Source organism: Setaria viridis, chromosome 8, assembly GCF_005286985.2.
Source record: "Setaria viridis chromosome 8, Setaria_viridis_v4.0, whole genome shotgun sequence".
Classification (NCBI taxonomy): domain Eukaryota; kingdom Viridiplantae; phylum Streptophyta; class Magnoliopsida; order Poales; family Poaceae; genus Setaria; species Setaria viridis.
Genome location: NC_048270.2, coordinates 5,364,627 through 5,508,805, shown reverse-complemented (window position 1 = coordinate 5,508,805; position 144,179 = coordinate 5,364,627). Strand labels below are relative to the sequence as shown.

The 144,179-nt window shown below is 43.2% G+C and overlaps 5 protein-coding genes and 1 pseudogene across 8 annotated transcripts in view; 4 read left to right on the top strand and 2 right to left on the bottom strand.

The window, feature by feature from the left end:
* Window positions 1–66,071: 66,071 nt before the first annotated feature.
* On the top strand, window positions 66,072–75,940 carry LOC117867052 (cycloartenol synthase). Of its 4 annotated transcripts, XM_034751369.2 has the most exons (18): window positions 66,072–66,338; window positions 67,735–67,920; window positions 68,090–68,179; window positions 68,262–68,456; window positions 68,552–68,636; window positions 69,862–70,028; window positions 70,340–70,528; window positions 70,596–70,709; window positions 71,163–71,285; window positions 71,390–71,512; window positions 71,737–71,835; window positions 72,237–72,293; window positions 72,710–72,756; window positions 72,848–72,991; window positions 73,086–73,263; window positions 73,635–73,715; window positions 73,815–73,898; window positions 75,596–75,940. In XM_034751369.2, the coding sequence occupies exons 1-18, from the start codon at window positions 66,141–66,143 to the stop codon at window positions 75,710–75,712; spliced, it is 2,277 nt and encodes a 758-aa protein (XP_034607260.1). In that variant the 5' UTR covers window positions 66,072–66,140; the 3' UTR covers window positions 75,713–75,940. The 4 variants fall into 4 exon arrangements, 3 of the variants coding, with proteins under 3 accessions (XP_034607260.1, XP_034607261.1, XP_034607262.1); XM_034751370.2 differs by lacking the exon at window positions 72,710–72,756 and having other exon boundaries at window positions 72,879–72,991; XR_011896294.1 differs by lacking the exons at window positions 73,815–73,898; window positions 75,596–75,940 and having other exon boundaries at window positions 72,879–72,991.
* A 13,476-nt stretch (window positions 75,941–89,416) lies between these two features.
* Window positions 89,417–90,574, bottom strand: LOC117833809 (uncharacterized; annotated as a pseudogene).
* Window positions 90,575–112,358: 21,784 nt separating this feature from the next.
* On the top strand, window positions 112,359–116,112 carry LOC117834230 (uncharacterized). Its single transcript, XM_034713854.1, has 2 exons — window positions 112,359–112,556; window positions 115,423–116,112. Exons 1-2 carry the CDS (start codon window positions 112,359–112,361, stop codon window positions 116,110–116,112), a joined length of 888 nt encoding a protein of 295 aa, XP_034569745.1.
* Window positions 116,113–116,568: 456 nt separating this feature from the next.
* LOC140220181 (uncharacterized) lies at window positions 116,569–117,309 on the top strand. The gene has a single exon (XM_072290215.1). It carries the CDS (start codon window positions 116,569–116,571, stop codon window positions 117,307–117,309), a length of 741 nt encoding a protein of 246 aa, XP_072146316.1.
* A 1,304-nt stretch (window positions 117,310–118,613) lies between these two features.
* Window positions 118,614–121,203, top strand: LOC117834001 (uncharacterized). Its single transcript, XM_034713603.2, has 2 exons — window positions 118,614–120,005; window positions 120,837–121,203. The coding sequence occupies exon 1, from the start codon at window positions 118,692–118,694 to the stop codon at window positions 119,886–119,888; it is 1,197 nt and encodes a 398-aa protein (XP_034569494.1). The 5' UTR covers window positions 118,614–118,691; the 3' UTR covers window positions 119,889–120,005; window positions 120,837–121,203.
* Window positions 121,204–143,227: 22,024 nt separating this feature from the next.
* LOC117834041 (uncharacterized) overlaps window positions 143,228–144,179 on the bottom strand; it is a 4,138-nt gene continuing 3,186 nt past the window's right edge. Inside the window, exons 9-11 of the mRNA XM_034713655.2 lie at window positions 143,998–144,141; window positions 143,773–143,911; window positions 143,228–143,606 (exon numbers count right to left, since the gene is read on the bottom strand). Of these exons, the coding sequence (XP_034569546.1) occupies window positions 143,776–143,911; window positions 143,998–144,141 (280 nt within the window). The 3' untranslated portion in view covers window positions 143,228–143,606; window positions 143,773–143,775. The remainder of the gene's footprint in view (window positions 143,607–143,772; window positions 143,912–143,997; window positions 144,142–144,179) is intronic.

Genomic DNA, 144,179 nt, shown 5'->3' with positions numbered 1-144,179 from the left:
CAGCCTCGCCCATTGTAGTACCTGCAAAAGCTTGGCGTGCAACCCAGTCCGGAATGGTGTCATCTTCCTCCTCCTTGCCATCTACCATTACGACCCCTAGTTCACCGTGCTTGGTCGAAACCAAATAGTTAGGCATGAAACCGTATTTAAACAAGTGGCTGTGAATAGTCCCCCAGGAATCCTTTGAATACTCCTTCTTGTTATTGCATTGGAAGCATGGACAACATACGAACCCATTCTCTAGCTTGTTCGCTTTGGCCACTTCGAGAAAATAATGCAAGCCATCAATAAACACCTTGCTCCGCCTGTCTGCATTATACATCCATTGCCGGTCCATCTGCATCGTATTACGCATGAAAATGGATTACACTTGACAATGGATTACGCGTCAAAATTGATTAAAGATCCAAACAACATGGTACAATACAACAACATGAAGATCCAAATACACATATTTAAATTAAAGTTCCAAACAACATGATACAATACAACAAGCCATCCACTGGTTATTATCTAGGAGGACTTTAAGCATCCTTGGACGGTGAAGACGAAGGTTCCGCTGACCCAGCCTCATCCTTAGGTTTATTTATGCCGCCTGAAATTGTAGTACTAAGTGGACGTGAAACACCCGGGACTGAGGGTGGAGCATAACGACCACCAAAAGGAGGTTCCTGACCCACGGCAACAGCTTCTTCATGACGTTGCTGCAAATAACGAAGCATTGCTTTTTCCAGCGCGCTCTTTTTCTTCGGCTTATGCTGAGGGCCAACTATGATTTTCCCCTTGCCGAAATAGGAACCACGATCGTCCCCACCATCGCCACTTCCTCCAGTAGCAGAAGCCATCTATAAACAAAAATTATTACCTTAACACTGCATAAGTTGTTGAACTTGAAGACCGTGATCATCTCGCGAGCATGTCCTCAACTGGGCAGCACCGCACTTTGTCATGAAAGAGGTTCAATTCTACGAAAAAGGGGACACGGTCACGATGTCCATATCCACTCTTTCTCGTAGAATCGAACCTCCTTCTTGACATACGTTACTGCTCGGCGGAGAACATCCTCGTAGATATGACCACAGTATGCAAGTTCAATAAGTATGGATTTGAAAAACCTTATTGAATTTGATAAGTTCAACAAGTAGCAGAAGTCATCTATGTACAAAAATTCTTTCCTTACCACTGCAGAAGTTGTTGAACTTGAAGACCGTGATCATCTCGCGAGCATGTTCTCAACTAGGCGGCACCGCACTTCGTCATGAAAGAGGTTAGATGCTACGGAAAAGGGGACACGGTCACGATGTCCGTATCCACTCTTTCTCGTAGAATCGAACCTCCTTCTTAACATACGTTGCTGCTCGGCGGAGAACATCATCGTAGAGATGAACACGGTATGCAAGTTCAACAAGTATGGATTTGAAAAACCATATTGAATTTGATAAGATAAACCGTCTAGACAAGGTAGCATCATTCTTAAACCACTGCAAGAATGCATACTATATATGACACATCAATCTCCCTCACATTCTACCTCAAAATACCTCTCCATTTTCTACTTCATCACATTCTAGCAAATAATCTTTCCATCTCCAAAGCATAAATCAAAGCATAACACGAGGATGAAGTAGCAAACCTTCACAACACTTGTGTTGGCTGAGTCAAATTCCCACGAAAATGAGGGAAAAAACTTCGGGCAGCACCTCCCTTGCTTCGGCACCACCGGAGAGTAGGTGAAGCTCAGCTCTCTGTCAATGTGCTGGACTGGCTCGGGCTGGAGGAGGAAGAAAATCCTATGTCTCGGGATATAATGGGGGATGAGTTTTTATCCCGGTTAAAAACTCCAACCGAGACAAAAGGGAACACCTTTTGTCCCGGTTGAAAGTTTAGTCCCGGTTGGAGGCTCCAACCGGGACAAAAGGAACACCCTTTTATCCCGGTTGGAGGCTCCAACCGGGACTAAACTTTGTATCCCCGTTGGAGGCTCCAACCGGGATAAAAGGGACCTTTTATCCCGGTTGGAGCCTCCAACCGAGATAAAAGGGTGCCGCCACCGACGCGCCCCAGCTAGCCATTACCAACTGGGACTAACCTTTAGTCCCGGTTGCAATTACCAACTGGGACTAACCTCCCCCTCCATTTTTGCCTACCGTGGCGCACCCCCTTTTGTCCCGGGCCAACTTTAAACCGGGACAAAAGGAGGCGCATCGAAAGCCAATTCTCTACTAGTGTCGGTCTTACATGCTGCCTGATTGTGAAATGTTGGATCACTCTGCATGTACCCTGCATTCTAGTTCTGATTGGTCCGACTTGCTTGCATGGTGTTTATGTAAAACATGAGCTTGAGTGGTTGTAAACTCATCTATCTGTAAACCTAGACTTTGTTGGTTGTTGTGAACACCTTGTCACTTTGCAAACCTATAAGGTTGATTGGTTTGTGCATTCCTTGTATTTATATAAACCTATATATAACCTTGAATCCTTAATTGGTTGTGATATATGAACTCCCCTGTTGTGGACACTTGAGAAGTGCCTCTCATCTGAAGCTTGAACCAATTCGTGATCTGCTTGCCCATCATGCCATCAATTTCTGATGCAAGTATGAGAATTCTTCGTAACTAGTTTGGAACATCTCTGATTCAAATACTGGGATGTAGCGAGTTGTAAACTTTGTCCAATCTTGCAGCGAGCATCTACCTTGTATTGAACTTGAAATATGTCTGTTACTTTGTTAGTCGTAAAGATAATATAGTGAGGGCATCATGTCTGTCTAAGATATTTGATGAAGACATAAACATACTTTTGGGAAGACAGCTATATTATCTGAAGAAGTCATCCTAAGAACAGACATGATCGATATGATAAGTCTTAAAACAAGATATTATTTTGGTACGAAGTTGCAATTGGTTCAAAGGCTGAGTTGCGACTGGTATACAAACAGTGCTGCAACTAGCCATTCAGGACGTGGAATTGGAATACCCAACCGGAATGCAACTGGTATACAACCGAAAAAGTTGAAATTGGGGACATCTGAAAACATCATTAACCGGAGACATCTGAAAACATCATTTGCACACATAATAATAGTTACCACTCGGAGATTTGCAATTGGTATGACAACTAGGGTTGCAACTAGTAGGTTGAAAACATCATTTGCACACATAATAATAGTTACCACTTGGAGTTTTGCAATTGATATGACAACTAGAGTTGCAACTGGTAGGTTGTAGTACATGCAGATTCATTCAGATTCAGTTGCAACTTTTTTTGTCATTGGAAAGGAAACAAAATAAACAATAACATTATTATGGGGGAACATGTAGCTATACGCATTTAAGTATACATGCAAATTCATTCAGATTAATAGTCGTTGCTATTACTGTTTTGTTGGTAATTAACACGGCCAGATGTCTCATCCTCTCTACTCTGGCCCTCCTCTTGTTCTTCATTTAGTCCCCTCTGTGTTTTTGGCCAACCTCTCTTTCTCAAAGTCCCATCTTGTGTTTTGGCACCCCTCTTTTTCGCTCTGTTCTCTACTGCTATGCTCCTGTTTGGGTTCAACGGGCATATTGTGCTATAGTGGCTAGTAACATTGCAAGTCTGGCGGGGGAGGAGGGGTTGCCCATTTGGCCAGTGGTGCTAGAGATGAAAGTCTAATACTATGGAAGGATACAAGTGGCTCGAGACACGACACGTGCTGCTTGGCTCGAGGAAGAACGACGCATCCGCCAACAACAGATCCGTTTGAAGGCCAAGGAGGATGAATTGCAGAGGAGGCGCGACCAGTTAGGTGCTCGAGAGGCAGCACTGAAATGACAGGAGGAAGAATTCGAAGCTTGTCAGACGCAACTCCTCTAGGAAGAAGAGCAATGGAAGAAGATGAAGAAGCAGGAGGCAGAATGTTCCTTCAGAAAAGTGAGGAAGGGGAAACTTCCCCGATTCACCTAGTAGAACGTTACTTGTCCTCTACTAATTTACATTACCTAAGACATTTTATCCTAGGGAAGGTTCTCTTTAGGTTTGTCATGTTGGGCGCCTCAGATGCCATTGTACTATTGTTTGTACTATGATAACTTTTCATCTCCATGCTTCGAGTACTAAGATTCCACACTATTCCCATTATACGGCTCTGCGGCCAGTACAGTACTGAAACAGTGGTTTCCACTATCGACTTGAACCCTCACTAAAAAGCCTGCACTGTAGACTCCAAGGACCCTGAACGTGAAGCCTTCTCAGATGGATGGGACTCCACACTGACCCCTACATCCCTGCACCTGCAAAGCTTATATGTACCATTTCTCAGGATGATTGAACACGAAGGGTACTGAGCACATGGGGGCGTAGTGCATCTCCATCTCAGCACTCCTTATATTGGATCCCCCTCTCCCGTATCCTTCCACACCACTGAGCACGAGGAAGAACAATGGCATCCGCAAGAGGGAGATGTCGTGGGAGGAGAGGAAGAGGAGGGGATGCTCCTATTCCCACCATCACTTGGTTAGGTTCTTTTGGCCCAACGGAGTATGAGGCACCCCTCAATGAGTTCCCTCTGGAGGTAGGAGCGGAGCTAGAATTTGAGGTAAGGGGGGCAATGGACAAAGCAACGTAGAACTAATAGCCACGTGAGCTGGTTTTAGTCACATATAAATATAATGATATAATAATAGCATGTTTCACCAGTTTTAACCAAAATAAAATTACATATCTATCACTTAAATTTAACTCTTTGACTAGCATCAAGATCGTACGTTGTAATAATATTATCAGATTTATGATTATAGATTACCTTATGATTATGGATTACCTACGGACAGCTGCGGTCTGACGCCTTGCGAAGAAAACAACAGCAAGTCACGTTAGTGATCAGTCAGATGCAAAAAAGCAGCCTGCTTTGTGCACGAAATTCTGGTCATCTGCACTGGCATTTGAGACATTCAATTGGATATTTGGATTGGAAAGAAAATAATCTGTACATGCATCATGAAACACATAAATAAAAAATCCTCAAGATCTATTGCCTAGGAAAATGAAGATGGGAAAAAACATGCTAGAGAATAATACAGACAGATCACCAAACGAACGCTGCTGCGCATGGCTGATGGCTCCATCATCATGGCATGATGCGGTCATGCCATCATCCTTCATCCTTGTCCTCGTGCTCGCGGATGTGCTTATTTCACTATTTGCTTTTTTGACTGGCGGGGGCGGAATATGAAGGGGCGACTGGCGTCTGGCGACTACTGTGCCGTGCGTGATGCGTCCAGAGTTCAGAGCAAAGGCTTGCTAGTTGCTAATTTTTTACTAGGCCAGGCCCAGGCCGGCCAGGGGCAGGACGCACTGACGCAGGACTGCTAGGGCCCAGGGGTGATAGACGTGACACTGTGACAGGCAGCTGCCAGGGGGTGCCAGGGGTACCGCAGAGGCCCAAGTCACCAGGGGCTGCTGTGGATGCCGCAGACTGTCAAGGCCCCCCGTGCTCTCCTCCCTCCGCCGAGGACAGGGCTAACTATACCCCTCCAAACTTTCTTAGGTCTTATGACGACCGCCATGATGCGTGGTCAATATATCATCATAACGTGACTTGTATCGTCCAACTCTATGATGGCTACGGTGATGAAAGCTGGCATTTCTTTCTATGCTCATATGGCTTGGTGAGTCAAGTTATTATTTCATTACTCTTCCTAAGTTTCTCGTGCTACAAACTAACATCACGTTCAGTCTTATCTTGATGAAGGAAACTGCCGCTATGCCAAGTGGGTCAATCCACCACTTCCTTAGCCAACCCAAGAGTACATTCAGTACCTCAAGTGCAAGATCTTTGACCTGGAGCGTAAGGTCGAGAACCTTCAATCCGAAGTTCATGCAAATCCTTGGACGGTTAACATCGCATGTGTCTTGATTTGTACCGATCCATGGTGCAAGTGCCCCTACCACCATAGCAAGGATCGGCCCCCTTCTCCGCCATCCTTTGGGGTCCTAGCTACTATGCAGCTGTGCCGTCCCAAGTCTCGTAGAGCCAGTTCTACTAGGAAGTATACATGGCTCTTTCCCCGGCTATTTCAATTACCTAAGGCATGCTAGGTTTAGCAATGGCACTGATTTAGGATAGCATCCATGCCGCACATGCCACTGCAATCTATAACTATTTGTTCACCCTAGAGTCGTTCTTGTTCGTATGTTGTGCACGTATTTCATTTGTATCTATTGTAATCTCGCTGGAAATAGCTATGTATCTAATAGCTGGGAGTTAAATTATTTCCTCGAATCTCTCTACCTCTCTTAAATTATGAACTTTCATATTGCAACCAAAAGTGACATTTTAGAATATTTAGTGGTTCCAATGTAACTACATATTTTATTTAAAAAACAAACAAAATTACATGACAAATAACTTATAAAAAATAGAGAGTTATAGCCAGTTGAAACGGCTATAACCAGACCCTTGGAGCCTGGCAACATGGAAATAAAGCATGCTAAACCAGGCCCTTGGAGCCTACCACCGTTTGAAACGGTGGTAGCTACCACCGGATGAAGTGTCGGTAACAGGCTACCACCGTTTGAAACAGTGGTATGTTGCTCCAGCACTATTGAGGCCTCTAACCACTGTTTCAACTGGTGGTAACCCCGTTACCGCCGTTTCAAGCGGCGGCATAGGTCCATTTCTACAAATTTTTCGTTCGACTATTTATTTTGCAAAATCATAAAAAAATATATAAAAATTAAAAAAGTTCCGACATACACCGCATTAGGCCCACCCCGTCGCTTCGCTCTTTGTGGGATAGGTGGGTTTCATGGGCTGTTGGCCTAGCTTAGGAGAGGTGGGGAGGTTTTGGGCTAAAAAGGCCCGAGGGAAGAGAAGTGGTGGCCCCATCCTGGGGTTTTCTGGGCTTGATTCAAGCTATTGGAAAAAGGGAAGGAGAAGGTATAGGCCAGGCTAGAGAGGGATTTGGTCCAAGAAAGAGGTTTAGGCCTTTTGAGTAGAAGGTTTTACTATATATATATATATATATATATATGCTGTTTATCTCTATTGTACCTAGGTGCATTCTATGTACATAATGCACCTAGGCCAACCAGCCCAACCAACCCACTAATCAAATGTGCAACTGCACCCGCAGCCAAACTATTGCGCCCGACATGAGCGCACCTGGCTTTTAACTCGCGCGCCCTGAGCTGGCCCTACCCACTCCCATCAGTTTTTCTCTGCTGCAGTTTTTCTCCTCCACCGCTTCTTTGCGCCTCTTCCTCGCCTCTTCGCCTCTCCACCACAGTTGCCACGCGCGCTCGTTGGGGATTCCACCACGCATTGCTCCTCGTTGCCAGGGAAGCTTGTCATTGGGGCTGTAGGAAGCCCCACCCGAATTAGGTGTGGTGTCTCGCGATCGCGGTTCCTCTCCCCATGACCCCACGCTCCTAGTAGTAGCACCAGAGGAACGCCTGAAGCAAGCGCCACCGTCGTCGCGAGGTGCTGCCGCGAGTTTCGCCATCATCGACGTTTCAATCATCTTCCTAAAGGTATTCCCCTTATCCCCCCTCCTCGGGTCTGCAGCATTCTCGCAAATCGTTACCTAGGGTTTATTCTCACAAATCGTTTACCTAGGGTTTATTCGGGTGTGTTGTTCCTAAATTGATCTCTAATTTTATTCTCATGGTACTGGACCGTCTTATTACTTGCAAACCGAATACCCTGTATGTTGCAATTTGTATTAATTTTGTAGTTTCTAGTCACTGTATGATGGGTACTGTATGATTGTTGCAATTCTAATGTTTTTATTGTGGCTCGCAAATCGTTACCTAGGGTTTTGTATGATTTTTTTTCCAATGTGTTGTTCCTAAATTGATTTCTAGTTTTATTCTCATGGTACTGGACTGCCTGGTTACTTGCAAATATAATACCCTATATGTTGCAATTTGTGTTATTTTTGTAGTTTCTAGTCACTATATGATATGATCGCATTATATGATTGTTGCAATTCTAATATTTTATTGTGGCATTTGAATTTTATGTGATGCGCTGGAGTTTTTTTTATTTATGTGTATGTTGCTTTAATGAACTCTAGTTTATGCCATGGTACATTTACTTGTTTTGCAAACTGTCTGCTCTTCATGTTGCATTTTGTTTTTTGTTATGTGTTGGTAGTTACTGGATTTTTTTACCTCTATGTGTTGTTGATTATTTTGTGAATTTTGCAACTAATCTAGTTTTGTTGTTTGCAACCTGTACACCTATTTATTATTACATTGCACTCCCTATCATCATGTTTTGCAAAACACACACTAACCTTTTTTTATACATTATAGCGCTTAGGATGGAGCCTGTGCATTCGTCCCCTCATCTCAAGACGAAACACAGGAGTAAAAACCTTAGGCTTCCTAATCCTTCACAACCCCTACCAAGTGACGACGACAGTGATGATGATTTTGTCCCAGAACCAATTGAAACAATCCCATCGCCCGATGCGCACACCACTAGAAAGAGGCAGCATGGGGAGGCCAGTTCCAGTGTACATCACCTAGTAGATACTACTAAGGTAAAAAAAATTGATGTACTTTTTTTTTATTTTCTATTTGAATATTTTATATATCTTCAATATTTGAATGATATTGCTTTTTTTTTGCACAACCCGCAGATCACAAACATTGGTGATGATAAGAAGATTAGGCTAGTCTCGCTTCGATGCTCTCTTTCCAAATTCGCAGATCTTATCAAAGCAACTGATAATGAAACTAAGGTCAGATTACGCGGCATGGGCTTTGACGGGTTGCTAGAGTTCAAGCCAACTTTATTGGACAGGTCGCTGCTTACATGGCTCATGGACAAATTCAATCCAGATTCTATGAAGCTAGACCTCCGTAGTGGCAAAGAGATTGAAATCAATGAGCACATCGTCTGGTGTGTCTTTCTACTAAATAAAGTAGGAAATGACCCCCCATTCAAGGAACAGAAGGAAGCATGGGAAATGCGCAATGATGTGAGGCTTCAGTTATATGGGCAACCGGGGAGTAAAATACTACCTAGTTTAATTGAGGAGAAGCTGAAGTTTCGTACTCTTGAAGGAGATTGGCAGTCATGTGTTTTTTGATGCATGCATTCTGCACATTCTTTTTTGCAAACACCAAGAACTACATTAGGCTGGATGATGTGGTTTGGACTGAGGATCTTGATAGAATCAGTGGCATCAACTGGTGCAAAGTAGTTGTTGACAGCCTTAGGGTTGCTGCTCGGCTGTATAGGCTTGAAAAGAAGACGAAGGGCTCCAACGCACCCATCACTGGGTGTGGAATCTTCCTTATCGTGAGTTATCTAACCATTCTCTCTATTTTTTCTATCCCCATATATGCAATTGGGTTACATTCATAGGTGCAATCAGTTATTTTTTTGCTTTTAGCTTTTTTCCATACATGCAGCTGTCTCACAGAAATCATTGCAGCTAGTGCAAATTTATAGTTGCAACCAGCCATTTTTTTACACTGCAATTTTTTTTTTGTAGTTTGCCGCATATATGCAATCTGCTAGTTTTTCTTTTATAGCTTCGTAACTATCCCCACCCCAATCATAGTATTTTCTAGGGAAACTTCTGTTTTTTACAGTTGTAATTGGGTTCCTTACTTTTTTGTTTCTTTTTAAATATAAATGTAAATGCTATATATTGACCGCCTCTAGCACAGGCTAGACATAGACCAGGCCAGATTACCTCGATGTTCTATGCTGGATAACAAGATTATTGACAAAATAGCAGCAATGGATCGTAGGGGAGATGTACCATCTGGAGCGATTGAGTACGGCAATCTTGAGGTGATTTTTTCTTTTTTTTCTCATGTACATGTTTTGTTTTTGCAACTGCTTGGCATTTATATATTGCAACTTGCTTTTTATTATTTTTTCCACTGGCACTCACTGTGCCTCTATGTGTTTTTTGTTGGTTTCAGTTGAGGAGTCTATCAAGCATCTGCTACGCTCCCCCACGTGCTACCGCCCCTTTACCCACCCCTGCACCTGCACCTACACCCACCCCTGCGCCCGCACCCACCTGTGCCCCATTTGTTGCTGTAGCTGTTGTCGGACCTTCTGCCCCTTCTAGCAGCACCATGGACGAACATGTTATGTTCAACTATCCATGTTTGTTCTCCAGTTTTGGCCGAAGCCTATGTGAGTTAGTTGGAAGAAGCAAGAACAGTCAAGCTGAGAAGATTCTGAGGAGCTATGATGCCAGCACTGCCAAGACTTAGTTGATGATGAGGAAGGCTCATGATCTGACAAGGACGGCTGGTGAGCTAATGGCAGAAGCCCACCATGAGTGTTACATTGGCATTAAGAAACTTTTGAATGATGCTCGTGCTGCGAGGTTGGCAGCCAATTTCACTCGGAGGAAGAAGGGAAAGAAGGCTCATGTTTCAGGAGTGCAAAGACGTCGAGCGCAGCATGGCGAAGCATCTGGTTCAGCACACACTGAAGGTGAAGAGTGCCCCTCAAGCCCAAACATTGAAGCAGATATTTCAATGGAAGATCGGCAAGACCAGGATTTACAGAAATCTTTTGATCAACTTTTTGGGACACGCAATGCTGTCCCCCATCATGATATCCCTAAGACCCCAATGCATGATGACAGCACTGAACAACAAGAAGAAGAGCAACCAGAGCCGCAATATAAGGCTGATTTGCTATGCACCCAATTTTTAATAAATTTGCATGCTAGTTTCTGAATCACAAATCTTTTTTTCTTACACATTTTTCCCACTCCTTGTATTTTTATTGTTTTTTCTTGCAGCACCGCATGCATTACGTGGGGAATCCTAGGCTATAGAATATATAATGATCATGTTCCAATCTCCATCACCCTCCAGCAGTCAGGATGACCAGGATTCTTATCTCTTATTTTTGCATTTTCCTCATTCTCTTTTATTTTCCTCATTCCTCTCTTTTATTTTTTTATGCCACTCAGGACCCCATGATAGGCGGTGAGGCACATGCACCACGACGTGTAGCTACCATGAGGAAGGCCCCCGCAACCCCTGGTAATGAGCAATAGAGCCAATCCGAGGTAAGCCCTAGCTGCCAAAAACCTCTGTGTGTTTTGAGTTACAACCAACCTAGTGTATCACTGTGCAATCACACACTCATTTATGTTGCAACTCCTTTTTTTTGCCCACCTGTACAATGAGATGCAACTGGATTCCATCAAGATTAGCAACTAAATCGTAATTACTAGTGTGCAACTACACATTTTTTTCATGAAACTTTTTTTCCATGCACACACACTTTTTTTTCAAGTGCATACTGAGATGCAACTGTGTCCCCCCCAAGATTAGCAACCAGAGCATTCCCATTGTTGCAAGTGTCATCATCCATTACTTATCACAACTTTCTTTTCTACACTTTTTAGGGAGACAAAGATCAGGAGACAGGGGAGAATGATGCGTCTCATGGAAACCAGATTGAGCAAGAAGAGTAGATTGAGCAAATGGTTTCAGACGCAGGGGCACATGAGCAGCAAGCATCAGGCACTATCAACTTGAATGATGCATGTCTTTTTTTTTTCCAAAGATGCAATCCATATGAGACTTTAGTTGCAATCTAGATTACAGTCGTGTTGTGATTAATTTTTTCATGCATGTTTTTTTTCTCAATATGTATTTAGGAAACTCATACAGAAAAGGATGTTTGTGCCCCAATTTGCATTGAACATCATGTGAGCATGCATACACATCCTACAGACTTCTTTACAATTCAGTTGTTATTTGGGTTACAATTCATATTCTTACATACTTTTTTTTATTTTTTTGTTTGATAAAAAATCAGGAAGTCGATGCCCCGCACGTGTCACCTGAGAAGCAGTCAAACCTCCTAGCTTGCAGTGAACATCATGTGAGTATGCATACACCTCCTATGCAACTCAATTGTTATTTGGGTTGCATTTCATATTCTTACAAACTTTTTTGTTTGCATTTTTTGTTTGAGAAAAAAAGGAAGTCGATCTCCCGCACGTCTCAGCTGAGAAGCAGTCAAATGTAAGCATGTCCAGATACAACAAGCAATCCAATATATTATTGAGTCACAACCAGGGTTCTTATATCTTTTTTTTGCAATTTGTATATAAGCAGGTAATTTTAGGTCTGCCTATGGTGCATGAGGATCCATCCAACCAACTTGCCAGCCTACAGTTACATACACAAGAAGATTTGCATGGAGCACAAAGGATGCTAAATCTTAAAAGATGGAGGAGAAGAAGCAGGTTGCTGAGAGGAAGAAGCAAGAGATGAATGAGGAGAAGAAGTAGGCTGTTGAGATGAAGAAGGCAGAGAGAGAGGAGAAGAAACTGCAAGTTGAAATTGATAAAGAATTAAAGAAGAACGCAGCTAGTTTGAAGAAGGGGGGTGAAGGCCAATGCAACTTCAAAGAAGAGGCTGCAGACTTTTACTGGAAGAGAATATGCTCTAAAGCATGAGCAATATGGGAAAGGTTTGTAGTTGCTCCGCTACGAGGCTGAAATAGAAATTTCTAAATTGAACAAGAATGTTGATCAACATGCAGGCTCCAGCTCATCTGCTGAAGAGATCCAGTTCCCGGGAGAGTCTGAAGACGAAATCAACAACTTGACACCACCAGTTCGACTCTCCCAAGAAGAAGTATCACAAGTCTTGGAAGACTTCAGCTAGTTTCAAAGGCTAATTTTCAAGCGCCTTGGTGATAGACTATCGAAGAGGCCAAGGCAGTACATATCTCCTTTCATTCTCCCACGTAGCCAGCCTGATGTACCCTGGAAAAGGCTATTGCATTGAGGAGGAAGATTGCCGAAGATCTTGAATTGCAACGGTATGCTCGTGGATTGCATCTCTTTGTAATTTATCCTTGCAATTCACACTCACACATCTGCTTTTTTTCTTGTTTTTTTTGCAGCAAGCCTTTGATGCAGTTCGGCCTCCTTTGCGACTTTACTGGCAAGGACCTCCTACAAACTTTCACTGATGATGCACAAGGCAAGTCGAGGATCGTAGATTTCTTTGTCCACTATTTACGACATGATGACATTTTACACAAGGTGGACTTTGTCGGCTACAGGGTATTTGTCACCACTGCTTTTTATGAGAGTTGTTTTCATTCATTGGTTTTCATCCATCCACATAATATTTTATATTTTTGTGTGTGCTTTATATTTTTCAGACAACAATCCCCCCTGATCGCTTGAATGATGTTTTCATTCTTTTTTCAGTACAATGTTTCATGCACTAAAACAATTTTGAATGAGGATAAAATTGACACGGATGAGTTCATTCTTGTCTGGAAAATTCTGCAAACTAGCTGGAGAACTATGACTTGTCGAAGGCAAAACTGGATAGCAGTCTCTTACACACTCTACTGGTTGTTCAATACACCGGGAACCTAGCATCACTACGAGTAGCAATCATTGTACGTACATATATGCAACTGGCATTTTTTTAACCTTTTTTTGTTGTTGTGTGTGCATTTCATGGGATAATCACTCTGCTTATTTTTGCCGATATTCATTCCAATCAGAGATGGATATCACTTTTTTGTCTACTGCTTCAACATGATCCACCAGCGCATAAATGTCCTGGATTCAAACTACTACTTCTTGAAGTGCACTAACCAGCTCGAGCACCATGAGCCTATTTTTGCCAAGATCCCCATTATTCATGCTGCGTTCCAGAAGGTCTCCAACTTGAAACTACCTCGAGTTCACAAATGGAAGAGGCCATTTGTTAATGTACCAACGCAAGGGGCCTGAACGATTGCTTATTCTTTCTCTTGAAGTACATGGAGTATTATGATGGGGAGTCCCTAACTAAGGAAATCAAACCGGTGATCTACATTACTACCATTTTTTTATCTCTTTTTATTTTGCATCTTTTTAGCTGGTCTATTACGTAATATGTGGATTAACTTTTCAAATTCCTCTAGTCTTTTTTGTTTGGTTGTGTAGTTCCAGGGCACTCTATACAATTGTGAGCTGATGCGCTACCAAATGTTCCATCCCCTCAACCAAGCAGATATTTCTAAATCGCTGGACAAGTTTAGAGTTGGGATAGTGGTAGCAGCCAATAGAACTTTTCTGTTGTTTTTTTTAACATGGTGCATATGTGGCTGGTGGAACTAATGTCTGTGACTACAGAAGTTGTGCAGAATGATAGTGGTGCCTGAAAAACTATCAGAAGTTTGTGCAGAATGATAGTTGTGTATATAAGCGCTATAATTTAGGTTATCGTGTATATAAACTTTGGTACGGTGCACGTTTTTCCGCATGTTAATGTGTGTGGGGGGGGGGGAGGGGGGCAGGCATGGAACTATGTAATCACGTTGAACTATCCGCCGTCTACTTTTTTTTATGGTATCAAGTTATTTTTTGTCCTGATAGTTTTTTTTGTTTTGTTTTTTCGGAACCCACCTACTTTTATTTTGTTCTACCACACGAGTTGCAACTAGTCTAGAATGCGATACCGCAACTAGCCTACGACACGAGTCACAACTGGTGTACCATCGGGGTTGCGACCGGCGGTGCTACAACCACAGTTGGAATTTGTGTATGACTGAAGATGCAATCGGCTTACGGGCTGAGTTGCAACTGGTATGTTCTTGAAACTAGCAAATAGGAGTTGCAACTGCTATACAAATGGAGCTGCAATTAACTGTCCAAGGCAGTTGCGATTGGACTACCCAACCGGAATGCAATTGGCCTATCACACGAGTCACAACTGGTCCACCACTAGAGTTGCAATTTGTGTACGATTGAAGTTGCAATCAACTGAGAGGCTGAGTTGCAACTGCTATACAAGCGGAGACACAACCAACCGTCCTGGGCATGTGCAATTGGCCTACCCAATTGGATTCCAACTAACCTATCACACGAGTTGCAACTGGTCCACCACCAGAGTTGCATTTTTTGTATGATGGAAGTTGCAATTGGTTCAAGGTTTGAGTTGCAATTTTTATACAAATGGTGATGCAACTAGCTGTCCAGGGCAGTTGCAACTGGCCTACCCATCCGGAATGCAATTGGCCTATCACACAAATTTACAGCTAGTGGATACCGACGTCCAGCAAGAGTACTGCACTGTCTGAGCAGCATCAAGATTCCTGTCAGTACTCCAAGATTCCCGTCATTACATGAAGATCAGGCCGAGGATCACGTGAATAATGTAGAGCTGTATCAGTATAGGAACGTCTTGTCGTGAACCCTCACGAGCCCACTGTAGCGCCTTGGATGTTAGCGAGCGACCAATGTCAATGATAAGTAGGTGACAAAGATACCTGCTCACAGGAGTACTGCACCATCTGAGCAGCGTCAAGATTCCCATTAGTACTCCTAGATTCCCGTTAATACTTGAAGATCAGGCCGAGCATCATGTCAATAATGTAGAGCTGTACCAGTTTAGGAACGTCTTGTCGTGAACCCTCACAAGCCCATTGTAGCACCTTGGATGTTAGCGAGCAGCCAGGCTATAAGTAGACCAACGTTCAGCACGAAGAGCCACGACCCAAGTAATGGCGCTTGTAGGCTTGAAGCTTATAGTCTTTGGTAGGAGTAGCACCCACTCAGAAGCCTGATGCTAGAAGAATTCTCGTAAGGAAAACCAGGGTGCTCCTTCCCTTCGCAGTCGCTGCAGTGAAGTCGGGACGTAACAATGCTAGAAGAATCCTTGTGAGGAAGCTGTATCGTGAACCCCGCCACTTTATCCAGGACATCACTAGGGGAAGTGTTTCGCACAGCTTTCTTCCATTGTGCTTTTTTGTTCTTCTGCGTTGTAGCTTCTTACCCTGGGATGTCAGCTAGCCCAGAGCTGTTCACAGTCGCTTGTAATATATATTGCCAGTAATCTTTCTAGCTAAGCAGAAATATGTCCCTACATCTAGTTTTGGTTATGTATGGGGCCACAGAGGCATACTGACTTGAAACTTGGCCTATCACATGAGTCACAACTGGTCCACCACCAGAGTTGGAGTTTGTGTACAATTGAAGTTGCAATCGGCTGATGGGCTGAGTTGCAACTAGTATACAAATGGAGTTGCAACTAGCCATCCAGGGCATGTGCAACTGATCTACCCAATCGGATTCCAACTGGCCTATCACACAAGTCGCAACTAGTCTACCACTAGAGTTGCATTTTGTGTACGACTGAAGTTGCAATCGGCTGACGGGTTGAGTTGCAACTGGTATACAAACAGTGCTGCAAGTAGCCGACCAATACAGTTGCAACTGGCCTACCCAATCGGAATGCAACTGACCTATCACACGAGTTGCAACTGGTCCACCACCGGAGTTGCAATTTGTGTACGAATGAAGTTGCAATCGGTTGATGGGCTGAGATGCAACTGGTATACAAACGGTGTTGCAACCAGCCATCCAGGACATGTGTAGCTGGCCTTCCCAATCGGATTCCAACTGGTTTATCACACGAGTCACAAATGGTCCACCATCAGAGTTGCATTTTGTGTATGACTGAAGTTGCAATTGGCTGATGGGCTAAGTTGCACCTAGTATACAAACAGTGCTGCAACCAGCTGTCCACGGCATGTGCAACTAGCCTACCCAACTGGATTCTAACTGGCCTTTCACACGAGTCGCAACTGGTCCACCACCAGAGTTGCATTTTGTGTACAATGAAAGTTGCAATCGGTTCAAGGGCTAAGTTGCAATTGATATACAAAGGGTGCTGCAACCAGCCGTCCAGGGTAGTTGCAACTGGCCTACTCAACCGGAATGCAACTGGCTTATCACACGAGTCGCAATTGGTCCACCACCAGAGCTACAATTTGTGTATGACGGAAGTTGCAATCATCTGACGGGTTGAGTTGCAACTCGTATACAAACGGTGCTACAACCAGCCGACCATTACAGTTGCAACTGACCTACCCAACCGGATTCCAACTAGCCTATCACACGAGTCACAACTGGTCCACCACCCAGTGGAGATCAATTGATAGAGTATTCTCGAGCTTTGAAAGTGATGCAAGGAATATATGGTTTGGTTTAAGTACTGATCGATTAATCCATTCGATGAGTTGAGTAGTGGTCATTGTACTTGGCCTGTGACCCTATGTATGTTCAACCTTGTTCCTTGGCTGTGCATGAAGTGGAAGTTCATTATGATGCTGGTGCTTATCCAAGGCCTAAAACAACCCAGCAATGATATTGACGTGTACCTAAGATCGTTGGTTGATGGACTTGTACTGTTCTGGATGGAAGAAGGTGTACGTATGTGGCATAAGGATAAACAAGAGAGCTTTGACCTATGAGCATTGCTGTTCGTAACTGAGGGATATGGGTACCCCATGGGTCCCCACCAACCAGGATATTGGCTGGACCTACCAAGTGGGTCTGCCCGACCAGGACGTGCGGGCCGAGGACATGAAGTTATTTGGAGTACACAACAAGGCAACTAGATAGTCCAAATCTACTCGGATATCATGGGATGCGTTTTGTAGTCCGACTCAGATTGTTTCCATGTAATACCGAGTAGATTAGATTCAAACCGACTTGTAATCCTTGGTCGTCAGCCTATATAGGTAGCCAAGGGAGCCTCCCGAGGGCATCGACTCTTAGACAAAGCAATACAATCTACGCATACAGGACGTAGGGTATTACTCTTCAGAGGCCCGAACCTATCTAAAACCCTCATGTCCCCTTCGTGTTCTCACGATCACCTTCGAGTTCTTGGTTTTGCAATTGCCCTCACCTACAAATCAACCACTTGGGAAACCCCCTAGTGGATTGCCGGGCTTAGAAATCCGACAGTTGGTGCACCAGGTAGGGGTGGTTGCGAGATCCATTTGATGACCTCAATGGCATGCCATCCAGGCTTAGTTTTCCCTAAGAGCATGAAGGACTTCTGCACCAACCTAGTCTAGATTCAATTCGAGACCATGATGGTAGCTCAATCCGACACTTCTTCCGTCGACTTGGCGACTACCCACAACTCGGCACCCAACACCAACTCGGCTTTCGTCAGATCTGTTCTGCCAAACAAGTTCTTCACCCAAGAACCATCATGCGACTTGCCCAGCAAATCGGCAAACTTTCTCTCTCTCTCTTTCTCTCTAAGAAGGTTCTAGATCTACTCTTAGGTGCCCACCCACCTATGCTCTCCGACCTGATTGCGGGGCTAGATCGCATCAGTAGTACTATTGTTGAGTGCATAGAATTATCCAAGGCAGCGCTACGCTCAACTAGGTCGGCGCTGGGTCTGTCCTGCATCCCCTTCAGTCTAAGGAACTCGGCCGCTGAGTACTCCTCCAAGCTTGATCAGGTTTTCCAAATCCAATCTGAAGACCCACCTGGACCTTCTAATCGCTTCAATGCTCGAGGGCTACTCATACGGAGTGCATCTTGCGGCGCCCTTCGTACCCATCGCTTCGACTTGCTGGACGCCAGCTTCCATCAACTCGGTACTCATCTTCGCTCTATGCATTGGCTCTGCGTTTGCTTAGATTTTCTTCTTTTTTTGAACACTGCGCCACCTCTCCATCACCATAATGCCATCATAGCTTCAACCAACCTAATTTCAAGCTTCGCTGTGATGACCTCAAGTTCCTGTTCACCTACACATCGCTCGGGGGCTTAAGGGATATGGGTACCCCATGGGTCCCCACCGACCAGGATACTGGTCGGACCTGACAAGTTGGCCCGCCTGACTAGAACATGCAGGCCGAGGATATGAAGTTACTTGGAATACATGACAGGGCAACTAGACAGTCCAAATCTACTTAGATATCGTGGGATGCATTTTGTAGTCCAACTCAGATTGCTTTCCATGTAATACTGAGTAGATTAAATTCAAACCAACATGTAATCCTTGGTCGTCAGCCTATATAAGGCAGCCAAGGGAGCCTCCCGAGGGCATCAACTCTTAGACAAAGCAATACAATCCACGCATACAGGATGTACAGTATTACTCTTTGGAGGCCTGAACCCTCGTGTCCCCTTCGTGTTCTCACAATCACCTTCAAGTTCTTGGTTTCACAATCACCCTCACCTACAAATCAACCATTTGGGTAACTCCTTGGTGGACTGCTGGGCTTATAAATCTGACAGTAACCATCAATGATTGGCCTGCGCTGAGTAACCTTTCAGGACAGACAAACAAGATATATTAGGCCTGCACCCACTTGTTAGATGACACAGACAACATGTATTAGAAACACTGTAGGAAGGTCATGTATATGGGCCATCGTGAATTTCTTCCTACTAACCACCCGTTAAAAAAAGAAAGGGATGCATTTCAATGGGGCACCAAACCATCATAAAAAACCTGCACACCATAATCTAAAGCATGTATTTGAGATGATAAATGATGTAAGGGTAGTCTTTGGAAAGGGTCTTGGTAGGGAACCTGTCTCGGACGATAACGGTCATGCACCCATGTAGAAGAAGTCTATATTTTGGGAGCTACCTTATTGGGAAATCCTAGAGGTCCACAACGCAATAGATGTGATGCACCTAATGAAGAATCTTTACGTGAATGTGCTAGGCTTCATGGGTTGTTTTGGGAACTCAAAAGATACATTGGAAGCACAACACGACCTGAAACGTATGAAGCAATGAGATGACCTACATCTGGAAAAGAGAGATAATGGACAACACTGCTTACATTCTGCCAGTTACACTCTTAGCAAAGAAGAGAAGAATACAATGTTTGAATGCATGAATAGTATCAAGGTTCAGCCTGGGTACTCCTCAAGGATAAAGGAAATAATAAATATGAAAGAAAAGAAGTTCACAAACCTCAAGGCCCATGACTGCCATATGTTGTTGACCTAGTTGCTTCCAGTTGCACTGAGAGGTATTCTACCAAAGAATGAATGATTGGTGCTTGTAAAGCTATGCATGTTTCTCAATGCAATTTCGCAGAAGGCAATCGATCCAACCAAGCTAGTAAAGCTATAGAACGATGTGGTACAATGTCTTGTTAGGTTTGAGTTGGTATTTCCACCATCCTTCTTCAATATTATTACACACCTCCTGGTTCACCTAGTTAAAGAGATTACTATTCTTGATCCAGTATTCCTGCACAATATGTGACCTTTCTGGAGATTCATGTTAGTCCTAAAAAACTATGTTCTTAATCGTGCTCGTCCTGAAGGAAGCATCACTAAGGGATATGGAACAGAGGAGGTCGTTGAGTTTTGTATTGATTTTATTGACTCAATTAATTCGATTGGGGTTCCAACATCACGCCATGAGGGGAGGCTGCAGGGAATGGGCACCCTTGGAAGGAAATCAAGTTTGAGCAATGATACTAATTAGTTCCACAAAGTACACTTCACTTTTCTACAACAATCATCCTCTCTAGCTCCATATATCAAGGAACACAAGCAGTTTCTATTTTCCCAATACCCGATGAAATCCGATGCCTCGATTATACGTCATCACATGGATACTTTTCCCTCTTGGTTGTGTCAAGACTTTATGGGTAACTCCGCGATTCTTGAATAACTCACTTGATAGCCAGGGGACCTTCTAGCACAATCGTGAAATTCTACGGTTACGAGATAAATGGTTATACATTTTACACGAGAGCCCAAGATCTGAAAAGCACCAACCAGAATAGTGTTGTCCGCATAGATGCCATAGACAGCAACAGGAGCAAGGACTTGTATTATGGTTTCATAGAGGATATTTGGGAACACGAATACATATACTGAACACCCTCTGTTTCGTTCTAATGGGTAAAGCTAACTGGAGGTGGCATAATGAAAGATCAGTATGGAATGACAATAGTGGACCTGATCAAGACTGGATACAATGATGAATCATTCATCCTTGCCAATGACGTGCACCAAGTTTTCTATGTGAAGGACATGTTTAGCAAACCCAAGAAAAATTCAGAAGATAAAGAAAAATCATGGGAGCCAAAGCACCACATAGTTCATGGGAGTCGAGAACAAAATAGACTAGTCAGATGATTATGATCAGTTTGATGGCATGCCTCCATTCACTGTCAAAGTTGACCCAAGCATCATGCTAGCCAAAGAAGAGGCTCCGTATTTACACTGTGATCATGACCAAGGAACTTTCATCAAAAAGAAGTTTTTTAATGTTACATTGTAATGCACTAAATATGGTTCACCTTTATTGAATGCTCTATGGCCATGAGAACCTTTGAATTATATTGTAATGCTCTATGGTGAAGATTTATTCGATCAATATAAACAATGATAAGTTAACCACATACATCAATTGCATTTTTTGCGTATTGAAATTATTTAATTGAATAGTTTGTTGATGATAATGAGGCATTAAAACAATTATTTTAGAAACTTAAACAACCAGTATAGAATTAATGATTGATTCAAACTTATTTTAAATATACTTGCTAATTTAATACACTTTTACATGTTCAAAATATGTAAAGTTTTTATTTTTTATTTGACAAAACTAGTGGAAAACAACTTAAAACATACATAAATTGTAATTGGAAAATAAGTGGGAAATGAAAAACCCCACTAAAGGGCCTTTAGTCCCGGTTGCAAAGACAACCCGGGACTAAAGGCCACCCCTTTAGTCGCGGTTGCAATTTGCAACCGGGACTAAAGGGTGCATTTTCAGCACCCGCGAGAAAAGCACCCTTTAGTCCTGGTTGCAAAGTCAACCCGGGACTAAAGTCCCCCCCCTTTAGTCCCAGGTTCAGACATCTACCTCCATCTCCCTTGTGCCTCGTCTCCCACACTTGCTCGATCCACCACCCCACGCCCGCTCGTCTCCCATCCGCCGTTCAGCCGCCGTCGTCCGCCCACTCCCGTCCGCCGTCGTCCTCCCTCGCCATTGCCCACCGCTCCCAGCCGCCATCATCCTCCCCCGCTGTCGCCCGCCCGCGCCGTCGCTCGCTGTCGCGCCCACCCTAGCCACCGTCGTTCGCCCCATTGTTTGACCCGCCGTCATTCGCCCCATCATCGCCCGTCCCAGCCCACCATCGTCTGCACCATCGTCACCCTACCGTCGTCCTTCCCGTCGTTGCCCGCCATTGACCGCCGTTCGTGCGCCCGTCCCGCTGTCGATCTCCCCGCCTGCCGGTATGGGTCGGCGCCACCCCCTCCCCCCCCCCCCCACGAACCGGGGACCTTGCTGATGCAAGCCCTAGGCTTCCTGACATAAGGGCCCTATTTTTACTATTTTTATTTCATTATAATTGTGTATTAATTGTTTTTATTAATTTTAATTGTGTATTACTGTTTTTATTTAATTAGATTCAAACAGGTTAATTGTTTATTAGTATGGAGTAATTATTATAATTGTGTATTACTGTTTTTATTTCATTACAATTGTTTATTAAGTGTTTTTGTTTACTTATAATTGTGTATTACTATTTATTTAATTACTGTTATACTGTTAATTGATATTCCAATTAATATGGAGTAATTAAACTTAAAGTTTTGCTTCAAATATTTATCCGCAATAAATTTAGCTTCACATAGCTTCAACTAATTTCCAAATCCATTTACTCGATATTAATATTAATAAAAGATGCAATTTCCCTTATAATATGATGTGCTCATGCATTTCTAGATTTACTGAATATTCATGCATAACAACATATATGTACGATCAAAATTTGAATAGGTTTTTTATTATGCTCTTATAGTTTTAGGCACTACTTCATTCAACCACTAGAACAGTGAAGTTTTGGTTTCATGAAATCAACAAAATCAAATTTTGATGCAGAATGATTCATTGATGCTACATCATAATCTATGATACAATTTTTAATTTAATGTATCTATGATTTCATGTGTGTTTAAATTAATTGAGATGGAGACGAAGAGGATGCAAGTTATTTAATGGAGCATATTATTGCTGGTGGTAGTGGCTCCAACGTTCCAATAACATACATCTTGGATGAGGGTAGCCCGGCGGACATGTTCCTCAACATGTCCAGTGATGGCAATGATGTGCCCGAGCACAGCGTTGATGACAATGCGGAACAAACCTTGCCACGATGGAAGGCTTTGACGAGATATATATCATTTTCATTGTTTTAGCCTATCTATAATTTATATTCATTATTATTATGTACTAATTAATGAATCTAGAACTGTTAGCCCTCTGGATCGATGAACCGAAATAAGCCCCGAGGTCGTACAAAGATAATGGAGGGAAGGCGTCACATCACGGAAGTGACAGAAGAGGGCACGCTAATTGCTCCCGAACATGTGGCTAGAAAGTTCGTGAGTCAGATCGGGGCTATTGTAAGGGACAACGTGCCCATCAACATTAGAGAATGGAAGGGTAAACAAGATGATCCATACGTGCTCTCGCAGACACAAATGATAAGTTGTGGGCAGATGTTAAGAAACACTTCACACTTCCTGAAGGTGTCGAAGAAAAAGATGTGATAGAGTGGATGCTGAAGAAGATGGAAACCCAATTCCAGACCTTCAAGAAGAATCTGGTTGCCAACTTTATCAAGAAGGGCTGAACTCCAGATTTCGATCAGTGACCAAAGTTAAGGGACCACTGGAACTCATTTGTTGAATACAAGATGAGTGAAGGTAGTGGGAATAAGGATTGTGTCAACATTGCAATTGCTAGCAAGAAGGAGTACCATAATCGTCTAGGGTGAGATGGTTAGATGAGTGCAATTCCCAAATGGAAAAAGATGGAACAAGACCTATTCGATCAAGGTATCGTACCAGCAACTATTGACTGGCACGATCGATCAAAAAATTAGTATTATGCTCATGGAGGCAACCTGAGCCAAGAGTATGGGACACTTATATTCAATGAGCCAAGAGGATGGTTTGTAGCCAAATGCAATGCCCTTAGTAGTATCTTGCAGAATAGGTAGTCGCTCAGATACTTGACATATAAAATATATACGTATGTACATAAAACTCGTGTATGCGGTACATATGGACTTACAAGCACCATGTTTGAATGAGCTGGATGTCGAGGTGTTGCTGACAGTAAAGTCTGTGCAAATCCTTGAAATTGATCACAATCTTGTAATCCCAAGCGCCAAGGAAAACCTTTTTTGGGATACGCACAATGATTGCTCGAATGCCTTGCTTCATTGCTTCCATGATCCATCCATGCAGCTTATTGAGTTCCCATGGGCCCTCCAGCTGATTTCACCGATACAAGAGTGGTTTGCCATGCTCATATTGATCTGGGACTTCATCTAACACAAAGAAATTGCGGCCTTCATCTATTTCCTTTCGCCAAGAGGGGCTGCAAGCTATAGATTTCTCACCGGAAGATGAAGCCTTTGTTCTTTAGTATGTTTAAGAACTTGTCGACTTGTGTTGATGGATCCTTATTATCATATGTCCTGACCATACAAGGTACCGCTGGTGGCTGGGGAGGTGGAGATGGTGGTCTCTAGGGAGATGGAGATGGCTGCCTCGGTGATGATGGATCATTGCCTTGGAGAAATGAAGTCCATTCCTCCTCAGTGAGACCTTCTAGAACAGGTGATAGCGGCATTGGCTACTCTCCCTCATTGGTAGCTCCCTGCACATGTGACTAAGTTGGCTGCTCGCCCTCAATGGTAGCTACCTACACATTTGATTGCATCGGCTGCACCATGTCAACATTTGACTGTACCATGGGCTCATCTTGGCTTGATCGTGACGTTTTTGGCGATGCATTAATATTCAAAATGATATCTTGGTGATACCATAGTATGTACTGCTTCATCGCATCACCGAGAACCTCAATCCCCTCATCAGTAGGGATGTCAAGCTCGCACGACTCATCCAACACAGTAACAACTTGCATCCAGGAGTATTCTGGCAGGGGTTCCTTTGGGAACACATGAGCCGTTACTGCCATGATGGTTGCAACCTCTCGAAACTTATTTTGTTTCCTTCCATAAGGTATCACCAACCTGCTTGGTGTATCCACTTGTATCTCGTCTACGGGATACATACAATGGAGCTAGCATTACACGGAGCAACGTATCCTGTGTTGGCTAGCTGCAGGGGTGATTCTGCCTGTTGTTGAGCATCGGATGCTGTCGGGTTGGTCATCGCTTAAGCTTGCTAGGTGGTGAAGAACTCAATCAACTCCTGCTTGGCGATTGTTCTCATCTTCTCCTCAAGGCCTTTCTTATAACGGTCCTGCTTCCTGTAGCTTCGTTGGTTGTTCTGGAATGCTTTACCCCAGGGCAATGTTGATGACATCCCTCGAACACGCCTAGAGTGCTCCGCGGTTCCGATTGCGGTGGTTAGCTGATCTCTCTCCCTGTCCGGCTTGAAAAGACCCTTCTTTTGCAACTCGGCGAGCTGTTCCAACCTCTCTTAAGTTTCCGTTGTTGTTGGGTGTTTGAATGTGACCTTGCCCTCGAGTGTGAATACTGGAATTCGAGCTAGCACCCAAGTCCTGTTGCACTCATCCAAGCCTTCAAACAAATCCGGTAACCTAGCTATCCTCCAGAGTGATGGGGTTTCTCGGCGTCTTTCATAGTCTTCCTGGTATTTTCTTCGCTCAGGGATTTTGCTTCCAGCATGTTCTTCTATTGTATGAACTCCTCCCACATTTCTAGAGGAATCCTACTGAAGTCGTCCCTAGCATTCTTGCCTTTCTTTACATATTCTGTATTAAGAATAGACCTCGAATTCCTAAAACATCTCCCAAGGAGGTCCTTAGCAAATTTTCTTGCGGAATCCTCTTGACCTTTAGGAAAAGTGAACTTTTCTTTCAATGTGGCCCACAAAACATCCTTCGTAGTGGTAGACACATTCTTCCATTTACTAGTCGTGATTCAGGTCTGCAATATGTCCTTGACAATAGCTCCGCATATGTTCCGAAACCTAGCAGCTATCCCCTCAGGTAATATAGGCTCACTTTTGGAGCCAAGCATTTCTATGACGAGAGTACCTTTCTTAGGGACCTGGTTTTGGCTTCTTTTCCCACGTTGCTTTTTTGGAACACTACTAGAAGGAGTTGTAGCAGAAGGTTGTGGTGCAAAGGCAGCCACCTCACCTTCCTGCAGAGTTGATGTTCTACAACATCACAGCGGTGAATGAGCTAAGGATTGGTCATCGTTCTATAGAGAAAACAATAGTTGGAGTTTATCATCTTCATGTGAACAACAAATGCATCACTAGCTAGTATATGAATGTGCATGCAGGTACCTAATGATCTGCGGTTGGATCGTATTCAGGGTCATCTTCATCTAGACGCCTGCGAGTCCTAGGTGGGCTTGGTTCATACTCAAGTGGAGTAGAATATGATCCAAATGAGCCATCGGAATCAGAATCCTCCTCAGCGGATTCAGTCGCTCTTAATATGCAAAATTGTAATACTTGCAATTAAAAATTATTCATGAATTGCATATCAACACCTAATTTGTACACCTAATTGGTTCAAAATATCATTTGGTTCAAAATATTTCAAATGGTTCAAAATATTTCAAATGGTTCAAAATATTTCAATTGGTCACTCAAAATATTTCAATTGATTCTAAATATTTCTTATGCATTTGACATAAAAATACTTCAATTGGTTCAAAATATTGCACTCAAAATATTTTTTATGCAGGCCTTGTTTCATTCATACTCTACTTAATATTTTTCTTTTTCTTTTTAATTTTTTTGCACCATTGTGAAGTAACACATAAAAATAATTATCTTACATACACCAGTACATTTTTTATATTAAGTAAACTACATATAAGTTGTTTAGTAGAAGTTTCAATAGTTTTGAAACTGATTTACTATTTTCTAAACGTTAAATGAATTTCTACATGGTTATCAAAATTAATTCAAAATTGAACTATGTGTGAATCTAATAAGATAGAAAAAATTGCACAAAAATTATATTTAGGATCTTATGTTCCATTCTAGCTCATTTACTGCATATAGATAAAAAATTAAATTGTCTTGTTGGGACAGTTCAAACTTATATCTTCAAATTACCAAATAATAATTATAATAATATCTAAATTTGGTCATAAAATTCTACAAATTCAAGGGCAACATATACATTGTTCCCAAAATGATACATCTCTCACATAGTTTTTATAATTCAAGTTAAACTTTGAGATTTGAATACCTCATATCATGTTCGAACTCGTACGTTGCTCAAATTTGGACACGAGTGTATGTTGACTATAACATTGGAAAATATCAAGTTACATAACCAATTATTATGCAAAAACATGTTTTTCTATCCTTTGTTTAGTTGGGCTGAGGCTCAGTGCCGGCCGGCAGCGTGGCGGGCTCGGCGGGGTGGGCCGGCAGCAGCGCGGCGGGCTCGGGGAGGCAAGGCGGTGGCGCGGAGGCTTCGGGTACGTTTGGCACACCGACGGTCTGGGAGGAGGAGGGAGGCGCAGTGGAGGAGCGGTGGTCGGGGGAGGAGAGGTGGGCGCGGGCGGCAGCGGCACTTCGGCAGGGTGGCGGCGTTGAGGCCAGATCGTGGAGAATCTGCGGCTGTGGGTGATTCGGCAGGTGTTGAAGCGTCGTTGGGGAGGCAGCGGCGTCGAGGCAAAGGTGGCGGTGTCAAGGTGGCGGTGGAGTGTTGAGGTGGTGGAGGAGGCAAGGTGGCACCGCTCGGGAGGCGAAGCGGTAGCACTCAGGAGGGGGGTGTTGCAAGTGGCGGCAGGGAGGGCTTGGCGGTGCTCCGATGACCGGCGGCGATGTCGAGGAGGAGCGGCGGGCAGTGGCGGTTCCTCATGAAAATTTGGCTGCCTAACGGCGTCATTTGGATTTCGCGCTAGGACTACAAAGTGTTTTGAGTCCGGCGTGGATTTATATGGAGGGGCACAACACTAGCAGGCGCTAATGCGGCCCGCCAACAAAGAGCCTGAGCGCTGGGAGCCGCCTTAGCGCCCACCAGCGCAGTTGTCCCAAAAGAGTTCAAAATTGTTTAAATACTTGGCAAATGATTTCAAAATTGTTTCAAACTTTTACACATGGACATAAATATTATTTAGTCAATTTATTTAGGTTGAAACCCCTTAGGAGTTATAGGGTGTTAAAACCCATAGTGACAAGTGAACTAATTACTCACTATAATTTATGTTATCTATGAAATAATATTTTTTAAATTCACTAAATAACATTTATGTTCATGTGCAAAAGTTTGAACAATTTCAAAATCATTTGCCAAGCATGTAAACAATTTTGAATGTTTTTGAAATCATTGTGCTAGCGGGCACTAATGCCAGCACTGAGGCACTGTGTTGGCCGGTGGTAACGCAGCCCACCAGTATTGAAGCTCTGTGCTGGCGGACGGTGTTAGTGCCCACTAGAACTGATGATCTGTGCTAGTGGGCCACTCTACCGCCCACCAGCACTAAGTCCTCGACGTACAAATAACACTCCGGGGATCATATTTTTCTAACTCCCAACGGTACGTTCTTCTTGCACTTGACGCTGGCAAGCTGTCGGATTCCACCGTGCCCCCGGCCCCTCACGGCGCCGTGAACGTCCCCGAGTGCTGCCGCCTCTTCCCGAGCACCGCCACTCCCCGTCTGCCGCGGAGACTCCGCTGCCATCCTCTCCTCCCCACTGGTTGATTGTTGTTTCAATTTGTTTCCATTTTGTTCAATAGATCACAAATATTTCATTTTGTTCAATAGATCACAAATGTTTCATTTTGTTTCAATTTGTTTCCACTTTGTTCAATAGATCATGAATGAATATTTCACTAAAATTATATCCACAGATATATGGTTATCTGCAATAAAGTTGTTTATTTGATTACCTATATCCTATATGAAATTATGCACATTTATATGATTTTATATGATTTTACTCCATGCAGTTACTCCACATTTATATGATTTTGACTCCATGCAATTGCAAATAATAATAAATATGTTACAATTAGTTATGACAATGTTCATGAGATCCAAACCAACAATTGTAAATTTCTTCCAGTATTTTGGATAATCTTTTATTCTGAGCATTTTGTAAATTTTATGTGGATAGTTTGGGCTAAGTATGACAAGTGGTGGTGGTTGTGGAGGTGGCCGCCATGGTGGTGGCGGCCGTGGAGGTGGTTATGGATATTTCAGGCACGATGACACTCCACATTGTGTTTGAGGACTGCAATTCCATGGGCCCATTGACATTCCATTTGGCAATCAAACCAGAGGAACAATTCCCACCATAGTAATACTCTTTCCTTCTTTTAATTGATTTTGTTACTACACATGAATAAAATCTAAATTTACTTCAATGCAGCTTATCAATAATAGTAGATGGCTCAAAGATGTTGTCAAAGATTTAGGTGGTACTTTTCTTGTGGTGCAAACAGAGGCTTGTGGTGCAAACAGAGGCCACCATAGTAGATGGCTTAAATTTACTTGTTCTCTCTAGGACCTTTAATTATTGATGTAATAACTTGCACTATTATCAAAACTGGTTATATTGTATTGTGGCATGGATGTACCCCTACCCTTTTCTTATGCTTGCAATAAGTTACAAGACAATAAAGTATAATACGCATTAATAAAGTCTTACAAGATAATTAATAAGTCTTACGAGAATATTAATTAGTCAAACAACATAAGAGAAAATAAATGTAATTTATCCTTTACCAATTCTTCCTTCACAGTCAGTACGTAACCATGGCTTCATGAATTTACCAATGCTTGCTTCAACGCACTTGATTCTTCATTCATGGTCTTTGAAAAGGTCCAATTTCTCATACTAATTGTAATCCTCAATGTCCACTGCACCTTCTACTCCAAGGATCCTTTGTGTTTCTTTGCATTCATAGGGTTGGTTATGTAGAATACCTGTGCGACATGCTCAACGAGTACCCATGGGTCATCTTTGTAACCTACATTGGCTAGGTCTACAAGTGTCAATCCATAATTGTCATCTGTAATGCCATTTGGGTGTTTGACCCATTGGCACCGAAAGACGGGGATCTGGATATTCTCTACATAGTCAACTTCCCATATTTCCTCTATGAAACCGTAGTAAGTTATGTTCTTTCCGGATGTAACAATTGACTCTATGCGAACACCACTGTTTTGGTAAGCCACGCTTTTGTTGTCCTTTGCGGTGGTATAAAATGTGAATCCATTAATTTCATATGCTTGCCATGAGGTGACATTGCTTGATGGCCCAGATGCCAACCTGGTCAATGCTACATATTCTATGGAATTTCCTTGAAATAGATGCTCATGGTCCTTCAACCATGATGGAACCGACGCTTTTGCTCTTTGATGATCCAATCCTCCGAGGGACCATTACTTTGTCCATGGACCTCATTTAGGTATTGCTCGATGAAGGGCTCCACTATTGCAAGCTGTTGTAGAACGCTTGAATGCACTTTGTCCAATTTTTGGTTGTCCTTGTCTATGAATCTTTTCATTCCAATGGTACCTCTCCTGGGCAATCTGCCCACGTGCCGAGATTCCAGTAAACAATAGCTCTCTTATGTTTTATGTAATCTATGCAGCAATCAACAATCTCTTCTTTATGGTAGCTCTCGATCATGCTACCCTCTGGAAAGGCCTTGTTTCTCATGGATCCATTGAGAGTCAACATGAACCATTAATATGTCCACATCTGATGGAAGTACATAGGCCCTAGTTCAGTTATTTGCTGGACCATCTTGTAATGTTGTTTGTCCAGGTAATTGTATACCGCTGCCAATGTTTTCTCCGGCTGCTCCCGTATCTTCTTTTGGTTAACTAGGGATGGATCGATGAAGCCAACATGGAAGTACGCTTCTCTACGGTACGTCTGAATTAGCATACTACATAAAATGGAAGACGAAGTTAGTAGGACGACGCATGCACAAAAAATAATGATATGAGATAAAATTTACATATAAATAAATAGACACTTATAGAACCCAGACACCTGATAAGAGAGACATCAAGGGCATCCTTATGGTACACTTCATATATACCCTTTAATTACATCCACAGGACTTTCTCGCCTTCGCCAAAAAAAATCTATCGGTTTTACCCGAAGACCGAACATTTCCGTCTCGTCGGCAGACTCCTTCATGTAGCATTCATGGAATTCGTACATCTTCGTGGAAAGCTTCTGTACCAACTTAGGCCTTATGAGAGGCTTGCCTAGCTCAAAGGTCCATTTCAGTACAACTGGCTATGTAGCTGGCATATCAACTTGCCCTAGACATTCAGCAAGGGACATACCTATTTCTTGCATGAATTTCACAATATGCATTTGTTGATCCAAGGGCATTACTGCTATCTTTTTAGCATCTTTTTCTAGTAGATCCCCAAGATGGGGAACAATACCACCTAAAGATGACTTTCCTTTCCTTTTTTTCCTCTCATCAGCCTTGACTAATGCTTGGTCGTAGTTCGATAGTTGTGGCATCGTCTTCTTGGCTGCTTCTGACATCTTAATAAAAAATTGTAATTTTCTTTGATGCACAGGTGGTGGCTCCATCTCCTTTGCTTTTTTTCTTTGGCCTTTTTCTAAACCATTCCCATTACTCTTTGACTTCCTCCCATCTTTCTGCATCGGTCATTTCAGTCCAGCGTTCCTCATGAGTCATTTTAGGCTACTTTGTTTTCTTCTTTTGCTGACTTGGCTTGGAAGGCGGTGGTCGCAACTTCTTAAGTGATGCTGCAGGTTCCTTGCTCGATGGGGCTCTTAGTCCCGGTGACGGTGATCGGGGAGGGGTGTTGTTGTCTTCATCGCTCGCACCACCAGCATGTGCTGGAGATGGAGACCGTGATCGAGCAGGAAGCGACGGTCCCGGTTGTGACGACAGTCCTAGAGCAGGTTGTGTTGGAGATGATGGTCCTGGAGTAGGAAGTGCTGGAGATGACAATCTTGAGCTTTGAGGAGATGGTCGCTGTGGGGGATCTACGGGAAGCAGTGATGCCTCCGTGTCGGGGATGATGATGTGCGTTTGCGCCATAGAATGATCCCGTGAAGAGTATCTCCTAGTGTCCTTTCCTCATCTCCTCCTGGGAGGTCAAGCTCTAGGCCTTTATATTGTCTATCAAGGAGCTGCTCTAGGCCGACGCTGGTGTAGCCAGGTGGAATCTCCATGATATGGCTTGTCTGTCCTGGTAGGATTGGTAAGGCACTCCCATACGCCACCTGTATACATAGCAAAAATAAAGAAGTTATTAAACTCCCAAGGCGTTGATGGATTGAGAAGATTGCATAAATATCATGTATAAGTATACCTTAATGGTGATGTTACCGAACGGTCTATGCAGCTCACATGAGGTGCGTTGCATGATGACATCCATAGGGTACTGTTGCTCATCCACGGGTAATATTGGTATCCACTCCTCGGGGAACCTTGTGGAAGCACAGCTGCTGCCAAGGTGTTGAGAAGGGTTGACGACGTTTGGATCCAGTAGTGCTCTAGATTGGGCCAACTCGACAACTGCCAGGGCGACTCGACGATTGATTTCCTCCTGTATTCTTACTTCTTGTGAACGCACTTTGGATTCTAAAATTTGCCTCTAACTCTCCTCTTGTTGTTCCTTTCTTCACTTGCGGCTTTTGTATGAGTCGATGTCCCCTCGGAAAGCGTACTTCCATGAAATGACCCCGTACCCTCGGCAACGTCCTAGGTGCTCGGGATTCCAAAGGGCCAATTTGAGCTCATCATTCTCTCTATCCACCTTCAACCTCCCAGCTTTAGCATATTCAATGTTCTTGATAAGCCTTTCAACCTTCTGATGTATTGTTTCATGGAAGACTAGTGTCCCATCCTCTTGGCTCAGGTTGCCTCCATGAGCGTAATACCAATTTTTCGATAGATTGGGCCATTCAAGAGTTGCTAGTACGATACCCTGATCGATCAGGTCTTGTTTCATCTTGTGCCATCTGGGAATTGCAGTGCTGTAACCACCTTGCCCTAGACAATGATGGTACTCCTTGCTAGCATTTGCAACATTGATGCAAACCTTACTTGCACCGCCTTCGCTTGTCTTGTATTCGACAAATGACTCCTAGTGGTCCCTCAACTTTGGCTTTCATGGTTTTTCTTTATCTTTTAAATTTTTCTTAGGTTTGCTAGACATGTCCTTCACATAGAAAACCTGATGCACATCATTGGCAATGATGAATGGTTCATCATTGTATCCATTCTTGGTTGGTACTGAGGAGTGCATTGTTGGGAGAGAGCATTCTGGACTCTCTCTATACCCTGTACCTGTGGTAGGTACCTTGTTTGATACTGTGGAGCAGGTGGCGTACTTGTACGTTGCATGTGCTTCGGCACATACTTGAAGAGTAGAGTGCTCACTCTTAGCCACTTAAGGACTGAGTCAGTTTACCACTAGTTATAGCATCTATTTTCATACATACCGCTCGCTTATGTTATGGGCAGGGTTTGGTCTGAGACTAGTGGTGGATAGTGCTCAGCTTGTTGGGATTGGAGGATCGTGTAAGGAGTTCGAGGCATTGGCCTGCTCTGACCTGATTGCACCCCGGCGTGGGTAGGTTTCACAGTTTTGAGGTCCTCACTGGTGACGGTGTGCACTACAGCTGAGGATGGTTCCAGACTTGAGGAAACAAGAGAGAGCTATCCACCTACTAGGGCTCCAGCTGTTTGGTGGGCTTTGGACGGCTGATCCCCATTCAGACTCCATCCATGCGGGTCTAGGTGTACAACCTCTATAGAGTGTATAAATCTTTAACTATAGTCCGTGTGCACTGGTTATGGACAGTGCTGTTGACTATTGCTACTTTTTGAGATAGGCTGGCGTTTGCCATTGAGATGTGAGTGGAGGGAGCTCTCATATTGCTTGGAGTGTTTTGGTGCTAGATTCTTGTGTAAAGGATCTAGTGATTTGTGGTGACTTCCTTGTTGTGAGGTGTTGACCCCAAAGATGGTATTGCTTTCCTGCTTTCGCATAAACCCCTATAGCCATATATAGGTTTATCCATGGATATAGTATTATTCCCCGTTTCCTTGGCTTGCTGCTTTTGGGAGTTGATATGTCCTACTTGCTTCTCGGGTAGATGGTGGCTTTTCAGGATCGGAGCTCGACTACGACTTCAACAACGACAGTTGGAAAGACTAAGGATGGTCCCTCGCTTGAGTCGCCTCTGGAGATGGTATTCACCATAGCTTATGTTTTCGCTGTGTAGATGTTTTAACTTTCTTGTTTGAGTCCTGATGGAATTTTACTAGCATGTGTCATAGTAGTGTACTTGATATTTATGATATTTATACTCGGTTGCTACTCAATATTTCTATGTTGGTATGGATTTGTACTATTTGAGATAGGGATTCGCACGTGATAGCCTTCCTGAACTATCACGAAGGTGCGTAGGGTCGAATTCTCTGAAATGGGAATTCGGTCCATTTCAACTGCAGCCCAAGCTTTTGCAGTACAATGGGCAAGGTTAATGAAGATGAGTTTGCAGAAGACGGCCCTATTGATGATCTTGGTCAGGTGCTACAGGATGCACACAGAGAATGCGAAACTGAGAAGGAATCAGAAAAGTTGCAGCACATGATTAATAATCACAAAAAGTTGTTGTACCCAGATTACAAGCAGGGGCATAAAAACGGGGTACCACACTAGAACTTCTGCAATGGAAGGCAAAAAATGGTGTGTTCGATAAGGTATTTCAGGGGATATTGAAAATTGTAAAGAATATTCTTCCCGAGAATAATGAATTGCCGTCCACAACATATGAAGCTAAATAGATTGTTTGCCCTCTAGGATTGGAGGTTCATAAGATACACGCATGCCCTAATGGCTGTATCCTCTATCGTGGTGATGAATACAAGAAATTGGATGCTTGTCCTGTGTGCGGAGTGCTGCGGTATAAGATTAGGCGAGATGATCCTGGTGATGTCGAGGGGCAGCCTCCCAAGAAGAGAGTTCCTGCAAAGGTGTTGTGGTATTTCCCTGTAATACCACATTTGAAGCGTTTGTTCAGAAATAAGGTGAATGCTAAGTTGATGCGATGGCACAAAGAAGAATGTAAGAAAGATGAGATGCTAAGAGACCCTGCGGATGGGGCCTAGTGGATGCAAGGAACATAAGGTTTGGTTTAAGTACTGATGGATTCAATCCATTCAGTGAGTTGAGTAGCGGTCATAGTACTTGGCCTGTGACCCTATGTATATTCAACCTTCCTCTTTGGCTGTGCACCAAAACAACCCAGCAACGACATTGACGTATACCTAAGGACCAAATAGAATAGTGTTATCCGCATAGATTCTATAGATAGCAACAGGAGCTAGGACTCAGATTATGGTTTCATAGAGGAGATCTGGGAACTTGAATATGGACTGTTGAACATCCCTCAGTTTCGTTGTCAATGGGTGAAGCTAACTGGAGGTGGTGTAATGAAAGATCAGTATGGAATGACAATAGTGGACCTGACCAAGACTGGATACAATGATGAACCATTCGTCCTTGCCAATGATGTGCACCAGGTTTTCTATGTGAAGGATATGTCTAGCAAACCCAAGAAAAATTCGGATAAGTTCTTCCAGGTATAAGAAAAATCATGGGAGTCGAGGACAAAATAGACTAGTTCAGATGATTATGATAAGTTTGATGGCATGGCTCCATTCTCTGTCGAAGTTGACCCAAGCATCATGCTATCCAAAGAAGAGGCTCCGTACTTATGCCGCGATCATGACCAAGAAACTTTCAGCAAGGAGGAGTTTTTTAACATTACATTGTAATGTACTAAATATGGTTCACCTTCATATAATTCTCTATGGCCATCGGAACCTTGAATTATATTGTAATGCTCTACGCTTGAAGATTTATTCAATCAATATAAACAATGTTAACTTAACCACATACATCAATTGCATTTTTTGTGCATTGAAATTATTTAATTGGATAGTTTGTTGATGATAGTGATGCATTAAATAATTATTTTAGAAACTTAAACAACTAGTATAGAATTAATGTCTGATTCAAACTTATATGAAATATACTTGTTAATTTAATATATTTTTGCATGTTCAAAATATGTAATGTTTTTATTTTTTTCTTTGACAAAACTAAGGGAAAACAAATTAAAACATACATAAATTGTAATTAGAAAACAAGCAAGAAATAAAAAACCCACTAAAGGGCCTTTAGTCCCGGTTGCAGTCCCGATTGCAAAGTCAACCTGGGACTAAAGGCCCCTTCTTTAGTCCTAGTTGCAATTTGCAACCGGGACTAAAAAATTGCAACTGGGACTAAAGTGTGCATTTTCACCTCTTTAGTCCCGGTTGCAAACTTCAACCGGCACTAAGAGGGGTGAGGGCTTTAGTCCTGGGTGGACTTTGCAGCTGAGACTAAAGGAACTTTAGTCCCAATTGCAAAGTCAATCCCGTGCCCGCTTGTCTCCCATCAGCTGCCCGGCCACCGTCGTCCGCCTGCTCCCATCCGCTGTCATCCTCCCCTGCTGTCGCCCGCCCGCTCCCGGCTGCGGTCGTCCTCTCCCGCCGTCACCTGCCCACGCCGCTGGTTGCCCCGACTCGCCATCGCCCGTCCCACCGTCGTCCGCCCGCACCATCGCCTACCCCACCGTCGTTCGCCCGCGCCGTCGCCCGCCCCACCGTCGTCTGCCCGCGCCATCGCCCGCCCTAGTCCGCCATCGTTCGCCTCACTGTCACCCCACTATCGCCTGCCGTCCGTGTGCCCGCCCTGTCGTCAATCTCCCACCTGACGGTATGGGCCGCCGCACCCCCCTCCCCCCCCCCCCCCCGAACCAGGCCCCTTACTCCTGAGGCTTGTTGATGCGAGGCCCCTTTTTTACTTTTTTATTTCATTATAATTGTGTATTAATTGCTTTTATTTAATTTTAATTGTGTATTACTGTTTTTATTTCATTATAATTGTGTATTAAGTGTTTTGATTTAGTTATAATTGCGTATTACTATTTATTTAATTACTATTTTACTGTTAATTGATATTCCTATCAATATGGAGTAATTAAACTTAGAGTTATGCTTCAAATATTTAACCACAATAAACTTAGCTTCAAATAGCTTCAAGTAATTTCGGAATCCATTTACCCAATATTCCTATTAATAAAAGATGCAATTTCCCTTATAATATGATGTGCTCATGCATTTCTAGATTTACTAATGCAAATTTTTTTATGCTCATCCACATTTCGATGCACATCCAAATATTCATGCATAACAGCATATATGTACGACCAAAATTTGAATATATTTTTTTATTATTCTTTTATACTTTTAAGCACTACTTCGTTCAACCACTAGAATAGTGAAGTTTTAGTTTCATGGAATCAACAAAATCAAACTTTGATGCTAAATGATTCATTGATGCTACATCATAGTCTATGATACAATTTTTAATTTAATGTATATATGATTTCATATGTATTTTAATTAGTTGAGATGGAGACGAAGAGGATGCGAGGTACTTAATGGAGCAGATTATTGCTAGTGGTAGTGGCTCCAACATTCCAATAACGTACACCGAGGATGAGGGTAGTAGGCGGACATGTTCCTCAAAATGTCTAGTGATGGAAATGATGAGCCCGAGCACAACATTGATGACAATGTAGAACAAAACCTTGCCGCGACAGAAGGTTCCAGCGAGGTATATATACCATTTTCATTGTTTTACCCCATCTATAATTTTATATTCTTTATTACTAGGTACTAATTAACGAATCTTGAACTGTTAGCCCTTTGGATCGATGAAGCGAAATAAGCTCGAGGTCCTACAAAGATAATGGAGGGACCGCTTCACATCACGAAAGTGACAGAAGAGGGCAAGTCAATTGCTCCCGAACATGTGCCTAGAAAGTTCGTGAGTCAGATCAGAGCTATTGCAAGGGACAACGAGCCCATCAGCATTAGAGAATGGAAGGGTAAACAAGATGATCCATAAGTGCTCCTGCACACACAAAAGGATATGTTGTGGGCAGATGTCAAGAAATGCTTCAGACTTCCTGAAGGTGTCGAAGAAAAAGATGTGAAAGAGTGGATGCTGACGAAGATGGAAACCCAATTCCAGACCTTCAAGAAGAATCTGGATGCCAACTTTATCAAGAAGGGTCGAACTCCAGATTTCAATGAGTGGCCAAAAGTGAGGGACCATTAGAACTCATTTGTTGGATACAGGATGAGCGAAGGTAGTGGGAATAAGGTTTGCGTCAATGTTGCCATTGCTAGCAAGGAGTACCATTATCGTCTAGGGTGAGGTGGTTACATGAGTGCAATTCCCAAATGGAAAATGATGGAACTAGACCTATTCGATCGAGGTATCGTACCAGCAACTATTGATTGGCCCAATCGATAGAAAAATTGGTATTATGCTAATGGAGGCAACCTGAGCCAAGAGGATGGGACACTTATGTTCAATGAAACAATATGTCAGAAGGCCGGAAGACTTATCAAAAACATCAAGGATGATAAAGCTAGGAAGTTGAAGGTGGATAGAGAGAATGATGAGCTCACATTGGCACTTAGGAACCCTGAACACCCAGAATGATGCCGAGGCTACTGATTCGTTCTGTGGAAGTTCGCTTTCCGTAGGGACATCGACTCGTACAGAAGCCACAAGCGAAGAAAGGAATGATAAGAGGAGAGCTGGTGGCGCATGTTAGAAGCCAAAGTTCAGTCATAAGAAGTAAGAATGCAGGAAGATATTAATCGTCGAGTGGCCCTGGCAGTTACTGAGATGGCCCAATCTGGAGCGCTGCTAGATCCGAACGTCGTCAGCCCTTCTAAATGCCGAAGGAACTGTGTTCCATAGGGGTCCCTGATGAGCACATGCCAAGATTACCCGTGGACAACCAACGGTACCCTATGGATGACATCACTCAGCGCACCTCATGTGGCTGCATAGACCATTCGGCAACATCACTATTGAGGTATACATATATATAATTTATGCAATCTTCTCAATTGATCCACGTCTCGGGAGTTTAATAACTTCTTTATTTCTCCTATATGTACAGGTGGCATATGGGAGTGCTTTACCAATCCTGCTAGGGCAAACAAGCCATGGCATGGAGATTCCACGTAGCTACTCCAACATTGGCCTAGTGCATATTGTTGATAGTCAATATGAAGGCCTTGAGCTTGACCTCCCACTACACAGGATCATTCTATGGTGCAAACGCTACATCATCATCCCTGGCAATGAGGCATCATTGCTCCCCATAGATCCCCCGCAGTGACCATCTCCTCAAAACTCAAGACCGTCACCTCTAGCACATCCACCTCGAGGACCCTCGTCACCACCGGGACCATCATATCCTGCTCGATCATCGTCTCCATCTCCATCAAATCCAGATGGTGCGAGTGATGATGACCACAACACTCCTTCTCGATCACCATTGCCGGGACTAAGACCCACAGCAAGCAAGGAACCTGCAGCACCACTGAAGAAGCTGCGATCACCACCTTCCAAGCCAAGGCAGCCAAAGAAAACAAAGAAGTCTGAACCCATTCAGAAGCTACTGGCCGATATGACTATTGAGGAATTGCGGAATCTATCCCAACAAATGGCAAAGGAGTTCTTCAAAAAAAATGCGCTGAACAAAGAAAAGCAAAGGAGATGGAGCCAAAAGCAATAGATCCAGCAAAATTAAAGTTTTTTATTGGCATGTCAAAAGAAGTAAAGAGGACTGTACTATCGAAGTATGAGCATTTGTTAGTTAAGTCTGATGAGAAGAAAAAATGGCGAGGAGCATCGTCTTCCAGTCGTATTGTCCCCTAGCTCGGGAATTTACCAGATAAAGACGTTCAAACTATAGCAGCAATGTTCTTAGAACAACAAATTAGAGTTATTGGATTTATGCAAGATACAACTATGTCTCTTGCTGAAGTTTTAGGGCAAGTTGAACCGCTAGCTCTAGAGCCAATTGTACCTAAATGGCCTTTTGAGGTAGGCAAGGCTCTAGTAAGGCCTAAATTGGTACGAAAGCTCTTCACGAAGATGTACGAATTTCATGAATCATTAGGAAAACTGGGCCAAGTGTCGTAGCGCAATGAGATGGTGCTTGACGGGAACCACTCTTCCTTTGGTACACGAATTGAAGAAAACAAAGCAATCAGAGTGGATTCTTGTTTTCCCGTGACATGATCATTAGGATTCTGAATCTGCAATAGTGCCCTCGTAGGCTGCGAGGGCGTCGTCGTACTCGGAGAGGGCCTCATGGAGGAAGGCGTCGGTGATGTACTCCTCCACTAGCTCTAACTCTGCAATCACCTATACTATCGGCTATTGGTACTCTGGAATGATATTAACGAGGAAGGCCTCGGTGGCATGTGCTCCTCCTTGGTGATGGCCTCGAGGTCAAGCTCTTGAGCAAGTGGTCGACCTCCTCTGCTGCATCTGCCTCTTTATTCTCATCATCTTCATCCTCTTCAACTCTTCCTCTTTTTCATCGTCTCTAGGCTCCTCCTCCGGCATCAGCAGCACAAATTCAATTGAATCACTGTCCATTATATTGTCCTCTGTTTCTTACATGCCAATATCCTCTCTAATGAAATATAAGACATCCAAGTATCCAAAATTTATCCTCAAATATAAAGCATTCTAGGCACATTTGGACAATTATTCATTTCATTATCCTCAAAATTGGAAGGATTAATTTGGCTAATTGGGGGATTATATCTTCACCGTGACATTCTTCTTCCTGGGTCGCAAAATGTTTGGGGAGCTTGAAAAAGTGAATGGCGGCGTCTAAGTTGTAGATGTTCACTACTAGACAGAAGGCAATCACTATCGGGGAGAGGGAGGTGAGGGCAGCGGGAGTCGGGGAGAGGGAGAGGCCGAGAGAGAGAGGAGAGAGACAGAGATGGCAGTGGGTAGGAAGAGAGAGGGGGCAGATAAAGAGAGAGAATGGGGGGTGGGGTACAGCAGAGGGATTGTGGGGGTCCGTCGCGAGCTCTGTAGTCAAAATCAAAGTTCATGAAAATTTCGGATCCGAACCAACCATTACCACCAGTTTCTATTACGAGATGGCGGTGATAGGTAACAGGTGGTGGTGGTATATTATTACCATCAGGTCATGTAAAAATCCGGCAGTGATAACTCATTACTGCCGGTTCATCAAAAATCGGCGGTGATGGCCTCCTCTCTAGTAGTGGTTGTTGAACCCAGGTTTGCAGCCAGATACAATGCCCTTAGTAGTATGGATTATTTATTAGGAGCTCAAAATAATCGGATCCTTGTTGCATTCTACTGAAGTCTTGTTGAAGTCTTATGGCTCTTATAGCCCGTATATTGTGCTACATTTTGAGGATCATCCGATCACTCCGAACCAACTGTCCTTTTTATTTTGTTATGTAATGTATGGATGCTCTTGCACATGCCGGATCACAGGAGCGGCATGACTGCCATGGTGCTGAGGTAGTTGAGGAGATTCTCTCCGTCTGCCTGTAGCCCTGTACCACTCCACTCATTAATGCTCTCAACTGTCTTTTTAATCCTTTGTTGTGGGTGGATGATTGCTCGTGCCTTCATGCGTGCAACTTCTTTTTAGGAATCATACAGGGTAACGTTTCTTTCGACTCCCATATCGCAACCATCCCTCCATCCTTTTCATAAACAGTTCCGAATTGAAAGAAAATTATGACTCGGGTGTTGGCAGTTGCGATGTGTTTACTGACATTTATAATTAGTCAATGATAATATTAATGATAGTAAACATTTCCTTTTTCTAGTTTTTCAACTTGCCTTTATTTTGCATATATTTTAGTCATCCTACCACCTACTCCCCCCGTCCTGCAAAGAGTGTCTTTTTATACTCTAAAATTTATCCTACAAAGAGTGTCCTACAAAGAGTGTCCTTTTACCTTCTAGTAAATCTTATCTAATTAAAGCAACACTCACACCAGTAATAAAAAGTATATGGAGAAGCACGCAGAGCCAATCAAATGATCAATTGATGTTATTTCTTTAGTTCCAATCCACATGAATTTATTTAGGATCCAGAAAACTAAACAGACAACAAGATTTTTCACCACTACTATTGTGTCTGAAATTTTCTAAAAGGACACTCTTTTAGGATGGATGGAGTACCTAGCACATTATTTGATCGAGTTCTTAATTGTTATCAGGTATGTGAAGTACCACGACCGACACGGAGGTGAAAAGGAATTAAGGAAGTCAAATTATACTGATTTGGTAGATTTCAATTTCCATTCAACAACATTAATTAGTTAATTATTATTCCCTTAAATGGTTTATTATGGTTTTGGACTCAAAATCGTATATGCACAATTCCTGTTGAATGAATCAGGTAAATAAGTACTATGATCTTGCCACTGGCTTCTACGAATATGGATGGGGCGACTCCTTCCATTTTGCTGGCAGGTCAGCTGCGTGACTTGCTCTAGTTACTATTGACATAAGCGCAACCCGTTTCTCTTATTCCAGATGCCAAGTTATCATCACATTTTTAGTAATTCACCTGCTTCGATCCCATGTTTGTATTTCAGTCGGCAGGGTGAGACTTTACGCGAATGCATTAAGCGTCACCAGCATTTCATTGCACTACAACTTGGGTTCAGGAAGGGAATGAAGGTTGGTGGACAACAAAATTCTTTGTCTAATTAACTATAGAGGATATTGAGTAGCATCGCAACAGATTCAAATGATAGGTGTGAAATTCCAGGGAAAGTCTAAGGGCACTTGCTTTTCCGTCTTTTACCAGAAATATACAGCCTTAATTATGAAACCTATGGAGTTAATAAAAAGTCTAAACACCTTATATAAACCCTTACGTTTTGTTTTAATAATTAGAAATATCGTCCATGATAACATAATAAAATCTTTTTTGGCAGGTCCTAGACGTGGGATATGGAATTACCAGGCCACAAAAGATTTGTGCTGGCGGCTAAAAAGGCTATGTGCTGGCGGGCCGAGCACCCGCTAGCAACTTTGAGCCAGCACAAATGGCGGTCTGTGCTAGCGGGAGACGTTAGCCACCCGCCAGCACAGAGGCTTTTTGTGCTAGCGGGTGGTTCTGCCACCCGCCAGAAATATTTATTTTTCCTACCTATATATTATTTCCTGTGATTTATTTATAATTTCTATTTTCTATACCGCCAAATTTAAATATGTATCTCCAACCACATAACAATAAACTTAAATAATAAATAATTCACATCACTGTCGGTTCACCGAAAATCGGCCGTGATGGCCTCCTCTCTAGTAGTGGTTGTTGAACCCAGGTTTGCAGCCAGATGCAATGCCCAGTATGGATTATTTATTAGGAGCTCAAAATAATCGGATCCTTGTTGCATTCTACTGAAGTCTTGTTGAAGTCTTATGGCTCTTATAGCCCGTATATTGTGCTACATTTTGAGGATCATCCTATCACTCCGAACCAACTGTCCTTTTTATTTTGTTAAGTAATGTACGGATGCTCTTGCACATGCCGGATCACAGGAGCGGCATGACTGCCATGGTGCTGAGGTAGTTGAGGGGATTCTCTCCGTCTGCCTGTAGCCTTGTACCACTCCACTCATTAATGCTCTCAACTGTCTTTTTAATCCTTTGTTGTGGGTGGATGCTCGTGCCTTCATGCGTGCAACTTCTTTTTAGGAATCAGGGTAACGTTTCTTTCGACTCCCATATTGCAACCATCCCTCCATCCTTTTCATAAACAGTTTCGAATTGAAAGAAAATTATGACTCGGCTGTTGGCAGTTGCGATGTGTTTACTAACATTTATAATGAGTCAATGGCGAAATTTAAGAGTTTCTGATGAGGCCATGCAGAGTCGAGTGAGTTTGAAGTGAACGGAGCAAACCTTTTGAGGATTTTATATACTCCCTCCATTCGCTTTTGATAGGCATATTTTCAAATCAAAAAAATTCTCTATTGATAGTCTTATTTTAGTCCAACTATCTATCCACTTCATGGTTGTCTTGCGTCTGAAGCATGACTCTTCACTCCCAACCGAGATTGGCTCTACATAGGCATCAATAAGTCTAGCCTTTAATGACCTGCTTGTTTACGACATGATTAAATGGTGGCGGTGGGCGGACGGGCGGGCGGGAGCGGTAGGAGCAGCGGCGGGCGGACGGGCGGTAGAGGGCGGGGAGTGAGGGGAGGGCGGTGGGCGGAGGTCAAAGGGTGGAAGTGGGAGCGGTGGCGGGCGGACAGGCAGGCGGGGGCGACGGGCGAGTGGAGGGTGGCGGGCGAAGGCGGGCGGCGGGAGGAGGGTGGCGGAAATTGGCGGGGCAGGAGGAGGGATTTCCTTTTTTTTTAATTTTTTTAATACCCTTTAGTACCGGTTATTTCAAGCGGTACTAAAGCCCCCCTTAGTATCGAATTACCCGTATCAGTTGCACAACCGGTACTAAATGGGGGTTTCCAACTAGTAGTAAAGGCGTTTTCCCTTGTGGTGGTAGCATGTTATAATTTGGTATATCTTGCAACCTTCTAGAAAATGATAAAAGGGCTCATGGTCCATGTAGGGCAGAAATAGACACTTCAAATTCACACTAGGTGCACATACACTCATATGGGTCTTCAATGCACTCTTTGCCGTGGTTAAGGGCTGTCTGGTTAGTGTCCACAGCTTGATCTTTAAGCTAAGATGTACGGCTCTTATTTTTTCCAACCATTATAAATAAAACCCTCGTAAAGCTATACGCTGCTGTCATGTCATGGGAGAAAAAAAGCTGGATTGACAAAAGAACTGGGGCGAATCCAGAACTTTCAGAGGCCCGTGAAGGAGCGTGGTCATACTGAAAGCTTTAAGGACTAAGCCAAAAAATTTAGCCATATACAAAATGACAGCCTATTTAACATGACCAACATTTGGTTTAGCTATGTAGGGTCACGAACACCTCCATGAAGCCAAAGGCTCAGTCTGGTCCCGCCCACGTTTCTGACTAGGCGCTCATTGAGAGGTTGGAGTTAGCATGCACATTAGACTGTTGGTCTTCCACCTCCCTTTCTTTATTCTTCGTCTGTCTATTTCTTTTCTTCTTTGTAACAACCACTAGCCACCGCCACCCAAAGCTCTCCCTTTAGGCCCTGCCCTTCTCTGATTCTAGCGGCCCAATCCTAACCCTGGAAACTCAACCTGTAATATTCCAAAAATTTGTAATATTTATGTCAGTGAAAATTTGCAAAAAATTAGAACTTTTTGTTTGAATTGTGTGCTCATTTGAAAAGCTAGATAATTCTCTCTCACCCTAGACTCCATTTCAAAAATATGTGTGGTATGATTTGGTTCTTCTCGAATTTTATTTCGAGTTCTTGTTGAGTGAAGTTGAATTTTGAATTCAAATCAAAATTCAAACCAAATTTAAAATCTAAATCTAAATTCAAATAAAAACCAAAACCTAAACTAACCTAAATCTAACAAGCCTGCTAACTCGCTCGGCCCGTGCTCGCCCGGCCCGCGCAACTGCACTCTGCCGGCCCCGCTCGCTGCTCTAGCCTAGCTCGGCTAGCCGACCGCTCACCAGCGCTCGCTCTCTTGTTGAGTGAAGTTGAATTTTGAATTCAAATCAAAATTCAAACCAAATTTAAAATCCAAATCTAAATTCAAATAAAAACCAAAACCTAAACTAACCTAAATCTAACAAGCCTGCTAACTCGCTCGGCCCATGCTCGCCCGGCCCGCGCAACTGCACTCTGCCGGCACCGCTCGTTGCTCTAGCCTAGCTCGGCTAGCCGGCCGCTCACCAGCGCTCGCTCTCTGTCAGACCTAGCAGGCCACAACCACCCTCGCCAGCACTCGCCCGCTCACCCCCTTCCTCTTGCCGCCGCCTCGGGCCCACCCATTAGCCCCAGCATGCTTGTAGCACCATCGTCTACCTCTCGCTGTACCGCACGCGCGTCACGTGCGTGCGCGCTGATGGGCACACGCCGCGCCGCGCTGGCACGCACCGCCAGCCAAGGGCGCCCCTAGAGCATGCGCGCCACTGCGCCCTAACCCTACGCCCGGGCCATTGGATAGGCACCATGACGCCCCTTAGCACGCTCGCCGTGGCTGGACGGCCGCCATCGTCTTTGCCCACGCACCGCCTCTCCACCCCTATAAAAGGGTGCCGCGCCTTTCTGGCCTCGCCATCCGTAACCGCTCGGGGCTTTGCCTTTGCGCCGGCGCCATCAAGAGAGAAAGGGAGAAGAGGGCCGAAGGGAAAGGAGGAGAAAGAGGGAGGTTGTCTGTGGGGGGGGGGGGGAGTGAAGCCGGAGCTGTCCGCGGAAGCGCTGCCACTCGAAGCCGCTCACCGCCATCTTTGTCGAGCTGTCACCGTGCGCCTACTCACCCCATCTTCTCTCTCTTGCTTTGCCTCGGTAGAGTAGCTTTAGCAGTAGGCAGTCGCCGCCGCGTGGTCCGCTGCCGGCAGCCGACGCCGAGCGCAGCCGCGGCCGGGGGAAATCCTGAGACCGCGAGTATACACGCGCACGGAATCGTGCCGCCCGTGGCACGCACCTACGGGTGCGAGGCAGGGGGCTGAGCGTCGACTGCACACCGCACCCGCCCACGCCACCCATGCGCCTCCTCCGCCCGTTGTCGCCCGTGTGCGCGCTCACCGCGCGCGCCATGCCGTGCCGCCGGCCACAGCCCACATGGCTGGCTGCCATGTAGGCGCTGACGTGGCTGGCTGGGCCCACCTGTGGGGCTCACTAACAAATCGGGCCCACTGACCCAATGGGGCCCACGGTTAACCGGTCAACGCTGTCGTCAGTGTGACGTCAGCAGGACACGTGGCGCCCCTCGGGCTGCCACATGGACCAATCCTATGCTGACACATGTCACCCTCTAATAAATATTTTCTGAGATAATTAAATAATTAAATAAATTCTTTAATCTTTAAAAATTCATAACTAATTCATTTTAAATTAGAAAAACATGAAACTAGTTGCATTAAATTTGTAAAATCGAACCCGTGTTGTTTGTAGCTAGTTTGGTGTTACCTGGATCTTCTAAATTTGGATTTCATGGAGTTTTTTCCTAGATATAATGTAGTTTAATTTACGCTTCATCGTATCTTGTTCTGTTTAGACCCGAGCGACGACTTGGAAGACCTTCAAGACCCTGAGTATGCTGAGGAGGACCACGGGGTGGGTGGACGGTGGGCCGGGAGGACACCGCCGGGGCTCCGAGGTGTGAAGGTGAAGGGGCGGCCGTTGATCTGTGGCGCGAAGGCAAAATGTGGTGGTGGCGACAGATCGAGGTGGACGGCGGGACGGCGGACGGCAGTGTGTGGTGGCACATGAGGGGAGGCTGGGGGAGGGCGCCGGGGAGATGAGATGAGGTGGCGGAGTGAAGTGAGGAGGAGACGAGGTGGGGGACAAGGGGACGAAGCTTATAACCCCCTAGTCCCGGGTTGAATTTGCAACCGGGACTAAAGGACCTTTCGTGCTGGGTGGTACTACCACTAGGGACTAAAGGGGGGTTTTAGTCCCGATTGGTAATACCAACCAAGACTAAAGGGTGCTTTTCACGCGCGAGATGAAAAAGCACGCTTTCCACTGGTGTTGTAGTTTCTCGCTGGTTTTGTAGTTTTAGTTTGTAGAAGTTTTAAGTTGTTTTCCAGTGGTGTTGTTAAACAAAAATAATAAATTTACATATTTCAAACATGCAAAAACATATTAAATTAGTAAGTATATTTAAAATAACTTTGAATCAGTCATTAATTCTATACTAGTTGATTAAGTTTCTAAAATAATTATTTTAATGCATCACTATCATCAACAAACTCTTCAATTAAATAATTTCAACTGCAAAAATACAATTGATGTATGTGGTTAACTTGACATTATTTATATTGATTGAATAAATGTTCACCATAGAGCATTACAATATAATTCAAAGGTTCTGATGGCCATAGAGCATTATTTATATTTAGTGCATTACAATGTAACGTTAAAAACTTCTTGACGAAAGTTCGTTGGTCATGATCGAGGCGTAAGTACGGAGCCTCTTCTTTTGCTAGCATGAAGCTTGGGTCAACTTCGATAGCAAATGGAGGCATTCCATCAAACTGATCATAATCATCTCACTGGTCTGTTTTGTTCTCGACTCCTACTATTTTTCTTTTACCTAGAAGAACTATGTGGCGCTTTAGCTTCCATGGTTTTTCTTTATCTTAGGAAATTTTCTTGAGTTTGCTAGACATGTCTCTCACATAGAAACCTGATGCACATCATTGGTAAGAATGAATGGTTCATCATTGTATCCAGTCTTGGTTAGGTCCACTATTGTCATTCCATACTGATCTTTCTTTACGCCACCTTAAGTTAGCTTCATCCATTGGCAACAAAACAGAGGGATGTTCAGCAGTTTGTATTCGAGTTCCCAGATCTCCTCTATGAAACCATAATTTGAGTCCTTGCTCTTGTTGCTGTCTATGGCATCTATGCGAACAACACTAATCAGGTTGGTGCTTGTCTGGTCTTGGGCTCTCGTGTAAAATGTATAACCATTTATCTCGTAATGATTGTGCTAGAAGGTCCCCTAGCTAACCAAGTGAGTTGTTCATGAATTGCGGAGTTACGCACAAGGTGTTGATGCAACCAAGATGGAAAAATATCCATATGATGTCGTATAGTACAGTCATCGAATTTCATCGGGTACTGGGAAAATATAATCTACTTGTGTTCCTTGATATTCGAAGCCACAAAGGATGATTGTTGCAGAACCGTAAACTGTGCTTTATGGAATAAATCACTATCATAGCTCAAACTTGATTTCCTTCCAAGGGTGCCCGTTCCTATAGCCTCCCCTCGTGGCGTGATGTTGGAACCCCAATTGAATTAATTGAGTCAATAAAATCAACACAAACTCAATGACCTCCTCTGTTCCATATCCCTTGGCGATGCTTCCTACTAGACGGGCATGATTAAGAACATAGTTTTTTAGACTGACATGAACCTCTCGAAAGGCTACATATTGTGCAGGAATACTAAACCTAGAATAGTAATCTCTTTGACAAGGTGAACCAAGAGGTGCATCATAATATTGGAGAAGGATGGTAGAAACACCAACTCAAAGTTGACAAGATATTGGACCACATTGTTCTGTAGCTTTAGTAGCTTGGTTGGACTGATTGCCTTCTGCAAAATCGCATTGAGAAATGCACATAAGCGTCAATCATACATTCTATGGTAGAATACCTTTCAGTGCAATGAGAAGCAACTAGGTCATCCGCATGTGGCAGTCATGGGCCTTTAGATTTGTGAACTTCTTTTCTTTCATATTTATTATTCTAGTACCAGATAAAGAATTTCTAGACAGATCCAATACAGCTACGAATGGCAACTCCAAATTTGCTAGTAAAGCACCGATGAGTTGTTTTCTTGACAAGTCTCAAATACACGCTTTCCATTACGGTGTGCAGGTTTTTTACGATGGTCTGGTGCCACTTTGAAATGCATCCCTTTCTTTCTTAATGGGTGGTTAGCACGAAGAAATCGATGATGGCCCATATACATGACCTTCCTACAGTGTTTTAAATACATGCTATCTATGTTGTCTAAATAGGGGGTGCAGGCTCTATATCTCTTATTTGTTTGTCCTGAATGGTTACTCAGCGTAGGCCAATCATTGATGGTTATGAACAACAATGCCTATAGGTCAAAGCTCTTGTTTATCTTCATCCCACATGTGGCCACTTTCTTCCTTCCAGAGCAGTAAAAGTTCATCAACCAACAATCTTAGGTACACGTCAATGTTGTTGCCGGGTTGTTTTGGGCCTTGGATAAGCCTTGACATCCTAATGAACTTTCGCTTCATGCACAACCAAGGAGGAAGTTTGAACATAAATAGGGTCACAGGCCAAGTTCTATGAAGACTACTCAACTCACCGAATGGATTGAATTCATCAGTACTTAAAACAAACCTTATGTTCCGTACATCAATTTCAAAGTCCGGAAATACTCTATCAATTGATCTCTACTAGACCTCATCCGTGGGGTGTCTCATCATCTCATCTTGCTTACGTTCTTCTTTGTGCCATTGTATTAACTTAGCATTTGCCTTGTTTCTGAACAAACGCTTCAAACGTGGTATTATAGGAAAATACCACATCACCTTCACGGTAACACTCTTCTTGGTAGGTAGCCCCTGAACATCACTAGAATCATCTCACTTGATCTTATACCGCAGCGCTCTGCACACAGGACAAATATCCAATTTCTCATATTCATCACTACGATAGATGGTACAGTTATTAGGGCATGTGTGTATCTTCTGAACCTCCAATCCCAGAGGGCAAATAACATGTTTAGCTTCATATGTTGTGGACTGCAATTCATGATTCTCAGGAAGCATGTTCTTACAATTTCCAATATCCCCTAAAATGCCTTATCGGACACACCATTTTTTGCCTTCCATTCCAGCCTTTCCAATGCAGTACCTAATTTTTTATGCCCCTCCTTGTAATCAGGTACAACAATTTCTTGTGTTCATCTATCATGCATTGCAACTTTTCTGATTCCTTCTCAGTTTCACAGTCTTTCTGTGCATCTCGTAGCACCTGACCAAGATCATCAACAGGGCCATCTTCTATAAACTCTTTTTCATCAACCTCGCCCATTGTAGTATCTGCAAAAGCTTGGCCTGCAGACCAGTCCAAAATGTTGTTATGATCTTCCACTTATTTGCCGTCTTCCATTATAACCCCTCTTTTGCCTTGCTTGGTTCAAACCAAATGGTTAGGTTTAAAATCGTATCTAAACAAGTGGCTGTGAAGAGTCCTCCAAGAAGAGTAGTCCTTCTTGTTACTGCATTGGAAGCTTGGACAACATATGAATCCTTTCTCTGGCTTATTGGCTTTGGCCAATTCAAGAAAATAATGCAAGCCATCAACAAAATCTTTGGTCCATCTGTCTGCGTTATACATCCACTGCCGGTCCATCTGCATCATATTACGTGAAAAATGGACATAGGTCTTTGTATTAGATAAAGAACTTGATCAATATTGATAATTTACACCAATCAACCTTCATAAAAATAAAAACAATTTACATGAAAATTACACCAATCAACATTCATATCATTCACTAGGTCAACAAAAAGAAAAATACTAGAATTCTAGGACAAGACAATAAAGATACTGTTGGCGCTAGAAATCGGCCAATCGAATCTCTAGCGTCGGTCACACGACCCGGGAGAATCTGCTTAACTCCTGTTCGGGTGATCGCCCTGGTGCGGTTCGCGCGGCGTGCCAGCCAATCTGACCTGCTGATTGGCAAGGAAAGAAACGTGTCAGATCCCAGAGGTTGCGATCGGCGAAAGTTCCGATCTCGAGAAAGCTTATCAGCGAATCGGCCGATTTGCTGTAATAAAGAAATCGGCTATAATGCAGCCGATTACCGGGCAACGTTGGTAAAGAAAACTGCTAGAGTAATCTAAACAACGCTACAGTAACAACACTAGGAATAAATCTGGATCAGCTATGTGAAAAGCGATAAATTAAGTAACGAAGTACAAGAAAGCCGAAAATTCCAATTCCAAGCTGGATAACTGGTGATAAAACTAGAACAACAAGTAAAACCTAGAATTCTAGTGAATATCGATAACTAGTGAATAAATCTAAACGAAACGACAGCCATGCGCCCGAAGTTAAAGCTTAGATATTACTCGATAAGCGGAACTTACAGAATCGGCCGGAGTGATCAAGTTGATGCAGCCCCGCCAACCCGTACGAACTCGTGAAAAGAAGAAAAGTATTGGCGAAGTCGCCTGCTTGAAAGTAAGTGCGAGGAAATAGTAGTTTGTTGTATTGATATGATTATGATTACAGATCTATGAAGGTGGCTATTTATAGCCTGTTACAAACGATTTCTTAACCGACTAGAACTCTATCTCTAATTTTAAACGAAAATGAATATTTACAAGTATGATTCGTACTGGAGTTGATCATCATGCTCTTATGGGCTGACTCCCTCTTTATCTTCATAGTTCACTTTAAGCTCATACCGGCCCAATTGCTTCAGCCTCCCAATCGGCCGATTTCTACCAACTCCATTCGTGGAAACACTGTAGCACCAATCGGCCGATCCTCAACTGTAGCACCAATCGGCCAATTTCAAATCGTGACCTCTGTGTCTTGCCACATCTCCTGATTTCTTCCTTTCTTGACGCCGATTCCATACGTGTCAAAATCTGGCGTCAACACATGCCCCCCAGTTTCGGAGTAAAACATAGTCTTTACTTCAAAATTCTTTTCAACTTCCCTTCCGAAACAAACGCATTGAAAATATCCTTCCGTTTCGCGGTCTCCAGCCTAATGATTGCAATCTTTTCGAAACGGGCGCCCACAACAACCACTCCTCCCAAAAAAATCGAAACGCCGGCGCGGTATAAATTCTGCTTTTACCCCTTCTCAGGCCACCTTTAAATATCAGTACGTCCCGTACTCCTCCTCACGAGCTCACGTCTTCCTTCTTTAGCGCACTGACATTCTTCTTCCTCCAGCGCCTTCTTTAGCCTCCAGTTTTTTCCCGGCATCTCCTCCCATCTACACTCCTCCCTACTTTTCCAATGGCGGCACCCTCAAGTACCTCACCAACGCCCGAAGCTCCGGAGATGGCTCCACCGGTAGAAGTTCCAGCGGCAACGGCGGCAGCTCCATCGACGGGAGAAGGAGCTCCATCGGCGGGAGTTGAGGCTTCAACCGAAGTCCCATCAGTGGCTTCAGCATCCGCAGCTCCACCGGCAATCCCGCCAACCACGATGAGCTTCATCCCGGAGGTCATTACCGAAACTTTCCTTAATAATAATGCATTTACTTTAGATCCGTTCTTACTTCCGCACCTCCTTCTTTCCTTTTTAGGTGGTTAGGCATCAGATTACCATTCGTCTCACAGAAACTCCCGGCCTTATCTGTCTCGGTCCCATGGGAAACCCGGATCCAACTGACCTAATCAATTTGGAAACTCATAGGATCCCTTTTAAGCAATCAACCATGGACCTAGATCACAGGTCAGGTACCTTTAGGTCATGGCCGAATGAAACCCTTGGCTGGAGAGAATGGTACCAACGGATAGCCGCCTCCAAGAGAGTCCAATGGGACGAGCACAAAATCGGCCAGTGCATTGATCTATCTTTATCCCAAATGGAAAGAAACGAGCCTTTAGTGATAGCAGCCTCCTATTTTTGGTCCGATGCTCTCAACGCATTCCTCTTCGGACACGGACCTATGACTCCCACCTTGGCCGATGTGGTCATGTTGACCGGCCTTGACATCTCCTCTCCAGATACCCCTTTTCGCCTTCTGGCCAAGACATCTCATCGGCTGGATACAAAGGGAATCGGCGGATGGAAGGGATTAATCAGATGCAACAGAAGGGCCGGAACAGTCGAGAACAGAGAGCACACAGCCTTCCTGATGATGTGGCTAGAAAAACATTTTTTCTGTGGGAGAGCAGCCGGTCCATCCACCAACACGCAGGCTCTGGCCGAGGCATTATCGATAGGGGCCTCTGTTCCCCTTGGAAAGCACTTATTGGGAGCAGCCTATCATATGCTGCACCAAATCGGCGTTAAACTATCCCAAGGGGAGCCGATTGGAAACCCCGGTGGACCCTGGTGGTTCATCAACTTGTGGTTTAATCTGTACATGAGCAAGATCTCTCAGCAGCGAGTGGAGCACATGACATTCCCCAACATCGAATCGGCAGAAAATCCCACTGTCCGACGCCGATGTACGTCCTTCGGCGAAGCGGCATCGGCCTTTTCTGGTTGCTCATATTCTGCTACCAAGGTGGCCGAATACTTCAGGTGCTTTTATAATGGCTTCAGCGAAGATGCAACCAGCTGGTTCCCTTATCAGAGGGAGGACCCAATCTTTGAACTCCCTTCTTGTTTCGACTCAACCACTGGCCGATTCGATGAAGACCTCACAGATGAATTAATCAAACCGGGGGTCTTACCGGCAAACTTCTTCTCGGGGAAAGATGCCCCTACTTATGAGTTTTACAACCCATCTGTCGCAGCACGGCAATTTGGCCTGGGTCAATTGCCGATTTACGCATACTTCGCCGGCCGAGCAAAGTTCAGAGATGAACTTACCAAGGGTCTCAACTATAGCCGGCTGCGTGATCGGATTCCAGACTCCAGCACCATAGATCTGAATGGTTGGATAGTATCTCCTTTCGCCGTTCAGCAGTTCAAGCTATGGTGGGCCGAATGGAAACAGTACCTGTTCTACGCTTCTGCGGAGGTATACTGCAATCTCTTGGATCCAGCCAACATCGACCCGAACGCCGAGGTACCTCTCTTTTCTCTGGCCAATTTTCATCCCCTTCATTTTTTTACGCATATATACTGACTCTTGCTGTTGCTTCAGTCTGAAAGCCGCGCTCCACCAAAACGCAGCCGGAGTGGCCGGCCGATAGAGGACCGCTATCCGTACACAGCATTCCCCCTCATCGGCTATCATGCCCCTTCTGTAGATGACATCGCCGGCCGAGCGAAACAGGCGCAGAAGAAAGTCATCAAGAAGACCAGTCGCCGAGTACGTGCTCGTACAAAATCGGCTGATCCACCCATAATCGCATCGGCAGAAACTTCGGCAGTATCAACCCTTCCGATTGCTGAAGAGGTCGATGTTCAAGTCGCCATAGAAGCCGGAGCAGCCGCCGCGTCATTATTGGTGGAGGCTATACAGGTAAACTCACTGTCCGATTTTCCCGATTGCTATTTCCATACTGACTCTTCCTATATTAGGCTGTACAGACTGCCCTCGTAAATCCTCAGCAATCGGCGGCGTCCCAAGCAGTTGTTGAAATGCCAGCGCCCCCTCCTGATCAACCATCGGTCACCCTTCAAGAAACCGGCCCGAGCAGAGCGCTGATTGTCGTTGAGTCCTCTTCTTCCGATGAGCCAATGGTGCCAGTCCCAGAGTCGAGGATGGCGGTCTCATAGATGCCGACGGAAGAAATCCGCTTTAAAGAAGTAAGAAATCTCTCAACCTTTATTGGCCGATTTGCTACCACCATCGGCTGACTTGTTTTCTTTTCATCCACCATTTTACAGGAACAGGACACCCCTAATAATAGCCTCTTCTCGTTTGCGGTCGCGCTTTCTGATGACGAGGAGGTCACTTCCCGTCAGGTTACTTTGAGCTCCGTCCCTGATGACGTCCGCGCCAAGCTCGAAAGCATACGATCCCTTCTTCAAGAGGACATCGGCCGATTGGAAGAGGATGCTTCGCCGATTCGGCAGCTCTTTGGTGACGTCAGCGGGCGAGTCCCAGAGGAAGCAGAAGAAGCTTTGGCGCCGGCCGCTTACATCGAGTCAATGCGGATTCCGATCTTCAGGGCTCTGCGTCACATGGCCGATCGCGCCAAACTGACCAAGACTCGTGAAGAAGAAGATTCGTACAAGCGTCAGGCTCAGGAGGTACATCAACGGATTCATTTTCTCGAGGACTCCCGCCCTGGACTCGTCGGCATGATAGACCGCCTCAAACGCCGAAGAGCAGAACTCGCCAAGGAGATGGAGCAAGTGACCAAGGAAATAGCCACCGAAGAGAAGAGGCTTCAGCAGCTCCCCTCCGTCATCGCCGATTTAAAGCGGGAGAGGCAGCATCTGGCCCATGAAGCCCTTAGACTCCACCGCCACATGTTAGAAGTCCCGGGGTCGGCAGAGGATGACCAACAGGTTCTGGATTCGGCTGATCAGATCCGTCGTCGAGCGATTGCGGCCATCAACGCCCTTCTGGGCGATCTGTAAAAGTACTGGTCGTTTTGTAAGAACATTAATGCCCTTTTGACCGTCCTTCGCGGCGCCCTCTTATTTATTGCCCTTTTTACTTCTGATGGGACGCATCTTACCAAACATCCACGCTTTCTCTACTTATAAATGCTAGCCTTGGTCTTGCTCTTGAGAGTGCCTGTTCTACTTGATTCTTTTTTCCCTGACTTGTTTTCGTCGGAGCGTTCTACGGTCATGTCTTCTTCATCTTCTTCCTTTTCCTCTGTTAACCAGGTAAGAGATCTGCCTCCGCCTTCTTTTAGTTCGACTCCCCTAAAACCTCATCTTAAGCGGCTATATGTTATCCTTTTTCCCAGCCACGGCGCCTTAGTCCTGAACTCGAACGAGCCATCGGGCTCGTGTATTCTGACGAACCACTATCGCAAGAAGACAAGGACCTGATTAGGGCTCATCGTGAAGAACTCAAAGATCACGTCCCTGCCGACGTCCAACGGATCTGGGACTTCATTGACGACAATGACTACAGGCGACCTCAAATTGATAGGAGCCACCCGCTCCCTCGTCCGGTTGCCCTTGGGGATGCCGCGGTGGGGACATCGCGCCCGGCGATGGACCGGAGTCATCTTCCTCGTCAAGTTGAAGCGGAGGCCGCGATGAAAGACATAGAAGAACGAAGTATCCGTCTTCTGATAGAACTAGGCTGGATTGAGAGAGAACTCAAGAAGAAGCGTGGTTGATCATTTTGTGTTCTAAGGGCGACTTGTACTGCGTCGGCCGTATAATCTATCGTCCGTACCGAATGATAAATCGGCCGATCTGGACGATTATATTTTCTCTTTAGGCGATTTTCTTTCGTATCGGCTGCGTGTATGTTTATCATATTCTGCGATCGATTCTTATGCTCCGACCCATATACTAGGGTAATACCTTTTCAAGTATCTCCCATTCAAAGCCCTAGTAAACTCTTCTCCTTCGATCGTTTCCAAAATGTAAGCATTTCCCGGGGCACATCAGCCGATTTTATACGGCCCTTCCCAAGTGGGAGACCATTTACCGAATTTAGGATCCTTTGACCCAATCGGCAGCACTAACTTCCATACCAGGTCCCCCGGAGAGAACTGCTTGACTTTGACCTTCTTGTCATACCATCTGGCCACTTTCTTCTTGTTTTCCTCGATACTGATCAAAGCTCTCAATCATTGACCTGCCAAGTCGTCAAGCTCCCTTTTCATGAGTGAGGAGTAATCATCGGCCGTCAGCTGATCTTGGAGCGACGTGCGTCTTGATCCTGTCCTCAGTTCCCACGGTAGTACTGCCTCGTGACCACCATGGCAGCCGATGTGATAGTATGGGGAATGCCGAAGCGATAGATGATATGGTCCCTTACGAAATCAACCATGGCAGCCGATGTTACGGCTTTTAACGGAATCGCTTCCACCCATTTGGTGAAATAGTCTGTGGCCACTAGAATGAATTTATGTCCTTTACTCGATGGAGGATAAATTTGCCCGATGAGGTCTATTCCCCATCCTCTAAACGGCCACGGCTTGATAATTGGATTCATAGCCGATGCGGGCGCGCGTTGCACATTCCCATATTTGAAGCAGTCCTCGAGGATTGTCGGCCAGTAGTATCCATTATTCCTAATCATCCACTTCATCTTATGTGCCGATTGGTGGGCTCCACATACCCCTTCGTGGATTTCTCCCATTAGAGTCTTCGCCTCCTCTTTTCCTAGGCATTTGAGTAGAACACCATCAATCGTCCGATAGAACAAGTCATCTTCTAGTAACACATATTTTGTGGCCTGAAATCGTATCCGCCGATCCACTTTCTTAGACGGATCTTTCAAATAATCGGCGATCTCTTTTCGCCAGTCGTCGGCCGCGAGCTCTAGAGCCATAGCGCCCTGAATCGGTCGATATCCGAACGCGTGCTGGGCAAGCCTGTTGGCATCCTCGTTGTGATCCCTAGGGATGTGCTTAATAACCGCGGATTTGAATTCTTTTAGGAATTGGAGGCAATCCTCGTAATAAATCCTTAATACATCATCCTTGCATTCGGACCTTCCTGTTAATTGGTCCACGATAAGCATGGAATCCCCAAAATCTCGACAGCGTCGGCCCTGATCTCCCTCAACAATTGTAATCCTTTTAACACGGCTCGGTACTCTGCTTGGTTATTAGTGGCGGATGCTTCTATCGGCAGAGAGAAATCATATCTTGCCCTCCAAGGCGATATGAGAACGACGCCGATTCCAGATCCGTCCCCGCATGACGAACCGTCAAAATATAAGGTCCATGGTACTAGATCCATGATGGCGATTTCTGGTCCGCAGTGTTGGGCAACGAAATCGGCCATAACCTAACCTTTGATGGCTTTTGCCGATTCATATTGTAAATCGAACTCAGATAGAGCCAAGATCCATTTTCCGATTCGTCCTTTCAAAATCAGCAATGACAGCATGTATTTTACTACGTCGTCTTTGCATACGACCACACATTCTGCCGATAACAAATAATGCCTGAGCTTGGTGCACGAGAAGTAAAGGCATAGGCATAGCCATTCTACCGGGGGATATCTTGTTTCGGCATCCAGAAGTCTTCTGCTAACATAGTATATTACCCGTTCCTTTCCTTCAAACTCCTGAACCAAGGCCGACCCGATAGCTCGTTCATCGGCTGATAAATACAGCTTAAACGGCTTAACAGTTTGAGGTGGAACCAATAATGGTGGCGAGACCAAGTACTGCTTGATGTCTTCTAGTGCCTTACGTTGCTCTTCTCCCCATACGAACTCTTGGTCGGGTTTTAATTTCAACAATGGAGTGAAGGCCTGGATACGCCCGGATAGATTAGATATGAACCTTCTGATGAAATTGACCTTGCCGATTAGGGACTGCAACTCAGTCTTGTTCTGCGGGGCCATGACTTTATTGATGGCCGCTATGGTCTTCCGGTTGATTTCTATCCCGCGTTCGTGAACCATGAATCCCAAGAATTGTCCGGCGGATACGCCGAAAGCACAGTTGTTTGGGTTCATCTTCAGCCCGTGTTTCCTCGTGCATTCCACTACCTGCCGCAAATCGGTCAAATGTTCCTGGTGTCCCTTTGATTTGACTACGACATCGTCGATGTAAATTTCCACCAGAATGCCGATAAGTTTGTGAAATATGTAATTCATGGCTCGCTGATACGTAGCACCGGCGTTCTTCAAACCGAAAGTCATTACCACCCACTCGAATAAACCAAGGTGACCCGGGCACCTGAAGGCCGTTTTGGATATGTCTTCTTCGGCCATTAGTATCTGATTATATCCAGCGTTTCCATCCATGAAACTAATAACTTTGTGTCCCGCGGTGGCATCTATTAGCACATCGGCCGTCGGCATTGGGTATCCGTCCATCGGTGTGGCCTGATTGAGATTTCTGAAATCGATGCATACGCGGAGCTTTCCGTTCTTTTTGTATACGGGTACAATGTTGGAGATCCATTCGGCATAACGGCATTGCCGAATAAATTTTGCTTCGATTAGCCTTGTTATTTCGGCCTTTATATCGGGTAGGATTTTAGGATTACACCACCGTGCGGGTTGCTGATATGGCCGATATCCCGGCTTTTAGGGGTAACCGGTGTTCGACAATAGATCGGTCTAATCCGGGCATTTCATGGTATTCCCAGGCAAAGCAATCCTTAAACTCTCTTAATAAATTTGTCAATTTACATTTGTATTCCGGATCAAAATTCGCACTAATGTACGTCGGCCTTAGCTTGGTGCCATCGCCCAAATCTATCATCTCTAATGAATCGGCCGCGTGAACCCGTGCCCCAGCTTTCAATCTTCCCGGATGAACTAATCCATTTAATCTGAATCTTCGGAGCCGACTGCTCGGATCGGCTGTAGACCAAAATCGGATACCTTCAGGAAATCAGTGTCCCATATCCTCCCGGATATGCACTTGATATTCTCACAGCTCCATTGCTGTGTATCAGCTGCCGCGACGCTGTATGCGAAATCGGCGGTGACCACTTCGATGTTGTCGCCGACCCACTGCACGAGGCATTGGTGCATTGTAGACGGGATGCAGCAATTTGCATGTATCCAGTCTCGACCGAGTAGCATGTTGTAGGACCCTTTACCATTAATAATAAAGAAAGTAGTGGGAAGGGTCTTACTGCAGATGGTGACATCGACGCAGAGTGCGCCGCAGGTGGGGGACATGTTGCCTTCGAAGTCCTTGAGCATCATGTTTGTCCTAGTCAGGTCGTCATCACTCTTTCCTAGCTTCCGGAACATGGCGTATGGCATGATGTTAACAGCGGCTCCTCCGTCTACTAGTAATCTGGTGATGGGTCGGCCGTTGACATGCCCCTTGAGGAACAATGCCTTTAGGTGTTGTCGTTTGTCGTCCTCAGGTTTCTCGAACGTGGCTGTCATTGGCTCTAAAGCCAATTGTGCCATCTGCTCTTCTATTGCCGACATGTTCTGTCGGTCGGCAGGAGTCATGAATTCCACTGGCATAATGAAAACCATGCTGACGTCGGCTGCCGATTCCTGGTTGTCGTCGTCTTCTCTGTTATTTCTTTTGGGGCGCCAGACCCGAGGCCTGCCGGTTTTCTCATCCATCATATGCTGTTGCTCTTCTTCCTGTTGTTCCCATTGGCGGAGGCGTTGGATTCTTCGTTTTTGGGACTTAGTCAATCCGTCAGGGCACCACCTGGGGTTCACAGGTTTAGTCAGTGGCCTGGCGCATTCCCATTCTGGTTTGCGTCCTAAGGGGTTCTCATCTGATATCCGAGCATCGACCATTTCTTCCAGCCGATCATGAACGCTAACCTTGTTTTCTGGTTGGCTGCGCCGATCGAATCTGCCCCCCGGCCTATCGTTTCGCTTACGCCTGTCTTCCGACCGGTCATATCGGTCACTTCTGCCCCCTAGCCGATCACGCACTGAAGGGCGCCGGTCTTCTTGTTCGCGCCAGTTCCTACTGATCGGCTCTGGCCTTCCATCTCTGGAACGAGACCTCCTGAATGGCCGATTGTTACGATACGGGCTGTAGCACTCAGGGCAATTATCGGCTGACGGCAACCTAAGGTTGCTCTCCCAGCAGTGGATGAAGAATGGGCATCGCCAGTGATCTTCATGTCGCTGCATCGCTTCTTCCTGGAATCTTGAGCTTTCTTGTTGCCGTTGATATTTATTGAGTAGAAATTGGGAGGTGACGGGCCTGCGTGTTTCTCCCGATCCGTCGCCTTCATCCTCGATCCGTCGTTTCCCCTTGATGTCTTCGGGCGCTGCTTGATTTCTGGGGTCCACGGCACCGCTTTTCTTAGCCGATTCAGATGTCAGCACCTTGGTCTGGAGCGAATTCTTTCCCATGTCAACCATGTTGGTGGGGAAGGGGTGCTGGTCAATCTTCATCGGCTTGGCCGGCTTTGTTAGGACTTCAAATTTGAGCCTGCCTTGTTCGATGGCCGATTGTATCTGCTGTCGGAAGATTTTGCATTCGTTTGTATCGTGGGAGGTGGCGTTATGCCACTTGCAATATTTCATCTTCTTCAGTTGCTTGGCCGACGGGATCGTATGGTATGGGAGAGCTTGATCTGTCCTTCCTGGAGGAGAAAATCAAAAATTTTATCGGCCTTTGATGTGTCGAAACCGAATGCTTCTGGCTCCTTTTTCCCGAACGGACACGATATCAGCTTTTTTCCTTTGACCCACTCCACCAGGCCGATTTCTGTTTCTTCTTTGGATTCGTCCTCCTCTAAGTATGCCACCTTCTTCTGGAAATTCCTTCGCGGATCAAAGGGGCGTACTTCCTGACCAGACACTTGATGCACGATTTGGCTCAGGCTCTCAAACTCCTGCAAAGCATATTTCTCTTTGATATGAGGCAGAAGACCCTGGAAGGCTATGTCGGCCAATTGTGCGTCAGTCAGGGCTAGGGTGTAGCATTTGTTCCTAATCTCCCTGAACCTCTGCACGTACGAGGATACCGGTTCATCACTTCTCTGTCTAAGGCTGGTTAAATCTGAAAGCTTCATCTCATGTACCCCCGCGTAGAAGTATTTGTGAAACTGCCTCTCCAGGTCAGCCCATGTAATTATTGAGTTGGGTGGCAGTGTAGTGAACCATTGGAAGGCCGACCCGGACAGGGATGACGAGAAAAGGCGCACCCGTAGAGCATCTTGAGTCGCTGCCTCCCCACATTGGATGATGAATCTGTTCACGTGCTCTACAGTTGAGGTATCATCCAGCCCCAAAAACTTGGTGAAATCAGGAACTTTGTACCAATGGGGAAACGGCAGTAAGTCATAAGTAGGTGGGTATGGCGTCTTGTATATGTAGGTTTGCATCTTCGGTTTTAAACCGAATTGTTCTTGAATCACCTCCGCTATGCGTGATGTCCAGTCTGGTTGTTGTTGGTGGACTATCGGTTGGGGAACCGGCACGTGTTGGTAGACTGGCGGCGGGATGACCAGGTGGTGGGCGAAAGCGTGCGGCGCTTGATGTGACGTGGCCGGCTGTGTAGTCGGGATCGGCTGTCTGAGTGAATCGGCCGCTTCGTCATATAGTACGATCGGCGCAGCGCCCCGAAGTACTTCCGTTGCTTCTGCCCCCCTGCTCATCTCCGGCGCGACTGGCTGATATTGTGGCATCATCGGCCGCGCGGCCGATTGGAAAAGTACCTGGATTGGAGAACCTCCATGGCCGGCCGATTGATCCTGTGTGGCCGTTACCGATGGTGCCCCCCAAGGCATTGAATTCAAAGGAGAGAACTGCGCGGAGGATAACTGAATGGATTGCAGCCGGAGATATGGCGCGCCGTTAGGCCCCAAAGGGATTGATGATGATGAGGCGCCGGGACCTCCAATTGGAGCCTGAATCGGCTGAGAAGACGAGTAGGGTATATTTGAATAACTCCTGGTCGGGGCCGTAATAGGTGGGGCATACGCTGGCCCCTGGTACCCTTGGGACACGCCGTTGGCCAAGGAGCTGATGACGGCATTGTATACCGTATTAGAAATCACCGGGGATTGATCAATGAAAGCTTGATAGACAGATTGTTGAACCATCTCGGACATCTTGCCCGAGTCCTCGGCGATTGTGATCTGGCGGGGGGTTGGAAATGGAGTCTTTTTGACAGTTTCCCCGCTCCTGGTACGACTAAAGCATTGTAGACACGTCTTCCGGTAGTACGCCATCTGCTTTTCCAATTCTTCCTTCTGGTCATCCTTGAGGTCTGCTTCCGTCACCTCGATGACGTTGTCTTCCGAGACTTCAGCAGCTTTCGACATAGTGGCGGTTGTATTGGTCCCACCGGGCGTGCCAAAAGTGTGTTGGCGCTAGAAATTGGCCAATCAAATCTCTAGCGTCGGTCACACGACCCGGGAGAATCTGCTTAACTCCTGTTCGGGTGATCGCCCTGGTGTGGTTCGCATGGCGTGCCAGCCAATCTGACCTACTGATTGGCAAGGAAAGAAACGTGTCAGATCCCAGAGGTTGCGATCGGCTAAAGTTCCGATCTCGAGAAAGCTTATCAGCGAATCGGCCGATTTGCTGTAATAAAGAAATCGGCTATAATGCAGCCGATTACCGGGCAACGTTGGTAAAGAAAACTGCTAGAGTAATCTAAACAACGCTACAGTAACAACACTAGGAATAGATCTGGATCAGCTATGTGGAAAGTGATAAATTAAGTAACGAAGTACAAGAAAGCCGAAAATTCCAATTCCAAGCTGGATAACTGGTGATAAAACTAGAACAACAAGTAAAACCTAGAATTCTAGTGAATATCGATAACTAGTGAATAAATCTAAACGAAACAACAGCGACGCGCCCGAAGTTAAAGCTTAGATATTACTCGATAAGCGGAACTTACAGAATCGGCCGGAGATCAAGTTGATGCAGCCCCGCCAACCCGTACGAACTCGTGAAAAGAAGAAAAGTATTGGCGAAGTCGCCTGCTTGAAAGTAAGTGCGAGGAAATAGTAGTTTGTTGTATTGATTTGATCATGATTACAGATCTATGAAGGTGGCTATTTATAGCCTGTTACAAACGATTTCTTAACCGACTAGAACTCTATCTCTAATTTTAAACGAAAACGAATATTTACAAGTATGATTCGTACTGGAGTTGATCATCATGCTCTCATGGGCTGACTCCCTCTTTATCTTCATAGTTCACTTTAAGCCCATACCGGCCCAATTGCTTCAGCCTCCCAATCGGCCGATTTCTACCAACTCCATTCGTGGAAACACTGTAGCACCAATCGGCCAATCCTCAACTGTAGCACCAATCGGCCGATTTCCAATCATGACCTCTGTGTCTTGCCACATCTCCTGATTTCTTCCTTTCTTGACGCTAATTCCATACGTGTCAAAATCTGGCGTCAACAGATACATATACACTAAAGATTACATATGCTCCATAATAGACTTCACGTAGTCAATTATCCTAAAATAATGGTATAACATAGTAGAATGTTCGCCCTCCAAACCATGTCTGCACATGACTCAATCTTATACAAAGTCTATGGAGGATCACCTCCGCTCCTCCAGTAACAGAAAATAATGGTCTTTCCAACCGGGACAAAATGCCCCGCCATATTTTTATGCCCCACTAGCCATTACAACCGGGACTAAAGGGGGCTAAAGGTTGATATTACCAATCGGGACTAAAGCTCCCCCGTAGTTGGTGGCCGTCGGTGGTGGTCTTTTGACCCGCGATTAAAGGCCCTTTAGTCCCGGGTCCAAATACAACCGGAACAAAAAACGTTGAATGGAAGGTCTCTTCTCTACGGAGTGACACCGCCCCTCGTGCACCTGATGCAGTATGGCCACGTGCAACATAATTCTATCCAAATCATGAAAATACATATGTATTGTTGATTATGATTTTTCGTCCCGATTATTGCAGCAAGGCGCCTACAGTGAGATCTATCGAGTGCTGAAACCTGGGAAGTATTTTGCTCTAGATGAATGGTGCTTGACCGATCGGTTTGATCCAAACAATTCTAGACATTTGGCCATCAAGGCTGAGATTGAGCTTGGCGATGGCCTACCTGACATTCGTACCACTCGCAATTGTGTTCAGGCTATGAATGATGCAGGATTTGAGGTACTACACTCTATCATCCAGATACTTTTACCATTGAAGATCCATGTCAACTAGAATGATTTTGTCTCTTTATTATTGAAAAAGGTCATCTTCTCAAAGGATCTTGCTGAAGATTTTCTTTGCCCAGGGTACCGGATGATGAATCCCAACAAATTGTCATTAACTAGCTTCCAATGCACACGTCCTGGACGCATCATGACTCGTGCAATTGTAAAACTAAATAAATATCCTTTAAGATAATTTCCTATTTAGTTACATGATCTACCGTTTTTGGTCTTTGGCATTTAACCGTGTGAACTAATCTTTTTTTCTTAGGTCAACATACTAGAGTTCCTTCATATTGCTCCAGCAGGCAGCGTGGAAATCTACAACTTCCACTACTGAAAAATTAAGCATTGGTCTTAGCCATTAGTACCAGTTAGTTTTTAACCTGGTACTAATGTGAGCATTATTACCAGATCTAACGGCTAGTTCCCCAGGAACCCCCCAAGACCTTCTTTAGTACCGGTTGGGGGCTCCAACCAGTACCAAGGGTCACCCATTAGTATTGGGTGGAGCCTTCATGTGGTGGAATCGTACGACTTAAATTGGCTTAAGTGCGCCTAATCTCTATTGGAACAAAAATTATTCACAATGCACTTAAAATAGTTTAAATCCGGTAGTCCGTCGAGTGTCACAGGGACAATCAGAATCATCGACGACTTGAATCTTAGCCATACATCAGGATTGCTTCCATGAAGGGAAAGTATCAACAAACATTACCTTACTACATAAATATTGAAGGAACGAATTATTACAAATCCTAGGTTGAAATAAACTTAAAGTGCAAGATAGTAATTGTATAAATAATAGTTTGATGTGTATAATGTACTAAGAATTGTATATATAGTAGTTATAATTAATATTATGCATATACTATCATGAAATATATATACGACATGCATACAATACAAGCAACAATTAGCATTCATATAGAAAAGAATTCAGGGTAAAAAGAAAAAAAGTTTTTAGTCTCGGTTGGTAATACCAACTGGGACTAAAGAGGGGGACCTTTAGTCCTGAATAGATAGTACCAGTTGGTTTTTCGAGAGCTATGAGGTTTACTAACCAGGACTAAAGCTTGATTTTCCACCAGTGCATCAATGGACATGTGGATCACTATCAACGTGTTCTTGAGCGCTTGCACGTCTTCGTAACATAACTAATTTCAGTCAAACTACTAAATCCTAACGGGAATTATTGTAATACGGTATCGGTTCATGCCCTGCTTAATTTCGCTGTATGTTTACCCGAAGGGGCAAGAGATGGAAAATTAAATACAATACGTACCTGAGTAGGTTACCATCAGCATCAGCCAGCTGTTAGTCAGCTACATCCAACCACACGCGTGCAACTTCCCCATCAACTTGAACCGTTTAGTCCTCTATAAAAGGCCAGAACACATACATCTAAGCATCGGCAGTTAGCTAACTCAGCCCTCTTCTAGTCTTCCACTGCGTTGCAGCTTAACATGTGGAGGCTGAAGGTGGCAGAGGGCGGTGGCCCATGGCTGTGGTCGACAAACAGCTTCGCGGGGCGGCAAGTGTGGGAGTTCGATCCCAAACTTGGCACGCCGGAGGAGCACGCCAAGGCGGAGAAGGTGCGCCAGGAGTTTGTCAGGAAACGCTTCAAGCAAAGGCATTCAACCGATCTCCTCATGCGTATGCAGGTTTGTGTAATTTGTATGCATGACATAATGTTTTAAAAAATGAAATAATTAATGTAAGCATATACTTGGTCTATATCAGCAATAAATAAACACAGAGGGACTGAGACATGAACAACTGGTGATGATTTATTTTCATTGCATTTTGACAACCACTAGTGATATATAATGCCATATCACTAATAAATATAGATGGCTGTGCCACAGGATAAAAGGATTCAGAAATTAAAGTTTAATTATGACAGCTGACTCGGGCTCTGTCCAAATATCACTACTATGGAATGCGTCATTAGTTTACTACCAGTTTCGCAACCGGTACTACTAGTTCGGTACTAAAAAGGGCCCTTTAAGTACCGGTTGAAATAACCAGTACTAAAGGGGTATTAAAAATAAAAAAATTGAAAACCCACGTTGGCCCTGCTGGCTCCTCCCTGCCGCTGCCCTCTGCCCACCCCCTCCCGCCACCCGTCTCCACCCGGCCCCACTGCCCACCTCCGCCCTGCTGCCCCCGTCCACCTGCCGCCGCTCCCGCCGTTGCCGTTGCCGCTTCACCTTGCCCCGCCGCTGCTCCTCACTGCCGGTGAGGGGTGAGCGGAGGGGGGAGGAGAGGGGAGGCAGAGGAGGAGAGGAGTGAAGGTGCTATGAGAGAGAGAGGAGTGAAGGTGCTATGAGAGAGAGAGGAGAGAGGGTGCTGTGAGAGAGAGAGAGAGAGGAGGGGTGACGAGACAGGATAAGAACGAAGGTGGCCGGGTGGAACGTGTGGATAAGGTGGCCGGGTAGAGCGGGACGGGAGCTTTTAGTACCGGGTGGGAGTTCGACCTGGTACTAAATGTCACACTTTAGTACCGGATGGAGGCTCCACCCGGTACTAATGTGCCTGGAGCCCCCACTAGGTACTAAAGGGGATCACGGGAGACTGCTTGAGGACTATCCGTTAGGTTGAGTCTCGAGATGAATGCTCAGTTTTTCAGAAGTGTATCATTCAAGCTCACATCTCTCTCCCTCTCTCCCTCCCTTCCGATTATAATGTAATAATTAAAATGAAAAGCAGCTAGCAGTTGTAGGGAATTAAACGGTAGTAATTTAATATCACCTAACCATTTATATGATGTGATCAAATCCAACGCTGGCCGATGAGCCAAGTATACAAATAAAATGTATTCTAAAAAACAAAACACATACAAAAATCTATTTAAAGAATTTCACTTTCAGACGTCCCCCTTTCATAACATGTATTTTGTTTAGCTCATAAAAACATGCATTAATTCAATCTCTTTTCAGAAATTGCATCACAAATAGAAAATAGTCGGAGGACCATTTAATTTAATGCCCGATTAACATGCATATACACCGTAACTAAAACAATCAAGCGGCTAATAACATTTGTCATTTTATGCAGTTCGCCAAAGAAAACCCTATTAAGTATGACCTTCCCGCTGTCACGCTAGGAGAGCATGAAGGTGTTACAGAGGAAGTCGTATTAACCTCTTTGAAACGGGCAATGAGCCGCCTTTCAACTCTTCAGGCACATGATGGACACTGGCCCGGGGATTATGGTGGTCCTTTGTTTCTTTTGCCCGGCTTGGTACCTACTCTGCTCCCACTGGATCGACACAAAATCAATGTCATATGCCAGCACATATCTTGCTATCTAGTTACCCATGGCACTAGAGATGCAAACAATCTTTTCTATTTTATATGTTTTACACTATACAAGAATATACAATTATATAAATTTTAACTCTTTTAATCAGATTATAACATTGTATGTATGTGGAGAACTGGACACTATTTTATCATCCGAACATCAGAAGGAGATGCGCCGGTACATCTATAATCATCAGGCAAGGTTACTTTATTGACAATCTTGATAATCCTGCAATTGGCAAGCGAAGTTTCATTACATTCGTTAATTTAATTGTGTAGAATGAAGATGGAGGCTGGGGGTTGCACATTGAGGGCCACAGCACCATGTTTTGCACAACATTGAACTATGTTACTTTGAGATTACTTGGGGAAGGCCCAAATGGCGGCGATGGAGCTATGAAGCAAGGTCGAAATTGGATTTTAGAGCGCGGAGGAGCAACATTTACAACGTCATGGGGGAAGTTTTGGCTTGCAGTAGGGGATTAATTAACCCTTAGCCACGCCAGTGTTATTTAATCTTGCTTCACGAACTAAAGTACTCATGAATATCTCTTAACTATACATTTAAGGTACTTGGAGTATTTGACTGGTCTGGAATCAACCCGATGCCACCAGAATTATGGCTGTTGCCATATTACCTGCCGATTCACCCAGGTTCTGATTTCTTCCTTGAGGCACATTCCATTGTGTTACATATAAGAGATTCTGAATTTGTCGTCAGATTATTCTATGTTTAACATAGTTTATTGAAAAGAATAATTATATCTAAAATATCAAATTAAATGAGCATAATTAGATCTATTATGAAATGTATTTTCATAGATATATGGCGCATGTTAAAACTTTTATATATGAATCTGGTCGACATCGAATCTTTTACTCAGGACAAACACAGAAACTTATCTGCGATGGAACCAGAGCATGCAATAAATGTCTGTTGGTAAATCATAACAACTACTGTACTAACTTAGAGTGTTGTTTGGTTGCATGCACTACATAATGCATGTATGGATGATTTTGGATGGTGGGGTTCAACCAATTTGCTTGTATTCACTCCTACTAGTAGAATAATAAATTAAGTAGGATGGCTTCATCATCGATGAGTTGGTACAATTCACCCAACCAAACAAAATGATCGTTATTATTTTGAATCATTTCATACAACCAACCACACCCTTAGTGTACCGTGCATAGGTGCTGCGCATGGCAGACTGAATAAATAATGAAAAGATTGAAGCAAACCTAGGCATCTAGTGACCTTTTGCTCAGGGTAACAACATCCCATATTGTGAATTGTGGCTGGGGATTATAAAGCAACACCAATTGGAACATAAAGCATTCATGATTAGCAAGAGGATAAAAGTTGACAGCATATATTTACATATTGATTTGTGAATGTATAAATTTTAATGGCGATGATATTAAAAGTGCACTTTTGTGTCATTAATTCAAAAAATTATAGTTTTCTGAAATACAACGAAAATTAAATTATATGTTTTACAAACATTTTTATCTAATATAATGAGTAATTTCAAATACTTTCACAATAGATAAAGTAGAACTTTGGGGAGTTCATGCTTAATTTTACTTTAAGTGAAACCAGTAAATAAATATTTTCTTAACCATTCCACAACTTTCCTTTTTGGAAAGGGGATCGGGAAAAAACATTGACTATACCAAATCTTTAGGCTTTGTTCAGTGAATTGGGCTAAGAAACGAGGGAGACAAACAGGCTCAAGATTATTTATTTGTGTACACGTCATATTAGTTTACTATAGACTACTTCTATTGCCATACCTCATTGTTGATAAGTAGTATTACTTTCTTTTGTGTTAGGATATTTTTTGCTCATGCTATTACGCTTCACTAATCGTTTCAGGCCGAATGTGGAGTCATTGTCGATCGGTGTATTTACCCATGTCTTACGTTTACGGAAAGAGGTTTGTTGGCCGTATGACACAACTTGTCCAGGAATTGAGAAATGAACTCTACAAAGACTCATACAGCCATATTGATTGGAACAACGCTCGAAATCAATGTGCTAAGGTTTGTTGAAAAGTCTGAATTATAACATTAGAAATATTAATCCGATGAACAAGATGGTTTTGAGTAATAAGTCATGATCATAAGAAAGCAGGCTTATTGTACCAAGTGATGTTAATTAGCTTCGTGTATAAGAATACATAGGATATAACTGAATCTTTTAAATTGACAACTCAACAAGGAAACAATCATCAGTATTTTTAGACAAAATCGCTTATACCAGTCACTATAAAATCACTACAATATGAATGCAGTTATTATAGTGAATATCGAAACTTAGATAGCTGCCATATTTTTTCTTGCTTGTACTTTAGGAAGATTTGTACTATCCGCATTCGTTGGTTCAAGATATCTTATGGGCCACTCTCCACAAGTTTGTTGAACCTTTTATGATGAGTTGGCCCGGGCGCAAATTGAGGGAGAAAGCATTGCGCAAAGTATTGTGTCACATTCATTATGAGGATGAGAACAGTCGGTACATCACAAGTGGTCCTGTGAGCAAGGTATTCAAGATTAGTTTACAATTCATTTGTTCAACTGATCGCTCCAAATTTTTTTTTATTATCACAGGTAATGCATATGCTTGCTTGCTGGATTGAAGATCCAAACTCAGAGGCATTCAAACTCCATATTCCTCGAATCTATGATTATTTGTGGCTTGCTGAAGATGGCATGAAAATGAAGGTAACTATTGCTGCCCCTTTTACTTGAAACTATTGCTTATTCTTATGCCCTATTATTTTTTTAAATGGACCAAGCAGGAAAGCTGCTGATTATATTAAAAAGAAGTATTCTTTTGCCCTCTGGTGTGATTATGAAGGCATGCAAGCAGTGCTTACACAATGCTGCCCTATGGTGCACTCTGCATGCATGCATCCAGAGCGTGGTTAACGACTAACCGTAGCTGAATAGGACCACAGCTTACATATTGTATCTTTTGCTCAAGAAACAAGCACCAACAACAGTACACAAACAGCATATATAAATCACTTTGTATTTTGTTGAGACGATGACTTCACTCAACTATATTGACTAACATGATAAAATGAAAAAAACATTAATCCTATTGTCACTTTTATTGTCATGTTTTATTTAATGACATGATATCGAACTTCTGTGCACTGTGCTTAATTGAAGGGCTATGACGGCAGCCAACTATGGGAAGCTGGTTTGACAGCTCAGGCCATTGTGGGTACTTGCCTTATCGAAGACTTTATAGTAACTCTTAAACGGGTGCATGCCTTCGTTAAGATGTCACAGGTACATGCATGCTACTAGCCTGGATATCTCAACTTTTCTCCATGAAGTGTCAATTGCATTTATTTGGCACACTTATAAATTGGGTATTTTTCTTACCATGAAAGGTTCTTCACAATTGCCCTGGTGATTTCAAAAACTGGTATCGCCACAAGTCGAAAGGTGGATGGACATTTTCCACAGGCGATCAAGGTTGGGCTGTAGCGGATTGCACGGCAACAGGACTAAAGGTGAATATTGGTTGTCTTTATTTTAATTATATTTCTTTTTCCCCATCTAAATCGAAAACTATTTTGGACATGCATAACAATATACTGTAGCTTTTGTACGTATGATATTCAATAGTGCTCTGTGCTTCTATTCTTGAATATTGAAAATAAAATTTCAAGCTCATCATCATAATTTATAATATTTTTTAAGTAGTTGTATTTATTTGATTTTTTCTTACCTCCAGGCAGCACTATTGTTATCAATGATTTCCCCTGAAAAAGTTGGTGAACCACTGGAAGCTGAAAGATTTTATGATGCTATCGACTGTCTGCTGTCTTTTAAGGTAAGCACCCTTGAATTTTTCTCGTCTTCTGCATCAGCTGTCATCATAGAATAAGTCATTGTCCCAATTGCCCAATTTAAAATTGTAAACATAGCCTGTGTTTTGCACGCTCCCTACTAAATGCTTGGAGTAGTGGAATTATTAGAACTATTTTTTGTCATATCACACATCGCTCAATTTTAAATTACATGAACAGGCAGCAACAGAACTTATTGTGGATGTAAAAAACACTTTTAATATTATAAAATGAGCTTCGAATACTTGCAAAATTTCTTTGCTAGCAATTTCTCTTTGATTCTAATTAATGTATACATCAATGTGTATTCTTTCAAATATTATACTTTCAACGCATCTGTTGAGAGAGCCAGCTCTCATATCTTTGTCTTATTTAACCATCTTAGAATAACAATGGTGGTTTTGCGACATATGAGCTTACAAGGTCTTACAAATGGCTGGAGGTGAGTAGTCCTTTCAGGATCTTCCTTGCTTGCGTTGCTGTCACAGTACTGCAAGTTAATTTTTCCGTGCATGAATCAGTGTAAACGGTAGCTCAAGATAACAGACGATTTCCTTGTTTGGTGAACATTTCAGGATAGCTCAAACAAACAGTCACAGAATGAATCAAGTTGATAAAATCATGTTCGTTTACGGTGAAAGCATGGAATTCATTTATTGGTTTTGTACTCTTGGATGTCACTGGATTAGAATGCAAAGATGAACTAAATACTTACTAAGTTATCAAAATGCATATGTTAGTACAGATCCACTTGGCTCGATTAGATATTTAGATAGTGTTGAAAAAACTACAGCTACATTTATCCATGTGATTGTTAACTATGTTTCCTCTATACTGATGTGTTTCATGAAAATTCAGTATCTTAATCCTTCAGAGACCTTTGGAGGCATAATGATCGATTACCCGTAAGATGCAATAACCCATTGATTTTCGTTTGTTGTACTGCCTTTTTATAAGTAAGACAAACTCAAACAAAGTTCACAACTGAATTCTCAGATATGTTGAATGTACATCATCATGTCTTCAGGCTCTGGTGTTATTTAGAAAACTCTACCCTGCGTACCGCAGGAAGGAAGTTGACAACTGTATCAAAGAAAGTGTTAGCTTCATTGAGAATATTCAAAGGAGCGATGGTTCGTGGTTAGTATTTCCATATCGTACCATGCAAAGAGAACAAGTATACTATATATGATAAACCCAGAATATTTTTTACTCATGAATTACTCCCCAACAGGTATGGCTCTTGGGGAATTTGTTTCACATACGCCACATGGTTTGCTGTGAGGGGATTAGTTAGTGCAGGAAGCACGTTCAGGAATAGTCCTAAAATAAAAAATGCCTGTGAGTTTCTGTTGTCAAAACAGCTACCTTCCGGTGGCTGGGGAGAGAGCTATTTGTCATGTCAGGACAAGGTAACTGATTTCAGATAATTCTGCTTTTTTTTTTGTCCTGATCTCCTCCATCCGTCCAATGAAAAGTGCAATCCTATTAACTGGACACAACTACCTTCCCAATCAGATTTGATTTGAGTGCCAAAATTAACTGCACGTGGCAAACAAATGATGGTATGATAGTCTTTTCACACCACCACTAATATGTCTGAAAAAAATTAGGATTGCAGTCTTCATGAGATGGAGCCCAACAATGTTTTCATAAATTGCAAACATGCTATTTATTGTTCCATTCTATTTGTAAGCAGTCCTAGTAACTGGATCACAACTACCTTCCTAATTTGTAATACCACTGGAAACAACCATCAATCCATTGACTCCCATTTGATCAGGTTTACACACATCTAGAAGGCAAGCGACCTCATGTAGTGAACACTGCTTGGGCCATGATGGCCCTAATTGACGCAGGACAGGTCTGGTTTGTTTTTGTTTTAATATTTTGTTTGCTGATTTTTTTGTTCCATGGGCTCATTCAAAAATCACAGTGTACTTAATTAATTTATTTGTTATAGGCTCAGAGAGATCCAGAGCCTCTGCATCGAGCGGCGAAGGTTTTGATCAACTTACAGTCGGAGGAAGGAGAATTTCCACAACAAGTATGTAATAATATATAATCGACAAAACACAAAAAACATGAATTTATTCTTTCCATCTCTGTGGTCTTCATTTAAACTTTGTTACTTATATTATAAAAAATAATATAATGTTTGGATCTAGGAAATAGTAAAAACTTCAGCCACTACTAAAATTCCTCTATTTATCAATTAAAATGAGATGAGGAGAATATTTTTTCACCTAATATCAACTAATATAATGTTTGGATCTTCTATTTTTTGGAATAAATTTTGAATCGCAGAATAACTTGTTTTTTTAGGATGGATGGAGTTTGGTTTTTCTATAGAACTAACAGAGAGATCTGTACAGGTTTCACTTTTTCAGGTAGTGCGCATTAAGAGAAGTTTAGATGATAAAAATACTAATTTGCTAAGTAATCTTGGAAAATATGTAGTTCGCAGCTGCCACTCAAGGATCTAATTAATGAATGAATAAAGAATAAAAAATAGGATGCTAACAAAGTTGTAATCGGTAGTCTTGTCACACCAGATCCATTGGATATTCAAGATCAGTGACCAATGATTTCATATTATGACACATGCGTTTAGGGTTAGCTAAAACATATGTACGTGTAGGGGTGCAATCGTATATAAACACATATCGCTGATGCTATATTCCTATTTCCCATTTTTCCTTTGAATCATAGTCGAACCTGGATAGTGCCAAATATAAATGCTAATGCGGAATGTCTTGTAATGAATGGCATGTCAGTCACAAATACTATTTTGGATACTACTAAAAGTAACTACAATATATCACATGTGTTAGGATCATTTAGCCATTACTCAAGTACAAATTCCTGCTCAATTGGGCATGAGTAAGCATATTCATGATACATGGCATAGCACATACCCAGAGCGACATAGACATTGGCATAGTAAAAAAATTAGTGTCTTACAGACACTCGAATATACTACATTCGTACACACTGCGTTGGTGTATTGATAGATAGATAGATAGTTGCACAAAAACAGCAATTGGTATTTTTTTCATTACATTGAGCTTGAAACTTTATTCTTAAGAAAAAACCCTCAAATTTGCAAACATTGTTTTTCTTATATATAAGTCAAATATTATAAACTTTCCTTAAATTTTGGAACCTCTATAAAAAATGATTCACTTTTATGAAGAATATTTGTATTTGTACTGCTGTATTTATCTGAAGTTAAAATTTTAGCACAGTACTTCAAGTAAACTTATAAATACCTTCGAGAAAGAACAAAGAAGTCGAATACACTTATCAAGGAAAAACACATATTAATTAGGCCTTAGCCAAATTAAGCCTACAAAGCCAATCTAAATGGATATTTCGATACAATCATACAATACAACTATCCAACTCTGATATCCAAACTAAATATTCCAATGTTGTCCAGCAATGATGTCTGATGGTTACTTTCCTCCTTGTATTTTATGTATGAGAAAATGATGGACATGTGAAAGTAGATTCTAAATAATTATCTAAACCTCTATGGATGGTCTGTAAGTTGGTAAATACATAAACTGTTTATTGCAACCATTGTATATGCGATCTTATCACTATAGGATCACATCTCTTGCTGTCTCTGCCAATTAATTTCAAACATAGTTAGTTATATTTACCTGAATGGCCACTTTTCGTTTATGATTATCCACTACCTTCCATCTTTTTTAATTAATTGTGCACTTTGTACAACAGGAGATCATTGGAGTTTTCAACCAAAATTGCATGATCAGTTACTCTCAATACAGAAATATCTTCCCTATATGGGCTCTGGGAGAGTATCGCAGCCAAGTTCTTGGTTCAGGAAAGTGATAGCCGAAGCCGAGTTCTTGGATCAGGAAAGTGATAGCCGATGCTTATCATTCAAAGTGATATATTGCAGTAAAACACCGGCAAGCGGGTGGCAAATATTGCCTTTTACTTCAAACAGCTTATATATACTCTCCTATGTATTTGCTAAACTAAACCCTATTTTGTCTTTTGTACAAATTATTTTGCTAAATAAGCCTTATGAATAATCGTAACTAGCAGTATTGTGTATGTGTATCTCTTTTTATTTGAACTTGTAAGTAGTATTCTTCTGTTAGAAATTTCATGATTTTCCTGGTGAAAATTTTATTTAAACTACACTTTTGGAGAGCACATAACAAGTATAAGAGAGCAAATCTCAGTGTTGTACTAGCTTAAGCAGCTTGTAAAGATAATGAATAGCATTCACGTCATTCCTGGTTTAGAGATATGCAACGTAGGACCATCATATGGGAAGCCCGGGGTTTCTGCTTGCTTTCCAAAATGTGGTTTCCCTTAATATGAGGGCACCTCCAGTGACTCAGCATTTTTGCTGAGCAAAATCTGTAACCTATCAGAGTGTTCGCTGTCAAGAGCATGCGCTTCGGTTTTGGGGACCCTCCAGTCCTCCACTCAAAAAACAGCCTCACTTCTCTGCCCACACGTCAGCCCCTGCGCCCACCCGTGAGCCAGCCCTAGCTAGTCTCCATTCTGTGCGCCCGCTTGATTTTTTATTCTTCTTGGTTCCGCAGCATGTGGTTTTTACTCCAACACGCAAACGTCGAGTGCCACTGCGTGCTCTGTTCAGTTTTCTTGATCCGCGATTCAGTTTTTCCCTCACGCTGGAGCTGCCCTCGACGTCAAATAAAGAATATTACAACACTAGGCCACAAAAAATTTGTGCTAACGGCTAAAAGGGCACTGTACTGGTAGGCCAAGCACCCACCAGCAATCTTAAACCAGCACAAATAGTGGTCTGTGATAGCGGACGACGTTAGCCACCCTCCAGCAAAAAGACTTTCAATGCTGGCGGGTGGTTATACTACCCGCTAGAAATATGTATTTTCCCACCCTATATATTATTTTCCGTGATTTGTTTATAATTTCTATTTCCCACCAGTTTTTAGCCGCTAAGTGATTTATTTATAATTTCTATTTCTCACCAGTTTTTAGCCACAAATTTAAATATGTATCTCCAACCATGTAACAACAAACTTAAATAATAAATAATTCACATTATTAAAAACTTCATCGTACAAAATAGAGAATTCACATTATTCAACAAACTTGAATAATAAATAATTCACATAATTCAACATTTGGAATAGAGCAATTATTTGCGAGGCTAATATTAAAACTACTTCGTTCATCTACAAAGACGTGTGCATTCGTCCGCCATCAACACACCATCTCAATCAAAAAAATCTCCATCCTCATGACAAATCTCGCGTTAGATGAACCTTGCCATGGCCCTACAAATATTGTTGATTTGACCTTCTAGGAGCGACTAATGGTGATTTGGGATCCTAGGCATTTGCAGGTATATAGTAAATGAAGATTAGGATGTATTACCATTAAGAATTTAGCACAAGGCAGTGTATTAGAGACTTACATCTTCGGGGTTCGTCCGGTACCTCCCATTATTTCTGAGGAACTTGCACACGTAATATCCGCATAGCGCAGTACCAGGAGGTTGCATGTGGCACTGCAATCAAATAGAAAAATGATGAGTTGTTATTAATGACAAGTCTACATTATATGAAAATAAACCAAGTTTTATGTTCTTACGAATCTATGACATATTATTTTCATAGCTTTCTTCCTAGGGCATTCCCCGCCTTTCATTACATAAAGCTTGTGCACACTTAGAGGATATAAAGACAAGAGTTGGTAACACAAATTAGGTGCATAGAATCTCAACATGCATTTAAGTACTACCAAGGAATGTCTTACTTTTGTAAAATGCCTATGAGTTCCTTGTAACTATCTTTGCTAAATCTGGCTGAGTCGAGGACCACTACTTCTCCATGCTTGGGGTAAATAATGGTGCAAATCCAGTGATCTCTGCATTATATTAGAATAATTTATATTATATACGGTATTAAATAGCACCAAGTATAGAAATAGTAATTTAAACTAACTAGCTTACCAAAAATTGTAAACCGCCATGATATGAGTCTTGTGAGCCTACTCTTGCAATTTACATAGACACTGTGTGCATTTCATCTCTGTGGGTCTTTTCTTTTATAGCATTTTTCTCCACTTGTGTCTGTGCTGCTTCCATTTGTGCTTTGACCGTCTCCATCAATTTGAACTTGTGCTCTGGCTTGCTAATTCGTGCTGGGTCAAGGTACGCTACCGAGAGCTGTTCGTCAATTCTTCCTCTTTTCACTGCAGGAGGTCAATTCTTCCTCTTTTCACTGCATCCTGCAGAATAGGTAGTCGCTTAGGTACTTGACATATAAAATATATACGTATGTATGTAAACTCGTGTATGCTGAACATGTGGACTTACAAGCACTATACGATAATGAGCTGAACGTCAAGGCGTTGATGACGGTAAAGTCTGTGCAAATCCTCGAAATCGATCACAATCTTGTAATTGAGAATGCCAAGGAAAACATTTTTTGGGACACGTGTGATGATTGCTCGAATGCTTTGCTTCATTGCGGTCATGATCCATCTATGCAGCTTATTCAGTTTCCATGGGAGCGTGCTTCTTCGCAGCCTTCATGAACTTCGATAACTCTAACATGAAAGTAAGCGAATGTCTCTGTATGCTATACATCCATGCTCTATGATCCATCTTTAACAACCTATAACAACATTTCTATGTTATATTAACTAATTCAATAAGCTATTCTATAAACTAAATTAAATTATGGATATATTAACTAATAAGTAGGAAGAAATTTAATAAGAAACAATTCTATATTATCCAAAATGAAACTCAATTAAACAATTCTATATTACCCCAAAGCTAATGAATCTAGAAATGATGGATAGAAGTTGAAAAAGAATGTTGGAATGGCACAAACTCACCTAGCCACCTCTTCCAAAGAAATCAAGAGCAAAATTTTCCCCTTAGATTTGGTGTTTTTAGAGCCTTTCCCAAGCAGTTAAACCTAGGATCTAATAATTAATAAGAAGAATGAAAAAAATCAAACTCAATTATATATTAATTCAATCAACTTCCTTGATTGAGACTATGGCTGTAATAATTAATAAGCAGGAAAAATATAATAAGAAACAATTCTATATTACCCTAAATGAGAATAAATTGAAACATGGAGGTAATAATTAATAAGAAGGGAAAAAATCAAACTCAATTATATATTAAGATAATCAACTTCATTAATTAAAACTATGGATGTAATAGTTAATAAGAAGGAAAGATATAATCAAACTCAATTCTATATTACATTAAAATGACAATAATGTTTATAATATGACCATAGAATTTTTTCCACAAAAATAATTCATTTCTAGTTTTTTTTTCTCCCTTTCCTCCTCTATCTCCTAGTTCTAGATCTAGATCTAGATGACAAGCTAATGAAGATAGAAATGATGGATAAAAGTTAAAAAAGAAGATTGGAATGGCACAAACTCACCTTATATAGCCACCTCCTTCAAAGAAATCAAGAGCAAAGCCTTCCCCCTTAGATTTGGTATTTTTGGAGCTTTTCCCAAGCTCCTCTTAGGCAAGCTCCAAATGGAAGGTTGCCTAGGTAAGAAGATGAACAGGAGCATTTATGGTGGGCTCTGTGCTGGCAGGCGACATAAGCCAACCACCAACACAGATCACCCCATCTGTGCTAGCGGTGGGCTTAGGTAGACTGCAAGCACAGTGGCCTCTAAGCTGGCGGGCAACATAAGCCCACTGCCCTGTGCTAGCGGGTGCTTGCGTCGCCCGCCAGCACAGTGGCCACTGTGCTAGCAAGTGCTCGGCCCAAGGAAGCCTTGTGCTGGCGGGTGCCAATCACGCCCGCCAGCATGCTAATTTGCCTGTGCTAGCCCAAATGGTTTATGGAGTAGTGACACTCTTGTTTGTTGATTTTCCGTTAGTCTTGTGAGAATATATGTGGTTCCTGCAATTAACTTCTTAATCCCAAAAATTAATGTTCTAGTGTAATGGTTGGTAGATCAGATGATTTCAAATTATCGATTTTAAATACCCTCTTCTCTACAATTTGAAAACAACATGGCATATTTGTATCTATGAAGGAACATCTGTAAATGTGCAAATGTTCATTCTAGAAATTTGCCTATTCATCAAGGTCTGTTTATTCGTAAAGGGTTTTATAGGACACATCATCCCATCATCAACTGGGCACCCCAGTAGTATACTAGTATATCGTTCTGAAGGTTGGACGCGAGATATTAGGCCCAAAATATTTTAGCTAGCTGACGTACGGGCCATGCAGGAAGAAAAGTGGAAATGTAATGCAGCAAAATAAACTGGGCTTCTGCAAGAAAGATTAAGCCCTAATATACAACAGCGCAAAATAAACTGGGCTTCCACGTGAGGGAAAACACTCCGCCCCCTACTAATCAAAGCTCTCCCGGTCATCTCGCCGAGACGTGCAGCGGATCGACTCGTTCCCTAACCCTAGCTTCCATCCTACTCCTTGCAGCGCCATCTCGCATTTTCTATTCGATCCCCCATGCACGGCGTACCGTCTCTCCTCGATCAGTTTATGTCCTTAATTACTTTAATTTCCTGCCGCTTAACCAATGGAGGTTCATGTCGTAATTAGTCATTTCTGTGCTATCACTAACGTGCCCTAACCAAGCAACGTACGTTTCTATAGTGGTGGTCACTGTTGTTGACATACTACGCCCCACGAAATCTGTATATAGCTAGATTCTGTCGCAACAACGCGTGCCTGCGATCGATGTTAATTGGTGATCTCACGTTAGCTGCAAATGTTAAACACTGTCTGTCAGTCTGTGGAATAATTGCTTTATATCCCAAGGATGGTGGGTCGATAACAATTAGCAACGTTCAATTTCTTTTGTACATCGATCTTATCACGAAACGAACATGCATGTTACGTAACAATTGCAACATAATAATGTATGATCCGCACCTGCATTCAGTGATACATCATATCAATGCCCTGAGTCTTTTAGTAACTCTTGAAACGTCTATGCCAATTCTCGAGCTGAAGGCCTGCAATTGTTGACAATTAATCATTACATCCGACCACTGCTGGTGGTTGCATCAACTGTGCTATACATATGTAATGTAAGCAATACTTACTCGGGAGTGAACGCTGCAAAATATTTGCCGGCTGTCGACGAAGATGGCGTTAACTAGGCCTGTGCATGGGTCAAGCGACCCACCCAATCCATCCGTGTAGACCCAACCCAATCGGAAAAAAACTACATCCATGGGTTGAGTTGGATTTCAGGCCCACCCATCTATTGGTATGCCTTGTTGGGTAGGTACATGACCCAACCCAGCTGACCCATCTAATCCATGTACGGTATTTGAAGGAGTCGCCCCGTCGCCACTGCCAGACCACCTGCGAAATCGGCAATGGTCGCAGCGTTGGTGTAGTGGCCACCGCCAAGCTCCGCTCGTCATCCCCTGCCGGCGGCGACCCAATCCCCTCTGCGTGACTATGAAGGTTAGTTCATTTGATCCCCATACTCCTCTTGTCCCAATTCCTTGCGGTTCCCTTTTTCTCTGCACGGATGAATGGATTGGATGTTGCTTGCTTGCTCCTGGTGAGAGGTTAAGGTTAGAGATTTTAGTGCTATAGATACAAAAAAAAACATCACTAAGGTTGAGGCTCCAACAGTCCCACTGCTCACACTCCCAAATCCTTTTCCCCTTTTTATTTTGATGTCCATGAGATCTGCTATGCGAGGGTGATAACTGATGAGGTTATTTGAGGTCCTTAGTATGTGAAGTGCATTTGTTATATTTGCGAGTCTATCGTTTGCAAGCGATAGGAAGAAGAGAGATTTAAGATTGTTTACTGCCTTTGATAACTGGCCATGGAACTGATTGGAATATAGCCTTAGTACTGATCGATCTAGTTATTGACTAATTTGTTTATTAAGTTCAATTTGTGATCAGCCCCAATATGGTAACCTGTGGGAGTCGATTCTCAGAGCCCGACTAATATTGTTTAGTATTTGGTGAGATTCACAATTCAATGATGTGATATTTTTAGTCACTAGATGTCTGAAAAATATCTAGGTTGTATGCTTGTATTTTCACCACATAGGAATTATTGCTCCGGAGCATTGTTTTGCAGTTGCATACCTCTTTTTGATCTTTAGTTCTACTTCAAACTAAATTTCTACAATTTCCTCTCACACGACATGATAAAGCAGTTATATTTGAGAAGGCACTTGCAAGGTTAAACACAATTCAAAACATACTTTAAGGACTATGTTCCTCGATCTGCATCTGATTGGTGTAATGCTAAGCGTGTTATTCATTTTTGAAGATATTCCATAAAGTTACAGTGCATCTATCTGGTTCTCTTCGTGTGACATCAAGTGGTTTCTTTCTTGAGTTTGTTCTGATGCAATCAAAGCTGAAAGAACTTGCTGGACATAGTGATCCCATTATAGCCACAATGTCTGAACTAATGAAGAAGAAGTTCAGTAAATATTGGGAGGATAAAGAGGATCTGAACAACTTACTATTTATCGCTCTAATCTTGGATCCTCGTTACAAGGTGAAGTTTCTTAGCTTTTTCTTCTTGGGGATATACGGTCCACGGAAGAAAAAATAACTTGTTGGTAAAATAGAAAGTGATCTTCGCTGCTTATTTGATTGCTATGTTGAGTCTGCTGCACATGCCAGCTTCAGTAGTAATTACAATCAACCTCCACTACTTATTAATGTCGATGAGCATGAGGAGAATACTGCTATGTTGCGAGCATTTCAATTTAGTATGCACCTAGAAGAAATTGAGAGCAAAGAAAGTAATTCTGAATTATCCAGATATCTTGCAGAGAATTGTGAAAAGATCATGGATGAATTTTATTTACTATTTGTGGTGGAGATGTAACTCAAGCAAGTACCCCATACTGTCTAAGTTGGCAAAAGACATTTTAGAAGTTCCTGTTTCCACAGTAGCTTCAGAATCTATATTAAGTATAGGAGGAAGAATTCTAGATTCATTTTGGACATCACTATCAGCTACCATAGTAGAATGGATCATTGATGTTGCATTGCTTGTTTAATTTCTCTTCCTCTTCTGTTTGATTGGAGCTGTACTGCAAAATGGATCATTGATATTGCATTGCTTGTTTAATTTCTCATACTCTTCTGTTTGATTGGAGCTGTACTGCAAAATGGATCATTGATGTTGCGGCTTGTTTAATTTTGTGAGGCAAAGATAGCATGTTTGAATCAGTGAATGGTTGCACAAGATGTTCCTTGTTCCCTGACTTGCTTGTTTTTTACCCATTTAACCCATCAAATCCACCCAGCCAACCCATTAAGCAATCACCCTCTTGACCCATCTAACCCACCCAGATTACACAATCTTCCAATTAGTCGGTGGCTGCAATTTAACCCATATAACCTACCCAAATCCGTCATAATCCACCCATGAACAGGTAAACAACCTCTCGGCTCCTTCTTCCTCCAGCACGGTGATCACCTCGTGCAGTATCAGCGACTGCCGCACGCTGCAGATCACCGCCACGTCTAGGATCGATCCATCCTGTGGCTGGAGCAGCGCCAGCACTACTGGTGCCACCGCCATCTCCTCGGTGGGAGCTTCTTCGGACCCAACACCACCTGGCTTGTTGCTGCCGACGCGAATGCGGCTCCTCCGGTTGTAGCCATTACTTTTGCTGCGGAGCTGCGTTGTTGCTCAAGTTGTTCCACCATTTCCTTTAACTCCTTGATGTATGACACGACGGCATCAAGGATATCAAATTGGTTCATCTTTACCTGCATACATACAACCATATAATTGTTATCTGGGAAAATAAAAATCAACAATCTCCTCTCATGTTGTGGAATTACTTCAGTGTTAAACTTACCGTGCAAGAAAAAAGCTCAGATTCTATTTTATCAAAAAAAATTTATGTTGATATACTCATTCTAAGAAACAGCAAAACCAACTTGGATAGATTATTATTGAAGTTCTAGAGCCTTAAAACAGTTATGATCCCGTATACACAGAAGCAAAAAAAAACATATCTTCAATCAAAGGCATTTCATTTGACAGTTCAAAGAAAATAGTATTCATGTGATAATTACTTGCACGTACCTAGAGGCGAGCCTTGCGCAGAGGGCCTTCATCTGCTGCCTCCTCCGTCTCTCAATCTCCTTTGCACCACCCCCATCACCATATGTTGTTGCCGCTGCTGCTCCAACTAACATCTATGCTAGTTATTCTAATCCCAGCGGCAAACTGATCTGAGGACAACCATCACCAGCGCACAAATAAATAGTATTGTTTACACTCTAATTTCAACATCCAGTTCAGTAATATCTGTTTAACTACGTGGCCACGTCGACGCGTACAGCTAAAGAAAAGGGCGCCATCGAATAAAATATTCCAATCATAAAAAATGTGAATCACATTAATAAGTAGTCGGACCAGGCAAATTAAACAACTATATAGAATGATGAACATATATAAGTGCTCCAAAAAAACTGAGGCCTAATATAGAACCTTACTGGCAATCACAAGGAATCCAATGTCCATGGTAGGCATAGAACAACTATACGAGACAAAAATTAGCATGAGTTTCATTAGATGCTTCATGCTTGTTAATTAAATTAACCGCAATCACGGTGCAGGTAAAAAAAGATAGAACAGTTTCTTTACTTCCTTGTTGCAGGGCAAGCCAGGAAGGCTCGTGCCAACAAGTGACCTATAGACTCACGGCTCCCTTAATAAACCTGTCTGAGTTAGGGAAGAACCACCTCAGCACAAAGCACAAATCGAATTTTATAGGATGGCATATCAAGCCAGAAAAATCGGTGTGAGAGGACAGAGAAACACTCGAGTTCAAAGTACCATAAGTAGGCATTAATATACTTTTTAAAAATTTGGTTAAAGTTAGACAAATTTGACTTAGGATGAAACTGAAATGGCCGACAATTGAGAACAAAGGGAGTACAAACATAGTTTCCCCCAATAAGTAGAAGCTCTTGCCTAATGAGTAATGACATGTACAATATTTTTTTGACCTCTCAATTGGCATCTGTAACACCTAAAGGCTGCACGCGATATCCTGTTAACCAGGAGTCCAGGACATCATCATGATCCACGTTAAGACTACGCGGTAATGAACCGAAAGGTTCTTTGAACTAGTAAAAGTTGAATTTCTTTGAAGACTTCCGAGGCAAGAGAATAGGTCAATTTCTCTACAAATCCTTTATCATGCAGCTGTTCGATGCCGTACGCAACGAAAGATACTAAACACTATATTGTTGCTACCATCAATTATGCTTGCAATAATATAAATAGGGAGGGTGACATTGCTAGCTTAGGCTAGGTTACATATTCAAGCTACTATTAAATTGCAGTACTAGAAAACTCTTCATCCGTGTTGGGTCATCAGTACCCATGAAACTGGGGCTGGCATAGTTAAGTCATCTGCGTTAACTCATAACTAGTCCATCAACCCATGCTCCCGCATGGGCTAATATTTTTAGAAGTTACTGTATATGAAAATTATTTAGAAATTAAACTCTTAGTTAATAATCAAAAAATATTACCTACTACTCTCTTATTTTTCCAATACTTCAACATAATAATTATATAGATATTTACCTACCTTTGTCCAATTGTGATTCATTTTTAATTAATAATTACTCTATGCACTTTTTCATCCATATTCATACTTTTTCCATTTTGTATCACACCTCCAGTCCTCCATACATTATATTTAGCATACAAATCAATATTTTTCATTGATTCCTCACATACATGTATAAAATGGTCTAAATGGTGGCACTCATCATGTGTATATACTTTTACTTAGTATTTTTATATTAGCAATGACATAAATAGGTAATTTAGAATCATATATTAGTTTACTTTTTGACATTTCTGTATGATGCACACGAAGATAATTAGATTAAGATTTAGGTATTTACTTTAGGTTATTTTTAATATCGACATACGTGGGTAACATAGATAAAATTTTATAATGACATTTTAAGTTATGCTTTATAATGATGTGTATTAGTAAATTGGATGAAGATTATGAGGCTACTTTAGATTATTTTTTATAATAGCTGATCTCGGTAATTTAGATATAGGTTTAGAGCTAATTTTTGAATATTTTCATAATGACAGTGGCAGTTAACTTTAGAAAATATAATAGATCAATGGCTATGATTATTAGAGTTTACAGGATTGATGTTTGATGTTTTTAATTTTTATGAGAATTTCTCTTTTTTTTTCTAGCTTGTCTTGTGGGAACTAATGCGGAGTCTCCATTGGAAAAAAATAAGACTATGTTGCTACAAAACTATTACCATAAGCTACCTCTCATTTGTTAAATATTCGAACACAATACTTATGTAGATATATACTTAATATCTTCATCCAATTGTGATATATTTTACTTAGTAATTACTCTATAATATTTTCATCCACATTTATAATCTTTAACTTTTCACTTTGGATCGCAGGTATGTGCTTGAATTTGTTTAATGAACCCTAAGTTTGAGATACAATTTTAGCATAGAAATCTATATTCCCATCACTTTATATCCTTATAAATGGTGACACACATCATGCGTATAGACCTTAATTATTATATCGTATACCAATAGTGCAAGATATAGATGATTTAGAATCATTTATTGCTGTATATTTTTAATTAAGGTTATTTGATTCAAACATAGGGTTACCTCATGTTATTTTTAATAATAGCATGTGTGGGTAATATAGATGCAAATTTAAGGGTTACTTTAAGTTTTTTAAGTAATAATGGTAGGCAATTCAGTTGCAAATTAGGGGATTATTTTAATATTGTTTATAATGGCATAAGTGGGTAATTTTGATGAACATTAGGGGGTTATTTTAGTTTATTTTATATAATGGCAGAGGTAGGTAATTTATATATAGATTTAGGGGGTTACTTTACGCTATTTTCATAATGGTATAGGTGGGTAATTTTTTAGAAAATATAATAGATCCAATGTCTATGATGATTTGAATCTATCGATTGATGGTCGGATATTTTGCTTTTTTTGAGAATTTTTAGGATTTCTCTCTTTTCCTAGAGTGTACACCTAGGAATCCTAGGTGGCTTTACCTGGACGCTTCAAAAGGAGCCTCCAATTAGTAATAGTAAGATAGAAATAGGCATGTATAAATTCCTAAAGTATTATCCATCCGTACTATACCCTGTGGACTGTTTGTAGTTGCTCTTGTTATGATCCTCATGAATAATACGTAAGTGCTCTTAACAAGAGCAAGCTTGTATTATGTAAGGTATCTAGTGCCAACTCTTATTGAGAGCCGACATGAATAATACTCTCAGGTTTCTAATTAGAGTTTAAACTTTTTTTGGAATTCTTAAATTTTTCATGTGGCGTATGGAGATAAACTTCTATGTACATTTCAACGAGACCTTTAACTTTCTCACTGAAACTTTAAGTTGCACTATGCTCCAATGTTTAATTCAAGAGACGACCATTAATTTTCGCATTAGAATGTGGTGACATAGGTAAGCCCTCCCTGGCCAATGCAGAACCACTCAAGCTCACCGGACCCACAAATGGTCCCGCAAATTAGAATGCACAAAGAGTAGCATAGGCTAGTGAAAAAATATAGCAAATCCTTAATTTATTGTTGAAAATGAAATATATATTCACACACGTGGTAGAGTTTGTGGTATGTTGTCCATATATACATGTATATGCTACGTATCATCAATAAAAGATCAGCACTGCTACGCTACGTCCGATAGGAAATGTCCCGTCGGATGGTCCGTGACAACATGAAGAAACAGAGGCTGCACTATTTAAAAAATAACTTTTGCAATAACTAGAAATATACGATAAAAATAAATTTCCACTGCAACAAATTAGGATGTTTCATGCAACATCCAACTCGAATCCCCCTTTTTATCCTAGAACTAAAACTTTGCAATTCATCTTATTGAAATATCTGAGAACACCCATGCAACATAAAAAAAAAAAGCTAACGTAACAAGATATATCACTTGTTTCAACATCAACAAAAAATAATCTATTGCAACATCAAGAAAAAAAATCTATTGTAACATTTGCAACATGATACAGAAACATTTTCAAATATCTATTGCAACATCTCAAAATCTCTGGTGCAATATGGAACAACCACAGTTCAAGCCAACAATGTTGTGGAAAGTCACTGGACCACCGGTGGGGACGAGGCAGCACGACGGGGGGAGGCAGCCACGAGGGCCGCCACCAGTTGGGGAGCGCAACCGCAAGTGTTGACGAGGCAGCACGGTATGCAGGAGGCAGCTTCGAGTGCCACTGCTAATGGCAACAAGGTAGCGTGGCGTTGGGGAGGGAACTGCGAGGGGTGAGCACGCCACCGGTAAGCCAGCTGCGAGCGCTGCTGCTGATTGAATGAGCGAGCTGCAAGCTGCAACCTTGTCATCATCTACCGCGTGTGAGCGAGAGGAGCAGCTTCTCATGGAAGGAACGCTCAGAGGAGAGGGGAACGAAAGGATAAGAACGGGTAAGAACTCGTGAAGAAACGTGTGGTGGAGAGGCATCCTTTTTTTCCCGTGGTCTGGCGTCCGGTAGTTTCACCGCGTCAAATGGCCGGCCTGTAACATTACGGATAGAAGATACTAGGCTCAGTGTATTGTTGCTAAGCTGTCCCTATTAACCAGGAGTCCAGGGCAGGATGATAATTCATAACCTGGAGTCCAGGACATTATCGTGTTGATAAGAAAACCTGACAATGAACCAAACGATCTTTTATTAGGGGAGAACAGGTCAAGAGTCTACGCAGATCTTTTATTTTAGTATAAGCTGTTAGAATTTGAGCTTCCTTCTGTGCGTACACTAACCATATATATTCGTATTTGATGCCGTACGCAACAAAAGATAATAGACACACAATGCTGTTTATGATTGACAATGCTGTTTATGATTGCGACAATATAAATTGGGAGACGCGGACCCATCTGCAAAGTGATTGGGCGACATTTATTTTTGCTTAAGTGTAATTTACCTAGTCAATTCAAACAAAAGATCAGTGGAACTATGCTCCCAAAAAGGCCCTCATTGGTCATAAACACCTGACTTGTAGTCTTGTACTAAATGAAAACATCGAGTAAACATTTAATTTACTGTTAGAGTGAAATAATACATGGCCCACGATGTTGGAGTGAAAACATCGAGTGAACATGTAATCTTTATTCTTATACTCTCAAAATGTACACTCGGCATCCTAACTTGGTGCGGATATTGTCTACATCCCTATATTTAGTGCCCTAACTTAAGTTTGGATGTTGTTTAGGCCCCTATATTTTTAAAATGACGGTCTCAGCTCTTAAACATCCGAGTCAAAATAGGCTTCGACCCCTCCTCGCATTCATGTGGCTGAAATCTCTACTCTTCTTTCCATTCTATTGCTATGTTTCTCCCTCCCCCACCTCGATGACATAGGTGACACTCGAAGTCAGGTTTAAACCATCAAATCTGCCGTTTGGCATAAGGGGGACCTATAGATGATATAGCGTGCCATATGTTTTACTTTTATATTCTGTGAGTGAATCATATATCACAAGCAAAACGGATTCGCAATAAAGGCATCAACGCAAAGATACATCAATAAACCTGAAGGCAATATGAAAACATTAAATCAAGCAATCCTACATTAAAAACCATTACTCTATACATTATTATACAATGCAAGCAAGCATCCCATCTCCGTCCTTGTTTGCTCTATGGATCATGTCCAAGAAAGAGGTTCACGATTGTCACTACGATGATGACACAGCCGAGACCACCTCAACGATCTTGGTGATATTCTCGAGGTCACGGATGCCCAGCTCAACCCCGTTATCGCTCCCCGTATTCCCTGTCGGCGATCGCCTCCGCAGCATGCCCTCCATGATCGTCACGCTCGCCTCGACGACACCGCCGCCGACGCCGTCCTCGTAGTCCTGCTCCCAGCTCATCACAACGATCTTCATGCACGCCACGTGAAGGTACCCGGTCACGCCGTCATAGCAGTATAGCACCACCGGTAAGCCCAGAACCTCTTGCTCGACGACGAGCTCTGCCGCCGCCCCTGCTTCTCGCCGCAGACGACGCCCTGGAGCTCGGCCTCGCCGCAGAGCTTGAGCAGGTGCCCGCCATGGACCACGCTCTCCATCCTCAGTGCCGCGCAGCACGGGTGGAGGTCGAGGTCCCTGTCGAAGCAGTGGTAGACGAGGCCGCGCGCACGGCCGCCGCAGGCGTCGCAGTAGTGGCGTCGACGGGCGGCGGCGCCGACGGGAGAAGCTCGAACTCGACGTCGCCGCCGAAGAGGGGGTGCTTCAGGTGGGCGATGCCAGGGCGCAGGTCGTGTGGAGGTCGAAGTCGCAGCCGGCGTCGCAGCTGTACCGGCGGTCCTTGCCGCCGCCGGGCTCCTTGCAGCCATCGCACCGGAACGGCGGGCCGTCGGTGGTGACCTGCAGCTTGAGCTTGTGCGCAGGGTGGGCGTCGCTGGAGATCACCGCTGGGGGCTCCTCGTACAGCTTCATTTTTGCCTTGCTTTCTTTTGCTTCTTCTTCTCTGCTTGTAACTCTATTCAGTATTGTATCTGATGAGCTGTGGACAAGATTATTTCTGCAAGCAAGCCGAATTATTTAAACCCACAAAAGAACATTTTTCTTTGTTACTTGACTAGGTCAAGAGTCAAGACAGGCACAGTGCCCTCCACTTCTTGGAACGGTACTCCCTCCGTCCCAAATTGTAGGTAGTTTTAGCATTTATAGAATTATATATTTTGCTATGCACCTAGATATACACTCTAGATACACAGTAAAATTATGAATATAGAAATGTCAAAACAACCTACAATTTGCGACAGAGGGAGTAGAGTGTAAGGAATACAATACATTGGACAACTAATTAAGGATTTGTTTTATTTGCTTAAGGTTCCCTTTGTATCTTCATGTTTGGTAGGGTCCCTGTGTATCTTCATGTTTGTCTAGCTTGCTTGATTTTTGTTTCATCTCCACCTGTAACTCTACTCGTATTATTTCTGATCAAAAGACAAGATTAATATATGCACATAACCAGGAACAAACTAAGAATTCATCAAGAAATCTGATTACTTCCCTAAAAAAAGAAATCTGATTACCTTCTACGTGTATCCTGAAAATATATACAGCTCTATTTGCTGAACCCAAGTAACATCTGAACTTTTATAATTTTGTCCAAGTCAGTAGTGCTAATGGGATTATACTGTTATACTCTATGTGCATACATAGGCCGGCCGTGGATGCTTAGGTACTTGACGTATAGTGAGTTCATTAGTACTCTGATTCAGTTTTAAATATAAGACGTTTATGAAGCTTGTCCTAAACGTGTTATATTTAAATCAGAGGAGGCAACTAACTAGTATAGCTTGAACTTTTAATGGTAAAAACGAGGGAGTTTTTTTTTTGAGGGTTTGTGCTTGTTTACCTTAATCTAGATTGTAAGCAATAATATATAGTGGTGTAAGACGTGGGAATCATTCTCAGAAGCATTATACTCCGTACAGATCTTTTGGCATAGTCAACCTGATCCACATCCACGCGTGTCGTAGCTTGTAAAAGTGGTGATGTGCGTAACCTAAGGTGATTAGATGTTGATAATCAAATAAAGAGATTAGATGATCTCCATGTTCAATGATTCAACTTCATCTTCAAGGAAGATACAACTGTAAACTAGTCCTGGCGAGAAACTAGTATCGTCAATCGCGCAGCTATCATAACTAAATACATGTTAAACACTAGGCTACAAAAGATTTGTGCTGGCAACTAAAAGGGCTCTGTACTGGCGGATCGAGCACCCGCCAGCAATATTGAGCCAGAATAAATGGCGTCAGTGCTGGTGGGTCCACTCGGTGCTGGCGGGCAACATTAGCCACCTGCCAGTAAGGAGGTTTCTGTGCTGGCGGGTGGTTACATTACCCATCGGCATAGATATTTTTGGGAAAATAAAAAAAAGCCCGCTCGCCGCTCCTATCCCTGCCGCTCCCATGCCCACCGCCCATCACCGACCGCCACTCCCATACCTGCCGCTCGTCCCTGTCGCTGGTTGCCTGCCCTCATGCCAGTCGGTCGCATCGGTCCCGCCATCCCTTGCAAGCAGCGCTAAGGTTTTATCTGAGCGTCGCGAGCAGCACCAAGGTTCTATCTGAGGAACAAGCAAGGGGAAAATTGATGAAAAACAAAAGGAAATCAACAACTTAGGGACCAAGCAAATCGAAATTAGTTACACATCCGCCACACGAATTCACTACTAACAAATCAACAATTCCGCCACACGAATTCACCCACAAGTCAAAATTAGTTACACATCACAAGCAAATCAACAACTCAGGGACCAAGGTGAGTAAGACAGAGATGCAGATACCCGTTGTTCATCCGCTCACGTCGGCCGTAGCTCCTCCACCTACCGTCCGCCGCCCGTTGCCCGCCCACCGCTCCCGCGCCTACCGTCGACCGCTCCCGTAGCCCGCCGCTCCCGCGCCGCTGCTACTCCTGCCGGCGTCCGCGCCCACCGGTCACCTGTCGCCCGCCCACCTGCTTGCTCACTTGCTCGTGGAGATACAAGGAGATAAGGGATAGGTACCCGCCCAGCCTGCTCGTCGGGAGAAGATAAGGGAGATGTAGAGGATTTGTGTTAGCGGGCCTCTAATGCACCCACTAGCACAGATACATCCTATTTGTGCTGGCGGGTGCTTAGGTAGCCCACTAGCACAGAGCCATCTGTGCTGGTGGGTGCTAGCTTGGCGGCCCCGGTTGCCTTTGTGCTGGCGGGTGCTAATTCCACCCGCCAGCACGTTAATTTTGATGTGCTAGCACAAATTGTTTCTGGCGTAGTGAAAGATACATTCTATCTATACTCAAACTCTAACAGCTGCACCAGGTTCTTGGAGTTGTTCATTAGCAAAGCATATAGGGTTGACGTGGGGCTATAAACGTGCCAAATATATCATTATGTGCCACAAGCCAATAATTCTCTAGCATACAACACTACTACATAATGTGCCATCTGGTTTTGGGTGGGCCACCAGTGATGGGTCTTCACCGCCAGGTCTAACGGCTGCGCATGGAGGTGTGCGTGTCAGAGTATATAACCGGCGGTGATGGCCCACTTCACCATCAGCTCATAGTTAAAACCGGCAATGATACCATCACCATCACCGCCGGTATTTTAAACGGGCCAGCAGTTAAGTGCCCTATCACCGTCGGCTCATAATAAGAGCCGGCGGTGATAGACCTGCACAGTATAAAACCACCATCCTCCCCTCCTCCTCCTTCCACCTGACACCCTCCTCTCCTTCCTCCATTGTTGCGGCCATTTTACTTCCAATTGCACAAGAAAAATCCCATTTTTTAAGGATACACATTAACATCTTATTTTGAGGTTGGTATCTAGCAAACCTTTAAATTCTTAGCTTGTTTCTCTAGCTAGTTTTTGAAATTTGGTGTGAATTTGATGAAGTGGCTTTCTTTCTTCTTTTTAGAGCTCATTTGTGGTGGAATTTCAATGGAGTGATCTCAAATTTGAAGGTTGCTCATCACCACCTTACTTGAAGGTTAGTATCTTGATCATCACTCCACGTATGCTTAGTTAGATTGTTCCAAAATTGTAAAGAATGTGATGGAGAGGCTATTTCTTATCTCTAGGCCATTTTGAGGAATTTCTTCATGGATGCCACATAATTGTCAAGTTAGCACAAAAACTCACATGATTTTCGTGTACGTATGAATTTTATTTTGTAATTGGTAGCTTGTATGGTTTACCTAGTACTCACTGTTGCCAAACTGAGAAAATGTCATTGTTCATATATGGATCGAGGATGAATGTATAGTTCAAAGGCGAGAGAGGACTCCTTCATCAATGGTGTTGATTCTTTTGTGAAGGCCGCCAAGACGTGCATTACAAACAATCCTTAGAATGATGGGTAGTGTTGATTGCAAAAATCAGAAGGAGTGGAGCAATGTCGAGCAGATCCGCTATCATTTGCTGCGTAGGGGTTTCATGGGTAACTATTGGTTATGGAATAAGCACGGTGAGGGTGGCGATGATGAATCTGAGCCAACGACTGTGTCTGAACCTGCCTAGGCTGCAGCCTTGCATGGAAACACTGGTGGAACTTCTGATGAGCTGCCCGTGCCAGAAAGCTTGCGTGAGACATTAGCATTAGATGAAGAGTTAGATGCCATAGACCAGATACTACGCGATGCAGAGCCTGAATGCCTTGATGCAAGAAATTTGAAGAAACTTGAGCAGATGAGGAAGGATGCCAAGACACCACTATACTCGGCCTGCAGCATTTCAAAATTGGAAGTTGACCTAATGCTATTGGAGATGAAGTCAACCAATGGTTTGTTTGATAAACGCTTTGTTAAATCTACTGCAAAAGATGCTCCCAAGCCCGAATGAGTTGCCTGAGAACATATATCAGGTAAAGCAGATTATTTGCCCAATCAGATGATTTGCCCAATGAGCCTTGAAGTAGAAAAGATCCATGCATGCCCCAATGTTTGCATCCTTTACCATGGGGATAAGTACAAAGATTTGGATGCTTTTCCAGTGTGTGAAGCTTCACGGTACATGTTTGACTTGGCTAAAACTATGACATGCGACCAGAACAAAAGACCCCCGCGAAGGTCGTATGATATTTCCCCATAATTCCTTGAATAAAGCGGCTGTTCGTGAACCCGAAGATAGCAAAGTTTATGCGGTCGCATGCCGAAGAACGTCTTCAAGATGGAAACTCAAGCACCTAGCCATGGATTGCAATGCAGGGCTATCAATTGGAAATTCAAGAAAACATTTAAGAAGGAGATAAGGAACCTAAGGTTTGGTTTGAGTATGGATGGGATGAATCCTTTTAACATGGTCTGCAGCAATCACAATACATGGCCTGTTACTCTTTGCATATACAACCTTCCGCCTTAGCTTTGTATGAACGTGATGAAGGTCCTTTAACAACCTCGCCAAACTACAACGTTTCACCAGTTAGTTCATTGTAACTTTTTTTACATCATATAAGCCCTCCATGTACTAATGTCTTGGACAGTTTCTGCTGGTCATTGTAGCCATTGGCACTATACTCCTGCAGCACAATTGTGATTTTAGTCGTCCTTTGTGACACAAAAACGTAGTGAGCCTGCTTTTCGTGAACAATGGGTCCATTATCTTTTTTTGTATCCGAAGCATGCCTAAGGAATCTACCTTTTATATTACGACTTTCAAAACACACACACACACACAGAGAGATTAACGGTATAAAGTTCCAGGATTTTTTATAAGGATGTTAGTCCCGTCCGTTTGCATTTGCTCTAATGTGCGTATCGATGCTCTGGTCTGCGCGTTTTTTGTGATTTGGAGTTGGAGACAAAAGTTGTCCATTTGGCACACAACCTGGTACGTGTGTTGTCATTTTGCTAGACGTGAAAAATGCCTTGATTTTGGCTTCAAAGGAATGGACCATCATATTTTTGTCACTTCTGAGACAAAGTGTGATTCTATTGTATTTTTGCATGTGTGTATGCGGGACAGTGACTTGCACTGTCGTACCACTATGTGTGAAACACGCCTTCACATTACAAAGATAACTTGAATATAAAAATAATTCCAAATTAAGGCATAATTTGGAGGTCCACTTCATCTTCATTATCTATTATTCTAATATTTGAATGTCAGAAACCACCGCGTTAACACGCATGGGAAAAATTATTAATTAAGAAAAAATAAAGATGTATGCCATTGATCGTTTATGATCATGAGACAGTAGCTTAATCGAATGATGTTTATCAAATATAACTAATAAAAACAGAGAAAAAAAACTACACCATTGATTGTCATGATCAACCAGCCATCTAGACAAATTCAAATATTTTAAATCAAAATAATGAATAAAAAGAGAAAGATCTACACCAAACATTAGTAAAAAAAATCAAACGGTTTAGAATCATTCAAAGGTTCGTATAAATACAACTAATAAAAATTATGAATTCAAGAAAATATATGATTAAAAGCAACAGTAAAGTACTTCGTATGAAATATAAAAATATAGAGAAAAAAACATTTTTCCTTATGTTATCATGGTGACCCTAAATTCTAAGATTGTTATGAAGATTTACAATCGCATACAAGTAATAAATAGCAAATTATTTTGAGGAAAGTATATATTATTAAAATGATAACCCAGTTGAAGGGGGGAAAGAATAATCTACGCTGTTGTCCAGTGAAACAAATAATCTACTAATCATTATGAGCCATAATCATAACCAGTAGAGTATGAAGATGGATGGCTAGGACTCCATATATATATTGCAACTATAGATAAGTGATAAATAGAAGGGCACTAGAATATGTGTCACGAAGAGTATAGACCACGATTACGGGTGTCACAATTTTATTTGGGCCAAACAAATCAATCCAACAGAAAACTAATCAGGTAGGCATTTGGTGTTTTTGGAGCTTTTCCCGAGAAGTTAAACCTATGATGTAATAATTAATAAGAAAAATAAAATAATCAAATTCAACTATATATTAATTCAATCAACTTTATTAATTGAAACTATGAAAAATATAATAAAAACTAATTTTATGTTACCTTAAATGAGAATCAATTGAATAATGGATGTAATAATTAATAAGAAGAAGAGAAAAATCAAACTCATTTATATATTAAGATAATCAACTTCATTAATTAAAACTATGGATGTAATAACTAATAAGGAAATCAAGAGCAAAACCTTCCCCCTTAGATTTGGTGTTTTTGGAGCTTTTCCCGAGCTCCTCTCAGGCAAGCTCCAAATGGAAGGTTGCTTGGGGAAGAAGATGAACAGGAGCATTTATGGTGGGTTCTGTGCTGGCGGGCGACATAAGCCCACAGCTAGCACAGATGGGGTGATCTGTGCTGGCGGGTGCTCCCCTGCCGGTCCATGGAAGCTTTGTGCTGGCGGCTGCCAATCACGTCCGCCAGCATGATAATTTGCATGTGCTAGTACAAATCGTTTTCTGATGTAGTGATAGTCGCTTAGCTAGAGCGCTCAGTTTCTCTCCTACCGCATTCCCTGAGGCAGTGGCTGTCAATGATCTTGTAGGAGCTGACTCGGAGATATGGGCGGATTTGGATGGTGCAGGATACGTCGAAGACGATTTGCAGACGACGGATGAAGCATTACCGCGCTCTCTGTGGTCTGGTGAGCACGAGGGGCAGAACTTTTTACATGTGGCCGCCTTAGCTAATGTGTGCTATTTTTTAATGTGTGATTATAAGTATGGCGCACCCTAGATAGATGCACCACTACATGCTTACATGCCACACTGAACACGACTCCAAAAATAAGTCTCTAAGACAGCGCAATCAGTGTTTTCACTAGGAGGAAAACAGAATACAAACACACATTCACACTTGGTTGCGAAAGTGGCAAAAGACCGGGTGCAATCCTTTGATTCCCAGATCGAAGCATGTTTCACGAATAGATAGATCGAGACAATGCACTCGTTGTTCACGAGTAGCATACAGATAACACGTCACTTGTTCTTTATGGGACCGCTAAAATTAGCTATTATTGTATAGAGTAGATCATCATGACACGTGCCCCGTATATTAGTGGGTGCAGACTAGGTACTGTAAGAAAAAAAAGTTGCATTTGGTAGAAATTAATAATCCACCATGAAAACTTGTTTATTTACAGGTTTAGGAGCCTATTTATAGCACGAGCTTCCTCGATCAGAAGGCAGTCTGCAGCACTAGTGCCAGCAGCACGTAACTAGAAAAGAGCAACACATATACACAAAGCATCCATTGAGCCAATGGTATTCCTCACCACCAACGCGTCCTTCATCCCCGTGATGGTGGCAGCCGTGCCTCGCCGAAACCTCATCGTGGTCAGGGCTGCCGCCAAACCCGCTGAGCACCAAGAGCCAGCAGCCAAGCCCGATGGAGCTTATGCCGGTGGGCGGCGCCAAGCCCTGATGTTGTTAGCCGCCGGCGCTGCCTCAACAGCCGTCGTGAGCCGATCCGCGAGAGCTGATGAGTCTAAAAAAAGCTCGGAGGGTGGGTGGAAATAAAAGACATGATGAACCCATCAGGCCAGGACATGGGAAGATGGGCTGTTGCTGAGCACAACGCAAAGACAGGGGAGAAGCTGCAGTTCAGTAAGGTCGTTAGAGGCCAGCAGCAAGTCGTCGCGGGCATGAATTACATGCTCGATGTCGAAACAATGGAACCGTCACGTTTCTACGAAGCATTTGTGTTTGATCCACTGACCAGCTCGCACGAGAAGCGTCAGCTCAAGGACTTCAAGCCCTTGCTTGGATGATGGCAACAACCAAATTAATGGCCATTAGTCGGTCTCTTTTATGCCTCTGTATGTGTGTGTGGGTGTGTTGCCACAGTCCTCCCGCGATCTAAATCCTATGTGGTCTTCATTTGGTGTGCATAAATAACCAAGGAATAAATGTGGCCTGTGTTCGTTCTATTTCAAATACTATTTGTGCTTTCATGCATGCATGGCAAGGAATACCATAAGCTAGAGTAACGCCTTAACTATTACAAATAGTAATGTCGAGACTACTGAGAGACGCGAGTGAGACCAAAGCCAGCTGCTTGGTAATAGTGGACTAGCCTACTGGAGCAGTGTAATAATGTGTACTCCCGTCGATGGCAAAGAGATCCAATAGATTGGCAATGAAGCAATTTCAATGCGTCTGTGGTAGGAACACAGATGATTGGACTGAACGAACTAAAAGACTGAGCTCACCTCTTTAATTTCTTTTGAGTAAATTGCACCCACCACACGATAACTTGTATGGTTAACAAGTATCGAAACATGCGTATAGATGCACAAACTTGTCAAATCTATGCATATACGGTCACACGTACACCACGTAAATGTATTTTGCCACCGTAATACGTAGACACTTTTATGCATGTAACCCCGGCCCTATCTTTGTTCCCCTTCTAATCTAAGTTCTAAACATGCGTGCAACTTTTTTATCTTTGATATCGGCGATTAGAAAAAACTGTAACGATGGGCAACGGACCAAGTGTATAATTTTTCTAATAAAAGTTTGATGACAAGATCACTATGGAAGTGTTGTCTACTGTACACTTCCAGCTCTTGTTTCGCACGCAATCGTTTTCAAAACTTTGATGATCTACTGTACACTCAGTCACTCAGCAACTATAAATAGGACCGTCAACATTAGAAAAGGACAAAAAAAAGTAAATACTGCTAATAATCAACCATGCAAAATGAGAGAAATCCCTCGAGCTCGAGCTCCCCCGTCTCCTCTCCTCCCTCTACCGTCCCTCTCGTTCCCCAAGCGCCCCTTGCTGGGAGCAGCGTGAGGAGTGGCGGCAGTGCACGGGGGCAAGGCCTGACGTGGTGCACTGGGTTAAGACACGGATGTGGCGGCACACTAGCTTCTAGGAGTAGTGTAATAATGTGTACTCCCATCAATGGCCAATAGATCCAATTGATTGGCAAAGAACTAATTCCGGTGCATTTGTGGTGGGAACATACAGATGACTGGACTGTACAAATTAAAAGACTGAGCTCACCTCTTTAATTTTTTTAATAAAGCTATACTGAAAATTTAGAAATCATCGAGAAAATGATACAATAATTGCTATGGATGGCAGCTGCTACTATAGTGATCCATGAAAAAAATTCGGAAATTAATTAATATGTTATAAAAAAATTTATTACAGATAATGAAATTTTTAAACGCCAAATGTGGACAGTGAAATGAAGTAAACATTTCATATCCCTCTGAGGACACATTGTAGCAGAGTGTATGGTATAAATCGTTACCAGCTATAGTATAATTAGGTAGCTTTAATCGTTGCACAATCCAGAAGGTCACGTAACACTAGTAGAGAATTGGCCTTTAGTCCTGGTTGGTAGGGTGCATATCTCCCGAAAATCCATCCGGGATAAACCAACCGGGACAAAAGGGGGGTCTTTAGTCCCGAGTTTTTTAACCGGGAGTAAAGGTCCCCCTTTAGTCCCGGTTGGTGTCACCAACCGGGACTAAAGGCCCTGCCACATCAGGCGCGGGACAGGCCCTTTAGTCCCGGTTGGTAAAAGCAACCGAGACTAAAGGGTGCCCCTTTAGTCCCGGTTGGGTTTCCCAACCGGGAGTAAAGGGTTACCCTTTAGTCCTGGCTGGATTCCAACCGGGACTAAATGGCACCCTGCATGGCACTGCCTGGCACCTGAATTTTTCATGCATGCATCACGTACGTAGTACCGCGGCCCTTTTGTTAACCTTTACTAGTTGAGATTTTTTTAGAATGAAATCAACTAGTATTTAAACGAATGGGATTTGTAATTATACAATTACTATATATATACACAATTCTTATACACAATTCATATACACAATTCAACTAGTACAAATCGATCATAATTAGCGCGTATTATATATACAAATAAATCAAAGTATCTATCTACAATCTTCCCGTCGTGGTGTTGCTGATCGGAGTGTCTAATTGTCGTCCATCGTAATAAAATTCTCCTTTTGGATCTACCACCTCGTCTATTAGGAATCCAATGAGACCTTCACATACTGCCGCTACTCTTTCTTCCTTCAAGAGTCCTTGTTGAATATTTAACATCTATAATTTGGAAATTTGTGAATGTTACACGAACAAATACATATAAGGAGCTAGAAAATAATTAACTAGTAATAGTTTTATTTTACGTACTTTAAAGTTGTGCGGCGTCATCTTTAGTCCCTTGGGTCCCATAAAACTGTGCATGTGCTCACAGATGTAGTAGCCACATAGATTATTCCCGGGTTCCTGTCTTAAGCACTTCAGTGCGGAAAAAAATAATTTATGAAATATTCTTGTTATACAATGTAATAAATGTGCAGACTTCATACGTACCGGGAAGTCTGTGTTCCATGTAAGTTTTTCTTTGAATGGACCTTTGTGTGTCCTTATGAATTGTTTCCATGCGCTGCGGATTAGAATAATGAATGATATAGTGTAACAGGGATAAAATTTAGGAAACAAACTTTTGCATAGAGATAAAGGTCCAGAATTATTACAAGTCTAGCATGTCTTGCACTTCTTGGTACTCCACCGGATCTTTCCTCAACGAATCGAAGACAGTGACGTGACTTCTTTCAGGCTCAATTATAATAAGAATCCAGTGGAAGCTGCGTGCGTAAAATGTTCATGCATATTAGAGCTAACTAACATGTAGAGATAAGGAAAAAGACATCGAAAGTAGACGGTATACACACACTTACTTGAAGTTGTATGGAAGTAGTATGAAATCCTTGAATGTTTGTTTGTCTAGGAAATTGTATACTTCCACCAAGGTTTTTTCCGGCGCTAATTGTATCTGTTCTTGGTTAACTACAGATGGATCCATGAAGCCTATATGTAGGTATGCCTCTCGGCGGCATGTCTGAATTAGCATCCTACATGAAATGGAAGACGAAGTTAGTATGGTGACGCATGCCAAAATTTACATGTAGAGATAAACGGACACTTACAGAACCCAAGCGCTGATCAGAGAGACGTCCAGGGCATCATGATGGTACACTTCGTATATATCCTTGAAGTCTAGCCACAGCACTTTCTCGCCTTCGCCGTGAAAATCTATCGGTTTTACCTTCAGGCCGAGCATCTCCCTCGAGTCGGCGGATGCCATCATGTACCATTGATGGAATGTGTACATCTTTGTTGATAGCTTCTGTACCAATGAAGACTTTACTAGAGGTTTGCCTAGCTCATAAGGCCATCTCGGCTCAGGGGGCGGTGCAGTTGGCATCTCAACTTGCCCTATGCATTCATCAAGTCCCAGACCTGTTTCTTCCATGAACTTCAATACATTTGCTTGTTGATCCAAGGACATTGCTTTTACCCGTTGAGCATCTTTTTTTGATAAATGGCTGAGGTCGGGGACAGGACCGCTGGAAGATGACTTTCCTTTCCTTTTATCCTTTTTATCAGCCTTTACTAAAGCCCGTTCATAGTTTGATAAGAGTGGTATCCTTTTCTTGGCTCCTTCTTCCATCCTGATAAAAAAGTTTAAATCTTTTCGACTTACTGGCGGTGGCTCCATCTCCCTTGCTTTTTTTTCTTCGGCTTGTTTCTTGAACCACTCACTGGCCTCTCGTTGGATTTCTACCCTCTATTCCGCATGAGACATTGCCTCCCACCGTTCCTTACGAGTCACTTCAGGCTCCTTTGTTTTCTTCTTTCTCTGTCTTTGCTTGGGAGGCGGTGCTCGTGACTTCTTTAGTGGTGGTGCAGGTTCCTTCATGGGGGCCGCTCTTGGTGCCGGCGACGGTGATCGGGGAGGGGTGTTGTTATTGTCGTCATCGCTCCCACCACCAGGATGTGGTGGAGATGGAGACCTTGATATAGATGGAAGGGACGGTCCTGGAGCAGGAGATGACGGTCTCGAGGTATGAGGAGAAGGTCGCTACTGGGGATCTACGGGGAGCGGTCTTGAGCTCTGAGGAGATGGCTCCGTGCCAGGAATAATGATGTAGCATTTTCGCCATAGAATGATCCCATGAAGCGCATCTGCCAATGTCTTTTCCCCGTCGCCTCCCAGGAGGTCGAGCTCTAGACCTTCATATTGGCTATCAACTATTTGCTCTACGTGGACACTGGCGTAACCAGGTGGAATCTCCATGTCATGACTGCTCTGCCCCGCCAGGGTTGCTAACGCACTCCCGTACCCTACCTGTACATATAGCAGAAGTAAACAAGTTGAACTCCGATCTCGAGGCCTGGATCAATTGACAAGATTGCATAAATATTATGTATAAGCATACCTTAATACTGAGGTTGCCGACCAGTGCATGCAGCTCACATGAGGTCCGTTGCGTGATGGCATCCACGGGGAACCGTTGCTCCTCCACGGGTAACCTGGGCGTCTGCGTATCGGGGACCCCTGTAGAAGCACAACTGCTCAAGAGGCATTGAGAAGGGCTGGCGGTGTTAGGAATCGGCAATGCTCCAGATTGGGCCAACTCCGCAACTGCATGGGCCACTCGACGATTGATTTCCTCCATCATTCTTTGTTCTTGTGCCTGCACTTTAGATTCTAGCATCTGCCGCCAGCTCTCCTCGATCTGTTCCTTTCTTCGCTTCCGGCTTCTGTACGAGGCGCTGTCGCCTCGGAAAGCAAACTTCCACGGAACCACCCCGAACCCTCGGCAACATCCTGGGTGCTCCGGATTACCGAGGGCCAATGTGAGCTCATCATTTTCTCGGTCCACCTTCAACCTCCCAGCCTTAGAATCTTCAATGTTCTTCACAAGATGTTCGGCCTTCTCACGTATTGTGTTATTAAAAATCAACGTCCCATCCTCTTGGCTCAGGGAGCCTCCATGAGCGTAGTACCAATTTTTTGATCGTTCGGGCCATTCAATAGTTGCAGGAACGATTCGCCGTTCGATCAGATCTTGTTCCATCTTCCTCCACTTGGGAATTGCTGAGCCATACCCACCTTGCCCCAGATGATGATGGTAGCCCTTCTGACTAGCATTTGTTGTGTTGGTCATGATCTTTTTCACACCGTCTTCACTCCTCTTATATTCAACAAATGCATCCCAGTGGTCCCTCAACTTTGGCCACGCATTGAAGTCTGGAGTTCGGCTCTTCTTAATGTAGTGGGTATCCAGCATCTTCTTGAATGTCTGAAATTGTGTAGCCATCTTCTTAAGCGTCCACGCTTTCACATCCTTCTCAATATATCCTTCGGGGAATGTGAAATGTCTCTTGACGTCTTCCCACAGCATATTCTTTTCTGTCTCCGGGAGGGCGTACGGATTAGTGCTTCTGCCCTTCCATTCTCTGATGCTGATAGGCACGTTGTCCCAGACGATTACCCCGATCTGACTCACGTACTTCTTTGCTACTTTCTCGGGAGCAACCGGCCTGCCCTCTTCTGTCACTTCCGTGATGACAAGCCTCCCTTCCATCACCTTTGTACGACCTCGGGTCTTCTGCCCTTGTGTCGATCCGGAGGGCTAACAGTTCAAGATTCGTTAATTAGTACGTAGTAGTAACGGTGGTGTGAAACAATACAAGAATCGTTATATATACCTCGCCGGAACCTTCCGCCACGGCAAGGTGTTGCTGGGGCTGTTGCTCTTCATTCCCATCGGCGGACATGTTGAGGAACATGTCCGCCTGGGTGCCCTCTTCATCCGTGTACGATAGTGGAAGGTTGTCGCCACTACCATCACCAACGATTATCTGCTCCATGATATACCTTGCGGTCTCATCGTCTGCCATTTCAACTATTGATTGAAACATACATGGAATCATACATGACAGTCATAGAAATCGCCTTACTTATATGTATATAATGAAATCATAAAATAACATGAATCCTACAAAGTTCGGAATATTTATACAAATTTCTACAAATTAGTAGTACTTTGTGATGAATTTCTAGCAATAACATGAATTTGTACGATTGTCTAGCAATAACATGAATTTTTACGGCGGCGGTCAGGGCGGCGGGACGGCGGAGGCGGGGACGGAACCACGGGCGGTGCCTAGGTTGTGACGGCGGCGGTCAGGGCGGCGGGACGGCGGAGGCGGGGACAGAACCACGACGAAACACGATTCATTTCTAACCTAGGCGGAGCGACGAACCTAATTACTACTAATTACTACTAATTTACACTAATTTGATTTTTAAACACATATACAAAAATCTATTGAATTTGTACCTAATTACTACCTATTTATTTTCTAACTTAAAAAAAAGGCCCTTGCTGACGCAAGCCGGTGGGCTTGCGTCAGCAAGGCGGTACTCCCGGCGCCAGTGCTGTCCGGCGCGGCGGACCTCTCGCGCGCGGTCGTCGATGGTGGCCGGGGCAACGAGGTGGCCGGGGCGGCGGGATGGCGGCGGCCGGGGCGGCGAGGACGGCGGCCGAGGCGAGGACGGCGGCCGAGGCGACGACGGAGCGAAGGCGCGCGAGACGGCGGGACGGCGGAGGCGGGACGGCGACGAGGGGCGACGAGGCGGCGACGAGGCCCGCGATGGAGCTCTGGTGGCCGGCGGCGACGAGGTAGGGGCCAGGCACGACGGACGAGGAGGATCGAGGCGGGCCGGCCGGGGCAATGGAGGAGGAGGATGTCTAGGCGCGGTCGGCGGCGGGACGACGATAGCCGGGACAATGGGGGACGACGACGGCGGCGGCCGGCGAGGGAGGCGGACGGGCGGCGACGGAGCAGAGCGTGCGCGGGACTTGGCGAAAATTTTGCTAAGTGTAACTGGCGTGGGGGTAGAAGGGGCTACAGTGCCTTTTACCCCCCCTTTTATCCCGGTTCGTAATGGCACCCGGGACTAAAGGGCCTTTTGTCCCGGGTCCCGTCACCAACCGGGATAAAAGGCCCCCCCCTTTTATTCCGGTTGGTGACGGGACCCGGGACAAAAGGGTGCATCCGCCAGGTGGGGCTGGGAGCCTACCCTTTTATCCCGGGTGCCACCACCAACCGGGATAAAAGGGGGGGGGGGCCTTTTATCCCGGTTGCAGTTGGCAACCGGGATAAAAGGGTACGTCCACGCGGGAGACGAAAAGTACCCTTTTATCCCGGTTGCAGTTTGCAGCCGGGATAAAAGGGGGGCCTTTTGTCCCGGTTGCTGTTGGCACCTGAGACAAAAGGTCTTTTTCCTAGTTTTCTTCTCCCGCCTGTTTTTGGAAATGGATTTTATTTATCTTTTCACTGCATTTCAGGATGAAAAATTAAAACCTTCACATATTTTGTACATGCAAAAATATATTTAATTAGCGAGTAAATTGACAATAAGTATGATTTAGTCATTAATTCTATACCAGTTCATTTAGCCTCTAAAATATTTATTTTACTGCATCGCTGTGATCAAGAAATTATTCAATTAAATAATTTCAATGCGCAGAAAAATCCATGTTTGTATGTGGTTAACATTCTTCATGTTTATCTAAAAAATCTTCACCTAACAAATTTAAGAACACATGAAATCATACATAGGGTAAATTAAAAATTGTATCAATTAATACACAAAGGTCATGTAAATTTAGCGCATTACAATACAACGTTGTAAAATTTCTTCTTCACGAAAGTTCCTTGATCATGATCGCGGCGTAAGTACGGAGCCTCTTCTTTGGATAGCAGGATGCTTGGATCAACTTCAACGGCGAATGGAGGCATGCCATCAATTTGATCATAATCATCTGATTGGTCTGTTTTATCCTCGACTCCCACGATTTTTCTTTTACCTGGAAGAACTATGTGGCACTTTGGCTCCCATGTCTCTCCTGGATTCCTCTTGGGTTTGCTACACATGTCCTTCACATAGAACACCTAATGCACATAATTGGCAAGTACGAATGGGTCATCACTGTATCCAGTCTGCTCAGATCTACTATTGTCATTCCGTACTGATCTTTGGTTACGGCAGTTAGCTTCACCCAATTGCAAAAGAAATAGAGGGATGTACAGCGGTCCGTATTCGAGTTCCTATATCTCCTGTATGAAACCATAATACGACTCCTTGCTATTATTTCTGTCCATGGCATCTATGCGGACACCACTATTCTGGTTCGTGCTTTTCTGGTCCTAGGCTCTCGTGTAAAATGTATAACCATTTATCTCATAGCCTTGGAATTTGACGATTGTGCTAGCAGGTCCCCTGGCTAACCAGGCAAGCTGTGGGTGAATCTCAGAGTTACCCATAAGTTTTTGGTGCAACCAGGAGGGAAAAGTTTCCATGTGATGACGGGTAAGCCAAGCATCGGATTTGGTCGGGTTTTTGGAAGCTACCATCTGCCTGTGCTGCTCGATATACGGAGACACAAAGGATGACTATTGTAGAACAGTGTAGTGTGCCTTGTCGAACAAATCAGTATCATTGCTCAAACTTGATTTCCTTCCAAGGGTGCCCATTCCTCGGAGCCTCCCCTCGTGGCATGAAGTTGGAACCCCAATCGAGTCAATTGAATCAATAAAATCAACACAAAACTCGATCACCTCCTCTGTTCCATATCCCTTGGCGATGCTTCCTTCTGGACGGGCACGATTAAGAACATAGTTTTTTAGGACTGCCATGAACCTCTCGAAAGGCCACATATTGTGCAGGTATACAGGTCCGAGAATACCAATCTCTTTTACTAGGTGAACCAGTAAGTGCGTCATAATATTGAAGAAGGATGGTGGAAATAACAAATCAAAACTGACAAGACATTGCACCACATCTATCTGTAGCTTTGATAGCTTGGATGGATCGATTGCCTTCTGCGAAATCACATTGAGAAACGCGCATAGCTTTATGAGCGGCAACCAGACATTTTCTGGTAGAACACCCATCAGTGCAACCGGAAGCAACTGGGTCATCAACATGTGGCAGTCATGAGCCTTGAGATTTGTAAACTTCTTTTGTTTCATATTTATTATTCCCTTTATATTGGAGGAGTACCTAGACGGGACCTTCATACTATTCAAGCATTCAAACATGCTATCATTCTCTTCCTTGCTGAGAGTGTAACTGGTAGGATGTAAGTAGTGCTGTCCATTATCTCTCTTTTCCGGATGTAGGTCATCTCGTTGCCCCATGGCTTTCAGGTCCTGTCGTGCTTCCAATGTATCTTTTGAGGTCCCATAAACACCCATGAAGCCTAGCACGTTCACGCAAAGATTCTTCGTCAGGTGCATCACATCTATTGCATTGCGAACCTCTAGGATTTCCCAATAAGGTAGCTCCCAAAATATTGACTTTTTCTTCCACATGGGTGCATGTCCGTTATCGTCGTTCAGAACAGGTTGGCTACCTAGACCCTTTCCAAAGACTACATTTACATCCTTCATCATCTCGAAGACATGCTTTCCATTACGGTGTGCAGATTTTTTACGATGGTCTGGCACCCCTTTGAAATGCATCCCGCTCTTTCTCAACTGGTGGTGAGCAGGGAGAAATCAACGATGACCCATATAGACGACCTTCTTACAATGCTTCAAGTACATGCTGTCTGTGTCGTCTAAACAGTGGGTGCATGCCCGATATCCCTTATTTGTCTGTCCTGAAAGGTTACTCAATGCAGGCCAATCATTGATGGTTACGAACAACAATGCTCGTAGATTAAAGATCTCTTGTCTATCCTCATCCCACACACGTACACCTTCTTCCTTCCAGAGCTGTAAAAGGTCATCAACCAACGGCCTTAGGTACACGTCAATGTCGTTGCCGGGTTGTTTTGGGCCTTGGATAAGTGCCGGCATCATAATGAACTTCTGCTTCATGCACAGCCAAAGAGGAAGGTTGAACATACAAAGGGTCACAGGCCAAGTACTATGGCCACTACTCAACTCACCGAATGGATTGAATCCATCAGTACTTAAACAAAACCTTATGTTCCTTGCTTCACTTTCAAAGTCCAGGAATATTCTATCAATTGATCTCCACTGTGCCCCATCTGTGGGGTGTCTCAGCATCTCATCTTCCTTACGGTCTTCTTTGTGCCATCGCATCAACTTAGCATTCGCCTTGTTCCTGAACAAGCGCTTCAAGCGTGGTATTATAGGGAAATACCACATCACCTTCGCGGGAACTCTCTTCTTGGGAGACTGCCCCTCGACATCACCAGGATCATCTTGCCTGATCTTATACCGCAGGGCTTTGCAGACGGGACAAGCATCCAATTTCTCGTATTCATCACCACGATAGAGGATACAGTCATTAGGGCATGCGTGTATCTTCTGAACATCCAATCCGAGAGGGCAAATAATCTGTTTAGCTTCATATGTTGTGGACGGTAATTCATTATTCTCGGGGAGAATCTTCTTGACAATGTTCAACATCCCCTGAAATGCCTTATCGGACACACCATTTTTTACCTTCCATTGCACAAATTCTAGTGTCGTACCTAGTTTTTTATGGCCCTGCTGGCAACCTGGGTACAACAATTTTTGGTGATCATCTATCATGCGCTGCAACTTTGCTGCTTCCTTCTCAGTTTCGCAATCTCTGTATGCATCTCGTATCACCTGACCAAGGTCATCAGTAGGGCCATTTTCTACAAACTCATCTTCATCAGCCTCGCCCATTGTAGTACCTACAAAAGCTTGGCCTGCAACCCAGTCCGGAATGGTGTCATCTTCCTCCTCCTCCTCGCCATCTTCCATTACGACCCCTAGTTCACCGTGCTTGGTCCAAACCAAATAGTTAGGCATGAAACCGTATTTAAACAAGTGGCTGTGAATAGTTCCCCAGTAATCCTTTGAATACTCCTTCTTGTTATTGCATTGGAAGCATGGACAACATACGAACCCATTATCTGGCTTGTTCGCTTTGGCCACTTCGAGAAAATAATGTAAGCCATCAATAAACATCTTGCTCCGCCTGTCTGCATTATACATCCATTGCCGGTCCATCTACATCGTATTACGCATGAAAATGGATTACACTTGACAATGGATTACACGTGAAAATTGATTAAAGATCCAAACAACATGGTACAATACAACAACATGAAGATCCAAATACATATATTTAAATTAAAGTTCCAAACAACATGATACAATACAACAAGCCATCCACTGGTTATTATCTAGGAGGACTTTAAGCATCCTTGGACGGTGAAGACGAAGGTTCTGCTGACCTAGCCTCATCCTTAGGCTTATTTGTGCCGCCTGAAACGGTAGTACTAAGTGGATGTGGAACACCCGGGATTGAGGGTGGAACATAACGACCACCAAAAGGAGGTTCCTGACCCACGGCAACAGCTTCTTCACGACGTTGCTGCAAATAACGAAGCATTGCTTTTTTCAGCGCGCTCTTTTTCTTCGGCTTATGCTGAGGGCCAACTATGATTTTCCCCTTGCTGAAATAGGAACCACGATCGCCCCCACCATCGCCACTTCCTCCAGTAGCAGAAGCCATCTATGTACAAAAATTATTACCTTAACAATGCATAAGTTGTTGAACTTGAAGACCGTGATCATCTCGCGAGCATGTCCTCAACTGGGCGGCACCGCACTTCGTCATGAAAGAGGTTCAATTCTACGGAAAAGGGGACACGGTCACGATGTCCGTATCCACTCTTTCTCGTAAAATCGAACCTCCTTCTTGACATACGTTGCTGCTCGGCGGAGAACATCCTCGGAGTGATGAACACGGTATGCAAGTTCAACAAGTATGGATTTGAAAAATCATATTGAATTTGATAAGATAAACCGTCTAGACAAGGTAGCATCATTCTTAAACCACTGCAAGAATGCATACTATATATGACACATCAATCTCCCTCACATTCTACCTCAAAATACCTCTCCATTTTCTACTTCATCACATTCTAGCAAATAATCTTTCCATCTCCAAAGCATAAATCAAAGCATAACACGAGGATGAAGTAGCAAACCTTCACAACACTTGTCTTGGCTGAGTCAAATTCCCACGAAAATGAGGGAAAAAACTTCGGGCAGCACCTCCCTTGCTTCGGCACCACCGGAGAGTAGGTGAAGCTCAGCTCTCTGTCAATGTGCTGGACTGGCTCGGTCTGGAGGAGGAAGAAAGTCCTCTGTCTCGGGATATAATGGGGGATGAGTTTTTATCCCGGTTAAAAACTCCAACCGAGACAAAAGGGAACACCTTTTGTCCCGGTTGAAAGTTTAGTCCTGGTTGGAGGATCCAACCGGGATAAAAGGTCCACCCTTTTATCCTGGTTGGAGACTCCAACCGGGACTAAACTTTGTATCCCGGTTGGAGGCTCCAACCGGGATACAATGGTACCGCCACCGACGCGCCCCAGCTAGCCGTTGCAACCGGAACTAAAGGGGGGCCTTTAGTCCCGGTTGCAATTACCAACTGGGACTACCCCCCTCTATTTTTGCCTACCGTGGTGCACCCCCTTTATCCTAGGCCAACTTTAAACCGGGATAAAAGGGGGTGCATCGAAAGCTAATTCTCTACTTAGTGTAAGGCATCAGATTAAACACCTCCACTGCGTAAAAACATGATGAAAGTCACGTGGTTTTGATATCGAGCTTGAAGTTCATGTCCGTGACAACTTGTCTGCAGCCTTGAACAACCTCGCCGAACTGCAAAATTTCACCAGTTAGTTCATTGTAACTATTTTTACATATCATAAGCCCACCATGCCGCCATCTACTAATGTCTTGGACAGTTTCTGGTCATTGTAGCCATTGGCATTATACTCCTGCAGCACAATTGTGATTTTAGTGGTCCTTTGCGACACAAAAACCAAGTGAGCCTGCTTTTCGTGAACAATGGGTCCATTATCTCTTTTTGTATCCGAAACATGCCTAAGGAATCTACCATTTATCTTACGCCTTTCAAAACACACACACACACACACACACACACACACACACACACACACACACACACACACAGAGAGAGAGAGAGAGAGAGAGAGAGAGAGATTAACGGTATTCAAAAGTTCCAGGATTTTTTGTGGATGTCAGTCCCGTCCGTTTTCATTTGCTCTGATGTGCACATGAATCTCTGGTCTGCACGCTTTTTGTGATTTGTAGACAAAAGTGGTCCATTTGGCACACAACCTTGATTTGGGCTAGAAAGGAATGGACCAGCATATTTTTTACCACTTCTGAGTGTTTTTGCATGTGTATGTGGGACAGTGACTTGCATTGTCGTACCACTATGTGTGAAACACACGCCTTCGCATTACAAATATAACTTGAATATAAAAAGATTATTCCAAATTAAGGCATTATTTGGAGATCCACTGCATCTTCATTATCTATTATTCTAATATTTGAATGTTAGAAACCACCACGTTAACACCCATGGGAAAAATTATTAATTAAGAAAAATAAATATATATGCCATTGATTGTTATGATCATGAGACAGTAGCTTAATCCAATGATCTGTATCCAATATAACTAATAAAAACAGAGAAAAAACTAGACCATTGATTGTCATGATCAACAAGCAATCTAGACTAATTCAAATATTTTAAATCAAATATTGTTATGCTTGCATGCCACACTGAATACGACTCCAAATAAGTCTCTAAGACAGCACAATCAGTGTTTTCACTAGGGGAAAAACAGAATACAAACACACATTCACACTCGATTGCGAAAGTGGCAAAAGGACGGGTGCAATCCTTTGATGCCCAGATCAAAGCATGTTTCACGAATAGATATAGATCGAGACAATACACACATTGTTCACGAGTAGCATAAAGATAACATGTCACTTGCTTTTTTTATGGGACCACTAAAATTGTCAATTTTTGTGCAGAGTAGATCATCCATGCTACATGTCGTGGGTGCAGGCAGGGTGCTGTAAAAACAAAAGTTACATTTGGTAGAAATTAATAGTCCACCATCAAAGCTTCATTATTTTCAGGTTTAGGATCCTATTTATAGAAAAAGCTTCCTCCATCGGAAGGCAGTCTGCAGCACTAGCATTGCCAGCAACACATAACTAGAAAAGAGAAAAGAGCAACACATATACAGAAAGCATCCATTGGGCCAATGGCATTCCTCACCACCAACGCGTCCTGCATCTCCGTAATGGCAGCAGCCATGCCTCACCACAGCCTCATCGTGGTCAGGGCTGCCTCCAAACCTGCTGAGCACCAAGAGCAAGCAGCCAAGCCCGGCGGCGCTTATGCCGGTGGGCGGCGCCAAGCCCTGATGTTGTTAGCCGCCGGCGCTGCCTCAATAGCCGTCGTGAGCCGATCCGCGAGAGCTGATGAGCCTAAAAAAAGCTCGGAGAGTGGGTGGAAATAAAAGACATGATGAACCCATCAGTCCAGGACATGGGAAGATGGGCTGTTGCTGAGCACAACGCAAAGACAGGTTACAAGTTGCAGTTCAGTAAAGTCGTTAGAGCCCAGCAGCAAGTCGTTGCGGGCATGAATTACATGCTCGATGTCGAAACAAAGGAACCCTTCCGTTGTTATGGAGCATTTGTGATTGATCCACTGCCCAACTCATCCGAGAAGCGTCAGCTTAAGTATTTCAAGCCCTTGATTGGATGATGGCAACAACCAAATTAAGGGCCATTACTCGGTCTCTCTTATGCTTGTGTGTGTCAGTGTGTGTGTGTCTGTCCACTGCGATCCACCATCCTATCTATATTTATATAAATAACAATGGAATGCGTGTTGCTTGTGCTGGTTCTTTTTCAAATAACTATCTATATAGTTTTCATGCATGCATTGCCCCAGGAATTCTAATAAGCTAGACTGCTAGCCTTGACAGCATTTTAGAGCGCCCATGTCTTTGTAACAAAACGGAGTTTCAACTTCAAAAGAAGCAGCCAATTCAAGGTTTTTGTTCACTTGTATGGACATGGACATGGCAAGAATGCTTATCTCAGGACTGCGGATCCTGTAGGGAAAGAAATGTAAACTAAAATTATTTAGGTAAAATTGCAGAAACACTCCCATAAGTCACTTGAATTTTGACATTTCCTATAATTCATTTTGTTGCTGATGCCCACCCCTTACTCAGTTTCGTTACAAAAACAGACCTGGTATACATGCACGTCCTCAAGCCATTCAAATGACCTTTTCATTTTCTTTTCTTTTGAAAGGGAGTACAAGTTTAAATACCTAAGAGAGCAATTCAGGAACCAAAATACAGTACAAAAAGCATGCAAGAGAAGATGCAAATCACGTTGCGAGTACTTGAACACCAATAGCAGGGGCTCAAGAAACCCCCTTTGAGAGGGAAAACTACAGTACAAAAAGCATGCAAGAGAAGATGCAAATCACGTTGTCGGTACTTGAACACCGATAGCAGGGGCTCAAGAAACCCCCTTTGAGAGGGGAGTCGCTCTGATTGATTCGCGGAGAGGCAAGGGATGCTCAAGGGCTTAGACAGATTTAGGTCACCGAGAACTGCAACGCCCTACGTTCTGTGCATATGGGTATGATTCGCTCGGCTCAACGGGCGAGAAGATGTACAGGGACCTCGGTGGAGCTCTCTTCTTCTCTACGGGACAGGGTGAGAAGATGTACAGACCTATTTTTCTCTGAGTCTCCTCTTTCATGGACTTGGTCCTCACCTTATATACCCAGCTGCAGCCTGCAGCTCGCACGCCCTGCCACGACGCGGCCGCTCACGCTCGGTCCTCGCCCGTCTGTCTCGTGGTCTCGCCACATTGGGGAACGGGGAGGCGTGGATGCCTGGATGGGCTGGATGGAATGGAATTGTTGGGCTGGACGTGGCCAAGTCATTACTACCAGGGCGCCCATTTGCGCATGTGGGGGTGTGATGTAGAGGGCGTCCCCATCCTTATCTTCATCATGGCCCCAGTCGTCAATGGCTCGGTAGAGTTACTCGGAGTGACCAAGCGGGGCAGGTGCCCCAGGTAGGCTAGGCGCGCAGGCTCCCACGCTACCCCCTAACGGACGGGCGATGCGACCTGCCATGCCTACCACACCGTACACTATGGTGGGCAGCAACCGGCATCGTCAAGATTGCCCCCTCCCTTGTTAGGCGCATTTAATGAGCTTGTAGAATCCTGTCTGCGAGCCCTCGAGCATGCTTCGCATGGGCCCTGCCAGGACACAGGTTTGTGATGATCGGGGCAGTCCCGAGTATGCGCCACCCAATACTGCTTGTTCTTCCTAAGCCCCATGAGGGCCCATGCCACTCTCGTGTAGGGGTGTGGGCCCATAGACCTTGGGAAACCTGTGGTATGGCGCCGAGCCACACAGGCCCTCGTTACCATGGGAACACTCATTCTCATATCAATGACACGCGATAGCTTTTAATTATATTAGCGTTATACACATCACATAGACGAGTAGTCATCACAAAAATAGTACAACAAAAGGAACAATAAGAGTTGTATCACATTATTAATTATAAACCTGGGAAACATTCATGATTAGATCCTAAGCCCGCCCTAAGATTTAAGAAGGCTGCAAACTGTTTAGATAGAGCTGCTATTTAGAGCATTATCTCCATGCTGGTCGAAAATTTGTAAAAACAGAGATGAGGCTTTGATTTTTGAATTCTTTGGTGGAGTTTGCTCTTATAGTAATAATATCCCATTCCTAGCTATTTTCTTATCCGTAGATGTAGGTTGCAACTTTATTTACGGTTGAATCTAGGGTGAGGCTACTATCACCATTTTTTGCTATTTTGAGAGAGAGTTCAACGCACGACCAAGAGGAAGAAGAGCTAGAGAGGCAGAGCTTAATTGATCTATGTTCTGTTTGTTTGACCTTTGGCTTTCCCGAAAGCTGGCTTTTGACTTTTGCTCCTGGAAGAGTGGCTTTCTGAAAGCTGCTTTTACCGATTGTGGTAGGATTAAAATTTCTAATTCAATGTACTTATTTGAATATGATAGATGTTGCCTAAGAAGCATTTGTCGAGTGCTCAGAAAAGAAAAAAAAGAAAACAAGAAGATCAGTTCGTAGAATCGCAGAGAGGTGCTCTACATAAGTTTTTTCCCGTTACAAATAATGTTGAGATTAGTGAAGATCAAGGGCAGGAACAAGTTGCAGAAGTTGATGCTAATGAAGGTGCTACAGAAGAGCATAATTTAAATGCTGAAGCTGATGCCAATGACCATACTTAGGCTCTGAGAGGTGATACTTTACAGCCTTCAGATGATACTGAAATTGCAAATATTGATGAACAAGAAGATTTAGTTTTGGCTATTTTTGATCCTAGAACATGGGGAAATCTTGACAATAGCAGAAAAGATATCTTAATTGAGAAAGGACCCGTGAGAGAAATGGATCTACAATTCCCTCGTGATCCCAGTGGCAGACATTTTTCTTATGCTTACTACTCCAGGAAATTATCTAATGGTGAGTTTGTTGACAGGAAGTGGTTAGTTTATTCTAAGCATGTGGACAAGATTTATTGTTTTTGCTGCAAATTGTTCAAATCAAATCAGAACAAGTCATTGTTAGCATATGATGGAATGAGAGATTGGAAGCATCTCAGTGAGAAACTGAAAACACATGAGAACAGTGTGAAGCATTTGTCAAACATGAGTACGTGGAATGAGGTTCGGCTTAGATTAAGCAAAAATGAAACAATTGATGATGAAATGCAACGGGAAATTACAAAGGAAAAGGAGCGTTGGAGACAGGTCCTGGTAAGAATAGTTTCTATTGTGAAGTTTCTTGCTAAACAAAATCTAGCCTTTCGAGGATCAAATGAGAAAGTTTATGAATGTAACAATGGCAATTTTCTAGCCACAGTTGAAATGATTGCTGAATTTGATCCTGTAATGCAAGAACATATTAGGCACATTTAAAGTAATGAAATTCATCATCGTTATCTTGGCCATAATATTCAGAATGAGTTAATTTCTATTCCTGCTGATGCTGTGAAAAATCATATCTTAAAGATTATCAAAGATGCCAAGTATTTCTCTATTATCTTGGATTGTACCCCAGATGTGAGCCATGAAGAACAAATGATATTAATTGTGCATTGTGTTAATATGTCAAGTACCATTCCAAGAGTAGAGGAATTTTTCTTGGAGTTCTTACAGGTTCATGACACATCCGGATTGAGACTTTTTAATATTTTGTTGGATGCACTTCGGTCTCTTGATTTGAACATTGATAATGTGAGAGGTCAAGGTTATGACAATGGTTCAAATATGAAGGGAGAACATCAAGGTGTGAAGACACGTTTGCTTGAAATTAATCCAAGAGCATTATATATGCCATGTGCATCTCATAGTCTAAATCTCACTCTTTGTGATATGGCAAAATCTTCCAAGATAGCTATTTCATTCTTCGGTGTTATACAACGGATATATTGTTTGTTTGCATGCTCTACTAAAAGGTGGAAATTTTTGACTGATAATGTTGAGAGGTTTACTATGAAACCCTTATCTGATACTCGTTGGGAGAGTCGAATAAAGAGTGTTCAACCTATCAGGTATCAAGCCTCACAAATAATATCAGCATTGAAGGAAGTGGAAAGAACTGCTACTGATGACCCAAAAACAGTAAGTGATGCTCAATCATTGGTAACTGCACTTGAGAAATTTGAATTTATAGTTGGTATGATTGTCTGGGATGATATTTTATCTACTATCAACATTGTGAGCAAAAGGTTACAATCTAAGATTGTGTGCTTAGATGCTACTCTAAAACAAATTGAGGGGCTCATCTTATATTTCCAGAAGTACAGAGAAGAGGGCTTCAATGCTAGTATTGAGACTGCAAAATCTATTGCATCTAGTATGGACATAGAGCCAAAATTTCCTACAAAATGTCAAGGTAAAAGAAAGAAGTATTTTGATGAACAAAATGATGAAACTGAAGAATTACAACTTTCAGCTATAGATGAGTTCAAAGTTAGTTACTTCCTAGTTATTATGGATGCTGCTATTTCTTCATTGACTAGTCGATTTGAACAGCTAAAGAAATTTGAAGAAATATTTGGTTTCTTATTCAACTCAGAAAATCTGAAGTCCTTGGATGATAATGATCTATGAAAGTGCTACACTATTTTTGCAGAATCTTTTTCTCGTGACAACAAGTCTGATGTTGACTTGGATGATTTTTTCTCCGAATTAAAAGTGTTGCAAGTATCTTCGCCAGAGCAACTAATGTCAGCATCCGAGATTCTTCAGTTTGTTAAAGCTGCAGATTGCTACCCGAATGTCTCCATTGCATAACGGATTCTCTTAACTATTCCAGTGACAGTAGCATCAGCTGAAAGAAGTTTCTCCAAATTGAAACTATTGAGAAATTATTTGAGATCAACTATGTCACAAGAAAGATTGAATGACTTGGCTATATGCAGCATTGAGAAGGATATTTTGGATGACATTAATCTTGATACCGTTCTTGAAGATTTTGCATCAAGAAATGCCCGAAGACGGTCTTTTATAAAGAATTGAAGCATTATATTTTTATTTGAGGTAATCATAATGGTTATTGTTTTAATTTTTTTGCACTATTGTTATGTTTTATGAGCTATATATATTGTAAAGTATTTTTTATTATTTGTACCCTATACTTAAGTTTTCATATTAAAAAGTAGTTCAATGGGCCCTTATCTTCATCCTTGCCCACGGGCCCTTCAAATTATAGAGCCGGACCTGCTGACAGACCGCCTACGCCAAGCGCGTCGTTGAGCTGGGAGGGCTCACCGTCTGCAACCCGACTCTCACTCCGATGGAGGAGAGGCTGAAGCTGAGCCGCGATAGCACAACTGAGGAGGTGGACGCTACACAGTACCGACGCTTTGTGGGGAGTCTTCGCTACCTCGCCCCCATGCGGCCGGACTTGGCGTCCTCCATTGGCTACGTCAGTCGATTCATGTAGCGACCGATGGCGGAGCACCAGCAGGCCGTCAGGAGGATCCTCGCGAGTACCCTCGACGACGACCTAGACTAACCGATTACGGAATCTAAAAATATCGTACATCATATTTCTTTAAAATATGTTCTTGCCGCATGTAAATCTTTCCTATAAATATAAATTGTTTGCTATATTTTTTTATAAAATCTTATTTATTATGTTTTAACAAAAACACGTGCGTCTGCTGCACGTGCACTCTGCTAGTTAAAAAAAACTGTCGACCGTCCGACGGTCCTGAACTGATTTGAGTGGCTCGAACAGTCGACACAAATTGTTGGGCAGTGGAGCATTTGGGTTGGGCCTGGAGTGAAAAGACAGCGGGGCGCATCCTGGTGTTTGGGCCTTTCATCTTCGGCCCGTTGCGTCACCATCCGTCGAAGCACAAATACCTAACCCTAGCTTCCCCTGCTTCCCCAATCCCACCCATCGCCCCTGCTTCCGGCGCCGCCATCTGCTATCCCGCCGCACCGCACCCAGCCACCGGAGCAGACCGCCTCTTCCAACTGAAACCATGTCCACTACCAAGGCGTCGTCCTCCCGGCGTCCGCGTCGAGGATCCCGACGCCCCGCCAATGTCCTCTTCAACACCGAGGCCGTCGTCGGCATCCACAACAGCAGCACCACCGCCGAAGATCGCACCCGGAATGGGAAGGCCATCCAGGTCTCTTTCTGCCTCAAGCGACCACCGCAACCGTCCACACTCTACGTGTACAGCTCCGATCTGAACCGGTCCTTGCCCCCGGAGATCCTCTACTCGGTGGACGACCTCCTCCTCCTCCGCGTCAACATGGGGTCCGGGCCCTGGGACTCGTGTGGCAAGGACTACGACTACTTCGTCTACCGGGCCGACTCCACCCGTCCGTCGCTCGAGCTGCTGCGGCGCCCGCACCCCCACCTCTCCAGCTCCTCCGCCGGCCTCCTTCCTCGTCCGGATGGCCATTACACCGTCGCCGCGTTGAATTTCACGGGCACCGTTCACCAGTTCGAGCTCCATTTGTTCCACTCCGACACCTCGACCTGGATCAGCAGGATGCTGTCGGTGGACGCGCCGCTGGAGGACTTCCCGGTGAAAATTCCTAGGAACTGTGGCCGGCTTTTTCACCATACAACCACCGTGATCACCATCGGAGGTGAAGGTGGGACCATGGGATGGGTCGATCTTTGGCGTGACATCCTGCTCTGCGATGTGCTCGTCGGCCAGCCCTCCCTCCGCAGCATGCCGATTCCTTTGCCATTGGTGGAGATGAGCTACAACAACGGGCGGGGGATCGAGTTGGGCAACCCAGCGCAACGCCGCGGCATCGCCTTCATCAGAGGCAAGGGATGTCTCAGACTTGTTCATTTGGAAATCACTGAGGAATGTGTTCCGGAAATTGATGATGAAACAGGGTTGACTTCTATCAGAGTGGATGACTGGGCGCTCACCACATGGAGCAACAAGGAGATGAGCAGCTCCCTGGAGGATTGGCACAAGGAATCCGTGGTCAAAGCTTCAAGCATAGCGATCGACCCAGCGATTTCACAGGTTCTGGAGGACACCGGATTGCTGCGTAGACCACGGGAAAATGAGGCTGCAACAGAGTGGCAAAACCTGCAGAACCTCTCGATGTCTCGGCCCCTCCTTGCATCAGTGGTGAAGATATCGTTTACTTGGTGGCCAGGGAGAAGTTTATGCACCCGAAGGCATGGATTCTTTCTGTTGACATGAAGAATGGAGGCAGGCTACAGTCTGCAGCTTACTTTGGCATTCGAAGATACTGTGGTCTTGATGTCATCTATTGCCCTAGTAGAATGTCCAAGTACATGAATCCAGCCACTACCCCAGGTAATTAGCCTTTTGTACTATAGCTGCAAATGCTTACTTTTTAGACCTTAATCTGCTTTGTTCGTAATTGTCCATGCATTATAATTATCACTGTTGCGACATGTGACTAACAACTTTAGGCCGTGGCTTTTGTCACTAAATGCTTTGAAATTTGTTTGTTTTCTCATTAGTTACCTATATTGTATCTGATTTGGTTGCAGTGTCATCTGCTTCTCTTGTGGATCACTATACTTCTTTGGCTATAGATTTCCAAGAACTGCATATGGCTTGGATCAAACACGTTATCATTTATTTTACTACCCCAGTTAGTAATATTACAAGTTGATCAATTAGATAATGATTAGAAATGCACAAAGGAAATATGTCTGAAAATATGAATTGGTTAATCAACAAGGTAGACTAAGCCTTTGGCCCATGAGGTGCCTGTTCTAAAGGTTTATGCTTTCTTTGTACTATACTGACTGATTTTAGTTATAAGTATGACTGCAGATCCAACAAATTTGTAGGAAGGATTTGGTTTGTCTTAATTGAAATTTGAATTGATGTTTCCATGCAAATAGAAATAATTTTTTATATGTAGTTGCATTGCAACTCCAGCAGCTTATCCTACACGATTATGAATGTTCTTTTTTTATCTAGTTGAGTTGTGTTACTGTTGCATCTGTTTCCAATTGAATTTAGTAGTGCATGTGAAGATCCCATGGTAATCGCATAATGGAAATGAAACTATTTTTGGGGAATGACCTGTTGCATCTCAATCAAATTAAGAAAGGAATAAGTATTTCATATGCTGTAGTTCACCAATTATTTATGTTGTTTCATTGTATGCAGTAACAGTTCGGAAGGATGCTGAAGAATGAGCATGAAGATGGTGCGGTGGAGTTGATTATGATACCAAAGATGATTTACGCTAATCTACATTAGTGTTCATGGTGATCTCGTGAATCGTGATGTCACCTTCGATATGTATTTGAGTTATAAGACTGGAATGCTTATGCTTGTGGATTTCCTATTGTGTCCATCAAACCAACTTATATGGTCACGAAATCACTGTTATGGATTCTCGGATTTTTAGATCATTTTTTTGCCTGCTAGTTAATCAGCGAATGTATGATGTATATTGCATAGATTGCCCCAGTAGCAGCGGCGTTTAGACTTGTTTGGTTTGAACCCTGAGAAGAAATGCCTGGCCGCCGCTTGTTTGGTTTGAACCCTGAGAAGAAATGCCTGGCTGGAGCACTGCGTGTATTTTAAAAAGTACGTCGTCACGACTTAGCAAAGTATAACATTTAGCAAATATATTTTTAAACATCCAAATCTCCATTTCTAGAAAAAACATTAAACATTGATTATTTCAAATGGGTTTATATGAATATAAATAGTAAAAATATAATATTACTTAATTAAGTATATACTACATATGCTTCTCCAACTATAATGCCCTGTTTGGATGTAGATATTGAGATGTAGAATTCGGAATTGATATTGGATGGACTCAATATCCGTTGTTTGGATGGTCTTGTATTGGAACTAGAATTTTATCACAAGACCAAACGGTATTCACCCTTCTGCCGCACCTCCTTCCTCCACATAATAAGGTTCGGAACTTCCAATTTGCATAACTTTTACATCCAAATTTAGAATTGGGTGAACCAAGAGTTTGGCAAGCCAACATTTTGACCACTGTTTGGTTTGGTACCAAAATTTGCCAACTCCTCCCATTTATCTTACCAAAATGTTAGCAAGTTTTTTCCTAACTTTTAGCTTGCCAAAACTTTGACATGCCAAAATTTTGGCAACAAACTAATCAGGCTCCAAATGTTCAATTTGATCATCTCGATGAGCTCTTTGACATGGAGATGTCAAATTGGACATTTGACATTCCAGTTGCCGGATGTTGGTGGTCGATGCGGTATTTAACGACGACAACACCACTTGCCGGGAGGCCAAATCCACCCTCATTATAGCTAAGGTTGGTCATCACGTCAACTCCTGACTAGACATGAAGCCCTACGAGGGAGGACGACGAGTCTTGCCTCGTGGCCTGCGTGAGGAACCCGCAAAGCTAATCTTAGGCCTGTTTAGTTCCTTCAGAATCCAAACTTTGGCACTATGTAAAAAAAAATTTCCCGTCACATCAAACTTGCGGTACATGTATGGAGTACTAAATGTTGACAAAATTAAAAACTAATTGCACAGTTTGGTTGTACTTTACGAGACGAACGTTTTAAGCCTAATTAGTCAACGATTGGACAATTATTACCAAATACAAACGAAATGCTACATTGTGCTACAGTGTCGTACAGTAATTTTGGCTGCGCCAACTTCGCCAAACTAAGGCCTTACCCTCGCTCGTTAGTTTCCAACTCGGCGACTGATGCCTGTCCACGTGCTGAACGAAACGCGACAGTCTGCTGTCCACCTGGCAACCTTCCCATTGTTTTCACGTGAGCGGAGGCCCCACTAACCTTATCCCCTCATCTCTCTTTCCTTCCCACCTTCTTTCTCATTTCCTTTACCTCTCTCGCTTTCTCCTCCGTTCTTCGTGGGAGGACCTGGCAGACGAAAGGGTCGTGGTTGCAGTTTGCACCGCACACGGCAGACCGCGGAGGTACTGCGATGGAGCGCCGCCGCCAGCGAGCTGCAGCACAGTCGGGCGGCCAGGAGGATTCATTCACGGCGGCACAGACGAGCTCCGTGTCCGCGGGCAAGCTCCCAGTGACCAGCGGCGGCGCGAGCGTGCAAGACTGCGAGCTTCCGCGCTCGGCGTCAGGAGCGCGGCTTCTCGGGACCGAGCTTAGATCTGGTGGCCTGAGCTCTCTTTTGCTTTCCCCTTTTTATTCTCGCAGCCAGGTGCGACGGCACGCCGGCAGCCACGGCGAGCATAACGCGGGCCAGCCCGCTGAGGTCGTGCGGTGGTTCGTCCGTAGTCGGCACCGCAAACAAAATTTGTTTTGTATTTATTAGTATATAAATGTTTTCTCAAATTTCTGCTTCAGCTTCTTAACTTGGTGGTCATAATTTTGAGCATTCCTACATTTTCTGTTCATAATTTATGCACGTAATATTTTATACAAAATATTTTGTTCATAACTTTTGCACATAATTTATTAGTATATTTTTCTCTTCATGATTTATGTTCATAATTTGTGCGGGGACTCGGAAGTTTTGTGCATAACTTGTACAGGACTCGGAGGTGACCACCAGCACAAAAAACGGAAAGCAGCCGGAACACGAGTGGAAGTCCTGCACGAGCCGAAAATGGAAACTTGGGCAGGTTGTCTGAAATCGGTGGCTGGGTAGCTTCCCAGCGCGCGCACGCGAGACAGCCCCGTGTGGGACCTCCCATTCCAAATCAGAGCCCCCTTATCGATCATCAAAGAAGATTGACAACACCCTTCTCCGGAACGCGAAGTTTTCGTCGCTTCAAGCTCCGACCGCGGCCTTTATGAACGACTACAAGACATCTCCGACGATGAGAGAACTGCTGCTGCCGGAGAAGAAATAACCAAGGCGACAAGTGCTCACCACCTCATTTACTAGAAGCGTGCTGAAGGCGCCAACGTGCCCCAGAACGTTAAAACGCCGGACGCAACTATTTTTTTTATAAAGACGTGCATACACGATTTTCGTTAAGAAGAGAAGAAATGCAGGCACAGAGCAGACACCCGGGCCAAAAAAAAAAGATACCAATACAACAGCCAACCGGCTTCGCAGGACAACGGAAAGAAAGAAAGAAGAATTGTCAACCCGAACAACAACGAACCGAATTCTTAGCCGTAATAGGGAGCGAATCCCTACAAACCTATAGTGACCCCAACGCCTCGCCTCCTCCAACACCAAAAAAGGTTCAATATACTTCCTATTATCGTTTTTCAAATGCCCATAGTTTATGTCCTTCAATAAATGGACAGTGCTAGTTCTGGCATCTCACATGAGCTATTCCTACCAGACACTTCATAAATATATATATTTTTTACACTATATCATTATGCTGGCAATGTTGTTCTTTGGAAGGCAAATGCAGACGAAACATATATAGGAATTTCATTTTTTTTAACACAAATAAACTTTTTCAATATTATGACATTTCAACTCTTACCAACCTGGAGTACAACCAAACGGAACAACAAAACGGACCTGAAGGTCAATTCACGCCTTTACCGCAGAAATTCGGGTACTAAAAAAATTTATCACATGGTGTTATTTTCGCTGGAAAGGATTACGACCTAATTAACAGAAATAATCTCCCATCATCATCATCTGAGCAAACATTCACAAAGTGCTACCACACGAGTAGTTCGTTTAGTGTTTACCACAAATAAAGATTTCACAAGAAAAAGTAGGCATCTGCTCAATTAGCAAAATATCTGCCCAGTTAATAGGTCTGGCAGTGTATCCTCACCACCCAACAAAATCAGTTCATCAGATTTTAGAACCAAGGAATAAACGTCTGAATTTTCCATTCCTGCCTCAGTTAACCCAACTCTTAAGGCACATCATCATTCTGCTACATAGTTCGTCTTGTCAGGGGGAGGGGGGAGCCATTGACATTGTTAATTCCTGATCTCCTGGAACAAGTCAGAGACGTTCCGTGTCAAAAAAAAAGTCACTAATGTTCAGTTAGTAGGACCATTGGAAAGAGCCTGGATTTCTTCCATCAAATTGTGCCTCAGTTTGACCCTCATGGCCGCTATATCATTTCCTGTGATCTTTGAGTTGATCTCCTCCACCAAGCAATTGCTGCTCCCAGACTGTCCGCTTGTGTCCCACAAGGTGCAGATGGCCTTGATCACAGCCAAGACATAGAGGCCACAATCAGATGCATTTACCTGCCCAGGTGTGAGGATTTCCATAACTGGTGGGGCCTGTGGGAGCACTCGCCGGAATGCATTAGCATATTTCACAGCAGCATCGTGGTTGACGCCATCCAAGCTGTCATAGTGGACAAAGCGGCAGGAGAGGTCCTCACCTATGTGGATGACTAGCAAGCTCCAGTGCCTTCTGCTGTCAGCGTGCATGGAGTCCATGTTGCCATCTACTGGCACAAGCACCATGCGGCGCGTATTAAGGTCTAGTGACTTGGCCTCGGCTTCCACTTCAGTTTCAGTCTTGTCCCCCATCATCAGAAAGGCATGCTTTGGTGGCACCAGAAGAGGTCTTCTTTGCTGTCAAATGTCAAGGAAATATGGGCATAGACAAAGTCTATGATGCTGTCAACCAAGCATCTTCCATCCTCGAGACAGCTAAGGTCCTTGCAGAACAGCTCCACCAATCGGCCTTTCACTTTGCACTTAAGCTTGAGAGGAGCAGCTGGATCTGTAGAAAGATCTAAAGTTGACTTGGTTGTTGCAAGATCAGGAGCAGTAGTTGTAGCTGTTGCAAGGTAAGAACAGCAGCAGTAGCTGTAGCAAGGGCAAGAGCTTGCATTTCTTCCATCAAATTCTGCCTCAATTTCTTCCTCAGATCTACAAAAGTGTGCCCAGTGATCTTTTAAGTTGATCTTCTCCACCCAACAATTGCTTTTCCCAGGCCGCTCTCTTTTGATCCACCAAGTGCAGATGGCCTTGCTCAGAGCCAATACACACAGGCCACAATTAGACCCATTCAGCTGCTTAGGGGTGTCTGCCTCGATAACCGGTGGAGCCTTTGGGAGGACTTGCTTGAGCGCATTAGCATATTTCACGGCAGCAGTGTGGTTGAGGCCGCTACTCACACTGTCATGGTGGACAAAGCGGCAGCTAGAGTGGTCCTCAGCTATGTGGATGACCAGTAAGCTCCAGTGCTTTTCACCTTCTGCGCGCATGTAGTCAGTGTTATCATTTACTGGCACGAGCACCATGCGGCGCGATTGCAGGTCCAGTGACTTGGCATGATATTCCAGATCAGCTTTTTCACTCAAGTTTCCCATAAGATAGGCATGATTTAGCCGCACCAGCAAGATATCCTTTTCGCTGGCAAATGTCAACGAAATACGGGCATAGACAAAGTCAATGACACTATCGAACACATCTTTTTTGTCCTCGAGGCAGCTGAGGTCATTGCATGACAGATCCACCCCTTTGCCATTCACCTTGCAATTAAGCTTGAGAGTAGGAGGGCCTGAACCTGGAATTGCGGCTGTAGCAGGGCCCGGAGCTGCTGTAAGGGCAGGAGCAGTATCAGTAACTTGAGGATACATTTCAGCAATAGGAGCAGTGACTTTATTCATTAAAGTAAAAAACTGTACACTTGTGATAAACATGTCCACTAAACAAAACAAACCCATCTAAAAGAAAATAAATATAATCATTAAGATATAATTAAAATAAGTTATGATAAAACTAATTGCTGAGAGACACAACATGCTTTATTGGCAAAGTAATACCTTCTGTTTCTCCAGCTTCAACTGTAGCATCCCCAGCAGGCTCTTCAAAGGTTCTATGACATGACACCCACGTTGCTTATTAGTACAGGGGTTAGGTCAATACTCACTCAGTGTAAATAAGGAGGTTCAACAGTTTATTTTTTTATTTAGAAGCTGGGTAAACCATCTTACAGTGGACTGTTTTTAAACAAAAATCATTTTTTCTCATTTTAAAAATTATCCACAATATACAGCTTGGGTTAGCATGTAAAGAACAAATAGCACTCAGTCAGATGCCACGAAGGTTCTCCAGACGCTTGAAAACCTACAGAAGAGAGAATAACTTATGTTAAACACAATGATAATTTATAAGAAACAATAAATTGCAAAAAAAACGTAGAAGAAACTTACAGGCCATCGAAGTTGTTAATCTTTATAATTTTGTAAACAACCTTTGCCATAATACCTTTGAGATCATGTGCTACTGTCAAATCAGTTATGACAAGATCTTTAATAGTTTGTACATTTCCTTTCTGCAGAATAGAGTTCGAATTTTTTTCAGTTAGCAACAAGTTTGTGACTACTCACGAATCTGTTTGAATAGAAAAGTAGACTCAAGACCTAACACATTACATATCTAATGATTTGTTTGAACAAACTAAAACTACAAAAAGTCAAAAGAAAGTACCTTTGTATACCAATGCAGGTGCTGGACGCCATGTCTTCCCAACATAAGTGCATACCAGTAGGTATGTCTGTCAAACCTATTGAGAGTACCGCGCCGGTAATGTCAGAAGATGTGTCCTTGTAAGTATAAACCTGATACATTGCAGCACCCATTTGCCGTCTATCCCATTTGGGCAATTCATCATCTTCAAAATCAAGTGGGGGGTATACAGGCCAACAACCTGCCGGAGGTCGTTTAAATATCTAAGACTCACATACTTGATATGTATTTGTAACCAGACCAGATCGGACCAGGGGAGCTTTGGCGAAAAGATGTGCCCCCATGTACTTCTGAAATTTCTCAAATTCCACAGGAGATTCAATTGGGTCTGGCATAGCCAAAAAATCTTTTACAAACTGATCGAAGTAGGCTGGATAGCCTTCAACATCATGCCTCTTGGAGAGAGGGAACAGGATCTCCTTATACTTGTCAAAGTCAGCAATACCATTATCTCTGTTCAGTTTAACCATAGTAGCAAGAGTTTTGATCTTGAATATCATGATGCCTTTCACAATCTTTACAGACATGTGAGATTTTCCGAATTCTCCATACCAGGAATAACCGGATTTATGAGTCTTGAGGATGCAATCCAAATAGCCTAAGGCCATCAACCTCCCAACATAAGAGGTAGAATTCACAAATCTACCTTCAAGTTCATAAACTATATACATACAATTTTCTGCGGCGAACTCTTCGAAGGACATAAATCTGTAGCAGATAAATGCAACCCATGTCAAAAAAAAACAGAGAGCAAATTATCTTCACTTTAAATAGCAAATTTAGTGACCAATAAACTGCAGATAAGCACTTGAACCATGATATGGAAAGGTACAAATGAAATGGAAAAATTTGGCATTACATAGAGGCCAAACCTTTTATGCAGAGGCAAGCAGCAAATTTTAAGCTTGATCTTTGTAGACAGTTCAACTATATCCGTGTCAACAGAATTTTCTTGGATTATTGAATGAAAATAATCACAAAAGCATAGCTTCAGATCCTCTGCAGCCCTGAAAAGAAACAAAAATTTAAATTTCAAACAAGCATTGGATGCAGTTAGAGAAAATACTCCAAAAAAAATGTGGCATCCAATACCTAAAGTAGTTACTGCAAATAGATACTGCAAGCTCTTTGTCATATGTCTTAATCCAACCATAACAAATGATCAAATGGGAAGTGACTTTCAAATGCATCAATTCCACTTGATCCCTGAAGTACGGTTTTCCATCAAGTAGATACCTGCACATACAAAAATGTTTTGCAAGTCTAGTCATTAATTCTAAAGGAATAGTAATGCAGCAGTCTGGATGTGCTTACTCCTTTAAAAATTTCATAAATCCATCCCTCAACATATTATCTTGGGAAGGGCCTAAAACTCCATCTTTTGGTGAGGCTGGTCCTCTATCTTCAGCTCTATTGGCTTCCGCTTCATCACCAAGATCTTTATTTGCCCCCCCCCCCCCCCCCCCCACTTTCATCTTGTGTTACTGTGTTCTTTTTATCTTTTCCTCTCCCACGCTTCTTCGCATTTTTCAAACGGCGGGTTTCTTTCCTGCAAGTTATACAATAAAAAAAATTGTGCATAAACTGAAGTTTGGTAGCTTATTCACCACAATAGCAAGAAAAGAAAAACATACTGTTTTACAGCTTTCCTCTCATCTTCGATCAGATTTCGTTCATTTTCACGCCAGGTTACATTTATTGGACCAAAGGAGCTCGTCAGTAGATCACCATCTTCATCAACCTTCAATCAAGAACCGCCAAAAAAAAAATCAAATGAGGTATTGAAAGCATGCAGGGTGTTAGCTAGTGAAGTGGATGATAGTCCTAGGAGGTGTTTCCTGTGCATATATATGGATGCAAGTAATTAGAGCATTGGGTAGCTCAGAGGTTTTGTGTGCCTTCCATGGCTGCCTAATGTGTCAGTTGGAGCGAGTCTAATCCTCTCTCCTAGATGTGTGTATGCTTGTAAATCTATATGCGTGTGTGCGCATGTGTGACAGCGGTGAGTGAATTTCAAGTAGTATGGCAGATAAAAACATAAGTGAAAGAAAAAATGAGCAAATCTGGAATTACTTACCTTCTCCAACTTCCTCCACAGTGCTGCATCAGATACAATACTAATTTCAAGTAGCATCAGGATAATTTTCCAATACGTCTTGAGCAGTCACTAAAACATGCAACATTCCTTTATGCTGCATGAACAAATTAAAATAAAAAATCATAACCAAAATACACTTATTTATATGGTGGAGGGTGCGAACTGTTCTACAAATTTTTAGAAGAGCCCTCCATGAGTACAGATGGCAAGGAATGCTAAACTCAGATACAATACTAAGGCAAGAGCCTCAAATAAGTTCTTAATTGGTATCATCTGAATAATATTGTTGGATGACTTTTAATACATTTTTGTGATCAGATCTTCTTGTTCAAATCTGATCTTGTAGACCTTTGTACATGTTCGCTCTGATCTATAAATATATTATGGGTAGAGTTGTCCTTTAGCGCTATCCTAAAAAGAAGTAATCAGGGGACATTCCTGTAGTAACGAGAGATGCCATACCTTGTACAGCACATTGATTCTTTCATCCCTGTATAACAGACACAAAACCCCTTCTGGGACATCATTACACAAATGAGCAAACCTGTAATTTTGAGAAAAATACCATTAGTACATAACAAAATAGTAAAGCTAGCAATGCCAATAGACTAAGGACAAACCCATACGAAGTGAACTGGCTGTTCCAAATACTTTGAAGAAGTGACAATCTGTCAGTTTTGCCTTTGGATTCAGATTTGATCAACTCGTCAGAGCTGGTACATCTAATGTTGCTCTAAGATCAACAAGCCACTCCGTGTGGCTCCATATGATGTAGAGACGCAAAGAGAGCAGCAAAAAGTAGGATTTGGAAATAAAATAAAGGTACTGGTGTTTGATCGATCAGATAAACTCAATTGACTGTGATCCTTCATATTTATAGGACGGAGAGATCTTGCGTTGATCGAAGATTGTTTACAAATCAAATCTCACATGAATCTCCAATCTTACTCGGATTAGACTAAAACCGGTTTAGCCGCTTTGGAAAATTGGCTTAGCACATATCAGAAACCAACTTAGCCGGTTTTGCTCAGTAAGTTAGCTTAGTGCCAATTTTGATCGTCAACAAATCTGTCAACACGTCCATCCAGATGCATCTCTCGGTTGTTACCTGTACAGTGCCGTTAGCTTAACACGGCAAGAGAGTAGAGACTATACTAGCCGTACGTTGCATGTCATCCTAAGCAGATGGTGACAATAAAAAAATGCAATCCACGTGTGGGGAGGTAGAGGTCAGCGCTTCGTTTCAGCTCAATCAGTTCATAATCGAATCTCTTTTTTCTTTTGAAACAAACTAAGAAGAAAAGCTACATATTATATTAAAAAGAAAATGAAACTGAGACTGAGCACAACAACCAATAGAAAAAATAACAACATCGGTCAGTGAATTGGAACATCAACACGTGCAAAACTCCAATACTTCTTCTTTTGCGATAAATTAAGTGTGTGTACTTGGATTTTTTTTTTGAAAGAAACACACACTCCAACATGGAGATGGACAAATCACAAATGGTGTCAACTGGTCCGGCAGGCATGCATGCGCATTACTCGGATGTGCGGGTGTGTGACGGTCCAAGCGCAGCACAGACCGGCAGATTGACATTGACACCTTCGATCGGCAGATAGTAATTCAGGGATTGAGCACCCAGTCATCATATTCGTCTTGATCTGCAACTATTCAACTGTGCAAGAACTCTCTCTCTCTCTAGGCTAATTAAGTTACATGATTAACAAGGGTTTACTTTATTTGATATCCAACCAAATTGGTCTTTGCAGTATACTTACTCCGTATAAACGGCAAGGGCTTTTCTGAACATATATGCAAGGCAACGGAGAACAGGAGGAAACGAAACGGCGATGCCGTAGAGACAAGGGAGGGAGATGGTCTGCAAAAAGTTGCTACCGGTCTCCTTTTCATTGGAAGGACATGCTACTACCGCTTTGTCGTGCTGCAGGTCCCTCACCCCCCCCCCCCCCCCCCCCCCCCCCCGCTCTCTCTCTCCAACCCAAGCTGCCATGACATAGCAACTAACCCCTCCCCTCTTTTATAAAAAAACCCCTCCTCTCTAGCCCTCTGAGAAATTGATATTGCGTTTTAAATTCTTTGAAATCAAAGGGAAAAATCATATTGGTAAATGAAATCTAAATTCCAAAAAAAAAACATGAGACTCAGCCTCACCAACTCATGCATACCAGGTGTTGCGTGTAGATTGCCAACTTACTGTGTTTTTGTGTTTGCCATATCTATGGTGCCAAACATTCTAAAGTTCAAACAATAATGATTTTTCTCTTAACAAAGTTTTTTAAAATAGTATTTGTGTTGTTAGTAAAAATAGAACATATGTAGTCACCCGATTTGTCTTGAATAGCCACGAATAATAGCCACGAATAATAACACGTTCATAGTAGAGGGGTAAATTGTAACAGTAATAATTTGTCATCCCATCACATTATTAGTAATTTCAAATTCAACTTTTTTTGCAAAAAGGAAAATGAATATGTCATTCATGGAAGAGATTGATTGCCCTGGGAGTATAGAACAAACATGGACTCCCAAGTCCCAAAGAGTACTCTAGATACAGAACAAATAAATGCACTCCTGCGGTCCCAGTGTTCCGCTCACATGGACTGGGCTGACTGCTGGACGGCTGACGGCTGCTGCTTGCCTGTTGGGTCATGCAGTGGCAGCAGTGCCTCTCGCAGTCCCTTTTGGCCTTTGCAGCATCGGTCTTTGGGTTTCCAACACCATGATCAGGTGCTGCCCATCTCTCTCTCTCCCCCCCCCCTCCCCCCAAAGATGAAAAGGCAGCAAATATCACACCACCCTGACAAAGACATCAAATATTTTGTAATCCTAATTCATATTTGGAGACCAGATTGTGCTGCGAAAAAAGAGACCAAAGAATATTGCTCCTATATACTCCAGTATGCATTATTAATGCGTTGATTGCACATAAAATATTAAAAAAAATGTTGCAGAATGCAAGGAAGCATGCATTATATTTATTTATTGGAACACGAACCAGGCCTACGATAGAAATGGTTCCATCAGAGCAAGTTTAATAACGCAACTAGCAAGCGGGCTGCAAGGTTTCTCTCAGCCTTTTCCTAACCCACTCGTATAATGGTTAGCTCTTCACCATTAATACATGGCCCACAAGTCATTCGCACAAAGTTTCTTGGTTCCTGTCCCTAAGTTGGCTGTAAGCTTATAGCCCGCTTCTCCTCTCTCACCTCTTCTCTCTCCTCCACGTCAGCATTCAGCCAGCTTACAACCCCTTATTATACTTGCTCTCAGAGTTGTTATGAGTACACCGTTCGAGGAATATCTTCTGGCTGCCTGGTGCTCCAAATAAGCTTTAGCCACCCCCCCGCCCCCCCACCCCACACACCCCGCCGAATGTTTGATACTGATTAGAAGTATTAAATATAGATTAATTATAGAATTAATTGCGCAGATGGAGGCTAATTCGCTAGACGATTCTATTAAGACTAATTAATCCATAATTTAATAATGTGATGGATTAATTAGGTTTAATAGATTCGTCTTGCGAAGTATCCAGAACTTTTGCTAGTTTTATAATTAGTTATTTCTTCATTTTTTAAAACAAGAATGGCACAAGCTGCTGTCATGCCATTAGTTAATTTATTTGTGGAATCTCGGTTTTTTTAGAAACCAAAATTCCTTTGGCACCATCAATATACACTATAGTAATAAGTTTAGTAGAGATACATAGATATCCGGAAAGATTTGAACCCACAGCATCGTTCACAGATACTAGTAGTACTCATAAATAGCAGACACTAGTAGAAAATAAAGTTTGGATCGATATCGTGTGTTATGTCTTGCATGTTGGAATATGTTGTTGTTAACGGAGGAATAAGGAAGGAAAATCCCTGTTTAAGGAATAACTGCATCCCTGTAGGAAAATGCCCTGGAGGTATGGCTGTTGGACCGCAACAACTACCATTCTCGCCTTCGCGCTCCATCAGCAAAAAAAGTAGATTTGTCACCTGCGGAAGCGCAATGCATGAGCACCCAGCGGCGGGGGGACATGACAGATTGACAGGCCGAGAGCTCGCCCCGGGGCGTCTGCGACTCTCTCTCTCTCATCCGGCGCGTAGCCTAGTAGATCAGCTCTGGCATAACCAGCTGCACGAGGGGCAGGAGCCGAGGAGCGGGGCAGGAGCTGTCAGGCATTAAGTGCGAGCCATGCCAAGGTTGATATGATTTTGAACAACACCCTGAACAATGTACAGGTAGAGATTCCGGTGGGCTCTGCTACACCCCCCACACACCCCGCCGAATGCTTGATACTGATTAGAAGTATTAAGTATAGATTAATTATAAAATTAATTGCGCAGATGGAGGCTAATTCGCTGGACGATTCTATTAAGACTAATTAATCCATAATTTAATAATGTGATGGATTAATTAGGTTTAAAAGATTGGTCTTGCGAAGTATCCAGAACTTTTGCTAGTTTTATAATTAGTTATTTCTTCATTTTTTAAAACAAGAATGGCACACGCTGCTGTCATGCCATTAGTTAATTTATTTGTGGAATCTCGGTTTTTTTAGAAACCAAAATTCCTTTGGCACCATCAATATACACTATAGTAATAAGTTTAGTAGAGATACATAGATATCCGGAAAGATTTGAACCCACAGCATCGTTCACAGATACTAGTAGTACTCATAAATAGCAGAAGCTAGTAGAAAATAAAGTTTGGATCGATATCGTATGTTATGTCTTGCATGTTGGAATATGTTGTTGTTAACGGAGGAATAAGGAAGGAAAATCCCTGTTTAAGGAATAACTGCATCCCTATAGGAAAATGCCCCGGAGGCATGGCTGTTGGACCGCAACAACTACCATTCTCGCCTCCGCGCTCCTTCAGAAAAAAAAGTAGATTTGTCACCTGTGGAAGCGTAATGCATGAGCACCCAGCGGCGGAGGGACATGACAGATTGACAGGCCGGGACCTCGTCCCGGGGCGTCTGCGACTCTCTCTCTCTCATCCAGCGCGTAGCCTAGTAGATCAGCTCTGGCATAACCAGCTGCACGCGGGGCAGGAGCCGAGGAGCGGGGCAGGAGCTGTCAGGCATTAAGTGCGAGCCATGCCAAGGTTGATTTGATTTTGAACAGCACACTGAACAATGTACAGGTACAGAGATTCCGTTGGGCTCTGCTACACCCCCCACACACCTCGCTGAATGTTTGATACTGATTAGAAGTATTAATTATAGATTAATTATAAAATTAATTGCGCAGATGGAGGCTAATTCGCTACACGATTCTATTAAGACTAATTAATCCATAATTTAATAATGTGATGGATTAATTAGGTTTAATAGATTCGTCTTGCGAAGTATCCAGAACTTTTGCTAGTTTTATAATTAGTTATTTCTTCATTTTTTAAAACAAGAATGGCACACGCTGCTGTCATGCCATTAGTTAATTTATTTGTGGAATCTCGGTTTTTTTAGAAACCAAAATTCCTTTGGCACCATCAATATACACTATAGTAATAAGTTTAGTAGAGATACATAGATATCCGGAAAGATTTGAACCCACAGCATCGTTCACAGATACTAGTAGTACTCATAAATAGCAGAAGCTAGTAGAAAATAAAGTTTGGATCGATATCGTATGTTATGTCTTGCATGTTGGAATATGTTGTTGTTAACGGAGGAATAAGGAAGGAAAATCCCTGTTTAAGGAATAACTGCATCCCTATAGGAAAATGCCCCGGAGGCATGGCTGTTGGACCGCAACAACTACCATTCTCGCCTCCGCGCTCCTTCAGAAAAAAAAGTAGATTTGTCACCTGTGGAAGCGTAATGCATGAGCACCCAGCGGCGGAGGGACATGACAGATTGACAGGCCGGGACCTCGTCCCGGGGCGTCTGCGACTCTCTCTCTCTCATCCAGCGCGTAGCCTAGTAGATCAGCTCTGGCATAACCAGCTGCACGCGGGGCAGGAGCCGAGGAGCGGGGCAGGAGCTGTCAGGCATTAAGTGCGAGCCATGCCAAGGTTGATTTGATTTTGAACAGCACACTGAACAATGTACAGGTACAGAGATTCCGTTGGGCTCTGCTACACCCCCCACACACCTCGCTGAATGTTTGATACTGATTAGAAGTATTAATTATAGATTAATTATAAAATTAATTGCGCAGATGGAGGCTAATTCGCTACACGATTCTATTAAGACTAATTAATCCATAATTTAATAATGTGATGGATTAATTAGGTTTAATAGATTCGTCTTGCGAAGTATCCAGAATTTTTGCTAGTTTTATAATTAGTTATTTCTTCATTTTTTAAAACAAGAATGGCACACGCTGCTGTCATGCCATTAGTTAATTTATTTGTGGAATCTCGGTTTTTTTAGAAACCAAAATTCCTTTGGCACCATCAATATACACTATAGTAATAAGTTTAGTAGAGATACATAGATATCCGGAAAGATTTGAACCCACAGCATCGTTCACAGATACTAGTAGTACTCATAAATAGCAGAAGCTAGTAGAAATAAAGTTTGGATCGATGTCGTATGTTATGTCTTGCATGTTGGAATATGTTGTTGTTAACGGAGGAAGAAGGAAGGAAAATCCCTGTTTAAGGAATAACTGCATCCCTGTAGGAAAATGCCCCGGAGGCATGGCTGTTGGACCGCAACAACTACCATTCTCGCCTCCGCGCTCCATCAGAAAAAAGTAGATTTGTCACCTGTGGAAGCGTAATGCATGAGCACCCAGCGGCGGGGGGACATGACAGATTGACAGGCCGGGAGCTCGCCCCGGGGCGTCTGCGACTCTCTCTCTCTCTCTCTCTCATCCGGCGCGTAGCCTAGTAGATCAACTCTGGCATAACCAGCTGCACGCGGGGTAGGAACCGAGGAGCGGGGCAGGAGCTGTCAGGCACTAAGTGCGAGCCATGCCAAGGTTGATTTGATTTTGAACAGCACACTGAACAATGTACAGGTACAGAGTTTGCGTTGGGCTCTGCTACACCCCCTCCCCCAAAACGAGATTTTCCGTAGAGACATGCTGGATGAACTACTATGCCTAATTTTTTTGGTTTTCAAGTTCTTCTTTCAAGCACTCACGCGACGAGGCGAGGAACCTGCAGGGCATGCTGCCTGTACGCTTGGCGCACGGCTGCACGGATTGGTCTCGGAAGAGGTAGTGCACGGAGCGGCAGCTCGGCTCCGGAGGCAAATGATGTGCCAAATCACCACTAATATGTTTGGATATCAGTTAATTCTTTTTCTACCATAGTTGTATGTATCTATATGCTCCGTTGCACTGCTGGAATTGTAAAATGTGCCAGGGAGGCACGAGGCACGAAGAGGCCGAAATGGATTCAAAGGAAAATTGAGAGGTACAGAACTACGTATTGCAGTTTACATTTCCAATTTGACCTCAAATCATGTGGCCATAACTCGTGGTCTTTTTTGACTTACACCTGCATCTTTTATGTGTTTTATTTATACTAATATTAAATCAACTATATATAGGTTCTATATTTCTACGTTTGGTATATCATTGCATCTTGCATGTGTATAGAGTTGAATTTGGATCTTACTTTATTGTTTGCGCGACTTCATCACACCTTGATTTAATCTGATCTCAAAAGCCATGGATTGGGTATCATGGTCGTCATGGGACCGTGGTGTATGCGGGCGCCCGCATACGAGGATAGGATGGATGGAGGTGGCAAGTTTATGGGTGGCCGGTGCGAGGCTTCCCACCAATCGAATTCCGACCAGTAATTTAGTCCCCTTTAGGCATTCGCACGGACGGGCCGTTTCTTCCGGTCCCCTTTTGATCTGTCTCAGCTAGCCCCCGTGCAGGAAAAAATAGAAAAGAAAAAGTTTTTGAAAAAATTATAAAAATTCAAAGAAAAACTTGTGAACAAAATATTTTAAGAAAACCAAAAAGTTGACAGCCAAAATTGTGCATAAAAAATACGAAAATAATTGCAGGACAAACTTTTCCAAAATGGAAAAATTTGAAAACGTAACTTTGGAAAGCAAAAGGTCATGAACAAACGGTCTGTTCGCTTCAGGTTATAAGCCGGCTGAAACGACTGATTTATTGTGAGAGGAAAATACTGTTTGGTGGCTGATAAGCTGGCTGAATAAGCTGAAGCGAACAGGCAAAAGTTCCCAGAAAACAGAAAGTTAGAGAGAAAAACTCTGCAAGGAAAAATTGAGAACGGGTTACAGGATCACATTATCAAACATGAAAAAATCAAAAATTTGGAACAAAGCGTTACAAACAATTCCATCTTAGCAAAGACCATTCAAATCTTAAAAGAATTGCGGCCAAGTGAAGCACATAAATACAGAATACTACTAAGTCCATAGTCCAAGAAGTTTATCCTTACCTCCTTATTGTTTTCTCATTATTCCACCAGTGCCCCGGGTTGAAGATCAATACATCAGCATCCTTCCACTTGCCCCAGTCATACATCCAATCCATGGCATCCACTCGAATCGTGTACTTAACAATCTCAGGGGCTCCAGCTAGAGCACGACCTTGAAGGACTACAAAAGGGGATCTGTAGTATTCCACAGTGCAGTTGTAGTCTCTAAAGTTGAAAACCAAGAAACCCATGCTTGAACGAATTAGTCTCCGGCTGCCAAAATGCTTTTATAAAAAAATGTATTCATGATAACTTTGTTTATGTCCAAAGTGTGATCAAGGCCCTGCATAAATCAAAGAGGCTAGCCTTCTTCATTAAGTTAGATATCTCGAAGGCCTTTAACTTGCTAAGTTGGATTTTTCTCCTAGAGGTCTTGGAAGCGCTGGGATTTGGACAAAAATGGCGAGATTGGATATCAACATTGCTGGCCACAGCTTCATCTAGTTTGAGGTTTATCAGAGGGACTTAAGGACTCCACCAAGTTGATGCAGAATGTCTCAAAACACTAGTCACATTCTTAATCTTTCTCCATTCACACATAAAACATTTTGTAAAAATATTATCTATCTTAGTTTCCCACTCAATGTATTGTTCAGCATCTATACCATCATAAGTAGGCGGGGAAGGAAGAATAGATTGACTTGCGGAAGGAGTTGTAGCAGCAACAACAGTAGTACTGCGTGTCTCAAGCATATTTGTTGTCTCAAGTCGATGAGTCACTACCGGAAACAAGAAGTTTGCCGAGTGCCTGAGGCACTCGGCAAAGGCCCAAAAACTCCCGACAAAGAGTTCGCCGAGTGTTACACTCGGTGAACGACACTCGGCGAACTTTCCTACGGCAAATGGTGGAGTTGCCGAGTGTCGAACATCGAGCACTCGGCAAATGATTTGCCGAGTGTCAAAACGCACTCGGCAAACATTTTCGGAAAAAATAAAAAAAATAGAAACAGCCGCCGGCCGCCGGCGCCGGCCACCACGCCGCCACCGGCCGCCATGCCCGCTGCCGCCCGCCACCACGATGCCTCGCCCGCTGCCGCCCGCCACCACGCCGCCTCCCCCGCTGCCGGATCCGCGCCAGATCCGGAGGGGAGAGAGCTGGGGGCCGCCGGATCCGCGCCGGAGGGGAAGAAGGGGGCGCGGATCCGACCGGAGGGGAGGGAGCCGGGGAAGGAGAAGCCGGATCCGGAGGGGAAGAAGGGGCGGCGGCGGGGGCGGGGGCCGGGGGCTGGGCGTCAGGCGGCGGGGCCGGGGGCCGGGTGTCGGGCGCCGGGCGTCGGGCGGCGGCGGGGGGCGTCGGGCGCCGGGCGCCGGGCGGCGGCGGTGGGCGGCGGGCGGCGACGGGGGGAGAGAGGAAGATGTGGGGGACGGGTGGGGGTTAACGGAGGAATGAAGAATGCGGGGGGCCGGGTGCGGTACGTGCGGGGACTAAGTATACTCGGCGGTTGGGGAAAAAAAGGTCGCCGAGTGTCCCAGGTGTGACACTCGGTGAAGGGTTTTTTGCCGAGTGTCTAACCTAGGACACTCGGCAAAGTTATTTTAAAAAAATTTAAAAAATATCTAACAGTTTGAAAAAATTGTCAAAAATTTACATGAAATAATATATATTTTCTATTGACTATACAAAAAGTTTTGTAGTCAAATCAAAACTCGACCGTCATTTTGACTCGAAATCTTATGCAATCCTTCTCAACGTTACTATTATTCTTCTGAAATCCTTCGGTTTGTAAACATCGTACGTGATGAAATGTGCAAAATATTCTCAATTTTTTTCCACAGCCTCCACGTATGATATCATCACATCATGACAAATCTCATGATTTTCAGACTTTGCTTATTTTTTTATAATTTTAAAATACCACTGCCACACGTTCGTGGTCGTGTTTCCTGAACAAGATGTTCAAAATTTCTTTTCATTTCAAGGGTCAGGTCTCAAATTGGGCCAAATAACATGAATATCATTTTTCTACTCATTTTGTTCCATAATTTGAATCACTTGCAGTTCAAATTTGAATTATACCAAAAATTCGCTTGAAATGCAATTAATTAAATAAATATAGCAAATAAATTCAAAAATATACCAAATTTTAACATGGAGTACCACATGTTGTATGTGGGGAGTAGAAAAAATTTCAAGGTGAAAAGAGGAAAAAAATTATTTTTTTGCCGAGTGTCAAAAAAAAAACACTCGGCAAACCCCCCTCTTTGCCGAGTGTCTTTTTTGACACTCGGCAAAGCCTCCTCTTTGCCGAGTGTTTTTTTTGACACTCGGCAAAGAGGGTGGTTTGCCGAGTGTTTTTTATTGGACACTCGACAAAGTCCCGATTTGCCGAGTGTTTTTTCTTTGCCGAGTGTTTTTAGCTTGGCACTCGGTAAAGAGCTTGTTTGCCGAGTGCTCGAAAAAAAACACTCGGCAAAAAAAAAAATACTCGGCAATTTTTAGCTTTCCCGTAGTGAGTGTTGTAACCTGACATTGTTAGTAGAAAAGAAGAAAACACACAAGTATGTAGTTTCCTAGCATCTACTAGGATGTGGTTGGGGAGTAAAGACACACACTCTCAAGCGTCTTACACCGTCATACAAGTGTTCTTATCAAAGAAAAAGGGTGGTACAAACAGTGGCCGGTTCGTGATACTTACTAAGGGGGCGTGAAATCACAATTGCAAGGGTCAAACTTATGCTGAACAGAAGTATATATGTGAATCTTGGGAGGCTATATTTAGTAGCAAGGATTAGCAATAATTCAATTCAAAAATTGCAAGACTGAAAATTACTCCCAAGCTAGTCTATGTCACGGGCCTAAACTTGTCTCGGACCTAGTTCAAGGAAGCAACAATACAACTCACACAAGAACTCAAAAAGGTGCAAGCACTTCTGAATTTTGCTCTTTTTTTCTCTTCTTTTTCTTTTCCTATTTTCTTTCCTTTTTTTGTGGTGCCGCTTTTTTTTTTCTTTTTAGCACCTCTTTGCCCTTTTCTTTTGTTATTTTATATCTCAAGAAAGTGCCGCAAAGATAATTACAACTCAAATATATGGAACTGAATAATGAGCTAGCTCAATAGCACACATTCAGAAACTAGGCACGCCAATGCCAAGGACAGATTACTCAACCAGATTTCTTCTCTCCTAGGAAAAAGACAAGCCTATGTTCCCACACGCTCTTCAAACCAATCTGCAACTCTCTGTTTTTTTGAGGAAAACCAATCTACAACTTGAGCAGCAAGCACATGGCGCCAAACAATTGAGGATTGGAAAACAAATCTATGCGCCACCAGCTAACACATGAACACTGACTCAAACCAAGACCTTGACTCGAGTAAACCAACGAACACGTTGACATTGCGAGGGGCTAAAATTCAGAAAAGCAAACTGAAAAGAAAAATTGTGAGGCACAAAAGGAGTTATATATAGGACAGCGGAAACACAATGAACAAATATTTTTGTGAGGCAATTTTCTGGAGTTTTAGGACGATAGCACAAACTAGCCAGGGTAAACCCGACAGTAATACCTGAGTCTCTAATTACCATTTGATATAGCACTAGCCTGATCTTTCGTCAGGTGGGATAACTCTCGATTTGGTGGAGATGTAACACACGCGATCCGACTTCTGATCAATAAGATCTGAACCCTGCAATCGTAGCACCACATCTCCTCTGGTTATCAACCATGCACAACACGATAGACCTCGCCACGAAGGCTTTTTCTGCAAGCGAATCAAAGAACACAAGCAAGAACGTGAAGAACGCAATCTGAAATTGCAGATGTGAATGAAGCAATATAATGGATAAAAGAGTTCAAGCCTTGGTATGAAAGGACTAATCACCATAGTCGAGAAGAATAAGAACGGGGTCTTGAATCACAGCAAAAGGACTTGTCGCTATAGTTACAATGATCAAACTCTGTTGGAAAAATTAGTTTGGTAGCACCGAAAGAATACGGTTTCCGAAAAATACCATCGAAAGAATGGACGTTACCTTGATCTAGCATTCCATCGTGTTTGGCCGTTAACGTCGTGAACCGGTGGCGACGGGTGTCTGTCCTGCCGCTCCCGGCTCCTCCCGTCCCTCCTCACCGTGCTCTTCCGAGTCTCCCGTGCCCGCGCTGCGCGGCTCATGCTTTCCCAGGCCATCTGCGCTTCCCGATTCCCCAGCCCCGCCATGGCTGCCTCCCCGACGCCCTCGTGCACTGCAGCCTCCTGCAGAACTCCAACCCCATAGCCTAGCTCCATGCGCCGCTCTGCAACTCCTTGCCCGCCGGCTCCCGTCGTCCACTAGCGGGTCCCTCGCCCACCGGCCACCGTGCAAGATGCGTTCCCACCCATGCTCGGAGCGCTCGGAAAGGTCGCAGGCTCGCTCTTGGTGCCCGGGCTCGCCACGCCGTGCGGACCCCAGCCTCAGCTCATCAATGAAGTAGAGCCTTCCCAGAACAACAAAATTTCAGACTTTTTGTTTCCTTACTCGTTTCTTTAGGACAAGAATCCACTCTCTTATAATCTGTTGTGCATGCTGTTGAATCCAATCCATCATATAAAGTCGGCTCTTTCCCCTCTTTTTTGTTTCCTTGTCGTTTCTTTAGGACAGCATAAATACATGTGCGTGGATCAATGCTGCAACATATTATTGTAGAGGTCATTTAATAGCTATCGCTCCTGGCTAATCTAATGTCAATCCGATATGATCCAATAGGCGAACCTGACGATGAGCCTTTAAGTCGTCCTGGCTTTGTGGTCGACGACAAGGACCTCGAGTCAGATGAAGCCCTGTGGGCCTTGTATGAGCGCTGGTGCAAGTTTTGGGGTGAGGAGCGGAGCTGTGAAGAGATGCAGCGTCGCTTTGACGCACCGTGCCAACAAGAATGGCGGCAAATTTGAAGCAAACATGTTTGCTGATGGGAAGCTAGCTGAGCAACGATGCGTGTGCCTATGGAGGTTTTTGACAGGGTGCCTTACTCCAAGTCACTTATCATTGGGAGATCTGGTCACAGGCTGATCTTCAATAATAAATAAAAGGCTCCGAGGAAGAGGATTTCAAAGATCCTCTTGTTTGAATTCCCGTCATCTGGAAGACTCCTTGAATAATCAGGCCTGCATGGTGTGGTTATTTGTGTAAGGTTATGCTTTGGAACCAAAGTTGTGTTATGCCTGCTTTTGCAGGTCTTGCATGTCTATCATCGTGCTTGCTTCTGCAAGTAGTTATGCTTATTTCTACCAGGTTTTTTCAAGTCATGCTTGCTTCTGCAGGTCATGCATATGTATTATAATCAATGCTTGTGTAATGGTACTCGTAATTGCTGTTATGTTCTAAGGCAGGGGCCATCCAGATGTTAACACAATTATGTGTCTATCTACCCGTTCCGTTTTCTGTGTATGCTGTTACATGTTCTCTAATCTTTTGACGTTCTCTATTCCATAAAATGACAATCTTATTTTTTGTGCTTTATCCACCCCCACCCCGCTAAGCAGATCATGGCTTACTCGATCGTCCAGCATCAATCTATTCGATAAATGGCTCTGCAGGTGTGCGACAGTGCGAGGTCAGGATTGTTCAGGGCAGGGAATTTGGTGATAAATAAGATTGGAGAATTCAATCAGAAAACGCCACGTCGACCAGCAAACTTAGCTACACTGAACATTGACATCACTTTGTACATTTGCTCGGCAATGTCTACAGTAGATTTTCCTTCAGGCTGCTGCAGACCAGGTGCACCAAAGCGAGAATTCGAGTAAAATACATTGCATTGTGCAACAGGCTCTGTGACTTCTCAATGACCTGTGTTAATGAATTATAAATCTTCTGCTTATTAAAAAAACTAGTAAAGTGCACGTGCGTTTTTTTTAAAAAAAAACTTAAAAGCCAATGTCATGCAGGCTAAGGATTCCACTTGTACAAAGTGATTATGCAAGGCAGGCTGAAATTGTATTCTAGAGCACTTCACCATCCTTCAAGTTCATAAACTATACGTACAATTCTCTGCGGCGAACTCTTCGAAGGACATAAATCTGTAGCAGATAAATGCAACCCATGTCAAAAAAAAAAACAGAGAGCAAATTATCTTCACTTTAAATATCAAATTTAGTGACCAATAAACTGCAGATAGGCACTTGAACCATGATATGGAAAGGTACAAATGAAATGGCAAAATTTGGCATTACATAGAGGCCAAACCTTTTATGTACGTAGAGGCAAGCAGCAAATTGTAAGCTTGATCTTTGTATACAGTTCAACTTTATCCGTGTCAACAGAATTTTCTTGGATTATTGAATGAAAATAATCACAAAAGCATAGCTTCAGATCCTCTGCAGCCCTGAAAAGAAACAAAAATTTAAATTTAAAACAAGCATTGGATGCAGTTAGAGAAAATACTCCAAAAAAAAATGTGGCATCCAATACCTAAAGTAGTTACTGCAAATAGATACTGCAAGCTCTTTGTCATATGTCTTAATCCAACCATAACAAATGATCAAATGGGAAGTGCCTTTCAAATGCATCAATTCCACTTGATCCCTGAAGTACGATTTTCCATCAAGTAGATACCTGCACATACAAAAAATGTTTTGCAAGTCTAGTCATTA

Coding starts and splice junctions, on each gene's coding strand:
- LOC117867052 (XM_034751369.2), top strand. CDS start 66,141: ATGTGGAGGCTGAAGGTGGCAGAGGGCGGTGGCCCATGGCTGTGGTCG. Junction 68,180..68,261: donor GGTACATCTATAATCATCAG/GCAAGGTTACTT, acceptor TTAATTGTGTAG/AATGAAGATGGAGGCTGGGG. Junction 68,457..68,551: donor GGGGGAAGTTTTGGCTTGCA/GTAGGGGATTAA, acceptor TATACATTTAAG/GTACTTGGAGTATTTGACTG.
- LOC117834230 (XM_034713854.1), top strand. CDS start 112,359: ATGGCATTCCTCACCACCAACGCGTCCTGCATCTCCGTAATGGCAGCA. Junction 112,557..115,422: donor GCGCTGCCTCAATAGCCGTC/GTGAGCCGATCC, acceptor GACCATACTTAG/GCTCTGAGAGGTGATACTTT.
- LOC140220181 (XM_072290215.1), top strand. CDS start 116,569: ATGGCAAAATCTTCCAAGATAGCTATTTCATTCTTCGGTGTTATACAA.
- LOC117834001 (XM_034713603.2), top strand. CDS start 118,692: ATGTCCACTACCAAGGCGTCGTCCTCCCGGCGTCCGCGTCGAGGATCC.